This window comes from Antechinus flavipes, chromosome 4 (genome assembly GCF_016432865.1).
Source record: "Antechinus flavipes isolate AdamAnt ecotype Samford, QLD, Australia chromosome 4, AdamAnt_v2, whole genome shotgun sequence".
Taxonomy (NCBI): Eukaryota; Metazoa; Chordata; class Mammalia; order Dasyuromorphia; family Dasyuridae; genus Antechinus; species Antechinus flavipes.
Window position 1 is genome coordinate 70,896,177 of NC_067401.1, and position 144,179 is coordinate 71,040,355.

At 34.6% G+C, this 144,179-nt stretch overlaps 1 long non-coding RNA gene and 1 pseudogene across 1 annotated transcript; one reads left to right on the plus strand and one right to left on the minus strand.

Moving 5' to 3' along the window:
• Positions 1–26,722: 26,722 nt before the first annotated feature.
• Positions 26,723–105,328, minus strand: LOC127562978 (uncharacterized). Its single transcript, XR_007953853.1, has 3 exons — positions 105,254–105,328; positions 70,519–70,600; positions 26,723–27,201 (listed from the first exon to the last, which is right to left on the minus strand). It is a non-coding gene; the product is annotated as an uncharacterized LOC127562978 (long non-coding RNA).
• Positions 105,329–136,037: 30,709 nt separating this feature from the next.
• Positions 136,038–137,033, plus strand: LOC127561263 (pre-mRNA-splicing factor RBM22-like; annotated as a pseudogene).
• The last annotated feature ends 7,146 nt before the right edge of the window (positions 137,034–144,179 follow it).

A 144,179-nucleotide genomic window follows, 5' to 3' on the forward strand; every position in this document is an offset into this window, starting at 1 on the left:
TTAAATGAATTAGCAATTAAATTAGATGTTTATTATTCAAACTGATAAAAGAAATAATAGAAATAAATTATATATGTGCATATACATACAATTTATTTACATTTTATATCCAGTTTTAGTTTGTGAAAGGAGGAAAAATATTGGGAAAAGATGTAGAAGACAGAGGAAGATGGAAAATGCCTAAAGAGGAGACAGGAAAGTGAAGAGCTTGGGATAGAAGATTTTATTTCACCCCACAGAAAGAAAAAGAAGCACATGAGAAGGAAAAAATAAGTGACTGGGGGAAGAGTAAAAAGAATAAGTTTAAAGAGAATTAGAAGGAGAGAGAAGGAAAGAAAAACACAAAGAGAGGCTTGGTAGGTTCAGGGATAAAACAATATGATATAAAGTACTCTTGTTGCAATCTGCTATTCCCTCAGGCACTAGATATTAGAGTAATGATATTAGGAGATTTTAACCTGGAAAAGAGGTTAAGACTGCTGTTAGTTATATATTTTATTGATGTTTTAAATAAAAACAGCAATAACAATCATTTTCCAAAGTAGTCCTCTCCATCAAACTTTTCCTTTCTGATAAAGAAAATGTCTATGAAAAACTAACCAAGGGTGATGACGCCATTGTACACAACATCTAATCATAGTCTTGTGTCTCTCCTTAAGAGGAGGGAAGTGTGTGTTATTGTTATTTCTCCATGATCAAGATTAGTTCTTACAATTAATGTGTGTTTAGTCTTATTTTCATTTAAATTACTGTAGTAATTAGGCATATTTTTCTCCTTCACTTATTGTACTTATCTTATATCAGTTCATGAAACCTTCTCAAGTTTCTCTGAATTCCTCATTATTATTTCTTATGGCCCAATAATATTGTATTATATTCATATACTACAATTTGTTCAGCTATTTCCTAACCAATGTGTGCCATTTTTATTTCCATTTTATTCCTGCTACAAGAAGTATTGTTATAAATAGCAATATTACTGGCTCCAAATAATTAAAGATTAAAGATGCGGGAGGATTTGAGGAGGCTGCACAATGCATAATCAATGAATAATTTTGAAGAATAGAATTAAAGTATGCAATCAAAGAATCAAGTAAGAGAAATAAGATGGGGATAGTTAAACATGAAGTCTGAAAGATAACAGGTAGAAGCCCCAAGAATGTGGGTGTACCCTTTATGAAAAAATTTGGGGTGAACACAAGGATTAAAGTCATAAAGGATGGGTAAATTTGATTGAATTCCATATGAGCTGCATACTTGAAGGAACTGCTGCATCAGTAAGACCAGATGCATTTGAGTAATGAGTATTTGGACATCCCTATTTGTTGATATTTATACCTAGGAATAAGATATCTAGTTTAAAGAGTATAAGGAAGATGTAAAGATGTAAACAGGTCAGTTACTTTTCTTACATAACTACATGGCTTTCCAGAATGGTTGGATCAATTCATAGCTTGAATGATAGTGAATTAGTGTATATATATCCTCCCATAGTCTCTTTAATGTTGACTGTTTTTATACTTATCAACTTTGTCAATTTGATGGATAAGAGGTGTTTTAGATGAACTTTGTTGTTGTCCAATTATTCAGTCACATTCAATTCTTCATGGACTTATGGACCAACTAACTGGCCATGTTTTTTTTTTTTTCTTGGCAAAGACATTGAAACAGTTTGCCTTTTTATTCTCCACATTCAGGCAGTGATAAAGTGACTTGCCCAGGGTCACAGCAAAAAATGGTTTGAGGCCAGATTTGAATTCTGGTCTTTCTGACTCCAGACCTGGTGCTGAATCTACTGTATCATTTTATATTTATCTTAATTTTCATTTGTTATTAGTGATTTAAGCCATTTTTGCATTACTGTTGATCATATGCATATTTTCCTTTGAAAATTCTCTGTCCATGTCTTCTTTCTATTGGGGAATGGCTCTTGCATCAACATTTTCCCCCATTTTGGTCCTTTCTCCTATTCTGATTATTATATTGGCAAACAATTAACATATCTGAGAATTAAAAAAAAAGTATCACATCTTATTGTTCACTAAATTTTGACCTGGGTAATAAACATAAAACTACAACCAAGGAGGGAAGCAAGAGAAATAAAGTTTATATTTTAAAAAGTCTGGTAGGTGATCACCTTCCTTGGACCTTGTTACAAATCTTCACAATATGACCCCTGTAGTCATCCTTTTAGCAGGGAGCAGATCCAAATCAGTAATCATTCTCATGTGATGATAAGACAATGCATTATGAGTTGTGAGATTGAAGTTTAGCTATAATTTTAATAAATGTATTTGAATTTTTATATTTTGTGAAGAATTGTAAAACCACTAATTATGAATTATTTCATCCAAAGCCCAGACACCCACAATGAGCCCTACTTCTGAACTCATATGGACCAGATTTAACCCTTGGAAGACCCTGACCCCAAATATAAGACACAGATATTTTTATCACTCCCTAGTTTACTATTTCCCAAATCTGAAGATCTACAGGACATTTTAAAACAAAGCTTAAGTATTCCTTTAGCTTAATGTCTTCACTAAAAGGGATTAACAAAGTCTTGTCAAAAAAAAAGGTAATCAATGTCCAAATTAGGTATTAGGTATATGATAGCTTTTTTGTTTCCTCCAGCATAAAAGGAATGTTTAAGACATAAAAAAATTTATAAGCCTTCACTTAAAATACTTAAAACAGAAAACAATAACTTATTACCACCTTTATAATTTCCCCTATAGATAAAGGCTATTTGTGATCCTGCTGAATAAATGTTCACTTGTTCCTCTACTTCAATTCACAAAGTCCAGGTTTTCTGGCCTACTCTTCAATCATTCTATCAGTCTTTGATCATTTTCTCCCCCAAGATGTGATATGATTCTAGAAAATACTTCCATTTGGGAAACTAGTATTGACTCAGGAATCTGGGATTTCTGAAAAACAAGAGGTAGCCACTAAGGCTAGAAATGTCTATTTTTCAGGGACTCTGTTTATGCTCATAGAAAGAGACACAACATATAAGAGATGGTCAGGTATTTAAGATCCAGTCTCACATCTAGGATATCATGAGTTCTCAAGGCATAAGAGGTAAGAAGAGAGAAACTCTTCATTTATCACTCCTAGCTGGATATCCATGGCAGAGTTGGTTTTGACTGTGTACCAACAAAGAGGCTACCTTGAGAAAGACCAAAAGCCATTTTTTTCTTGCTCCCTATAAACCACAGAATGGATAACTATTTCTCATTCAATTGTCAATTGCCTTTGACACAACCACTAATCACTAGGACCATAAAGAAATGCTGCATTTTCTCAAAGGTCAAATCCTTCAATACTGAACCAGAATACATGTAAATCCTCACAGAGACAGATGGGGCTAAATTCCATCATTCTTTTCCATTGAGTTTCATGATGTAATAATGAATTTTGAGCTCTAGATTTGAAGTTTAATTATCACTTTAATGAATGTATATTTAATAAGATATGTTTGAAGTTTGAATTAGCCATAATTGTGTTGTCATTACAAGCCTGAAAAATAACAGTTTTATTTTCTTCTATACACAGGGAGCTATGGCTAGAAAAGATCTAAGAAGTAAAGTAAGATGATGTTATAAATTAAGGAAATAGAAGTTCAGAAAAGGCAAATGACTTTTTAAGTTCATATCTGTAGTAAATATCAGATCCAGGATTTAAACCCTTCCAATTTCAGGTCAACATTACTTTACACTCTACTCTGCTAACTTTTAAGGGAATTATTTAAAATAATATTGATTTTTTTCTTTTAAAATATTTAATGGCAAAAAAGCTTTTCTTTATTCAAGGCTCAATCAGGTTGCCACCTCTTCTATGAAACATTCCCTGACTACTACTCCCCCATCCTCAGTATTTCTTATAACTTTTAACTTCCTTAAATTACTTTGGATTTTACTTATTTTCATACATGGAATATAAGCTTCTTGAAGGTAGGAACAGTTTTATTTTCGTTTTTGACTTTCCAGAATTTATATGGACTTTTGCATAAAATAGGTGTTTAATATGTAATTATGAATTGAATTTAATAGGAGGAAAAACCTATGGGTTAAGGCTCCCAATGGTCTCCAAAAGTGCTTGCCAAGGAATGATATTGTTTATGTTGAAGACTGAATCAACTAATGAAAAATAATTTATTAGATGTTTAATATGTGTCAGATATCATGCTATCATGTTCAGGCTAACCATGAAAATACAAAAGCAAAAACAGCACCTATACTTATATTTTAATAAGAGGAGACAAGATATTTAGGTATGTCATGTCCATGGAGGGATAATTTGATCTTGTGGGTCAGTGGGACCAGAGTGGTATACAATGACTCTCTTTCAGATCCAGTGGCTGTATTGATTTGATAGTGGTTCAAGAACTGGATTTTGTTGGGGCAGCATTAGGGAAGAGGAACATCTTGTTAATGAAATTTCCAAGAGAATGTCTTGGGAATGGGGAATGAAGTAAATGATAGCTAAGGGCTGCCTAAAATTGTGGGATAGGAAGAAGGAATGTTTGAGTAAATGTTTGAGGCATTTGTTAAAACTCCCTGAATGTGAATGATCCAATGCAGGTAATGCTTACTTATTCCTGACTTGAAGATTTGGCTTAGGAACTTCCCCCCTCATTGAGGGACTCCCCTCAAAATCCTACATTTTGAATAATATCTGTCCTGTTTTCTACCTAACTTATCTCCTCACTTGTAGGATCTCCTCAGTTCAGACTCCTTCAGGAAAATTTACCTGCTGACTGAACCTGTACTCATTTCTGCATTTTCCCCCTCTCAAACTTGCTCTTCTTAATCATTACTCAGGCATGATGTATATATGTTTTATATATATATATATATATATATATATATGTGTGTGTGTGTGTGTGTGTGTGTGTGTGTGTGTGTGTGTATACACATATATGCACACACACACACACACACACATATAGCTCTCTAGAGATATTTACTCCAAGCGTGATTCTATGATATTGATGTCTAAATCAGGACATCAGGATGTTAACTGGGCATATTCTGAAATCTTAAAGGAAAATTTGGGTTTGATATCTGGAGAAAATTCCTTAATAATTAGATCTATGCAAAGCTGAATTGATTGCTTCTGGAAGTAGTGGATTTCACTCATTGCAAACCTTCAAGCAAAGGATAGATGAGCATTTGCAACACAGATGATAGTGGGAATTCTGGGTTATGAGTTGGATTGTGTGTCCACTAAGATGTATTCCAACTCTAAATTCTATAATAATGGGATCAATTAAAAGACAAAATAAGATTGTCAGGGGTGATACATACTTCCAGCCACTTCAATTGTTTTTTAGTTGTGTCTGACTCTTCATGATCTCATTTGGGGTTTTCTTGGCAAAGAAACCATTGAAATGGTTTGATAACTTTTTTTTCTGAAGCTGTTTACAAATGAGAAATTGAAGCAAATAGTGTTAAGTGACTTGCCAAATCTGAGACTGTATTTGAACTCAAAAAGATGAGTTTTCCTGACTCCAAGCCTGGCACTCTATTCATTGTGCCACCTAGCTTTCCATCCAATTTATTACTTTTCATCTATAATTGACGATTTCCAAAATCAAGAAGTATGTCTATCTAGTTTCCAAGGGTTGGGAATTACAGAGTGCTCATAACAGGGACAGTAGGAAATATTTGATCCTACTCATGTGATAAGACCTAGCCAGAGATACTTATTCTTCAGTCTTTTAAAACTAATTTGAGGCTTGGAAGCTAACTCTAGTAGTGATGATGGGGGTAGAGAGAGGGTGACATTGTTTAGGATTCTACACCTTTTATATATGGTGGTAAGGATGGTGAGTTGGAGAATAGTGAAGGAAAGTACATGAGTTCTGCTCTGATGTGGTCAACGTGTTCACCATTACATTCTTTCACAAATTTCTGCCTGGGGGGGAAGAAAGGTGGTGGTGAATTGAAATAAGTGAGAGAGAAGGTAATAGAGACTAGAAGGATCTTTGTGCAGTTAGGTGTTAACAGTAATCTTTACCCTAGAATTCCCACATTCTGATTTTATATAGACTGAATTCACTGACAGTGGCTTCTTCATCTTTTAAAAAAATATTAGCTTTTTATTTTCAAAATATATGCAAAGATAGTTTTCAACATTCACCCTTGCATTGTTCTGAATGCTTTTCTCCTCCCTTGTCCTCACTCCCTCCCCCAGGTAGCAAATAATCCAATATATGTTAAATATGTGAAAAATCTTCTACATATATTTCCATGATTATCACACTGCACAAGAAAAATCAGATCAAAGAGGGAAAAAAATAAAAAAGAAAACAAGAAGCAAGCAAACAACAACAATAACAAAAATAAAAATGCTATGTTGTTATCCACATTCAGTCCCCATAGTCTCTGGGTGCGCCTCCTTGTTGAAAAGCTCCAAATCCCTCAGAATTGATTATTACATAACCTTATTGTTGCTATGTACAATGTTTTCCTGCTTCTATTCATTTTACTTATCATCAGTTCATGCAAGTCTCTCCAGACCGCTCTGAAATAATCCTGCTGATCATTTCTTATAGAACAATAATATTCTATTACATTCATATAGCTTAATTTATTCATCCACTCTCCAATTGTTGGGCATCCACCCATTTTCCAGTTTCTTGCCACTTGCCATGTTCTACAAACATTTTTGCACACGTGAGTCCTTTTCTCTTTTTATGATCTCTTTGGGATACAGGCTCAGTAAAGACACTGCTGGATCAAAGGGCCTGCACAGTTTGATAGTCCTTTGGGCATAGCTCCACATTGCTCTCCAGAATGGTTGCATAAATTCATAACTCCAATAACAATGTATTAGTGTCTCAGTTTTCCCACTTCCCCTCCAACATTTATCATTATTTTTTCCTGTCATCTTAGTCAATCTGAAAAGTTTGAGGTGGTACCTTAGAGTTGTTTTAAATTGAATTTCTCAAATCTATAGTGATTTAGAGCATTTTTTTCATATGACTAGAAATGGCTTCAATTTCTTCATCTTCAATTTGTTTGTTCGTATACTTTGATCAGTGATCATTGGAAAATGGCTTGTATTCTTATAAATTTGAGTCAATTATCTATACATTTTAGAAATGAGGACTTCATCAGAACTCTTGAATAGAAAACTTTCTCCCAGTTTTCTGCTTCCCTTTTAATCTTGTTTGCATTGGTTTGTTTGTACAAAACCTTTTTAACTTAGTATAATCAAGATTATCTATTATGCATTCCATAATGTACTCCAGTTCTTTTTTGGCCACAAATTCCTTCCTTCTCCACACATCTGAGAGGTAGACTATGCTATCTTCTTTTAATTTGCTTCTAAAATATCACTCTTTTTGTCTCAATCATAGACCCATTTCAACTTTATCTTGGTATAGAGTGCTGAGTCTTGGGCAGTGCCCAGTTTCAGCCATACTATTTTTCAATTTTCTCAACAATTTTTGTCAAATTGTGAATTCTTATCCCATAAACTGGGTCTCTGAGTTTATCAAACACTAGATTACTATAATCATTGACTATTGTGTCTTCTGAACCTAACATATTTCACTGATCAACTACTCTATTTTTTAGCTAGTACCAAATGGCTTTGTTGACAGGTGCTTTATATTATAATTTTAGGTCTGGTACAGCTAGAGCACTTTCATTTGAATTTTTCCATTAATTCTCTTGAAATTCTTTTTCTTGAGTTTTTTTTTAAATTATAGCTTTTTATTTACAAGATATATGCATAGGTAATTTTTCAGCATTGACAGTTGCAAAACCTTTTGTTCCAATTTTTCCTCTCCTTTCCCCCACCCCTTCTCCCAGTTGGCAGGTAGACCAATACATGTTAAATATGTTAAAGTTTATGTTAAATGCAATATATGTATACATATCCATACAGTTATTTTGATGCACAAGAAGAATCAGATTTTGAAATAATGTACACTTAACCTGTGAAGGAAATCAAAAATTCAGATAGACAAAAATAGAGGGATTGGAAATGCGATGTAGTGGTTCACACTCAATTCCCAGAGTTCTTTTGCTGGATATAGCTGGTTCCATTCATTTACTGAACAAATGGAACTGATTTGGTTCATCTCATTGTTGAAGAGAGCCACATCCATCAGAATTGATCATCATAAAGTATTGTTGTTGAAATATATAATGATCTCCTGGTCCTACTCATTTCACTCAGCATCAGTTTATGTAAGTATTTCCAGGCCTTTCTGAAATCATCCTGCTGGTCATTTCTTATAGAACAATAATATTCCATTACATTCATATGCCACAATGTGTTCAGCCATTCTCCAATTGATGGGCATCCACTCAGTTTCCAGTTTCTGGCCACTACAAAGAGCGCTGCCACAAACATTCTTGCACATACAGTCCCTTTCCCTTCTTTAAGATCTCTTTGGGATATAAGCCTAGTAGTAACACTGCTGGATCAAAGGATATGCACAGTTTGATAACTTTTTGAGTATAGCTCCAAATCACTCTCTAGAATAGCTGGATGTATTCACAATTCCACCAATGATGTATCAGTGTCCCAGTTTTCCCACATCCCCTCCAACGTTCAGCATTATCTTTTCTTGTCATCCTAGCCAATCTGACAGGTGTGTAATGATATCTCAGAGTTATCTTAATTTGCATTTCTCTGATTAATAATGACTTGGGGCATCTTTTCATACAGTTAGAAATAGTTTCAATTTCTTTATCTGAAAATTGTCTGTTCATATCCTTTGATCATTAACAATTGGAGAATGGTTTGATTTCTTATAAATTAGAGTCAATTCTCTATATATTTTGAAAATCAGACTTTATCAGAACCTTTGACTGTAAAAATGTTTTCCCAGTTTATTGTTTCCCTTCGAATCTTTTCTGCATTTGTTTTGTTTGTACAAAAGCTTTTCAATTTGATATAATCAAAATTTTCTATTTTGTGATCAATAATGATCTGTAGTTCTTCTTTGGTCACAAATTCCTTCTTCCTCCACAGGTCTGAGAGGTAAACTATTCTATATTCTTCTAATTTATTTGTAATCTCATTCTTTATACCTAGATCATGAACCCACTTTGATCTTATCTTGGTGTGGGTCAATGCCTAGTTTCTATCATACTAATTTCCAATTTTCCCAGAAGTTTTTGTCAAACTGTGAATTCTTATCCACAAAACAGGGGTTTTTGGATTTGTCAAACACTAGATTATTGAAGTTACTATTTTGTCCTTTGAACCTAACCTATTCTACTGATCAACTAGTTTATTTCTTAGCCAATACCAAATGGTTTTGGTAACTGCTGTTTTATAATATAGTTTTAGATCTGATATAGCTAGGCCACCCTCATTTGAATTTTTTTTTTCATTAGTTCCCTTGAAAGTCTTAACCTTTTGTTCTTCCAGATGAATTTTACTGTTATTTTTTTCTAGGTCATTAAAATAGAAATTTTGGGAGTCTGATTGGTATAGCACTAAATAAATAGATTAGTTTAGGTAGTATTGTCATCTTTATTATATTTGCTTGACCTATCCAAGAGCATTTAATATTTTTCCAATTGATTAGATGTGATTTTATTTGTGTGGAAAATGTTTTGTAGTTTTGCTCATATAGTTCCTGACTTTCCCTTGGCAGATAGATTCCTATATATTTTATATTATCAGCACTTACTTTAAATGGAATTTCTTTTTGTAACTCTAACTGTTGGATTTTGTTAGTGATGTATAAGAATGCTGATGATTTATGTAGGTTTATTTTGTATCCTGCAACTTTGCTAAAGTTGTGAGTTATTTCTAATAGCTTTTTACTAGAATCTCTGGGGTTCTTTAAGTATAGCATCATATCATCTGCAAAGAGTGACAATTTGGTTTCCTCATTACCTACTGTAATTCTTTTAATCTCTTTCTCAACTCTTATTGCTGAAGCTAGCATTTCTAATACAATATTGAATAGAAACGATGATAGTGGGCAACCTTGTTTCACTCCTGATCTTATTGGGAATGGTTCCAGTTTATCCCCATTACATATGACGCTTACTGATGGTTTTAGATAGATGCTACTGATTATTTTAAGGAAAAGTCCATTTATTCCTATACTCTCAAGTGTTTTTAACAGGAATGGATGTTGGATTTTATCAAATGCTTTTTCTGCATCTATTGAGATGATCATATGGTTTTTGTGAATTTGGTTATTGATCTAATCAATTATGCTCATAGTTTTCCTAATATTGAATCAGCCCTGCATTCCTGGTATAAATCCTACTTGGTCATGGTGTATTATCCTGGGGATGATTTTCTGTAATCTTTTTGTTAATATTTTATTTAAGATTTTAACATCAATATTCATTAGAGAGATTGGTCGATAGTTTTCTTTCTCTGTTTTCAACCTACCTGGTTTAGGTATCAGTACCATGTCTGTGTCATAAAAGGAATTTGATAGGAGTCTTTCATTCCCTATGTTTTCAAATAGTTTATATAATGTTGGAGTTGATTGTTCTTTAAATGTTTGGTAGAATTCACATGTAAATCCATCTGGTCCTGGGGATTTTTTCTTAAGGAGTTGATTAATAGTTTGTTCTATTTCTTTTTCTAAAATGGCACTATTTAAGCAATTTACTTCCTCCTCTGTTAATCTGGGAAGCCTATATTTTTGAAGGAAGTCATCATTTCACTTAGGTTATCAAATTTATTGGCATAAAGTTGAGCAAAGTAACTACTAATTATTGCTCTAATTTCCTCTTCATTGGTGAAAAGTTCTCCCTTTTCATTTTTAAGACTAACAATTTGATTTTCTTCTTTCCTTTTTCTAATCAGATTTACCAAAGATTTATCTATTTTGTTGGTTTTTTCATAAAACCAACTCTTAGTTTTATTTATTAATTCAATAATTTTCAATTTTATCAATTTCTCCTTTTAATTTTAGAAGTTCAAGTTTTATATTTGATTGGGGATTTTTAATTTGCTCTTTTTCTAGCTTTTTAAGTTGCAAGCCCAATTCATTCAATTCTTCTCTTTCTCTATTTTATTCAAGTAAACCACTAAAGATATACAATTTCCCCTTATTACTGCTTTGGCTGCATCCCACAAATTTTGGTATGTTGTCTCATTGTTGTCATTTTCTTGGGTGAAATTATTAACTGTGTCTATGATTTGCTGTTTCACCCATTCATTCTTTAGGATGAGATTATTTAGTTTCCAATTATTTTTTGGTCTCTTTACCCCTAGCTTTTTGTTGAATATAGTTTTTATTGCATCATGATCTGAAAAGAATTCATTTATTATTTCTGCCTTTATTTAATTTTGAGGTCTTTATGTCCTAATATATGGTCAGTTTTTGTATAGGTTCCATGAGCTGCCGAGAAAAAAGTATACTCCCTTCTGTCTCCATGCAGTTTTCTTCAAAGATGTATCATATCTAACTTTTCTGATATTCTAGTCATCTCTTTAACTTCTTTCTTATTTGTTTTGTGGTTTTATTTATCTAATTCTGAGAGTGCAAGATTGAGATCTCCCATTATTATAGTTTTGCTGTCTATTTCTTCTTGCAACTCTCTTAACTTCTTCTTTAGGAAGTTAGATGTTATACCACTTGGTGCATATATGTTTAGTATTGATATTGTTTTATTGTCTATGCTACCCTTTAGCAAGATATACTTTCCTTCCTTATCTCTTTTAATTTGATCGATTTTTGCTTTTGCTTATTCTGAGATATGGCTGGCTACCCCTGCTTTTTTGACTTCACCTGAAGCATAATAGATTCTGCTCCAGCCTTTTCCCTTTACTTTATATGTATCTCCCTGCTTTAAATGTGTTTCCTCTAAACAACATATTGTAGGGTTTTGGCTTTTGATCCAGTCTGCTGTCCACCTCTGCTTTATGGGAGAATTCATCCCATTTACATTTACAGTTAAAATGACTAATTCTGTGTTTCCTGCCATCTTATTATCCCCAGATTATGCTTTTCTTTTTCTTATCCTCTTTATCCCCCTCCCCAGTATTAAACTTATGGGCACCACTTGCCTCATGCAGCTCCACTTCTTTAGAATCCCTTCCACCCCCTTTGAGTCCCTTCCCATTTCTTACACCTTTCCCTTATTACTCTTTTCCTTTTCCCTTTTCCTCTCCTACTTTTTAATGAAGTAAGAGAAGTTTCTCTGTAAACCAAACACATCAGTTATTTTCTCTTTGAACCAAATATGATGAAAGTAAGATTCACACAATGTTCCTCCCCCTCCTTAAATTCCCTCAGATATGATAGATTTCCTTTAACTCTTCATGAAATGTAGTTTCCCTCTTTTTATCTCCCTTTTCCCCTTTTCTGATATTATCCCTTTTCCATTTCCACTTCCCTTTTTTATATTTTATCAGTAAAATCATAATGTGATTCTTGATACATGTACTTTTTAATGTATGTCCATAACAGAAATACAGTTCTCAAGAGTTCTTTTTACCTTTTTCTGCTTCACTTGAGTCCTGTAGTTGGAGGTCAGTTTTTTTCTTTAGCTCTGGCTTTTTCATTAGAAGCAAATGGAATTCATCTGTTTCATTAAATGTCCATTTTCTTCCTTGGAAGAAAATGCTTAGCTTAGCTGGGTAGTTTATTCTTGGTTGCATTCCACATTCTTTTGCCTTTCTGAATATCAGAGTCCAGGCCCTTCAATCCTTTAATATGGAAGCAGCTAGATCCTGAGTTATCGTGGCACCTCAGTATTTGAATTTTTTTTTTCTTCTGGCTGCTTGTAATATTTTTTCCTTAGTCTGATAGTTTGAAATTTAGGCACAATATTCCTTGGAATTTTTATTTTAGGATCTCTTTCAGAAAGTGTTCAATGAATTCTTTTAATGCCTATTTTACCTTCTGGTTCTATTACATCTCAGCATGTAGGAAAAAGCAGTTCTCTTTGAGAATTTCCTGTAAAATAGTGTCTAGGTTCTTTTTTTCATCATAATTTTCAGAAAGTCCGATAATCTGAGAATTTATAATCTTCAGATTATCTCTTTTAGATATATTTTCGAGGTCTATTGTTTTTCCAAGTAGATATTTAACATTTTCTTTTCTGTTTTTTCTTTTTCTTTCTTTTTTTTTTTTTTTTTTGGTTTTGCTTGACTGATTCTTGCTGAATCAACAAATCATTCATTTCTATTTGTTCAGTTCTGAACAATGACTGTCTTGAAAATATTGACTTTTTGTTCTTCCAAATGAACTTTGTTATTTGAACAAATTTGTTATTATTTTTTTCTAGCTCTGTGAAGTAATTTTTTGGCAGTTTGATTGGTATAACACTGAATAAGTAGATTAATTTAGACAGAATTATCATTTTTATTGTATTAGCTTGTCCTACTCATGAGCACTTGCTATTCTTACAATTGATCATATCTAATTTTATTTGTGTGGAAAGTGTTTTGTAATTGTGTTCATATAGTTCCTGACTTTATCTTGGTGGGTAGACTCTCAAATGTTTTATATTATCTACAGTAAATTTAAGTGGAATTTCTCTTTGTATCTCCTGCTGCTGGACTTTTCTGGTAACATATAGAAATGCTGATGATTTCTGTGGATTTATTTTGTATCTTGAAACTTTGCTATACTTGTGAATTGTTTCTGGTAGTTTTTAGTTGATTTTCTAGGATTCGTTAAGTATACTATCACATCATCTACAAAGGGTGATAATTTTGTTTTCTCATTATCTACTCTAATTACTTTACTTTTTCTTCTCTTATTGCTAATTCTGATATTTCTAATACAATTTGAATAATAATGGTGATAGAAGGCAAACTTCTTTTCACCCCTGATCTTATTGGGAATGGTTCTAGTTTATCTTCATTATATATGATGCTTGCTGATGGTTTTAAATAGATGCTAGTGGTCATTTTAAGGGAAACTCCATTTATTCCTATCTTCTTTCTAATTTAATAGGAATAGGTGTTGGATTTTGTCAGATGTTTTTTCTACATCTATTGAGATAATCATATGATTTCTGTTAGTTTGGTTACTGATATAGTGAATTATGCTAATAGTTTTCTTAATATTGAACCAGACCTGCCTTCCTGGTATAAATCCTACTTGGACATGGTGTATTATCCTGGTAATAACGGTGTAATCTCTTTACTAATATTTTATTTAAGATTTCTGTCTCAATATTCATTAGGGAAGTTGGTCTAAAATTTTCTTTCTCTGTTTTAACCCTATCTGGTTTAGGAATAAGCACTAAATCTGTCTCATAAAAGGAATTTGGTAAATCTCCTTTCCCTATTTTTTCAAATATTTTGTATAGTATTGGAATTAATAGTTCTTTAAATAGTTTGATAGAATTCAAATGTAAATATATTAAGCCCAGGAGATTTTTTTCTTAGGAAGTTAATAACTTGCTCAATTTATTTTTCTATAATGGAACAATTTAATTTATTTCCTCCTCTGTTAATATGAACAATCTATGCTTTTGCAAGTATTCATCCATTTTGCTTAGATTATCATGTTTATTGAGATACACTTGGGCAAACAGCTCTTAATTATTGCTTTAGTTTCCTCTTCATTGGTGGAAATTTCACCCTTTTCATTTTTGATACTAGTAATTTGATTTTATTCTTTCATTTTTCTAATCAAATTGTCTAAAGGTTAATCTATTTTGTTGTTTTTCCCCCTAAAACCAACTCTTAATTTTCTTTACTAGTTCAATACTTTTTTTACTTTCAATTTTATTAATCTCCCTTTTTATTTTCAGAATTTCAAATTTGGTATTTAATTGGGGGTTTTTAATTTGTTTTTTCCCCTAGGTTTTTTAGTTGCATGCTCATTTTATTGATCTTCTCTTTCTCTACGTTATTCAAGTAAGCATTTAGAGATATAAAATTACTTCTAAAAATTGCTTTGACTGCATCCCATAAATTTAGGTATGTTGTCTCATGATTGTCATTCTCTTGGATGAAATTGTTGATTGTGTCTATGATTTCTTGTTTTACCCACTCATTCTTTAGGATTAGATCATTTAGTTTCTAATTAATTTTTGGTCTATTTCCCTGGCCTTTTACTACATGCAATTTTTCTTGCATTATGATCTGAAAATCTTTCTGCCTTTCTGCATTTGATTTTGAGGTTTTTATGCCCTTATACATGGTCCGTTTTTGTGCAGGTTCCATGAACCACTGAGAAAAATGTATATTTTTTTATGTTCCCATTTAGTTTTCTCCAAAGATATATCATACCTAATTTTTTGAAAATCCTATTTACTTTCTTAATTTCTTTCTAATTTATTTTTGTGGTTTGATTTATTTAGTTCTGATACAGCAAGGTTGAAATGCTCCATTAGGATAGTTTTACTATGTTTTCTTGCAGCTCTCTTAACTTCTCCTCTAGGAATTTGGATGCTACCACTTAGTGCATATACATTTAATAAAGATATTACTTCATTATCTAAGAATATATATATCACTAGGGAACCATTATTTGTTGTGAGATTAATTTAATCATACTAGAGAACTATTAGTCACCATGCTAAACTAGATAATCATTGTCTTATCAATTCCACTGAACTAGCACCTTGTTTAAATCAATCATACAGAGTTTCAGCACTCTACAGTATTATTTTGCTTCAAATGTGTTTCTTGTAAAAAACATGGTGTAGGATTCTGATTTTAATCTAGTCTGCTATCCCCTTATGTTTTATGGGAGAGTTCATCCCATTCACATTCAGTGTTAAAATTACTAACTCTTTATTTCCTGCCATCTTATTTTCTCCAAGTTATATTTTTCTCTTTCCCCCTTTCCCCTCTCCTTAGTATTTGGCTTCTGACCACCACCTCTTTCAATCTTCCCTCTACTTTTACAGCCCCTCCCCTGTTTTTTATACTTTTCCCCTTTTACTTCACTTCTTCCTTCTATTAGCTTCCTCCTTTCTTTTCCCTTTTCTCTCCTATTTCTGTGTAGGGTGAGACAAGTTTTTATATCAAACTAAATATGTCCGATATTCCCTCTCTCAGCCAAATCTGATGAGATTAAAATCCCCATAATGTTCATTCTCCTCCCTTCTTTCCCTTGATTATAATAGGTCCTTTTAACCTCTTCATGTGATGTAATTTACCACATTTTATTTCCCCTTTCTGCTTCTTTCAGTACAATTCCTTTTCCACACCTAGTTTTTTTTTTTTTTTAATACCATCACAATAAAGTCAAATTATAGCTACACCCTCTAAGTAAACCCCTAACAAAGATACAGTTCTCAAGAGTTAAACATATATCTTCCATATAGGGATGTAAACATTTTAACCTTTAAAAACATAATTTTTTCTTCCATTTTTACCTTTTTATACTTCTCTTGAATTTTATATTTGAAGATCTAATTTTCTGTTCAGCTCTGGTCTTTTCATAAAAAAATAAGTGAAAGCCCCCTATTTCATTGAATGTCTATCTTTCTGCATGAAAGATAACACTGGATTTTGCTGCATAGTTGATTTTTGGCTGTAGTCCAAGCTCCTTTGGCCTCTGGAATTTCATATTCCAGGCCCTTCAGATCTTTAAAGTAGAAGCTGCTAGATTCTGGGTAATACTGATTGTATCTGGGTAATACTGATTCAGTATTTGAAATTTTTCTTTTGGGCTGCTTGCAGTACTTTCCCCATGATTTAATAATTCTGGAATTTAACTATAATATTCCTTGAAGCTTTCTTTTTGGCATCACTTCAAGATGTGATCAGTGGATTCTTTCAATGGCTATTTTACCCACTGATTCTAAGTTATCATGGAAGTTTTCCTTGATGGTTTTTTGAAAGATGTTGTCTAAGATCTTTTTTTCATCATGGTTTTCAGGTAGTCCAATAATTCTTAGATGGTCTCTCCTGCATCTATTTTCCAGGTCAGTTGTTTTTCTGATGTGACATTTTATATTTTTTTCTATTTTTTCTTTTTCTTTTCTTTTTTTGGTTTTGTTTGACTGATTCTTGATGTCTCATTGGGTCATTCACTTCCATTTGTTCAATTCTAATTTTTAGTGAATTACTTTTTTTCAGTTAGCTTTTTGATCTCCTTTTGAATTTGGCTAATTGAACTTTTAAATGAGTTGTTTTGTTCATTGGATTATTTTTCACATTTCACCAATTCTGTTTTTCAAGGACTTATTTTCTTTTTTCTATTTTGCCAAATCTATTTTTTATTCTATGATCACATATTTCACATACAAGATAGATGGTATTTCACCTCTTAGAAAAAAACATAGATAGCACAGTACATGGACTTACCATCAGGAAGATAGAAAATGAAAGCTTGCCTCTGACAATAGCTATGTGAGCCTGAACAAATCACCTAATCCCTCTGTGTCAGTTTTCTCATATGTAAAATGGGGATAATAGAATTATGTTCTTCCCTTAATTGTTGTAAGATCAAATGAATGGGGGTAAAGTCTAAAATAGCCCCCAAATTTTCCAAATGGCTTCTTCTCATGGAAGAATTCCTATCTACTTTTGGATAAATGAAATCAAGAGCTAGGAGCTTAACCAGTGCCCCTCAACTGACCTTGGTGCCAGGGTCTCTGAAGTTTGGGATGGTGATGATCCCTGAGAAACCATGTTCCAGCTCTCAGTAATTGATGTCTAGGGCTCTGGTTGCTAACCTCTTTTCAGTTCTTTCTAAATCTCTCATCTGAATGGACAGATCTGACCGTTCCATTCCATTGACCAAGAATGAAGATGTGACTCAATCTGTAATTACATCTTAATTTTTTTAATTCATCCTTAGCAAATTTTAAAAGGATTAGAGCACAGATATCTGAAGCCTAACAAGGTGATTTATTCGGGATTCCAGATGAGGACTTGACTAGCATATATATATATATATATATATATATATATATATATGTCCTGGTTATTCCCTTTGCACTTCAAAGAAATAGAATTAAAATCTAGAGCAAAGTACTCATTCTTTTGCTTCTCTAAGCAAACCAGACTCTTCCAATCAACCTTCTACAAATGACTATTATAAAGATATTACAACAATTATAGGAGAAAAAAATCCATCATTTTTGCAGCAAAATTTGTACAATTGTTTTTTCTAATGGGATTGCAATATAGTCAATCTAATTTTAGACACATTTTCTAATTTTACTTGGATCATTCCAATTCTCTTCCTCTCATTGTATTTTAGACTTGGCAATTGCCAAAAGTCTAAATCTGTGGAGAAAAAAAATTTATTTTCTTCATTATCACTGTGGTTGAGAATCTGTGATGAACTGAAACATCTCCATTAAAAATGGCTTTATGCAGAATATGCTAATTACAGAAAATCAGAATGTTTTTATATGCATTCTTATTGTTAACTTTCTTCCTCCATTCCAAACCTCAAGAATCAGGGATGGGGAAACATAAACAAAAATTCAAGGGGAAAAAAAAATAGAAATTGTAAACTGCTTTCATCTTCTTGTCAATGCAATATGATTTGATTCTGTTTTTTTTTTAACATTTATTTATTAAATATCTGCATGAAAGGGTTGTTATGTGATGTAGTGGAGAGAACACTGGCCCTAGAGTCAGGAGGACATGAATTCAAATTGACACTCAGACTCTTACTAGCTATATGACTCTGGGCAAGTCACTTAACCCTGTTTGCCTAAGTTCGTCATCTATGAAATGAACTGGAAAAGGAAAATCTTTCTTTGCTAAGAAAAGCCCAAATAGAATCATAGAGTTAGACATGACTGAATGGCAACCACTGAATTCAAAACTAATGCTCTCAGTCATTGTATCATACTGTTCTCTGGGTCTCGATTTCTTTATTTACATAGAGGAGTTTGAGCTGTTTGGTCTCAAGTTCTTTCTTACTCTAAATCTATGATCTTAAGGCTATAAATTACAAATAAGCTGTTGGTGTGCATCTGATGAAGGAATTTCTGCATGAGAAGTTTCATTAGTAAAAAGCTCCCCCTACCTCCCAACTTCCCCCAAAAGCACAAAGCACCATACTGGGCAATAGAGTTCAAACGTTATTGTCTGATCAGCAAAGCAATTTAAATTACTCACTTGGTACTTGAATGAAGCAACAAAAGTTGCCTTATTTAAGTTGACTCAGGAATAAAATAGGCTGCTTCTTCTGCAATGTAATTTATAATCTAGAAATCTATATCTATCTCAGATGACTGTCTCATTTATAAGGAAACTTTGCTAATTGCTCTATTTTTGGAATTCAAATTATTTTATAATAATAACAAACATTTCTGTCTTACTTGCTCCTCAGAACAACTTCTAGAAAGATAGTACAACTTTCATTTTATTTTATGCATGAAAGTTAACCTTAGCATTACAATAAGTTATTAAAAATTATATTTTTGACTTTCATTCTTTCCCTAGTAGTATTCAATATTTTGTCATACTATTTCTCATAATTATATACCACAAATGAATATATCATATTAGAAGAAAACAAGAAACTAATATTCATTGCTAGCTTTTTAAAACATTTTGAAGTTCCCAAAGTATGTTAGTTTCTGCATTTGATCCTCACAACAATCCTGTGAGATAGGCACAACAGATATTAATTCCATTTTACAGATGTGGAGACTGAGGTTTATTTGCTCTTTGTCATCTAACTCATAGATCTGAACTCAAGGTCTTAGATATGCAATGTGCTGATTTTTCCCTTAAGTCCTGAGCCTCAAGAACTAAGGGAACAATATGAAACAAAACAAAATAATAAAAAAAAAACAGATAAGAAAGATAAGGTATGGTATTGTAAGAATTGTTCAAAACAAAAGACACCTTTTATTTTAAATACAAACCAAAAACCCTACAATGATGCTTGACAACTCCCTCTTTAGGGTTATTCTTTTTAGATCTTACTACAATATGTATGTGAATGCTAACATCTAATTTTTTTCATCCTGTTCCATTGACTGCTCTTTTCATTCTCCTTTGCTAGTTTCTTGGAGTTATAGATTGAGTACAAAGTTTTTTCATGGGACTTTCCCTCTATCGCTCACTTCCTTATTGTCTCTCTATTTCCATGTCTCCCTCTGTGTCTCTGTACCTATTTGCCTTTGTCAGAGTCACTCTATCCCTTTATCTCTTTCTCTATTTCAGATTCTATCTCTCTTTATCTCTCACTCTTTCCCTTCAGAGTTTCAGTTCTTACTTCCAAGAAGAGAAGGTGATCACCAAAGATATATGCTGCATATTTCATCACTATGTGTAGATAATAATTTTGTTTGTTTCTCTTTTAATGACTTCTCAATCCAGATTATTTTTTTCTTACAGTGACTACTCAATCGAGAAGGACCCCTTTTTATTAACTAAGTCAAAGGAATTGAAACTTAATTAAACTTTAAGAACATAGAGCAAGAATAAACAACTAATCTTTATTTTAAAAAAATCTAAAAAATGAGACATAGATACTGTTTTTTTGAGACACTGGAGCCTGGGCATAAATGGCATGTCTTAAAAGAGCATGGGTGCTACCAAATCTGTATTTTCACCCCCAAACTCTCTCCAGAGCTCCAGGTTCATATTTCCAATATCTTCCTAATTATCTCCACCATAATGTCCTCAAACTCAACCTGTCCAGGTCTGAACTTCTTATCTTCAACTCGGAACCTGCCATAAAGTGAACTTCTCATCTTGGACCTAGGTTCTGCTCCTCTGGGCACTTGATTTTTTCTATTGGTTTTACAACCAACCATTTCCTTAGTGATGTCTGGTTGTAACCTTTGAGCCATCTTTGACTCCTCCTTCTCTGTTATCCCCTTTAGTCAATCATTTGTAAAGACCTGCCAATTCTACCTTGTCAACAATGCTCACACACATCTTCCTTTTCAATCTCTTGTTTTGACACCCTTATCTTTTTTGCCACTTAAAATAATCTTTTACCTAGTCTTCCTGCCTCCATTCAATCCTTTTTCCAATCCATTATTTTTATGGATGTCTAACTAATTGTCCTAATGTACTGCAAGTCACAGCCTTTTATGCCTTAGTTCCTCAGCTACAAAATGAATTGGAGAAGGAAATGGCAAACCATTCCGGTATCTCTGCCAAGAAAAGCCCAAATGGGATCGTGAAGAGTTGGACATGACTGAAACAATCAAACACAACTGTACCAATGATATCATTCCTTCCTCAAAAAAGTGATTAGCTCCCTGTTGCTTTCCAAATAAAATATAAATTCCCCTTCATAGCATTCCAGACCCCCATTAACTTGGATACAACTTACTTTTCCAGCCTTTACCTTTATATTAATCTCTTTCATGTTTTCTAGGTTCTAAAGACATCACACTACTCTTTATCCTCTATTATGATTCTACTCTCTCAATATATTTGATTCCTCTAGCTCTCCCACCCTGGTTTCTATCTGTTGAAATCCCTTCCTTTCTTCAAGGCCCCACTTACATAGTATCCGCTTCATGGAGCAGCCTTTGAGGTCTTCTGTTCTTCTTCCCCTATACTTATACCCCCTCCCCACAAATGAAAGGTGCCCCCTTTTGATTTTTCTTATAATTTTAACTGGATCTCACTTTTTAAATGTTCCAGTTTTCTCATATCATAATTATTCATGTTTACATTGTTTCCATCCCATTAAACATGACAATCTTGAGATATAAGTCTGTGTCATATGTATATTTGAATCTTCAATGCTTAGAAAAGTATTTTGGATAATGTAGGTTCTTAATGAACATCCCTCTCCCCCCCCCCCCCTTTGTCTCTCTCTCTCTCTCTCTCTCTCTCTCTCTCTCTCTCTCTCTTCTCTCTCTCTCTCTCTCTCTCTCTCTCTCTCTCTCTCTCTCTCTCTCTGTCTCTGTCTTTCTCCCCTCCCTCTCTCTCTCCTCTCTCTCCCCCATCTCCTCTCTCCCTCTTCCCCCACTCTCTCTCCTCCTCTCTCTCTCTTTCTCTCTCAAAGACCTTCTGGTTTAGATACGAAAGCAGTTCTAGATAATACATATCATGTTACTTTCAAAGGTCATGTTCAAGTTGAACATCTACTTATAGTACAGGGCAAAGCTTTCAATCATCATCTTTCCTTTTTTTTTTTCTACCCACTCTGCCCCTTCCTACACCGCAGGGAAAAAAACGGAGAAAAAAGAACATCTAAATGATAACATGTTTCAAATACTTTCTCCTTCCTTGGAGATGAACAAAATTGAGAAGATCAAAGTTAGCAGAATTTTGTTCAAAGGTGAAGAGGTGAAATCTTACATGTGTGAGATCAGAGTAAATGAAAATGCACAAGGCCAGGGTTGGGTACCTGAAGCCCACTTTCATTAAGAAGCCTCATTTTCATTTGAAATGCTCAAGCTGCCTCCCATCCCCTAGGAAAAATAAGCAGCAGTTAGGTATGCTGGAGAAAGTTCACCCTCCCCCCACCCCCTTTTTTTTTTCTTAAGGTCATGAAAAACAAACAGCCCTAGAAAGCTGCAAAATAGTCACATTTTAAAACTATTCATTTTTTACATTTCTAAATATCTTCGGAAAATCAGCACTTAAGTAATTATGCAGGAGATGGGAGAAGATGCAGGCATTATTCCCACCATATTTTTAAGTTTCACAAAGCTGTTTGCTACTAATGAGTTTCTAGGAAAGTTTAGGTGCTGTGGTAACATAGAGAGAATACTCTGTGTCTCTCTTTTCTATTTTCCTTCCTTCCTTCCTTCCTTCCTTCCTTCCTTCCTTCCTTCCTTCCTTCCTTCCTTCCTTCCTTCCTTCCTTCCTTCCTTCCTCCCTCCCTCCTTCCCTCCCTCCCTTCCTCCCTCCCTTCCTTCCTTTCTCCCCTCCTCCTAAGCCACCTCCTCCTCTTGCTTCTCTTCCCCCTTCATTCATCCATCTATCAATTAAAATGTGGATATACACTGAACTTGTGATTTCATTGATATAAGGACCTCCCAGAGGAGGAAGTTTTCTTTACCTATGCAGATAGATTCCTTCTCTATAACTGATAGCCTTAAAAAGTTGACTAGAATATTAAAAGATTAAGAAGTTTGCCCCAAGTCACAAGATCTCTTTGACATCTCAGAAGTCTAAGCTATTGCTTAAAACTTTCCTAAGAAACTTTATGATATTCTGCATGTATATGTACATTTATACAATGTTTAACAATTGGCTATCATATATGTATATACATATAGAGGATATACTTCTCAATTTAATATGCATTATTAAACTTTTCTCTATCACTTTCTTAAACCTAGACAATCAACAAACCAATAAACCAAGCCCTGATCAGTGGTTTGCCTTTTTCTGACGTGCTCAGAATTGAACAATTGACTGTGATAATTGTATTAGTTCTTCTATTATACAATCACATAGATTTATGCATGTGTATGTGTATACATATGTGTATATATACAGACATGTGTATATATGTAAATATAAATTATGATTCAAAAGTTTTTTCAGAAAGTGATTTTTCTTCTGTTGAATTTCATTAATGTAATTTCACAATTCATTTTCAAAAGCTACAATTCATTTCAATTCTTTATGTTTAGCCATTATCAATCAAATAGGGATTTTATACCAATACATACATGATAGGCATACTATATTATACATATGTAAACAGATATGCACATGTATATGGAGAAATTATATATTCATGTGTGTGTGTGTGTGTGTGTATTCTTTTTAAAAAGCACACCTATCATTTTATTCCAGGGAGTAGCTTATCAGCGAATGCTCTGCAGATTGTGTCTCAGAGCTACCTATAGTACCCAGGGTTACATAGTCAGTAGCATAAAAGGCAGCACTTGAATCCCAGTCTCCTTGACTCTAGAGTCAGCTCTCCATCTACTATACTCAGTTGCCTCTCAAAGAACTCAGTAAATTCCAGTTTTCTTACTAATTTATTTTTTGAGGCAGAAATTTGTGACTCTTTAGAGTTCTGAGAGCATAATAGTGTAGAGGACAAAGGAAAAATTTCCCTGTTGCCATTAAGAGCAAAGGAAAGTGGGATTTGTAGAGCAGTAAGAGGAATGAAAGTAGAAGGGCTGGCTTCCTCATTACAGCTCTGCCATGCTAAGATGGAATTCTAAGGGAGGTGGTAGAAGTTCTTCCAAAGAGACTTTTTGGAATAGGTTAAAGCAGGGATAATTTTCTCTGTTTTTCTGCCTGAAATAGGAGGAGGGAGGAAATAGACTCATTTTCCTTTAGAGGTCTCTTTGATTCTCCTAATGCTATAGTTTTATCATTTTATGGGCATTTCTCAGGATTTTGTGTATCATTAGCATATTGTGCATGGCTAAAGAAACAAAGCAGCTGATACAGTGAAAGATGTGTCCTGTGAGGATAAATGAGAAATCACATTAACACCCAACTCCCAAGCCTCCAGACTAATATGGGGTTTCTGTTTTCCATTTCCTTTATTACGAAATTGCATGTCTAAAAAAAGCAATTTGCCTAAATAATTCCCAGCTTTCACACACTTGGAACATAGTTGAAAAGATGGCAGAAAGTAGCAAGTAAAGCAAAGCTTTAAGGTTCTCCAATAAACATTTAATTTGCCTTTAATGAGAGTTATTAATGTGAAGGAAATTAAAATTGATTATTAAATTCCCGAGGATTAAGAACAATCTGAGAGGCACTCCATCTGTTGTAGATAGGGGGCAGGGAGAGAAATACTTCCTGAAAGAGCCTATTTTCTGCCTGCCTAAGAATTATCAGATTTCCAGGGTTGAGCTATTAGTCAAGAAGATAGCACAACAATATTTTATTTTTATTTTTATTAATGTGGTACTCAGAGATCATTTCTGTTTTAGCTTTTTTTTTTTTTTTATTCTCTAACGATGCCCTCCTGTTCCTATCTGGTATTACTCCCTTCTTTGTACCTTGATCCCTCTCTAGACCTGTCCATTCTTCTCCTCCATCTTTGGAACTATCTACTTCAAGCTAGATATCATAAGTTCTCTCTGCCTAGGACTTCAGGGTTTGGAAGTCAATCAGGACCCACCTCAATAGGACTCCACCCTTCCTTGAGCTATCTAGATCCTGGAGCTCTAAGACCCATTTAACTATTTTAGCTCGTCTGAGACCTATACCTGGGCACCTAAATAAGAGATAAGATTTTCCGAGCAGCTTTTTATTATGCTTCCTCTTTTCACCATGGCCTGAAGGCCATCAATTTGGAGGGTCCCTAGGGAACCTTTATGTTGTATTCCTTGCCTGACCTTCCCAGCCCTGCTTTAGAGGTGTCAGACACCCTGGAGTGTGGTCCTAGTCTGGACCTTCAGTCTTTCCCTCAGTGTGCCTTGCCCTTATCCCCACCCCCTGCTCCCTTAAATATCTTAAACCATGTGACTTGCTTTTGAGTCTTAAACACTGCAAATAAAAGAGCCTTTTCCTTTCAAAACTATCAAAATCACCTAATCCTTCTGTAATGTCCCTTTAGTTCCAACAACAGACCCTATAGTGAATAGGCATACATAAAGCAAGTGGAATAAATCCCAAGAAAATCAAACACAGAAAGCTGCCACCCCCAATATATGCCAAAATGTTCGTGTTGCTGCTGTTGTTTCATTTCCAACTCTTCATGACCCCATTTGGGGTTTTCTTGGCAAAGACATTGGAGTAGTTTGCCATTTCCTTCTCCAGCTCATTTTACAGATGAGGAAACAGGCAACTAGGGTTAAGTGACTTGCCCAGTGTCACATAACTAGTAAGTATCTGAGGCCAAATTTGAATTCAGGATGAGAAACCTTCCTGACTCCAAACCCAGCCCTCAATCCACAGTGGCATTTTAGCTGCCCAAAATATTCATAGCATCACTTATTTTTTTGTAGCAAATAACTAGATACAGAGTAGGTATCAAGTCATATAGGATAGATAGGAAATAATTACTAAAGGAAAGGCACTAAGTAAGAGAGAGTGGGGAAAGCCTTCATATAAAAAGTGGGATTTTAGTTGGGACTTGAAGGAAGCCAGAGAAGTCAATAGGAGGAGATAGGGAAGGAGAGTGGTCTTGGTATAGGAGATAGCCAGAGAAAATGTCCAAAATCAAGAGACTGGCTGTCCTGTCCATGGAATAGAAAAGGACCAGTATCACCAAACTGAGAAGAACATACTAGAGAGTAAGATGTAAGAAGATAGGAAAGAGATGTGTGTGTGTGTGTGTGTGTGTGTGTGTGTGTGTGTCTGTGTGTGTATGTGTGTGTGTGTGTGTGTGATGGCGGATTGGGGGGATGTTTATTTGCTGACCAGTTGAAGGTAAGCCCACTATTGGGGACTCCCAAATTATAGTTTGAGGATTTTAAAAACAAAGAGTATTTAGAATCAGGGTTTAATCATCCCATTATGGATCCAATCTGAGAATCTTAGTTGGGTGGAGAGGAAAAGCCCTAGAATCAGGAGATAGATCCTTGTACTAAGAATTAGAAGTGTATTTAGAAGTAATCTGATTTTATAGATAAGGAAACTGAGGTACTTAAGAGATTTAATTTAATTTAATTAATTTAATTTAAACTTAAGAGACTTCTCCAAGATCAAGCAAGTGGTATCAGAGATGAGATTTGAACACTTTCACTCTGATGACAGTGCTTTCTACTTTTATCTTCTTGGGGATATATGTCATGAGCATCTGATTATAGAATTATTAGTGTGTTATGTTTTTCCCCCTTTGTGTCTGTAGGTTTTGTTCATTGTTGTTGTTAAATAAGCTAACTATCCAGAATATTTTCATAGGGAAAGTACAGCAAATTTGTTTCACTTATCTGTATATTTATACAATTGCTTTCTTTATTTTGGAAATTTTTGTATTATTTTCTTAGTTTAGCGCATTTTGACTTTATATACAATATTTTTCTTTTATATTCAGAAGCTGGTTCTGTTATGCCACAAGTGAACTCTAGCTTTCTTCCCTGGATGTACATCAGTGCCAGGGTACATCATATCCTGATGGCAGGGTATAAAATCAGGGCAGAGGGGAGGTCTTCTCAAGGCTCAAGCCAGCAAGTCCCTCTCCTGCTTCTGGCTCGTGTGACCTGGACTCGAGTTCATTGGGCAAAGCTTTTGAAGGTGGAATTGCAGGTCGGATGTATCATGTCGTTATTGTTCCTCTCTGTATTTGTATTTGCTATGGACAATAAAGCATGATGATCCAATAAAGGTCTGTGACCATGAATTCCAATTGGCTGTGGAGTGCTGTTTCATGGAGGGGCAAGTCCTGGCGTAATGAATTTCGTCCACATAATGATTTCAGTCTCACTGTACTGCTCTGCTTCCTGGGACTCCGCTGAAGATAATTGAGTGTGCGGCCCACTGTAAATTCCAACACATATACACATTAAAATCAGTAGTGGAGCCTTACGTCAGTGTGAAATATTGGTAGAATAAATACAATCATTCCATTGACAACTGGCTGAAAACATATTAATTAAATTGGAAAAGTTAATAAAATGCATTTCTTAAAAAATGTGTTTCTGCTAAAATATCTCTTTCCCTGCTTATTTGTGACTGTATGAATACAGAATGCCACTGAGTCTTCATCTTTAATACCTAGGGGATTTATAAGCATATTGCTTCAATAAAACTAGGTTCATCTGTACAGTACACAGCCCAGATATGCATATTTAATTACTCTGAAAGTAATTTATTCGGACAGATGGTGGTATTAGGGGGTGTCTTACTTCAGTTTAAATTATTACCACTAGAAAAAAGTTACTTCACTGTGAATTCCAAGTAAAAATTTAAATTTTGATACTATATATACTGTATCTTGCTATTGTAATTCTTTTTAAGCTAAATTACTTTGCATTTACTTGGTATAGATTTTGCTTTTGCTTATCTGTGTACCTATCATTCCTCTCAGCAGAAGATAAGCTCATTGAGGTATAGGTCTATTTCATCTGTATTGGTAATTCTATCCTAAGTGGGCAATGGGTGAGGAGAGGGAAGGAGCAAGGTAGGGAATCATATTTGTGATTCATTAGTTTAGGGAACTTTTAGTGGGTAATGACCTACAAATGCAGATTTGCACTTGCTATATTTTTAGAGGATTAGAAGATGTCAGGGGGCACTAAGAGAATAAATGGCTATTGATCTACACAGCCTCATTTATCTGAATATTTTTGACAATATTTTTCTTCATATTCAACATTTTTTCCAATTCTCTACTTAAGTTTAGATAAAATGGAATGGAGATGGAAATCTGGAGTCTTTGCTCTCATTTTATTTGAGTTAATTTCTACATAGTCAAAGTGGGATCTGAAGTCAGGTCTTCCTGAATTTGAGACCTGCCCTCTATCAACAATGTCATGCTTCTTCTCACCTATCACATAGTAGATACTTAAAAAAATCTTGTTGAATGGATAGCTGGATGAATAATGAATTATCTTGTAATATGTAAGTGATACTTCAAAAATGTTGAAAATGCATATGGATAAATTGGATGGAGAATTTATATTATGTGAAAAGGTAAGAGTCTTTCTAGATGCGAAGTCTGGATTTTGGAACTCATAAATTTGAAGCTACAGTATATGATAGGGCTTAGAAAAGGAAATGGGGTTTTTAATTTGCTGGTGACTCAATAAGCTGTATGGTCTCTTGGTAAATGGGCTGATTGGCATAATCAGGAGAGTCTATCCAAACAATCTTACTGTGCATATAATCTAAACAAAAATTAGAAGATAATTATGTGGGGCACAAGTAAGGAAAGCTCTTGAGAAACACTTTGAAGAGCTATGCAAAAAAAATGAAGGTGGACATGGAGTAGCACATGCTCAGGCTCATTATGATCATTTAGAGAAGGCTTGGCTTGTCCAGAATAAAGAAAAGACTATTAAGAGAGGGGCAACCACAGTACCCTTCTGAAATGCACTCTCATTGTGAATATTATATGGAAATGAATAAAAAAAATTAAGTAAAAATCACCATTTCCAAAGGAAAGCCAGCTTCAAGGAAAAAGACAAATGGTATATAGCATACAGTATTGATTATCACATAGTCACTGGGTATTAAAAATCAGGAAAATATAAATGCTTTTGCAAAAGATATTGTTTCCTATCATAAGATTGTAAAAAGTGCCCATATGTTTTTTCATTCTTCACTATGAGTATTTCTTTATTAAAGCACTCTGTATCTCAGAGGCAGCATATGTACTGGGTGCTGCTCTGGTTGCTATGGTAAGTATTCATGTTTTATTGAAGAGTAAATGGTCACCACCCCCATGAACGACTCTCAGGTGGCCTTAACATAAACTACTTTTTTCTCTCTCTCTCTTTCTTTCTTTCTCTCTTTCTTTCTTTCTTTCTCTCTTTCTTTCTTTCTTTCTTTCTTTCTTTCTTTCTTTCTTTCTTTCTTTCTTTCTTTCTTTCTTTCTTTCTTTCTTTCTTTCTTTCTTTCTTTCTTTCTCTCTCTCTCTCTCTCTCTCTCTCTCTCTCTCTTCCTCTTTCTCTTCCTCTCTCTCTTTCTCTCTTTCTTTTTTAGGAAGCTTTTTCTATAAAGAATTAGGATCTTTCTAATCTTGCCAATATAAAGCATGTCCAAATATACATGTATTATATCTTTATCTTGTCCTTGTGGGATCATGTCATTTTTCTATTCTAAAGCATTCAGTGACTCCTCAATGCCTCCTGAATCAAACATAAACTTATGAGATTCAAGGTTTTTCACAATCTGGTTCAAACCTACTTTTCTAAACTATCTCATATTAAACTTACTTAATATGACCTTTAACATACATGGAGTGCCAGTAAAATTGTATTGCCTTTTCTCTTTCATTCTTGACCTGTCCTTTGATGATCTGTATGACTTTACTTACTCATTTCTATTTTCCCTCTAACAAACTGCTACTAGGGGGAGAAGAAGGAGTTTGGAATGCCTTCTCCCACTTTGGTTCAAGAACATAGACCTGAATTCTCCTGGAAGAGCCTCGCCTTATAAAAGATGAGGATCAAGCCTTATATTCTCCCCTCATTATCCCTGATCCTTTATGCTCCCAATCTGGGATTGGAGGGAAAAATCACTTTTTAAAACTGAAATTTGATTCAAGTCCAGGGTATCTCCAAAATCAAAGAGTGATTAATGAAAGTTATTTATTTCCTCCATTGTAAAAGAAATTATCAAAACACAATGTGTTTTTCACATCTACACAACTTAAATTGTAATGTTAGTGACTCCATAATACAATACTCTATAAAAAAAATACTAAAATGTGGAGCACTTAACAAGCATGTTGATTAGAAACTTCTCCTGTACTTCAATTCTGTACTGTACTGTCTGTACTGTACTGTACAGTACTGTACTCTCTTAAGGTGAGTTATGATTACTCAGACTAGTTTTGAATTCATTCTCCTGTCAATTGCAAAGAGAATATAGTTGCAAAAATGTCTCCTGTTACTAATTATCTCCAACTTAGGAATCCAAAGGCTCCTAACATCTGATATTCTTGAGGACATAAACTCTGTGTGTGTGTGTGTGTGTGTTATTGTTGTTTATTTTTAACTTCTTTTGTCTTCCCATTCCTTAACATAGTACTTGGCAGACATTTAACTGCTTTTCCGTCATGTCCTATTATTTGTGATCTCACTCAGGTTTTTATTGGCAGATACTGGAATGCTTTCCTATCTCCTTTTTCAACTCATTTTACAGATGAAGAAACTGAGACAAATATGGCGACATGAATTGTTCAGAGTCATATAGCTAGTAAGTGTCTGAGATCAGATTCGAACTTATGAAGATTAGTTTTCCTGAATCCAATCCCAGTTCTCAATCCACTGTACCATCCAGCTGCCTCACTTTGCACATAGTAAATGCCTAGTAAATGTTTGTTGACAGACTGTTCTTAATCTCACAAGTTTGCCTCCAAGCCTAAAAAACACCATCTTAGAATCAATGTTTAATCATTTATGTTCAGGAAAAGAAACACAAAGCAGAAGGGACAGATAGGGCATTGAAATCTCAACTTAGGTTCTCCTTGATAAATATCTGCTTTAGCTGCTATATAGAAGCACCATAGATCATAAACATTAAGGAGAAGAAATATTCTTACTTTGATCCTAGGAAGACTAAGAAAAAGACTCATTCTACATATGTTTGTCTGAAAGGAAGATAAAGTAAGAGCAAATGTTTCCCATTTAAGGTTTACTTAATGGGTAGCTCTTCCTGACTTAGCAACCAATCTTCCATTAACATATCCCTCTTTCCTTGTTGCTGTCATGGAGAGCAAGAAGCTTTTATGCCATGCAAAACACGAAATCGTTCAGTACTGAACCAGAGTGCAAATGGTCCACCAGAAGAGGCCAAAAGAAATAAGGTCAGCTATATGTTTGTTGCATGAGGTTTGTTCTAGCTTCAGCATACCAAGTATATCCCAAAGTAGGGAATGGTTTCTGATGATTCTCATTAATCTTGTAATAGGATTTCCTCATCTTCATCTATGGAAGTCCTCTTCCTTCAATGTCCAATTCATTTACTACCTCCAAGTCTTCTTTCTTTAAAATTATTTTTATTTCATTAAATATTTCCCAATTGCATGTTACAATTTGATAATTAAAAAAATTAAGTTCTAAATTCTCTCTTTCCCTGCTGCCCGTCCCCTTTCCTTGAGGAAGTAAGGTAAACAATTTGATATTGGTTGTATATATGAATTCCTACAAAACATATTTTCATATGAGCCATATTGCCAAAGAAAACACATTTTAAATTATTTTTTAAGTTAAAAAAGGTATCTTTCAATCTGCATTCAAAGTCTATCAATTCTCTCTCTGGTATCTCTAAGTCTTCTTTAGAGAAACATTAGTTAGGATATTTCACACTTGAGGCAAGCTTTGCAAAATCTTATTGGACAAATGACACCAAAAGTGTTCTCAAGGCAACTTTTCCAAAACAGAATGATGACATTTTGTGCCTAAAAGGAACACACATGGGGTACAGAATTCACCTAGATCAGGGCACTTTGGATGTTGACAGAATAAAAGTGCAGCCAATGCCTTTTAAATCTGGGCTATCTAGGGACAAACACTAAGTCACTCCATCTGAGTTACAGCTCTGATTCCTTCATTTCCATCTTTATTTTATCCCCCAGGTTATGGTGATATCTATCCTTGAAGGAAGGAGAGAGGGAGGAAAGAAGGAAAGAGGGAGGGAGAGAAAAGAGAGGGAGAAAGAAAATCAAGAAGTAGTACTTTAAAATGGGGTGAGGAAGGGGCTCATGCCTCATGAAATCTTAGGAGGTTTGCAAATCAAAGGTAAGAAAAAATATACATAATTACTACATCAGAACCTAGTAAAGAGTAAATATTTAATAATACTTGCCGATTGACTATTCAATCAATTGATGGATTTAAAGCTCAAGGTAGGGTCTGGTTGGGTTATCTGGCTGTATTTGTATAGACAAAAATCTCAGAGAAAAAGAAATAAATCTCTAGGAGTGAGACCAAATTACCCACAAACAGCACCCAGCTTTGCAAAGGAATGCAAGGAAGAACAAACTATGACTTTTGTGTCTGTGTTTTATTACCCTTATTGTGACCTGAATCTGAATGGGCTTAGTTCCTTGCTTGGGTACATTATATTCATGGACCTCAATGAGGAATTTCACCCATCACCTGGGGGTCAGGAGAAGTATCATTTTCTCACCAAGACTGAACACTCCTGCCATTTAAGGAAGGAGAAAAATGCAGGGCAGCAGGAGAAATAGAAGAGATAATGGAGAGCAGTGGGATGAGAATAGTGGTCCTTAATGATGCCATAGGCTCTCTTGCCCTCTATCTCTAATGGATCCCTTTTCCTAACTCATACTGTGTAAAAATGGTTAAAAAATGTGGCCTAGTTTATAGATGGATCAGTAGCCAAGCCTGCCCTGACATAGCTGTGCATCCCAGACATATAGCCAGTGTCTCATTCTCTATTTACAAATGAGCCAGACAGCAAACATTTTTGTGGGGAGTGCAGAAAGGGGAAACGAGGTTAACCGAAGATATTTGAGAAAGACAGAGTAGTCTGGGCTCTGTTTATTTGCCTTTCCTTTCTGTTTAGCCACATCCTAGGCTATAAAGGGATTTTTTCCCCTTCCTATTTAATTTTTTATTGATTTTTATATTAAAACAATTGAAGCCAATACTGCATCATTTTCTAGGGGTAGCAGTGCCCCAGCAACATGTTATGAGATGCAAGGCTGCTGAAAAAGACTCATAAAACTTTATACATGTGAGCCTCCCCTCATGAAGTATAGCAATAAGAAAGATAAGAAATCATAAGGAGGAGAATTAATCTTAAAACATAGTTACTGTTTTCTGAAAGAGATAGATAGATTTATTATTATTATTATTCTGTGGTCACTAAAAATGAACACAAGTACCTAATGAAAGAAGCCTTGCTCAAAGACTGGTAGAGGTTAATGAGAAACTAGAGCAGATAATTGGAGACACAGATAAGCCCCCAGCCACTGTGGATAGATCAATCTGTATAATATAGTTTGGACTAAACATGAACAGTTAATAACAAGATATATTAGCAACTAGATTGCTATATGATATAATGATCAAATAAAGAAGATGTAGGAATAGTAGCTCCTGTGAAATATTTCAGGGTAGGATTCTGATTAACAGACCAGAAAAACCTGAGCAATAGATAGCCTGGTGTTTGAGAGGTTTAAGAAAAGGATGTGTTCGCATTGTCTGCCTGACCCAGAATATGAACACAAAGAATTAGTATGTAGGTTCTTTGAATTGCAAACTCTGAAAGGCTTCTAGAGATTATCCCCAGCAATGCCTCCCTTTCAAAGCCAAGGAAGGATCACAGGATCATTGATCATAGAATCATAGGAGGGACCGCAGAGGTCCGTTAGTCTAACCATCTCCCTCAACAGATGAAGAAAAGAAGCATAGAGGTTTAGTGAATTACCCAGTCATACAGGTAGTGTGTCAGCTATGTGGTATGGATAAAAAGTAGGATGTGAACTAATATTTTTTGACTCCTGACCCAGTACTACACTATGATGTCAATTTGAAGCTAAAGTGCTAAGATAGTTTTTGTAGCTTGCCAAAAGTTACACAGCTAGTTTGAGGCAGAATCAGGACTAAAATCTGAATTAGCAGACTCCCAAACCAGTCTGTTTTCATTGAACCCCAAGCTCTGTGCATGTGGGAGAAAAAGAAATCTATAAAATATGGACACAGACATGGCAGAAATGGCAACAATATGAGTTATCTCAATAAGCCTATTTTTTCAGCCAGCATGTTGCTACTTTAGTTTTGTACATATTTTGAGGAATTAAGATTCTTCATATACTTGTGTATATTTGGATAGTCATAGTTAGTTTGTCATTACTTTGGTCTGTATTTAAATGTATTATACATGTAATTCAACTCAAACATTTACTAAGCACCTAATGTATGCCATGTACTGTACTAAATACTGAGGATACTCATAAGAAAAAGTGAATAATAAGTTGTTGCTCAGTGTGTCTGACTCTTCATGATTGCATTTGGGATTTTCTGGGCATAGATAATAGAATGTTTTGCTATTACCTTCTCTACTGGATTAAGTAAAATTATTCCAGTAAACCTTCCTCAGCAGATTTTTTATTCTATAGCACCATAAAATATAGGAAGTTGGAGAGTTCTCACAAGCCCAGTCCAACCTCTCATTTTATACATGAGAAAATAAGGCATGGAGAGATGAAATGGCTTGGTCACACAGCTAATAAAAGGCAAAGGTAATACTTGAATCCACATTTTTTTTCCATTCCAAATCTAGTAATCTGTTCACCTTCCTTTCCTATTTGAAAAAAAAATATTTATGTACTTAGTTGTGGTCTACATTGATATAATTTTACTTTGAAAGGGTAATGTAAGACCATTTAGATAAGGGTGAATCCATTACAATTCTGAGTGCCTGGAATTAGTTAAAATTAATTTGTTGTTGAGAAGTAGGTATTATTCTTACTTAAGGGGATAAGGAGAGGGAGTGGGCCTAGACTTTCACTTATAGATGAGATTCACAAATAAATCACCTTCTATCAGTGCAAACAGACTTCTCTGTAATTTATAGTCTAAAGTTGCCAAGGGCCATAGTGACAAACTCAGATAAAAATGAGGGCCACTTAATTTAACATAAAGATTATGTTAAGACTGCATATTAACTTAGAAAAAATATATATTCATATCTAGGTTCCATTGTATTTTAATCTGTTTTGTTAAAAATCATTTCCCAATTTCTTTTTATCAGTTGCTGGCATCAGTCAGAAATGCTGTAGCTATATGCTGACCTAGAATACTGAGAAATTAGATGACTTGCTAAAGATCACAATTCTCATATTTCAAAATTGGCACCAGAACCCAAGTCCTCCTGGCTTTGAGGTCAGCCCATCCATTATGATATGTTTACTGGTATTGTTACTTAAAAGAATTAAAATATCGTTGCCAAAACCCACCAATTATTGGGGATAGTAGCAGAGATACTGTACAAATAACCTTGTATTTCATGTTAGCTAACTTTATTCACCTTTGCCAGAAATGCTGAAGAAGTTGGTGAATCGATTTGTGTGTATGTCATAATCTATTTGCCCCAGTCCATCTTTTTGTGAGGCAATTGAAAACACTAAAATTGACAAGAGACAGTCAGAAAGAAGGTTAAAGAAGTAGATCAAGGGGTCTACATAATCCATAAATTGGAAAAGCAACACCAGAATTATTGAAGAGTCCCAGCTAAAATCCTGCCTTTTACAAGAAGCCTTTCCCAATTCCCCTTAATAATATTCCTTCCATTTGTGAACATCTCCAATTTACACTATATGTCTTGCATGTACATGGTTCTTTGCATACTATCTCTCCCATTAGATTGTGAACTCCTTAAGAGTAGGAATGTCTTTTATTTTGTATCCCCAGTAATTAACATTGTAGATGCTTAATAAATGTGTTTTGACTAGTCAACTAAAATATTGAAAATGTTACTAAATCTAGTGATTTTTTTTGATAGTTTGGGGAAATTAGTATATAAAGATATTTAAATTTAACTGTTTCACTAAAAGAGATATTTACAAGGTTTAGTTGGGAGAAAAAACCCAAAGATAGTCCCTTTAAGATAAGTCCCTTTTAAGTAGAGAATTTCCTTAGATAATGGTAATGATAATAATAATAATATTTATGTAGCACTTTATGATTGGTAAAGTACTTTACAAATATGTCATTTGATCCTCATTTTGTGAGGTAAGTATGATTATGATTATGATTATTATTATCATCCCTATTTTACAGATGAGAAAATTGAGGTTAAGAGAATTAAATCAATTGTTCAGATTAAAAAAAAAACCTAGTAAGTTTCTGAAGCTTTATTTTAACTCGAATCTTCCTGACTCCAGATGCAGGGCTTTATTTACTATGTCACTCTTTGACATTGAACACTAAAACTCCATTGAACACTAGAGATCTATTTATTGTAAATGAAGGATAAGACTCAAAAAATTGAACATTGTTCATTCATTATTTCAACAAATATTTATCGAAGACCTGTGATGAAATGACCCATCACCTGTAGTGGGAAGAAATTATGTTATTATTTATATGTGAAATATTGGAATGATTTAAAACTATATCAAGGGTTTTTATGAATCTGTTTTATGGCAGGAGTCAACCAATGAATGAATTACAAATCTAGAGAAATTAATGGAGCTACCAGTTGCCCAGGAAAGGTGTGAAATATTCATTAGACCCTGAAGTTGGTATGAGAAGGATGCACATAGGGAATGCACATAGGGAATATTCAAATAACAGAATATGGCATTCAAAAGGTGAAGTATTCATTTGAAAACCAGTGCCCCTCACTAATGCAAAAACTGAATGTTGATCATAGAAAGTAACAGAACATAGCTGCAGCATCCATGATCCATCCCGGGGAAGGACACAGTGGCAATAGATCTCTTGTTAACACTATACAATGGATCCTCTCACTTCATTATACCAGAGCTAAGAAAACTTTGGCAGGAGCTTGCATGTCTTTGTCAGTGGCAGAATGAGAATGAAAAAATCACTAGGTGTGGAAGAGTCTGTTCTTCACCATTGTCCATTTCCATGGATTGAAGGAAGACTGGTGCCCACTGGATTTTCACTGCCTCCTTGTCTAATGGAGTTCTAGATCGAGAGTTCCTAGATCGTCATCTGATAGTCAGCATTAATGTTTATGTAAGTCAATCATCAAGTGAGAACTGTGTTGTACTGTCCAGGTTCCTTTAAATCCTGCCCTTTCAATGTTTAGAATTGGTGTGGCTGTGAGGAACTAAGCAAATAGACATTTTTTTTCCCCTCCAAAACTGTCTGGATTCAAAACTTCTGATTTATTTTTGTAGATTGTCAAGGGTTTGGGGCTGGTTTGGGGTGGGGGTAGGAATGCAGAGGCAATGCTGTTCATCTATTCTATTCTGCATTGCTCTGTTAGTATTGCCAATATACTGAGTAAAATAATTTGAAAACAGTATTCAAAAATGTTTATCTCTTTCTGTTGAGACAGCTTTCCTTACCATGCCCATAATCCCATCATTAGAACTCAGAAAATGCAGAAAGTTTAAGAAAATGGCATGATCTGATAGAGATAGACTCTTGAACACTGGTTTCTGATAGGATAAAACCACAATTATTCTTCCCAGTCAGATAATATAATAGTGATACTTTTCAGAGAGAGGAGGTTTTTTTCCACTTGTGACTCTTTTTTGTCAAAGAAATTTTTATGTGACTTCAGGTGAATAGGTATATAAAATAGGTATACAAATAAAATGTTTACTGATAATAAATCATAATTTTGTGACTTCTCAATTCACTTATGAGACCCCAGCTAGAGTCACAACCCACAATTTAAGAAACTGGGGTTTAGAAGACTCAACCACAAAAAGTTTGAGCTGTGTTCAATGTATTTGACTAGTGGAGTAAAGGCATGTATCCATTATGGTGAATGTGGAATGCTCAATTCCACTTGCCTTCTGTTGAATAAGATCAGCATGGTTTCTTGTAAAGGGTCACAGATAGTGAGGAACCTTGGATGAGGTAAAGATCCTTTAGTCCAGTAAAAGGAACCTGCTGACATGTCTGGTTTGGCTCTCCCATCCCCCCTAGAGGCTTCTCAGCCTTCCTGAGAAGTCAGGGAGGGGTGACAACCTGTATTGTAAAAAAAAAAAAAAAAGGTAAAAAGGAAACACCTGCATATAATAGCAAGTTGTTTACCTGGTCCTGCACGCACAGTATCCTATAGTTAGCATAGTGAGATATAGTTTTTAAAGTATAATAGGGGTATATAAGTCTGAGAAAAATATGAATAAACAGATTCCTGTTTGACTATTTTCATGAGTTTCACCCCTTCACTCATCACCCATGATCAGGATTTGGGCTGGTACTGAAATCCTCTACTGAGCAGGTCCAGACAATTTCTCACAGTGCTACCTGATAAAACCAGGAAGCAAAAAGTAATTGGTTCTGAGCTTGAACATATTATTATTTAGAATCATAAAAATTTAGGCTAAAATTCTAGTTAAACAAGTAGCCATTGTGCCTCATCTATGAGAATAGCTAATCATAATATATGCCAACTAAGCTATTGACCCAAAGGTAGAGGTAATTCAAGAGTTAAGAAGAAAAATCACAGGATGACACTAAAGAAGGCCAAATGGAAAAGATCTCTATTCTTTGAAACACCACAATTCCATGATTTAAAAAAAAAATTACTTTTAGCATTTTATTCTATTAAAAAAAATTACAATCATTCTGATTTTAGAAAAGCCTGGAAAGATTTACATGAACTGATGCTTAATAAAGCAAGCAGAACCAAGAAAACATTGTATGATACAATGAATGAGCTTGTGTGATGATAAATTATCTGATCTAAATCCCAATAAACTTTGGATAGAAAATGCCATTCGCATTCAGAGAGAAAATTATAGAGACTGAATATAGATCAACACATACTATTTTCATCTTTTTTTTCTTTTTTTTTCTCATGGTTTTTCCCTTTTGTTCTGATTTTCTCTCCCAACATGATTCATATGGAAATATGTTAAAAAATGTATTTGTATAGCATAAAACACAAAAATGTTGTTTACTTGTAACTGGGAAAAATAAAAAATATAGAAACAAATAAGTAAAAAATTTTACTTTTACCTTTTATCTTCTTTTGGGGAAGTTTATAACCATAATAATCTCATCTGTACTTAGTTCCCAACTATGCCACAAACATTTGTTATTGTTATTGTTGTTCAGTTGTTCAGGAATGTTTGACTCCTCACAACTCCATGGACCATACTGTCAATGATGTTTTGTTGATAAGAGTGATCCAGTGATTTGCCATTTTCTTTCTCCATGGATTAAAGCAAACAGAGATGAGGTGGTTTGCCCAGGGTTACACAGCTATTAAGTGGATGAACCTGAATTTGAAAACAGATCTTCCTAATTCCAAATCCAGTCCACTAACTGAGCCTGACCCAGTTATCACAGAAGTGATGGGAGCTAAAAAAAAAAATCTTTGCTGGATTATTTAAAGGAAGAGGTCTTTGCAAGTATGAGACTCAGGTTATTAAGGTCAATATATACCAGTTCTTCAGATACTTTTTAAGGAATTTATACTAAACTGGTGAAGAAGTCTTAGAAGGAGAAAAGAGGAGAAGACAGATGAACTAGAGAGAGGTAAAAAGGGAAAGGACAAGAAGGGAAAAGGAGTGGAGGGTAGAAGGAAAGGATAATAGAGGAAAAAGAAGATGAGAACAGAAAAGGGGAGAGGAGAGGAAAGAAAAGGAAAAAAAGATAAAGGATTGGAAAGGAGAAGAGAGGGACAGCAGGGAAGGAAGAGAAAGGAAAAAGAAAGATGGGAGAGGAAGAGATGGGGAGAAAGAAGAGGCATAAGTGAGGGAGAGGACAGGGCAGACAAGAGACATCTCTAAAGAAAGATCTAAGTTTTCAGCTACAGAAATTTCCATTTTATTCATTCATTCATTCATTCATTTATTTAGCTGAGGCAATTGGAGTTAAGTGACTTGCCCAGGGTCACACAGCTGGGAATGTGTCTCAGGCCAGATTTGAACTCAGATCCTCCTGATTTCAGGGCTGGTGCTCTATCCACTATGTTACCTAGCTGCCCCAGAAATTTCCATTTTTATGGCCATTTCTTCACACTGACTACAGAATGAAAGCAATACACTGTGTTAGGTGCTATAAGAATTACAGATAAATGCAAATTAACAGAAACTAAGAGTTAGAATAGATCCTAGAAGTCATCTGCTCTAATTCATACTCAAAAAAGTTTCCCTTATAACATCCATGGCAAGTGATCATCCAAAAGGAATAACCATTTATGAAAAGTGCCTACTATGTAGCAAGTGCTGTAGTATGCACTTTACAAATGTTATCTTTTGTCCTCACAACAACCCTATGAGAGTAGGTGTTATTGTTTATCTCCATTTTACATTTGAGGAAACTGAGACAGAGTTTAAGTGATCTGTCCAGAGTCCTATAGCTAGTAAATGTCTGAGGACTAACTCCAAGCATAATGCTTTATCCACTACAGCATCTAGCTGAACAAACTGTAGTGATGAAAACTCATTTTTCTTCAAGGTAACCCATTCCAATTTTGAACACTTCTAATTGTTAAGAAGTTTTTCTTATATTGAATCAAAATGTTTCTCTTAAACTTTTACTCATTGGCTGTTGGAATCCTTACTAACTGCTAACTAATTAGAGTTGATCTAATCTTACAAGAAGATGTTTTGGGCAGAACCTGAAACAAGGTACTAAGTAGAACTACCCATAATCCCTCTCTCTGGAAGGAGCATAAATAGGCCAATGGGCCAGTCGGAGAGGACTTCAGAGGAAGACGCTACAAGTCGAGATTTCACCGGAATGACATGAAGACTGGAGCTGGCTGGAGGCTGAAGAAAGCAGAGGCAGAGGCTGAAGGACCAGACCTTTGGATTTAAAGACATTTGGAGAGAGCTCTTGGAACCAAGCAGAGAGATAGGCCTCTAAGCTAACCGGGCTATATTAGAGATAATAAAAGATCTGAACTTTTATCACCTGGCTGCTTTTTGAGAAGAAAAAGCTCACAACAATTGGCCTCTAGTTTTACCTTTTAGAGTTAGTCAGAATAGGAAAAAGCCCTGTTCCAAATGACAGTCCTTCATGTGGAAGAACAATCAGTCTCCTATGGGGAGCGAGCTGACACAATATATAAATACAGATCCCGAAATCAGGAAGAGTCATCTTTGTAAATTCAAATCAAGTCTCAGATACTTAACTTATTATTATTATTATTATTATTTAAAAAGTGGATGAAAAAGTATTCAATGAGCTGTCTCCTCCATCTTTATTCAGTATAAAACTAGAGAAATTAGCTCAAAGTCACTACTGGATATAGGGGAGCTTCTTGAAAAGGTTGATAAAGATGTATAACTCTGGGCAAATCATTTAACTCTGTTTGACTCAGTTTCCTATCTGTAAAATGAACTGGAGCTCCAGTTTCTTTGCTAAGAAAACCCCAAATGGGTTCACAAAGAGTCAAACACAACTTTAAAAAAAAAAAGAATCAAAAAGCCCCTTACTTTAAAATTTTAAATTACAATCTAGTATATTTTATAATAATTACATAAATTTTATAAATATATAAATCACATTATAATTATGTGTAGATAATCTATTATAGAAAATTATACATAATTTTAAAATAAAATTATAACACATTCTATAGTCTATAATCCTTTCCCCCTTGTATTGTTCCCCTCATTAATACAAGATCACATATAATTACTCCAAGGCAAAAGATGATAAGTGTCTAAGTGAAGTTCAAGTAGAGAGTTCAGAGAAGGGAGGAATAACTCCTAGTTTAGGGAATCAGACCAATTTTAAAGAAGAGGGTAGCAGTTAAACTGGTAGAACTGCTATTACTGTAGCTAATAACAGCTAACATTTCTACTTTGATTTAAGGTTGACAAAACTCTTTTACAAATATTGTCTCATTTTATATTCACGACAACTCTGGGAGGTACACACTATTATCATCCCCACTTTATGGGTAAGGACATTGAGGCAGAAAGAGATTAAATGACTTATACAGCTGGTAAATATCTGAGATTAACTTCAGGCCCAGAGCTCTATCCACTGCACCATCTAGTTGCCTTTTATTAACACTACAGTAACTAAAATATCCTTTTAGGAGAACGTCCTTCTGAGAAGATGCATGATGCTATTTTGTGGCTGTGTCAGGAAGCCACAGAGGCAGAGAGAAAATGGTTAAGCAAGTAACAAGTGGAGTTGAGCTACTTTGTATTCATCAAGAACACCAAACAGCTCGGTGAGGCTGTTCAAGCAAATGTCATTAACAGAGCTTCTAGGCCATGATAAAGTCTCACTCTGATAAGATACTGGAGGACTTTTGATGGTAAAGCTAGCAGCAGTGCACAAAGGCCCAGGACAGGCCAAATTCCATGGCAGCAGCCTTTCAATGCCTCAAAGTATAAGAAATGAGAAAAATAGAAAAAGTTTCTTGGAAGAAAAAGAGGGGAAGAAAATCATGAACACTCCCAAGATTCCTAGAAGCCCTTGTTAAAGAATTTTGGAGGTAGTGCCAGGGGACCTGAGTTTGAATCCCTAGCTCTGCTATTTACTGCCCATGTCACATTGGGAAAATCACTTAAGCTCTCTGGGTCTCAGTCTCTGCTGCTATAAAATGAGAGGGTTGCATTGAATGATCTGCAAGGCTCCTTCCAGCTCTACCTGTTATTATCCTATAATTGATAACTGCAAGTCAAATTTAGAGTCAGTCTAAGTATCCAGTACACTATTTCTTTCCAATCTTGCTACAGGTGCATTATCTTTGTGTTTATCCACCTCTTGCAGCATGCAGTGAACAAATCCATGCTATTATTTTAATAGACACTTTAATTTTGTAGAAAATGGACAATGAGATGTATGATTTATATCACATTGCAGGCATTCCTGCCTGGTGCTAGTATAACTACAGGGATTGTTTGCTTCATAATTCAAGACACTCCCCACCTCTCACCTCAATCCACCTGATGGCAAATACAAAAAAACAAAACAAAACAAAACAAAACAAAACAAAACAAAAAAACATCTTAGTATAATCAGTCTGTTGCTGTGAATGGAAAGTTGGAGCGAAGGACGATGTTAAAACAATCTACACTTTTCTAGTCAAGTAATAGTTATTGGGTTAATCTCATGAATACACACTCAGAACTGAAATGCCCTCTCTCCCTTTCTTTGATGACTGTATTTCTACCCATCTTTTAAAGTCCAATTCAACTGTCCCTTCCTCTTTGACATGTTCCCTGATCTTCCCAGTCATGAATAATATTTCCCTTCAGACCTCTTTGGCAATATTCTTCTAATACACTTATGCAACATCAGGTTTTGTTGTTGAATCATTTGAGTCATATTGGTCTCTTTGTGACCCTATTTGGGTGTGTCTAAGGCTGGATTTGGATGTATAAAGATAAGCTTTCCTGATTCCAAGCCCAGTGCTCTATCCACTGTATCACCTAGCTGCTCCATAGTATGATGGAGTAATTCTATTTGTAGTTTACAAGCCCACTAAGCTCTAGTAGAGATGAGTATTAAGTATTCTCTCTCTCTCTCTCTCTCTCTCTCTCTCTCTCTCTCTCTCTCTCTCTCTCTCTCTCTCTCTCTCTCTCTCTCTCTCTCTCTCTTTGTCTTCTCTCTCTCTCTCTCTCTCTCTCTCTCTCTCTCTTTGTCTTCTCTCTCTCTCTCTCTCTCTCTCTCTCTCTCTCTCTCTCTCTCTCTCTCAGAAAAATCACTCCCAACCTCCCCAGTACAATATAGTATTGTTAAGAGAATGTTGAATGGATTTTGATAAAATTCAATTAACAAGCAGGTCAAATTGGGTTTTTTATTATAAAGATTACAAGGTGTATAAACAAGATAAATTATACATAGAATGGGTATATACTTTCCTTCAACTGGACCTATTCTTGCGGGTTAATTCAAACTCATCAAGTCAGCCTGCTGGTCAAGAGAATCCAGAAACTTCCACATATTCCTCACAAATCATAAAATATGTGAGGTTGTACTATACTATATGGGGGAAGGAAATTGGAGAATTTCATCTGTTGGAGAAAAAAATCAGACCTAAATTTCTAATCTGACCTCAGTCATTTACTAGCTATACAATCCCAGGAAAGTTACTTAACTTTTCTCATTAGCATTTTCCTCTTCTGTAAAATGGGTATAATAATAGCACCTACCTCCAGTTGTTATGAGGATCAAATAAGATAATATTTGTAAAGCATTTTTCTTTAAGAACCTAAAATACTCTATTAAACACTATTATTATTATTATAATTAGTCGATTGGTCATTCTTAATTCTTGAAGAGAACCAATGACATCATGAGATTATTATTATTATTTAAAAAGTAGATGAAAAGGTATTCAATGAGCTGTTCCCTCCACCTTTAATCAGTATAAAACAAGAGAAATTAGCTCAAAGTCACTACTGGAGACAGGGGAGCTTCTTGATAAAGTTGATAAATGTTGAAATTAGTTATGAAACTGAGGTCTTCTTCCCCAAGTATTTTTAAAAGATAGGCTAAACACCTATATTTCCATCTGGTTCAGATATGAGACTAATTAGTTGTATAACCCGGAGCCAGTCATTTCTCTTAGTCTCAGTTGCATAAGATCATTTAAGTGACGATCTAGAATGGGAAGGAGCCTCAGAGATCTTTTTATCCTACTTCCTTGTTTTAAGCCCAGATCAAAAAGATAGCCATGTTTCATAGATAGTATCAAAAGCATAATGTGAACTTCTCCTCTCTGACTCCAAAGTCCAATATTTTTTCTACTTTACCTAATGTTTCTTCTTCTACAAAATAAGGAGAGAAGGGCTGGACTATATTATTTCTGAGGTCCTTTTTATCTCCAAAATTTTATTATTTTGCCATTCTGATCATGAGGAGAGATATGAAATGAACTGATCTTTTTAGCTCAGTATTTTTGAAAATAGGAACCAGGAACTCTGGGAAGGGAACAATCTTTGAAGAATGGAAAGGAATAAATAACCTGGACCTGGTTATACCAGTAGAAAAGTGTGAATGAAATGAATTAGGAAAAAAATTTTCTCCCACAGTTCCCTCCCCTTTCTTTTAAGATTCAGTGTAACAATGTAAAAAGCTTTAGTTAGAAGGCACATGGGTATAGTTAGGAGTCACCCATGAAAATTGAGTGAATCAATTAAGCAGTAAATAAATATTTATTAAGTTGCTACTTTGATCCAGTCACTGTGCTAAGTTCTGGGGATACAAAGAAAGGTAAGATACAGTCCCTATCTCAAGTAGCTCACAGACTAATGGGGCAGACAACATGTAAACTATGTACAAACAAGATATAGAAAACAGCAAATGGAAATAATCAACAGAGATGGTAGGGAAGAAGGGAAGAAGGATTTATTAAGCACATAAGGATATGTCATTCACTTTGCTAAGCTCTTTATAAACATATCATTTGATTTTATTTGAATTAAGAATTAAGGGGAAGAAGGAAAAGTTTCCTGGAGAAGATGGAATTTTAGCTGGGACTTGAAGGAAGTTCTGGAAGTTGAGAGGAGGAGATGAAGAAAAAGCGCATTTCAGGCATGAGGAACAGCCAGGTAAAATGTCCAGAACTGGGATGAGCATCTTGTTCAAGGAACAATAAGGAAGAGTGTGAGGGGAGGGGAGAAGCAAAGTATAAGAAGACTTAGAAATGTGTCTTTGTGGTAGGGGTGAGGCCCAAGTTTTCAAGAGCTTTGAGGAACACCAAAGAGATAGATGAGGCAAATTTACATCAGAAACACTGTCTGTGAAAAAGGTCTTTTAAAATGTAACTCATAGTCCAGAACAATAATTGACATTTATATAGCATAAGGTCTGCAAGTGCATTGTAAATGTCATTTGACTTAATCTTCACTATATCCTGTGAAGTAGATGCTCTTATTATTCTCATTTTACAGATGAGGAAACTGAGGCTAAGCGTGGCTAAGAGTGGGAAGACTAAATGGAAAAATGCTTTCCACCAATGCTGGCTGGCATCTGGATTGTAACTTTAGTCTTGGTCCAATATGGTTTTCTGCATATAGCAGGTTTGGGGAAGACTGCTGAAAGCACTTTCAACAGGGATTAAGGAGAGGTGGACTTGGAACACTGGGAGATTAAGTGACTTGTCCAGAGTCATTCAGTCAGAATATGTCAGAAACTGGTTCTCTTAGAATAACTCATACTGGAAGTCTAAATATTATTGTCTCCTTTTTAAAAAAGAGAAAAAAAAAAGAAGAAAACACATCCTGAGAAATTGACTCATAAAGATACACACATATTTCTAAGTTAGGATTTAAATCAAATGCATTCTGATTCCAAGGCCAACACAAATCTCTTATACCTTGTACCCCCTATCTCCCATATATTTGGGCCACAATAGCATCTAGGAACAGGAGGAAGATAGATATCCTCCTGGAGCCCATAGAATAACCAAGATAAAGCACCACAATCTCCCCATTGAGATCCGTTCATTTGTACAGGCATTTATTAAATGGCTACTATGTCCCACACTTTAGGGAGACAGATTTTTTTTTTAAGTGAGACAGTTACTTATACAAATCCATGTTTTATATTGCCAAACAAAAGAATATAAGATTAAAAACCATTCTGAGAAGTCACATTGATGTTTTCTAATTTTAGAGGCAACTAAATAAAAGGCAATTACTTATTTTTCTTTGCTTAAATTATGCTGCTTTGTTTTTGGTATTGATATGCAGTATCAATTTCTGAATTCTCAATTTGCAGGGGATCATCTGGTTAGTTCTACCAAAGAAAATGGAGTACTCCTTTCTATGACTCTCAATGTTTAACAGCTGTGTGATCCAAGGCAAGTTATATCACCTTCCAGCCTCAGTCTCTACATCTGTAAAATAAGGATAACAATAGCATCTACTTCATAAGGTTGTCATGAAGATCAAATAAGATAATATATACAAAACCCTTTGCAAATCTTATAGGGCAATGTGAATGAATTATATAAAAGGACCATATAAATATGTAAATTATTATTTTCATTAGTTATCTATTTAGAACCTTCAAATCTCCTGGTTTTTCTCATAAAAGATATAACCTCTTGGTGCATTCTTCCAATACCTTGAGGGAAATTGTCTGATTTGTAAAGTCCAGAGGTTTTTCTTCTTCTTTTAATTCCTATCTTGACAGAACATCCTACAATAAGGCTGTGTCCTGCATAGACAGAGACTTCAGTTCTCCGCCAAAGTAATAAGCAAGGTCCTTGAGTCTATAAATAACAATGAACTATGTGAAGTATGTGAACATGCTAGGAATCAGCAGGTAACTGAGAGGAAGTTGTTGCTTTACTAGGACAGTGACAGCCACCTTTTCAATTGCCAGGATCAAATTACATGCAGAGTGAATGAAGAATATTAATTGGGAACATCCTGGGGGGATACAAGTGGGACAAAAATATTTTTTTTGTGCAAGTTTTTGTTTTCTCCCTTTTATTTATTTGATAAATATATGTCAAGTATCTTTTCTATGCAAATCTGGGTGGGTGATTCCAAGTGTTTGAGATGGTACTCTGCATACTGCAGGAGTTTGGAGGGTTGTAAGAACATTGGACTTAGCTTATGCAAGATGGACTTAAAACCTGGCTTCATACATTTTATTGTGTGACCCATGGTGAATTTCTTGGCATTCAAAGGCTCATTCTCCTGTGTAAAATGGGAATTAATTAGTACCTACTTCACTCAGTTGGAATAGGAAACGACTTTGCAAATATTAAAATTCTAAGTAAATGAAAGTTCTTTAATACATGTATTATAAAAATCATTTATTCAGAGCTTTAAGGTTTGTAAAGTGCTTTTATGTACATTATCTCAATTGATTCTCACACATCTGCATTTGTATTATTGTTATCTCCATTTTTATAAATAAGAAAATTGAGGTTAAGAGAAATTATGTAACTTGTCCAGGAGTCACAGATCTAGTAAGTATCTGAGTTGATATTTAAACTAAGCTTAAGCTTGCCCTGACTCCAAGTCCAGGGCTCTAGTGTCTCAATATCATATATTGTCTGAAATGGCTGATATGTGGGATGGTTTTGCTCAATTTTTTCCCCTCTTTTAAAAAAAATTCTTTGTTATAAGAATGACTCACTGTAGAAGGTATGAGGGAGGGAAAAGTTCGAAATAGACTATGATGTGAAAACAAATGTTTCAATAAAACAAGTTAAAGAATGTACTGATTGAATACAATGCAGTCACTGATTTCCAGAAGCTTGTAATCAATTAGAGGAAATAAAATATACACAAAGAACTAGAAGACAAAATAAAATGTAGGAGTAAAATAAGAGAGAGATAAAGAGTTTAAAGACATCATGAGGACATTTAGAGATACATGGAAACAAAGAGATACATAGAGAGAGAGAGCTACAAATGAAAGGGTAAAAAGGAAAGGAGGGGAAGAGGGATAGAAGAAATGAAGGAGTGAGAGAGGGGCAGGAAGAGAGAGACTCGGTATACTTTAACAGATAACCATTAAATATTACATAATAATAATAACCAGCATTCATAAAACACATAACTTATAAATATTATTTTATTTTAGTTTCCCAACAACCTTATGATGTAGGTGACCCTCACTTTCTAGATGAGGAAACTTAGGCAAAAGGAAGATATGAATTATTAGCTGAGTGACAAGCTCTGAGGTCAGATTTGAATTTGAGTCTTCTTGACTCCAAATCTATCCCTCTGTCCACTGTACCACCCAACTGTCTCTAGCCCTTTGATAATATAACAATGTTCAGATAATTTGACCAGGGCAAGGTTCCTGATATCTAGCAGGGAAACATGCAACATTAACAGAAAACTATAATATAAAATATTATGCCACAAGTGCAAATAACTGACACAAAAGAGGGTGCTATGTGAAATGTATGAAAGGAGATCGTTATTGACTTGAGGGTGAGGAATCAGTTCACTATTTTACAATTTACCTTATAATGCCAAGTTCAATATTAGATAAGAAATACTAAAAGAAAAAACTATCCATAGAGAATGTGGAAATGTCACCATGGAGGATGTCACCAAAAAAGGTCTTAGGTTTTGAAAATTAGCTAAGAATTCAGTGGGTGAAGCCAGGAAGAGAGGACATTTCTACCTTGGGAAACAATATGATCAAGGGCACAGAAAAGGGAAAACATAAGGCCTGTTCAGTAGGGAGATGAGTATCTTCATTTGGCTAGAGAGCAGAATGTTTGGAAGGGAAAAATGGAACATTAGATTGGAGACATCAAGTATTATGAATAGTAGAGAGCCTTGAACACCTCATAAATGAGTGGGAACTCTATTCATTAGACAATAGCAAGCCATTTAAAATTTTTGAGTAAAGGAATATGATCAGACCCATTCAAATGTGCAGAAGGAATGTTAGTTGAGCAGTAATATGAAGGATGGATTTGGAGATGAGAAGTATGAAATAGGGATTGTGGGAGTGTAGTGGGAATACAAATAGAAAGGCTTGTTAGGAAACTACTGAAAGAATCTAGCAGCATAATGAAAAATCACAATAATAAAAGTAATAATAACTAGCACTTATATAGTGCTTTAAGGTTTGCAAAACATTTTACAAATATAACATGTAAATTATTTAATCCCCACAACAACCCTATGAAGCATATGCTGTTATTATCACCCCTTTTTACAGATAAAAAATTTGAGACAGACAGAGGTTAAGTGATGTGCCTAGGGTGATACATTTAGTAAATATCTGAACTTGGATTCAAACACAGGTCATCCTGACCCTGAATGTCATACTTTGTCTATTGTCTTATCCCAGGTAATAGGAAGCATTTGTAGTAGGTGTCAGAGGACATCATGGATAGCAAGAAAGGGACAAAAATGGGGGATTTTTTTGGATGGGAAGTAATTTGATAAGGACTTAGTAACTGATTGAACTTGATAGGAAAGAGTTAAAAATAATTGTAATAAAAGGCATACTATCCAAAGGAGAAAAAAAATAAGTTTGATTTTGATATGCAAATGGAATATTTAGTGGGGACTGTCCTGGTGGCAATTGGAGATGTAGATATGAAATCCATAAATGAAATTAGAGATGGATACAGTTTTGAAAGTGATGTGCGCTAAAGTAGTAGTTGGAGCAGTGGGAACAAATGAGGTAGTGTGTAGGGAGATCAGAGAAATAGTCCCAGGATAAATCCCTGGGGAATGCTTATCTTTAAGGAATCACTAAGAGAAAGAAGAGCCAGAGGGAAAGGAGCAGTTTTCCCATAGGCTTATGAATTCCTATTAAATATCTTTCTTCCTTTTCCTTTCTCTAGTATAAATTTTATTAATAATTTTGTTTTCCTTTCACATTCATTTCTGAACATATCCCTCCCTCCCTCCCCTGCTATATGTGATTTGTATCAAAGATTAAGAAAAAAAATAGTTCTACTGTATAACACATGAACATAAAGATAAAATATGCAACATTCCACATTCAAAATCCCACATCTCTGCAATGAAGCAAGGAAGGTACTATTTTTCATTTATTCTCTGAGTCCTCCTTGAGTATTATAATTATATAATATTAAGTGATTTCTTTTGAATTTTTCTTTCCAATTATATATTGTTGTAATGTGTGTGTGTGTGTGTGTGTGTGTGTGTGTGTGTGTGTGTGTGTATGGGAGGGTTTTTTTAATAAAGATACTGGAATGATTTGCCATGTCCTTCTCTAGTTCATTTTACAAATGAGGAAACTGAGGCAAACAGCATTCCACAGCTATTAAGTGTTGAGGCCAGATTTGAACTTAGAAAAATGAGGATTCCTGAATGCAAGCTCAACACTGCATCACCTAGTATAGGCACACAATAAATATATATGTATTCATACACACATGTATACATATAACATATGTACATATATTGTGTGTTTATATGGGTGTCTACCCTAGATGCATTTATTTCTCTCTTTATCAGTTTACATAGCTTTCCATTTTTTTATAAATTCTTAATAATCATCATTACTTGGAGTGCAATAATATTGCATTACATTCCTGCACATCTTCTAATTGATGGACAACCATCTTGCTTCCAGCTTTTGCTATCAGTGTTGTTAATAATTTTTAATGTGTACAAGACTATTCTATCTGTTTGTTTTTAAACTTCATTGGAATATATGCCAAATAAAGAAATCTCTGAGCGAAAAGATCTGGATATTTTAATTGTATATTTAAATTCATAATTCCAAATAGTTTCCTATATTGGCTTTACCAGTTTACAGTTTTACCAACACTGTATTATTTTGATATCGTTTCAATATACCTCTTAAATCAATTCTTTTTCATTTATACTCATCTTTGCTAATTTGATGACTGAGTTCAAATTTCAGTATTATTTTAATTTACATTTATTCTTATTATAATAAAATAATAATTATTATTATAATTAGTAATTGTAGAAGAGTTTTTTTTCCCTACAGTTAAACATTTGCAATTCTTTCAACAACAGTTCGTTCAGATTCTTTGACTACATATATTGGTGAATGACTTATGTATCTTAAGTCTCATATTTTTATCTGTCATTTCTGATGAAGAAATTTTTCTGCTCAATAAATAGTTGACCTTTAATTTAAGCTGTATTAATGTTTTGCAATTAAAAAAATTCTTGCAATCAAAATTAACTATTTTATTATTTCTAGACTCCTTTATTCCTTGTTGGGTCAAGAATTTGCCTCTTACTTATAGTTGTAAAAGATGCTTTCATCCATTTTATTTGTTATGATGTGACCTTTTATATTTAGGTCATATTTCCATTTGGAATTTATTGTGGTAGATGATCTAAGATGCAAGCCATTGTTTATAAAGTAATCCAATTGTTTATTTGAAGAATCGAGAGCAGGAAGGATCTGATTCTCCTTCGTGCAATGCATTACTCAGCTGAGAAAGAAACTGATTATTTTTTGAAGATTAAAACACAGCATGGATTTTTTTGGTTGGTTTTCTTAGCAATTTTGTGTTTCTAAGCATTAGCAGAGTTGTCATGGCACCCAGACCACCCACAGAAGCCCTGCATAATTCCCCTATATGATATATAAGCAGCAAAAGTAGAATTGATCTTCACAAATCCAAACCAAAGTTGTATAAAGCTGGAATTCTAATATGGAGGTGTGACCCAAACTCTTATGTAAGTCATAATTTAGGAATGGAGGACAGATCTGTTTTGTTTGTGTGCATAATTTGTACAATGAACCTCAGGGCCTCATGAAAGTGAATTGAATAATTATAAAAGTCCGCCAAGCCCGGGATAGTTAGAGTGTGATCATCCACCCTGCTTTAAGGAGAAGAAAACAGGTTTAAGGTAAGCCCCAAATCACCCTGAATTAGGGGTCAGTAACAAATCACTCAACAGTGTCATTAAGGGATGGAGCTTTGGACATAGCCAGGATAGTATCTAGGGTGATATTGAGAATTGTAAGCTATAAACATCTTTTAGAAGAAAAATAATGACAAAAATAGTAAGTATTTATATAAGCACTTTAAAGTTTTGCAAAGCACTTTAGATAATGCTATCTCATTTAATTTTCATAACACTTCAGTGAGATTGGTGCTATTATTATCCCTGTTTTACAGATTAGGAAACTGAGACTGAAAAAGGTAAAGTGCCTTGCTTTATATCCCGTAGTTAATAAGTATTTAATATAGAATTTGAACTCAGATTTTCCTGACTTCAAGTTCAGATCCTATCCACTATACTACATAGCTTCTACTGACAGCTTTTTCAAGAGTGCGATACTGCACTGAGCTATACTTCTTACCTCATGTAAAGTGTTCTAGGATAGCTAGAAAACATAGGTAATAGCCAAGAAAAATAGAAATCCATTTGCCTTGACATATGATCAATGTTTCTATTTTGAGATCTTCAAAGTTACTTATGGATCCCCCTTGATTTGAGATCTTCAAAGTCACTTATGGATCCCCCTTGATTTGAGATCTTCAAAGTCATTTATGGATACCCCTTCTGGATGTATTGTAGTATTGCACTCTGAGGGACCATTCTCCAAGATTGTAACTGTTCTTCCAGCCATGGGGTCTATAGAAATGCTGCCCTTAATTGGCTAATCCTGTCACACACAGTCTGTTTGTCTGTCTGTCTTTTAATGCAGATTCTCTTAAATACTCTGGATCTTCCCCTAGAGTATCTCTATTCTTTCTGTAATCTTAGAAGCCTTCTATACTCCAATCCATACTTAACCAGGAACACTCTATGTATTTCTCTTCTATGTAATTACCAACTACCGTTACTAGTCTAAGCTCCAACTTTCCCTAGGACTAAGCAAAATAAGCTTGTATTCTTCTTTATGTTGCTTTCTTTCTTTTCTTGTTGTAAATAAAATCCTTAATTTTATGTTATTTCATGGTTCCAACATTTATAAGCTTGGAGACCTTGGGCAAGTCAACTAATCTCTTTGTATCTAATTTTTTAGCTAAGCTATCTCAGAGAGTCGCTATGAGGACAGCACTTTTAAACCTTCAAATACTATATGAATATTATTATTATTATTGCCATTATCATTAAAATGAATGTCTATTCTTGTTCTTTAATTGTTTCTCTGTTATTCCCTTATTAGTTTTCTCCTTTGTCATATTAAAATCTGAGAGCAGAGGTTCTTCTCCAAGGGCACTGCTAGCTTTTTCATCTGTGAAATTAGAGAGGACAAATATATATATATTTTTCCAATCTAATTGATTTCCTTTGTGATATTATGTATTTTGTCTTATGTGTTTAAAAAGGCATTTATCAGTTTCACCAGGCTGCCAAAGTGATCTATAATTCTCTCTCTCTCTTTCTCTTTCTCTCTCTCTCTCTCTCTCTCTCTCTCTCTCTCTCTCTCTCTCTCTCTCTCTCTTTCTTTCTCTCTCTCTCTCTCTCTCTTCTCTCTCTCTCTCTCTCTCTCTCTCTCTCTCTCTCTCTCTCTCTCTCTCTCTTTTCTCCACAGCTAGTATCAAGTGTCAGTGTCTGATACCAGATTTGAACTCAATTACTCCTGACTCCAGGGTCAGGGATCTAAACATTGTGCTATCTAGCTGCTACCTTCTCTCACACACCAACCATATCTTTAGGTCCCACTTCTATCTTGTGACAATTCTTAATCTTTGTAAGTTTTTCTTGACCCCAAGTTGAATACAACAAACACTCATTGCTTCTGGATCTGCCCCTCAAGGTTAAATGAAACAAGCCCAATTCTCTCTCAACATCAACATGAAAGTCCTTTGAATATTTGAGGACAGTTATTATGCAGGATCCCTGTCTCCTGCTCACCACTACCTCCTGTCTTTCATTCTCAAAAAAGCTAGACTTGGAATAGGAAATATAGTCAGTATCTAACTTCACATCTACCTCTAACCCTTATTAACTGTGTGGCCATGGACTAATCACATAAACTTTCTGAACCCATTTTCTCATCTATACAACGAGGATAACAATCAAATTAAAGATTCGTTTGTATATACTCATGGATGCACACACACATACACACACACATTCAAAAACAGTTTGGGGAATTCTTCTAGGTAGCACTTAGCTTTTTCTTAAAATAAAACCAAGTGTTGTTGATGTTCAATTTAACCCACACATTCCACTGGGACTTCTAGAACTCCCCATTTATCATGCTCCATTGGACAGAGTGGATTTCTAAAGATTTAAGAGACCAATACAGTGTTAGCAGAATAGTGGCTCCTGGCTTTTAAGAGGAAGATGCCCTGGGACCAACAGATGCACAATTTGGGGTAGGATTTAATCAGTTCTGCAACCCAGAGCCAAACCCACCAATCAACTGTAGGCTACAGATCATCTCTTAAACAATCTGATTGAAAGACTCAAGGAAACCAGTCTGTAGGGACAAAGTAACCAGAAAGTCTTCTTGCTAATAGCCCAGTAGGAACAGTGTTTTTCAGCAGAGGTTTCCCTCACCAGTGAGAGTTAGCCAGGAGCAATATCAGCAGGGAATGGGAAGTTACCCAGTGATGTATTCTGATTAGGTAACTTTCAGAGCTCATTAGGAAAGGTTATTGAAGAGAGAAAATTTTTGTTTAATTCCACGGGTATTTGTGGAGTCTTATATCTCAATGAATCTTAGACACTGACCCCATCTGGCTGTTTGTGTGAAGGCATGGATCTTCTTGTGGATCATACTCTTAGAAATGGATAAAAGCGGAGTATGTCCTCTCTTTTTGTTCTCTGGAGGATGGTATTTAGTCAATGCCTATTTGTGCACAGCAGGAAGTTAGTTGGGAAACAGCAGCTGCTGAGAAGAATTGGCACTAGGCCAGGCTAATAATAATACTCCATTCATGTCACCTCTTCTTAGAAGTCTTTCCTGACATTCCCCTTTCACCTTTCTTATGCTCTTCTTTGGTGATAAAAAGGTTTTACCCTCAGACGTAATATGGCATTTTTTATTGCCAAATGAACTCATTTTGTACTATCATGCATTATAGCTGTTTTTGTTGCTGTTTTATCTCTCTATAAGACTTTTGGGTCCCATAAGGCATGACCCATATTGTATCAAAATTCAGTCCCTAACATAATGTTCTGCATTACCGGTGCTTAACAAATCTTCATTGTTTTGAAGTCAAGTCAAAATGCATTTACTGTAAGTCAAGCATTGTATGAAACACTGAGAATGCAAACACAAGCAAATAGAAATGAAATAGAAAGATAATTCCTGCCTTCAATGAGCTTACATTCTAATGGGAGAAGACTAAAATAAAAGAGAAATGAAAAGAGGAGGTAGTAGAGAGAGAGGAGAAAGAAACTGACGAGGGTATGATAGAAAATCTAGAATGCCAGAAGAATTTTGAGAGAAGTGAAGTGAGTCTCTCTGATCTGGGTACTTCCTCAAAATGGAGGTTTTCAGAGTCAGTTATTAATTAGAGGATGAAACCCTTGAGAAGAGGGATCTTTGAAAATTAGAATACCTCTAGGAGATGATGGAGACAAAAATAGAGCCAGAAGGCAAGTGAAGAAGTTGGTATAGCTGAAATGGTTACTTCTTCAAAGTAGAGGTTCTACCAGGAAATGACTAACCAGGGCCACAGGACTAGAGGAATCTTTTAGGGTGAGAAGATTTCTATGGTGGTCCCGTGATCCATCCATCATCACAAATTTGGTAAATATAAATTTTGCTTTTAAAGACATTTTTCTCCTTAATAACTTTTCGTATTTTCTTTTGTACCACTCTCAATTCTTTTCCTAATATTACTTCCACTTCTCTTGCTTGATTTTCAGAATCTCTTTTGAGCTTTTCCATGGCCTGAACCCAATTCTTATTTTTCTCAGAGGTTTTAGATGCTATCATCTTCTGAGGGTGTGTTTTGAGCTTCCTTATTACCATAATAAAATAGGTAGAAAAATTTTCTGTTTGCTACTCATTTTCCTAATGTATTACTTAGTTTTTAACTCTTTATTAAACTAGAGCTCTGTTTCCAGAATGGAAGGTGCACTGTTCCAAGCTTCAGGAGTTTTGTGTAGCTCTTTTCAGAGATCCTTCTAGGAATCTGTCTCTAAGCCCTTTTTTTCTGCCCTGGAGCTGTTAGGAGTGAACGTGTTCCATTGCAGCTGTAAGAGCTAGTGTCCTAAAGCAACAAAGTCATGCTTTGCTGATGCTGGGGCTGAGATTACGCTGATATAGTCTGTGCTGGGACTGCACACTAGTCTCCCACCTCATTGCCACAGACCTTCTCCACTGATCTTCCAAATCTTTCCTGGTGTCCCTAGGGCTGAGAGGTCCAGAAGCCACCAGTATCAAGGTTCTGCCTTGTTGATTCTGGGGAAGAGGGCCAGGTCTGGGGCTGGATCTGGGGCGATTCTACTGTGATGTGTACTCAGATTGCATGCTGGGTTCCCACCCTGGTTCCACAGACCTTTTCTGCTGACCCTTTTGATGTCTCTGGTTTGAGAGCTTAAGAAGCCACCAATACCACTGTTGATTCAGAGATCTAGCTTAGCTGATGATGAGGGCAGGAGCTGGGGTGGGGGTTGTGCTGGTGAGGTCTTCATGGGGACTGTACACTGGACTTCCTCTCTATTGTCACAGACATTTTTTTTTTTTGGCTGAACTTTTAAGTTGCCTTCACTTGGAAAATATTCTACTCCATCTTTTTGGGTGTTCTGACACTCTAAAATTTGTTTAGAATTTTGGAGCAGTTTGGAAGAGAGGTTGAGTGAATTCCTGCCTTTATTCTATCATCTTGGCTCCACCTCCAATTTGGTAAATATCAGAAGAGTGACTTTTTCCTTTTGTCTGATATTCCTGATTCTGAGGGAGCTATTGTCATTAAATCCTAAGGTAGTTATACTCTTTAATTTAGCAGATTTCAGTCTAGATAAAAATAATCTAACATATCACTGGACCTCAAAGTATTCAAGTGGCCAATTATTTTCGGATGCTCTTATCTAACTTCTACTTTTATCCTCAGTCTAGGAAAAGAGTAATCTATAGTAAACATACAAAAAGTCTCTTTGCTGTATATGACATATGTATATACGTAGCATATAACCAACATATGATTACCTGTCAATGTTCAATAACAGTGGCTTGTTATACACGCACACACATATACCTGTAGACATTTAAAAATATAAGTATATATATGTATATTTTTGTACATACATTTTATATATCTACATATCTAGCATATCTAGAGACATAGAGACATACCTATATGCATAATATAAAGCTTCTTCCCTCAGACATCATATGGCAATTTAAAAAAAATGCTTAATGAATTTTTCTTGTATTAGCGTGCATTATAGTTATTTTTATTGCTGCCTTATCATTATATCAGATATTAGAATCCCCACCCTACATTGTATTAAAATTGCCCCTCCCTAAACTGATTATTTAACACAATGTTCTGTATTGCAGGTATAAATGATCTATTTATCCTGTGTGTGTGTGTGTGTGTGTGTGTGTGTGTGTGTGTGTGTGTATGTGTATGCCTCTAGGTATAGGTATAGATATGGGTATAGATTTAGATCTAGATTTGTCAATGAATGGAGCTCAGAACTTAGAGTAAGGATGATGAGTTCAAACCTTCCTGAGCAAGTCATTTCACCATGCTACAACTCAGTTTCATCTTCTGTAAAAGAGGTATAACAATTTCATGCAGCTTACCAAGTTGTTCTAAGAATCAAACAAGTTAACATAAGTAAAACTCTCTGTAAACCTTAAAACTCATATAAATGCCAGTTATTATTAATGATTATATATGTTATTTAACACTGATGATGAATTTCAGTCAGGCACATTACTTTTAGACTAATCATCTGGACTAGAGTTATTATTTTCACATAGGCTTTTTAAAAAAATATACTTAAAAACATATTTTTATCCATTTTACAGTCTCTAGGTACACAGAATATAAAATAATGATAGATTAAAAAAGGCTTTTCCAAATAATGAGGTAGAGGCCAAATCTTAACAATGTTTTCCTATGCTCTGAGAGGCAATTAACCTATACTTTGTTAAAATAAGAAACTGAGACTATTCTTCCACTGAGGGCCAGCCCTTAAGCAGTAGCTGGCCATCAGGTCTCTGGGTTCTTACATCATAGGACTATTAGTAAAGGAACTCTGACTGGCAATTGTTGCTGAAGGGTGAGAGGTAATCTCTGAGGTGACTGGTGTCTGGACTTTTCAGGAACATGTGATTGAAAGCAAACACCATAAAACTGTACCCCAGAATAAACAGAGCCAAGGGCAGACTTGTGTAGCATCACAAGGTACATCTTAATAATGACCAAGAGCTGATAAATGCTTTTAACTGAGAGAGCTGAAAATACCTACTCCTCACTTTTAAGTTATATTTTCTTTGTAAACCTTTAATTAAATTACTCTTCCCCTTTGTTTTAACAATGATAAATCATTATTCCTGTATCTCCTCTGGTACTATTTTTATAACACTTTGCATATAGCAGGTACATAATAAAGAATAATGTTATAGTTGAATTATGAATTTCAGTTGGTAAGAAGGGAAAAAAATCATAGAATCAGAGGATCATTGGTTAAGAACCATTATTGTGCATTAGCAGGCCTCAGTTAGGAGTTTCCAGATTCAAGTACCATTTCTGATATATTCTAACTGTGTGGTCCTGGATACATTGTTTACTTTCCAGGGCTCCACACAAATCTCTGAGATTCTCATTTTTAGAGGAATTGTTGATTTGCATTGGAAGAAGAATTCACTTTGCAGCAGTTCATATAATTCTGAGAGCATCCTGCTTGTCATTTTTTTATAACTATTGTATTCCATCACAATCATATACCACCACTTGTTCAGCCATTCCTCAGTTTATAGGTGTCCCCTCAGTTTCCAACTCTTTACCACCATCAAAAAGAGTATAGAAGTGGGAGACAGAGTGTTTTGTGCAAAGAACAGAGAGCCACTTAGGTTAGAACCAAAAAAACATAAGGATGGACTTAACATTTAATAAGGCTAAAAAAACACTGGCCTTTAAAGATCATTAAATGTCAAACACAGGAATTATATTAATTGAAATTTTGAGGAAGGGAGTAACATGGTCAAATAAGCGGTGAGCTAGATCACTGGAAATGGAGTCAGGAATATTCAAATTCAGCCTAAAATACTTACTCACTGTGGGACTCTGTGTAAGTCTCTTAATTTCTGTCTCACTTAGTCTTATTAGGGATAAAATGGGGATTAAAATTGACACTGGTCATGTTCTCAGGATTGTTGTGAGGATCAAATGAGATAATTTGTAAAGCACTTAGAACAGTATCTGACATATAATAGGCACTTAATACATACTTATTTCCTTCCTTCCTATACTTCTGGTAAATTATTTTTTTTTTCAATTTCAGGAGAACAGAATCAATAGAATAAAGGCCAAAAGAAAGGAAGATAGTTAGAAAGCTAATTCAATATCAAAGCAAGAGTTGATGAAGGGTCAAACTAGGGAGGTGGCTGAATGAATAATGAGGAAATGGGAGCATAAGAAATGTTAGAGGGGTAAGAACAGGACATTTTTATAACTGAATGTATGGAATGAGAAAGGAGAAGTTAAACACCAAATTGATTGTAAGAGGGATACTAAAGGGATGGTATTCCTGAAAGCATTATGGAAATTTACAAAAGGAGTTGATTTTAGGAGAAGATAATGAGTTCTTCTTTGGACATGGGATTAGAATTTAGGAAAGGGAGAAATTAGTAATGATAGCATGTGCAAGTGGTGTTGAGATCAAATATATAATCATTCCTGTATGTAGCTTATATGGGATGAAGGGGAACATCTTGACACTTAAGAAAGTTAATGAACTTTCAAAGGTATTTGAAAGGATAGTAACATAAATAATAAAGTCTCAAAATTCATGGACTTTTTGGTACCATTCTTTCAAGTTCACATTTGAACTCACAATTTTAGGTCTCTAGTGGGTAGCTAATAATTCTCTAAGTATATATAAGGCTGAACTTTCATGGTTTAAGTTTTCAATATTGTAGTATATGAGCTCCCACTAGTGTAAATCCCAATAACAATCAGTTAGTGGAATCAAGTAGCCTTAAGAAAAGACATTTACTAAGAAAGTACAATAAGAGCAGTAAGAGTTACAAAAAATCCCCCAAAAGACTATGTGGCACTTTGCTACAAATATATACAGGATCCACGGGGAGAATGGATTTAAGCTCAGACTACAATAACAGTAAGGCATACATGTAAACAGAGCATAAGCAAAGGAGTAATTAATGACTCATGGTACTGAAAATCCTATCTCCTATCAAAGAATTTTCAGGAATTTCTCCTTAGGTGTATCTGATTCCAAGGATCTATACTGTTCTAGGGTCCAGAGCCAGCATACCTCTTCAAACAATTCCTGATACTAGAAATCCTTTGCTCCATATTGTTTTCTTGCAATTCACTCTTTGATGACTATCTTTCTACATGATTTTGTTCTTGTTGTGTAAGTCTTTCTTGTGCCATGTAAGCCTTTCCAGGTTTTTTCTGAGAGCATTCTGCTCATTTCTTAACAGTATAATAGTATTATTTTGCAGTTGTGTAATACAATTTGTTCAACCAATTCTCAATTAATGAATATCCCTTCAATTTTCAATTCTTTGCCACAACAAAAAGAGATATAATTAATATTTTTTACATATATGTCCTTTTCTTATTTTTAAAAATCTCTTCAGAAGTCACAAGGAAGTTAAAATTGTTTTCTTATTTTCATAGCATTTTTTTTTGCAATTACAGATAGTTCTTTTTTGAGTTCCAAATATTATATTTCCTTCTCTCCCTCCCTTCCTCCTTCATTGAGAAAGAAAGCAATTTAATATAGGTTGTACATAGTCATCCAAAACCTATTTCCATATTAATTATGTTGTGAAAGAAAAAATCCCAAGAAAAATAAGCGAAGTTAAAAAAACAAACATATGCTTCATTCTGCATTCAGTTTCCATGAGTTCTTTCTCTGGAGGTGGATGGCATTTTTTATCATAATTCTTTCTGAATTACTTTAGAACTTTGTATTGCTAAGAATAGTCAAATTATTCACAGTTGATCATTGTACAATATACTGTTGTTAATGTGAACACTGTTTTTGTTCTGCTCACTTCACTTCGCCTCAGTTTATGTAAGTCTTTCCAGGTTTTTTCTGAGAACATTCTGCTCATTTCTTAACAGTACAATAGTGTCATTTTGTAATTGTGTAATACAATTTGTTCAACCATTTCCCAATTAATGAATATCCCTTCAATTTTCAATTTTTTGCCACCTCTAAAAGAGATGTAATTAATATTTTTTACATATATGTCCTTTTCCTATTTTTAAAAATCTCTTCAGGATATAGACCTAGTAATGGTATTGTTGGATCAAAGGATATGCTTAGTTTCATAGTCCTTTGGGCATAGTTCTAATTGCTCTCCAGAATGGTTGGATTAGTTCCCTCCATCAACAATGCATTAATATCCTAATTATCCCACATCTCCTCCAACATTTATCTTTTTCATTTTCTGTCATATTAGGCAATCTAATAGGTATGAGGTAATACCTTAGAGTTGTTTAAATTTGCACTTCTCTAATAAGTAGTGAGTTAGAGCATTTTTAAATAACTTTAGATAGATTTGACTACTTCATCTAAAAACTGCTGGTTCACATCCTTTGATTATTTATCAGTTGGGGAATTACTTGTATTCTTATAAATTTAACTCAGTTCTTTACATATATAAGAAATGAGACCTTTTTTTAGAGAAATTTGTTGTAATTTTTTTTTACAGTTGTGATTGCCGTGTATTTCCCTTCATCATATTTCTCCCTGCTTATCATTTGCTCTCTCTCCTTTCATCCTGTTCATCCTTAAAAGTGTTTTGCTTCTGACTACTACCTCCCCCAATCAGCCCTTTCTTCTATCTGCCCCTTTTTCTCTTATCTCCTGTCTCTCCTACTTTCCTGTAAGGCAAGATTGATTTTGATTCACAAATGAGCATGTATGGTTTTTTGTTCTCTTTGAACAAATTCTGATGAAACTAAGATTTAAACTTTGTTCACTCCTCTTATTTTCCTCACCATTGAAAAAAACTTTTTCACACCCATTCTGTGTGAGAATTTTTTTTTCATTTTCCTCTCCTTTTCTCCTTTGCTCAGTACAATCCTCTTTCTTCCCCCTTAATTTAATTTTTTTAGATGTCATCCAATCATAGTCAACACACACCCATACTCTCTAAGTATAATTATTCTAGCAGCCCTACAAAGGAGAAAATTCTTAGAAGTTACAAGTATTATCTTCCCATGTAGGAATTTAAACAGTTTAATCAAATCCCTAATGATTTCTTTTTCCTGTTTACTTTTTTATGCTTCTCTTGAATCATATATTTGAAAATTAATTTTCCTATTCAGCTCTTCTCTGTTCATCAGGAATGCTAGTAAGACCTCTATTTCATTAAATATCTATTCCTCCTCTGAAGAATTGTACTCAGTTTTTCTGGATAGGTGATTCTTAGTTGTATTCCTCTTTCCTCTGTTTTCTAGACTACCATATCCCAAGCCTTTTGGTTCTTTAAGATAGAAGCTGCTAAATCATATGTTACATTAATTGTGGCTCCATAATATTTGAATTATATCTGTTTGACTATTTACAATGTTTTCTACTTGAACTGGGAGCTCTGGAATTTGACTAGAATATGCCTGGGAGTTTTCATTTTGGGATTTTTTCAGGAGAAAATCAGTGAATTTTTAAAATTTCTATTTAATCTCTAGTTCTAGGATGTCAGGGAAGTTTGCCTTGATAAATTATTGAAAGATGATATCTAGGCTCCTTTTTGACCGTGGCTTTCAGTTCCAACAATACTTAAAATATCTTTTCTAAATTCTCTTTTCTGATTCAGTTGTTTTTCAAATACTACATTTCACATTTCCTCCTATTTCTTCACTCTTTTTATTTTGTTCTTTTTTGAGGTATCATGGATCAATAGATTTCACTTGTACAATTCTAATTTTTAGGGAATTATTTTCCTTTTATACCTCCTTTTTTGGCCAGTTCTACTTTTTTAAGAAGTTTTCTTCATTTGATTATTTTGTTCCTTTTAACTGGTTGATCTTTTCTGTCTTTTAGGGTATTATTTTCTTTAGTATTGTTTGTGCCTCCTTTACCAAGCTGTTGACTTTTTCCCACATAATTGACTTTCATCACTCACATTTCTTTCCTCATTTTCCCCTTTACCTCTATTACTTGATTTTATAAAGCCTTTTTGAGTTTTTTCAATAATTATTTTTTGGGGCCCTAGACCAATTCATATCTGTTTTGAGTCTTTGCATGTAACTGTTTTGGCTTTGATGTCTTCTAGTTTCATTTTGATTTTCCTTGTCACTATAGTAACTTTCTATGGCCAATTTATCTTTTTGTTGTTTATTCATTTTTTTCAGCTTATTTATTGATTTTTAACTTTGTGTTAAAGTTGGGCTCTTCTCCTAGGGTAGAGGAGGGCATTGTCCCAAGCTCCAAGATTTTTATTCTGCTGTTTTTAGATCTAATTCTTGGGGCCTATAAGTTTTCAGTTTTTCCAAAATGGTTTGATCTAAGGAGGAAATGATCACTGTTCTCTTGGCCTTTGCTGTGTTCTATGAACCTCAAACATTCTGTCCCATCATGGTCCTGATCCTCTGCAACCACAACTGCTTATGACTTCTTTCTTTCTCTGAGACTATGACCTGGAACTCTACCCATATGGGCAATGCAATAGAGTCCTACATCCAATTCTAGCAAAAAAATCCCATTTAATCTCATCCTGACCAGCTTATTCTTTATGGATGGAGTATTCTGGAAATTTGAAGTAGCTGCTGCCAATTTAATAGCCCTCTAAACTGGTTTGCCAGTATGAGACCAGTACTGGATTGTGTTCCACTCTCAACCCAGGGAGATATACCTTTTTATTGATCTTCTAAGTTGTCTTGAGCTGGAAAATTGTTTCACCCTGTCCTTTTATCCTTTCTACCATTCCAGAAATTGTTTTGAGACAGTATTTTAAAATTGTTTAGAGGGAAATTTGCCAGAGCTCAGGCAAATCTCTGACTTTACTCCTATCACTTCCTCTTAAAATGGTTTTCTAGTCATAAATAAGATGAATGATTATGATAAAACCATGAATTATCCTAGTAGAAGTCAGAAGGTAAACGACAGATAAAATGGCAAAGCAGGAATTGGGAAACTTTGTTGCTTTACTGTATGGTTGGCATGTATGTATACATTTATGAATGTATTTCAACATGTATATGTATATATATATAGAGAGATGTGTGTTTTTATCTATATAGTTATGCATCTACATATATCTCTATATATTTATATCTCTATCTCTATTTATACCTCTGAAATAAGTTCTGAAGGCCTTTCTCTTCAACTGGGAAAAAATACAGACATATTTGTACATATTTATAGGTATGTGTGTGTGTTTATATATAAATAATATATATATATATACACACCTATATATATGTATATATACATATATATATATACACCTATGTTTTTTTGTGTACCTTCATGTGATACATATTATACTCATACATTTATGTCTGTATGTATATATGTATGATATACACATAAGTATTTTCCCCTATTAAAATGTTATTGTTTAAGCTCGTAAAGAGCAGAGACTCATTTATAGTGCTTGGATCTTCATAATTGGTTAATGTATTGATTTTATTCACTTCATCCCTGTGTATATTAGGTGCTAGACAAAAAGAGGTATGCAATGAGCAAAATCTTAGCAGGTCCAGATGTAACAATCTACCTGCCCAGGTGTAAGGCACATTTGCAAAGCTAAATCATGCATCCATATGTATATATGCATATGCAAATACAAAGTATGTACAAAATCAATACAAGAAAATTGGGGCATGTTCTAGCAGCTGGGGGAATCAGGAAAGAACTAATGTATACTAGAAGGTGATGCTTGAGATGAATTTTGAAGTAAAAAGCAGTTAGTTAACTGACATTTACATAGCACTTTAAGGTTTATAATGTTTTTTTTATGCATGTTTGATCCTCACAACATTACTCAGTAACTATAAGATTGCATGAAACCTTTCCACCTCACCTTGAGGAGATAGTTATCTGGAAAGAAATGATTCTCTCAGCGGTTAAAGAAAACTCTCTCTGTAGAAAAGACTACAAGTTGCACTTGTCAAGTCATTTGGTTACAAGACTTTAGTTATTTAGGATAAAATATTTGTGATTTAAAGATTCATCTGTTTCTTTGCTTGGTTTATGCATAACAGCATAGATTTAGAATTGGAAGAGACTTTTGAGGTAATTTAATTCTACTTTCTCATTTTACAGATGAGGAAACTGAGGCTCAGGAAATTAAGTCATTTGTTCAAGAGCACACAACTAAGTGTCTGAGAAACAATTGGAACCCCCCCTTTTTTTATTTTGAGGCCAGAGTTCCATTCATTTTCTTAATGTATTTTTCTTTAAATTAAATTTTTTTTGAAAAATTCCTACTTGTTTTTCATTGAACTAAAGGAAAAATGAAAAACAGATTGGAATTTTTCAAAAGATAATTTAATTTAAAGAAATTAGAATGACAGAGTAGATCCAGTTTTGTGATAATAGTGGTGATCTTAATTCAGTATATTAGGAGAAACTGGCAGAACTGTGATTTAAATAGGAAATAGTTGAGGTTTCTCCCTCAGAGAAATTGAGCATATTGGGATAAGGGACAAAACAAGGGTGTGTGTATGGTGGGGGGGAGGGAGAGGTTGTGTGTGCTCTGTAGGGGAGGGAATTGTAGCAGGAAGGGAAAAAGGAAGTAAAAAATTATACTTTGCTGCCTATAGGGCTTGAGAAGTGCTAGAAGGCAAAGACAGCCTTATCCTCAAGGTCAATGTCTAGGGAGCTTCCAGGCCCATTGATTAGAGGTCCTGAGTTGAAACTCCTACTTCTCATTAAAAAAAAGGGAAAGTTTGGCAAAACTTACCACTTACCAATCTTTCCATGACTCTATACTAGTAGGTCACCATGTCCTGCCACGAGAATGGAAGTACTCACATGAAATCATATTTCAAGCTTCATAGGCAATTCTTAATTAGTTTTTCAAAAATAGTTTTCATCAGGTCCAACAAATAAATGAGCTAAATGGGTCAACTCAGGTCAACTTCACAGACCAAACAGAAAAACAATTCCAGATCCTCCTCAAGTCACCCATTTACCCATGTGTCACCTATTCTTATGAAATAACTATTAAAAAGTACAATGTTACTTTATATTAGGTAGATAGGAAGGAAGAATTTGGGGGATTTTCTTAAGTTGCATCATAAACTTCACCAAATAGAAGGATTGGTACTTCTGACTTATGGTTTTTTCATTAGGCATTGGGACTAAGCTGCTTTAAATGGTTAACAAGGAAAATCCCTAACCCCTCCAGCTCCATTAGGGTGGTAAGTGATGTCACTAGGTTCCACCAAAGGGGATGACACATAGTACAAATATTTGTAGCTGACTCACTGTTCATTGCTGAGCGAGGTCTACAAAGCTCATTTCTAAATGAATTACCTTGTGGGGGTAATGGCGAGGCTGAGAAACTAAGAAAGAAGGGTCAGCTTCCTCCTGTGAGTTCTCCCTTGTAAAATTATCCAGAATGTAATAATACCACATTATTGACTTAAGCTCAGCTCTCTGTGACACGCTGGAGCTGACCTGTAATTTTTATCCTACATGTTGCCGGGGCTATTAAAATGACACTTGTGAATGTAAATTAAGCTCACCAAGGGGACAGATTGTATGATTCTGGCTTCCCTCAGATGCCTGTAGGCTATCACAGGTTCCATATGTGAAGTAATTATGTTCACTGAAGGAAAGAATAAATGCTGTCAAATTGTGTACTGAGAGAGAAAGCAGCTATTATATTTCAGTAGTCACTCGAGCATTGCCCCCAGACAGAGGCAAGATGTATAAGAAAAAAAAAAAAAACACGAAAAAATGCACCAGTCTTATATTATATATCTGTACGTTAGTGGCTCCTTTTAAATATATATAATAAAAAGCCAATATCTTAGCAGTGACAGGGTTTTCCACGGCCTTATTCATACTTTCTTTAGTTTTATATTTGGAACTCACAGTATGAGCTGGGTATTCACTGAAAGTTTGATCAATAGGATTTTTCCCAGGTCTGTGTTCCTTCCAGGATGTGCTGGGATATTACAATCCTGACAGACTATAGAGTGATGCTCTCAGTCCAACTAGCCTTACTATCCTCTACCACAATCTCAACTTGCTGATTGTCATTGTGTCTTGAAGACTTAGAACTGCTGAGAGTAATTGGAGGAGTGAGAGATGAGTTGGAAAAGTAGTCTTTGGGAAGAATAGGTCTAAGTGGGATTACCACAGGATAACCAAATGGCATTTTGAAGGGAATGAAGGAGATGTCATAAGATCATAGATTTAGAAATGAGCAGAATATCTAAAATCAAGTTGTTTAATCCCATGGTATTATAGATAAAGCCCAGAGGAGTTGTCACCAAATGTCAATCACTCATTCAATAAGCATTTAAGTGCAATTATGTGTAACACTCTACTCTAGACTCTGGAGATATAAGTAGATAAAAGAAGATAGTTTCTACCCTCAAAGAGCTTATATTCTGCTAGGGGAGGTGATGGGATATATTTACTGATAATTTATACAGGAATCTTATATAGAAATGAATTTATTATTTAGCTGGTTCCCCTACTCCCACCCCTTTAGATATGTCATTAAACTCATTGATTTAGTTATTTGTTACAATTATGTATATCACAACTCAATCATGCTTGACCATCTTATTTGACTATAATCATGTCTTCCTAGAAATTCACCAAGGGAGAGGGAGCAGAAAGGGTTCACCCAATGAGCTTTGGTCCTTCTTTGCTTTCTTTTGATAATTCTTCCTATCTTCCCATGCCCTTGACATGTGACAAGTGCATCTCTTTCTTTTATTATACATCCGTTATGACTATTTCTCTATGAAGTTATGCTTTTGTCCTTCCTTGCTTTCTTCTTATAACACTTCCATCTTTCCATGCCTTTGAAATATGATGATTCCATCTCTTTCTTTTATTACACATCCTTTATGACTATTTCCCTATGAAGTTGCTAATTTGTTACATGTTATATCTTGTTCATATCCATGATGCACTTTTTCATTGTCTTCTGTGGGATCCATTCATAATCTGGGTGCTATCCTAGGAAAGAAAGATTCAGAACACTAACCAAATGTTTTCCCTGATTCTTCAGAATATTTGGAATGAGAATTAAGCTCCCAATTACATGCTCAGTCTCTTTCCTGCTTGCCACTCCTGCCTTCTTCAACTTATAAAGATAAAAAGCAATCCTTTCTAGGCATTGGCTAATGATTAGTGGCTAGTAGGTAGAATGCCAGGCTTGAAGTCAGAAGACTCATCTTCCTGAGTTCATATCTGATCTCACACACTTACTAGCTGTGTAACTCTGGGCAAGTCACTTAATTCTGTTTACTTCAGTTTCTTCATCTATAAAATGAGCTAAAGGAGGAAATGGCATTCCATTCCAGTATCTTTCCCAAGAAAACCACCAAATGGGATCATGAAGAGTCAGATATGACTAAACTGATTCAATAACAACAAGAAAAAGATCAGAAATGAACAGCACCTTCAGAATGAGGAAGAAAAGTTTGGATCATTATTTCCTCAATGCAAAACAGAAAAAAAAAACCCAAACCATTCTTCAATTCCTTTTGCCAATGTCAAAGCTGAGTCAACAGGGCAGAGTGGGGTAGCAATCAAGGAAACATGAGTTCAAGTACAGTCCCTGATCCTAAATGACCTTGCCAAGTCAAAGTAGATCTTCAGCTCCCCCAACCCTCAACAACTCTCTTATAAGAAGTTACCACAAAGTACCCAATTAGAGATGCACTGAACAGAATATTGGATCTAGAGTCAGAAAGACAAGAGTTCAAGTCCAGCCTCAGGGATTTGCTTGTTGTATGACCTTAGAAAATCATTTAAGCTTTCTGCCTCATTTTCTTCATTTATAAAATAAAGATATTGATAGTACTTACCTCCCATGGTTGTTTGTGAGGATCAAGTGAGAAAATAATTACTAACACTTATAGTAAAGGCTATATAAATGAGTTCTTTATCATTAACATCATCATCATTATCAATTATTGTTATTTTTGGTGGAAAGTTTCCACAATAAAAAGAAACAGAAAAAAAAAGAACTCAGATCTTTTTTCTTCTCATGCCAGAAACTCCTGGAAATGTCATAGGATCATAGATTTAGAGATGACAGGGATAATAGAAGCCATCCCCTCATTTTAAAGATAAAGAAACTGTAGTTCAGAGGAGTGATCATAGCTAGTCTATGTCTAAGGCAGGATTTTAAGTCTGGTCTTTCTAACTCCAAATGTGTCACTATCCTGAGAAATCTTTATATTTAAATATGACATTTTTGATCACTTTACACAAACCATATTTTATTGTTGTTGTTGAGTTGGGCTTCAGTTGTGTCTGTGTGTGACCCCATTAGGCATTTTCTTGGCAAAAATACCAGAATAGTTTGCCATTTCCTTTTCCAGTTCGTTTGACCAGATGAGAACATTGAGGTAAACAGGATTAAGTGACTTGCCCAGGGTCACACAGCTAACAATTCTGGTCTTGGCACTCTATCCACTGTACCACTAACTGTCCCATATTTCATTAAAAACCCATATGTAAAGTTAGGCATCTGTAACTGTAAATATTTATACCAGGAAATTGTGGGATGGCAAAACTGGAAGCAGGAAGTAACATAAAGTTGCTTGCATAGGAAGATTTCCTTAGCATCCCACCACTTAGCGGCCTTCTTATTATTTTTGGAGCTACATAAGAGACGAAAGGAGATTTAGGGGGAGAGCTAGTCCTCTTCAAGTATTTGAAGTAAAGGACTGTTATGCATTATACACATAACTTATTCCATTGGTCTCTGAGGCTAAAACTAGGATAAAATGTAGACATTACAAAGAGATCAATTTGACCATGATGTTGGTGGAGAAGAACAATAACTGTCATTCAGAGTTCAAGCTTTTTACCTGTGTGAGATTCTCTTCATTATTATAGAGAGTTACTGAATTCTTCTTCTTTAGGTCCAAGCTTAGAGTAGGCTTGAGTACCCTGTTGTAAGACAAAAAACAAAACAAAAACAAACAAATCTTTCTACTACTTAGAGCTATCCAAAAGTCAATCAATCAGCTGTCTTAGAAGTTGTGGTTCTTTCATTAGAGATTTTCAAGCAAAGACTCCATTTTAGCTTATCTGCTAGAATTTATGGAGAAAACAAGAGAAGATTCATATTGCTAAATAGCCATTATTTTATGGTCTCTGAAGGCCCCTCAACTCATAGATTCTGTGACTAATCTCAGTTTCTAAGGAGCTGTGTGAGGGTAGTGCGATGTACTCTCTAATAGAGAGCTATCCTTGGAACCAAGAAATTTTGGTTCAGATAGAGCCTCTGATACATGCTAGTTACATGACTCTTGGCAAGTCATCTAATATCTCAGGGTTTTTTTTTTTTTTTTACAACTCTTTAGGATTATAACTTGCAAATAAAGTTCCAACCTATAGGAGTAGAGGGAGTTCCTAGAAATGAAGTCACAAGTTAATTTTCCATCCTTGTGTATAAAGGCATCAGGAAGTAAGGAAAATTGTATATGTGGCAAAGGCTGGTTGGAAATCAGCCTGATTATGAATTCTAGAATATAGAAGAAAAGACAAAGGTTATGTTGCATATATGTTTCAAGGTGAGAGCATAGTGTCAGTGGTTGTATTTGGCAACTGAGAGTTTCAATTGGAGGTACATGGTCTTTATGGTGTGTGTGCAGAGTGAGATAGGTAGCTTTGATGCTAATAGCACCCCAAAAGCATATGATATAACCAGAGTGTAAGGTCAGAACAGAGCTTAGTTGAGTTATGAGCAGTAGATCTTATGTTTAAGTTTCTGTTTCTGAAAAACTGCATGTAGAGCAGGGTGGCCTGGGGAGAGACCACACAACCCAACAAATTGCTGTCATTGTTCCACAATTTCAGCAGAGCTTCCAGTGTTCACCAGCATCAATTGAAGAAGTGAAGTGGAAATTTAGATGACCGTAAGCAAAGGAGCCAATGCACTTCTAATATGAAATGAGATATACAGATCATCACCTTTATTTTGTGGTGATTTTCCATTTAGTACTTGGGAGGTGAACTTCAGGTTATAGTAGCAAAGGAATAAGTAATCCAAGCTGTTCAGGAGAAGAGGGAAAATATAGGTAAGATTTTTTTTTCCCCTCAAGCTTTCTTTCAAATAGAAGCAAAGACATTGAAATGGAGAAAGACAGGGTATGGATTAAGGTCAACAGAGTTCTACAAGGAGTTTCTAGTGAAAAGAGAGAACACCTTTTTTTTTAAAATTCTAAATTTTTAAACAATAAAACAGCTTCCAAATATATCTACCTGACAAACAAAATTATGGGATATACATTTTGAAGAGTGTTTCCCAAATACTACAACACCCATTTATTTAGTACTTACTAGGTTTCAGAAACTGTGCTCAGCACTGGAGATTCAAAGACAAAAGCAAACCAGTCCTTTTCTTTTAAAGGGAGAGACAATTTGCTGATATATGTGTAGTTATATATAAGTTTATTTCACCTCTACTGATGAAATTCCTTCCCTACTGCTAGCTCCTTTAAGGCTAAGAGATATTTTGCTTCTGTCTGGATGTCTTCTAATTTTTTTTGCTTTCCTAGTCCATTTCTCTAAAATTCTACTGCTGTAGGAGCCACTATTATTGTTATCCAGATTGCTCTCCACTTTCTTTCATCACCTCTTTCCTCATGCGATCATCAATACCTTTTAAGATACTCTTTCCCTTACTGTCTGTGTTCAAAATTTCCTTAGGGCCCAGAGCAGCTCAAGATTGGGCATGGGAAAGTTAAAAAAAGGAAGATGCTGTATTTAGCGAAGTTCAATTTGGAAGTTCACAGACATTCAGAAGGGCTCGGAATTCAGACTGATTTGGAGAATGAACTCCAGAGAATTCAGAGATCAAGATTAAAAAAGACAGATTTCAGAAAGATTTATATTCAGGACTCACAAATCGCATGGTGACTTAGGGCTCTTTAAGGGTACTATTATTTTTATTTCAGGTATATTATGATTTAAATAATTTTGAGGACCAGTGTTTGGATTGTGACATTTATAATATGGATTTATATGTCCAAAGTTAAAAAACAAACAAACAAACAAAAACCTTGGACAGCTAGGTGGTGAATAAGACACCAGTGCTGGAATCAGAAAGACTTGAGTTCAATTAAATCTCAGATACTTATAGCTGAGTAACTGTAGGCAAATCATTTAATCCAAATTGCCTCAAAAAAAATAAAGCAAAAATAAAGTACCTCACTTACAAACTTATTTATTTAAAAAAAATCATTTAGTAAGAGGGATGCTGTCTTTATTTTGCAGGTATTGAGGAAGTTATAGCTGAATTTTCCTTTACTGGACTGCTGATATCCTTAACCTATACTATTTGACTTTTGAATTTGAGTGGAAATGTGATCAAATATATGAAGCATGTTTCACCCTAAGTACTTCCTCTCTGATTCATGATCTTTACTTCTATATAAAATATTCCATTCACTCATACAAAGGTATTGTTTCTGGTATCAGGCAATCCAACCCTCATTGAAACAATATGGCACTATGCAAGAATGTTAGATTTGGAGTCATGAAATCCAGGGTTCAAATGCTGACACTGCTATTTTTTCTTTCATTCATCTATCCATCCATCCATCCATCCATCCATCCATTCATTTACTTATGCTATGTCACCATAAGCAAATCACTTAAATTGTTCAAGTCTTAGTTTCCTCATCTGTAAAATGAGATTGTTGGACCTGAAGGCTTCAAAAATATTTTTTGCTTCTAACTCTAAATGATCTCAATTTAATAAATAAGAATACAGTGATTTACAATGATTATTTCACAAATGTGCAACATACTTCCTCCAATGCAGTATTTTTATCAAATTATTGTAATTTGTTATCCCTGCACTGAAGGAATTTTTCATTACATTAGACAAATGTTTATTTTTGTTATTTAACCCCCTGACTAGGGAGGATCTACACAAAATTACATCTATTGGTTTAAGCCAAAAGGTTTTGTCAATCCTTATTGCACTGAAGAGAATGATGTGAAAAACTGAACACTACCCAAGTGGAGCTTGGCATCAGATGAGTGCATTTTGACTCTTGGGCATCAATTCTCAAATGGTAATCATTGAAAAAAATCATAATAAAAGGTGTCATCACAATGAGTTCTGTCACTTTTAAAATTCCTATTGATTTTTGGTGGGCATTAAAAATAAATCCTTTCTGTCAAGTTTCGATTTTCATTTGGCTCCTGCTAACATCTGTTAGGACTTTGGAGCAGGGGCTTAGACAAACCAGTCTGAGTTTTGCTGATACTAATATAACTATTTGAGAAATGAAAAAAAAAAAAACAGTCAAATGACTCCTGTTTGGTATCTGCCATGTAATGACTGATGATAGACTTGATTGCGGAATTGGCCTGTTTTGTACCTTATAGAAGGAAGCTGAATGAATTCTGCCCAAAGACTGTGTCCTCACATTTGAACAAATCTATACTTGGAAGTTTTTTTTTAAATTAAACTAAGTTGAACTTTTCTTATTGTGCATAAAGTTACTTTGGGTTTTTTTCCTAAAGAAGTTAGGTCTATGTTGCTCAGTGTTTGTTTTTATTTGTTGGTTCAATGAAATAAACAGCTAATGTAGAGGGATAACACCACAAACCAGTGATTTCATTTTATTAATTTCCCTCTTTTTTTTTTGCAGAATTGTCAAATTATTTCAATACTTCATCTGATAATACCATGTAGACACCAGCTATATAGATATGAAAACTATGCTCAGCTATTTGAAGGAATAGAAGAAAGATCAGGTTTATTCAATTTGGTCTCAGACAAGGCAGAACCTCAGCCCTGAATGGATGTTTCAAAGAGGGAAATTTGGGGTTGACATCAGGGAAAACTTCCCAATAATTAAGAGCTCTCCAAAAGTGGAATGGGTTGCTTCTATTGTCAAGGGGATGTCTTTTAGGCTTTAGTTTCCTCATCTATAAATTTGAGTGTTCTCATAAGATAATATTGAAAGTCAGGCTTTGAATTCACAATCCAATGACTGACAAGATGTAACCAAAGTGGATTTTCTAAACTCTTAGAAACTACAATATGAAGAAACTACAATTTTTATAATGGACAGAAAGTTGCAGTAATCAAGTGCATTTGAGTTAGTGGGAATGGTAGGTACTGGAACAGATGATGAGGTAGGATATGTCATTCTGGAAATAGAATGAAAATAACTCAGCGTTGCTCACCAAAAAATGATTACACTTAGAGGGAGAAAGAAAAATCAAGGATTGAAATAAAGGCAGGGATAGGAGAATGAAGGAGAAAGACAACCAAACTATTGTCTTCTGATTTTAATAAGGAGTGCTGTGACAATGGGGAGTAAGGAGATCCAGTTAGATATTTAACAAACTTGAGTAAATCAACTTGCCATATTATCTGACCTTTAAATATTACTGTCCCTTTCATTTTTACCAAAAAGACATTTACCTCCTGAAAGAAGCTATTCACTTAGCACAGAAAGTCAATAGATGAAAATATGCTAAATTGACATTTAGAATTATCTCAAAACACCTTCATGATAACTTGCATTATTATTTCCATATGATTTGGATTAGAGATTTTAAAATATGTTTTTAAAATCATTAAAAATAATAGCCAGATATTGTGAGGGCACTCAGGTTATCTGGTAACAATATTAGGATTTTTCTTAACGGCTAAGTAATTGCTTCTTTACTCTGCCGAAGGCAAGTTGAACTCTGTGGCCTTTTCAAGATTTACACCTACATTGTATGAGGTAATGGGGCCCTCAGCCTGACATTTTATGTACCAGACTATCTTTTTATAATACAGAGACTAGCTCTGGTACAGTGTCTTGATGCTTTGAGAAACAACACAAGAGAAAGTAGCACAAAGACACCATGGCCTCAGAGAGTGACTGAGGTACCTGAGTCATCATCACACTAGGGATATTCATTCTCAGGATGTGTCTGTTGTGAATATAAACATCCTGCACTTCCTCGTCATCTCTGAAATTTCAAGAAATCTCAAAAGTGACGTATAGTACATCAAACAAAATCATCTCATGGTATCCAGAGCCACTTCAGTACCATTAATTGGAAATAAATACAAAGACTTGGACCACTTTATGGTTCAATCAGTCAATAAACATAGCTATATCAAAGAGATTTAACATAGTTTAGTAGATAGTTAAGTAATATCCTGGCCGTTAGAGAATGGAAGACCTGGGTTCAAATACCATTATCACTAAGTTGACCTCACCCTGCCTAAGCTACTTATCATCTCAGTGAGTCGTGCAACTGAGGCTGCACTCTTAAAATGGGGTGTTCAAGGAGGATTAGTATATCTGATGTGAGAACTTGAGCCTTCTTTTCCCATTCTGAAAGTCTTAAAAAAAAATATATATATATATATATTCAATTTTATTTTTATCTGTGTATATTCATTTCTAATAATTTCCATATGAATCATGTTCATGGGGAAGAAAAATCAGAGCAAAAGGGACAAATTACAAGAAATAAAAAAAAAAAACCATGAAAATAGTATGGTTTGATCTGCATTCAGTCTTCAGACACTTACCCTGTACTAGCTGTATGACCCTGGGCAAGTCACTTAACCTCAATTGCCTCTCAAAAACAAAAACAAAGAGAAAGAAATACAATACTTGCCCTCAAAAAGTTTACAATCTAAAAGGTGAGATAATATACAAAAAGAAGCAAAAAAAGCTAAAGATGGGGAATGGAGGACCAGAGGTTATATTATTTCATGGAGTTAAAACCAAGCATGATAGTAAAATGATAGTAAATTGAGTCCAATTTATTATAGTCTTTCTATATAGGGGAGGAGATACTCTACCTTCCATTTCTTCATTTAGTGGGGAGAGGAAGCTGAGGAAAGTTATGTCAATCATGGCTTGAATTTGTAGCTTGGTGGTGGATTTAGAAGTGATGAGCTTAATTTGGGAGGGACATTGATAGATACATAATAGCCATGTAGTATGCTAATTAAACAATAATCAGCAGCCCTCAACATTGAGGCAAGGCCCTCCAATAGCAAAAAGATTATGACTCTCTGAAGGTTCAAATGATATTTTAACATTTTTAGCATAAAGTTTTTAATTAAGGTATAGATATTATTTTTAGATATAATAATATTGAACATTTAATAGACTACAGCAAGTATAAACATAACTTTTTTATGCACTGGGAAACAAAAAAATTCATATTATTTGCTTTATTGTTAAATTTGCTTTATTGAGGGAGGCTAGAACTACAATATCTCCAAGTTATGGCACTCTGTGTATTTAAATACACACAAAAATACATGTATGTATGTAATGAATATATATATTTACACATATGTATGTGTATGCACAATGCGCATATACATGTATTTATGTTCTTAAAACAGATAAAAGAATTATAGTTTCTAGTACACTCCTTTTTCTCATTTTTATATGAAATATTTGTGTTTTTTGATGGCTAAATTAAAAATATTTTTTCTAACTATAAAAGATGAAAATTATAGTCGATTTATGCTCTGAATTATAGATTCAGCAAATTATAGTAGCCTCGGAGGCAGATTCCACATCAGGTTCATTGGAGCCTCCTCGTCCTCAAAAAGTGGTTTTAAATAGAAGCAGTTGCATAGATTTAAGCATTTTAAATTATTTTAAAATATGGAGTATTCAGCGTTTTGAATCTGAATGGATTTGGGTATATAGTCAGCCTCTTTATTTTAGTCCTAAGTATTAAGCCTATGCTAACAGGAACTGCCAACAAAGGCTAGTGAACCCCATCAGTGAGCCTTGTTCATCTAACAAAGCCTCTGGGATCTTCATCCATGCATGTGTTAAAAGAAGACCTCACAGGAAATTCTAGTTTCTAGTTAGGAAAATAGGCCCTAAATTTAAACTCATAATGAGCTTTTAAGAAAGGTCTGTCTAAGTATCTGAGTGTTTCCATAGTCATAAAGCTAATGAGGGCCAAAGAGAGGGCTGATTCAATTTCTTCTTTGTTATCATTTGGCTAAATTCATTTCTACAAACATTTATACATTTATTAGTGTTTACCATCTGCAAGGAACTGTACTAGGTACTGGAGATAAAGGGCAAAAAGAAAAATGATACTGACCCTACCTCCAGGAACAGGAGCAAGGGTGGGGGAGAGTGGAAATACTTAGTGGAAATAAATACAAGATAATTTCAGGAAGAAGAGAGCTTTAAAAACTAGAGAGCATTATGGAAGACTTTACCATAGTAGAGAATCGAGTCTTGAATAAAGCTGAATTAAAAATTAGGGAAAGTTAGAGATTCTCAGAGGCAGAGGGGGAAGCAGGAATGTATTACTGAGATGAGGGTCAGCTAGAGCAAAGTTTGAGAGAGGAAATAGAATACTAAGTTCACAGAAAGCTAGCAGGTCATTTTGGCTAGAAAAAATGGAGATTTTATTCAAACCATTGATTGGGCGTTAACAATACAAACAATTTGTTTAAAATAAACTTTTAAATTCATCATTGACATCATTCTCACTGTTATTATCAAATCCACAACAGTTCCTTTTATAGGGGGGAAAATAGCCTTTGTCAGTAGCTATTATGTTTTTTCTGTTACTATCAACTTTCTTTCTAACTTAGGGGATGGGGACTGGACCCATAATTTCATTGTCAAAAAGAGTTCCCAACTCTCAACTTCTGCCAATGTCAGTTGGCACTTTCTATACAACTCAGAGTCTTGGGAACATAGAATACTGAGGTTCAGTACCTTGCCCTGGGTCACATTAAACCAGCATGTGTTAAAAAAAGGTCTCAAATCTGAGTCTCCCTGACTCCAAGACCAGGTCTCTATCCAGTATGCCATTCTGCTTGTGTGTGTTTTTTTTTAAATGCATTTCTTTTTTCTAATTTATCATTTCTTTTCTAATTTCCGATTCATAAATGACTTTTCTTTCTCCTTTGTTATGAGTTATTTAATATCCAATTGGTACAAATTGGAACCATGGAGTTTCCACGGAAAATAACTATTGACTCACTGTGGGTATTTATATTAATTCTAGCAGTATTAATAACATAATAATATCAGGGACCACCAGAATTATTCTGAACAAAGCATTAGCCAGCCAGATGCTGTGGGATTAAGTCATGTTAGTGCCTTCAAGGACTTGACATTTTATTTTTACCATTTTGCAGTAGGTGTCTGATTGAGATTAGAAGCAGAGAAAAAGATTAGTTTCTCTTCCCCTCATCACAAAGATGATGCCATGATTTGTAAGTGAATTGAATTTAAGTGAAGGAGGGCTGTACAAAGTCATCAGGCTAACTCCTCTGAAGCTAACTACAGAGTATGAATATGGGTAAGGGAAAGCATTTATATAGCACCTACTATATGTCAAGCAATGGAGCTAAACACTTTTTTACTTATAGATGCTATATAATAATCCTCATTTTACAGCTGAGACTGAGGTAAATGGAGGTTAAGGGTTTTGCCCAGAGTCATACAGCTAGTAAGTACCTGAGGCTGGATTTGATCTCAGATCTACTGATTTTAGGTCCAGTTCTCTATACATTTTGTCACCAGCTGCCTCAATAAAGAGCTATGAGCTCCAGTTTCTTCATTTGGTGAGGGAGAACAAGCTGGCAGAAAGCTAGAGATATAGTAAGGGCGTCCAACTAAAGCAGTAGTTCTTAACTTGGAGTTCATAAGCCCCATGAGTTCTGTGAATAGATTTTTTGAGGGGATTCTATAAACTTGATTGGGAAAACAATTACATTTTAACTTTTGTTTTTTTTGTAATTCCATTTCATTTATTTTATACATTTAAAACATCATTCTGACAAGGGATATACAGGGTTTATCTGACTGTCAGAGAGGTCAATGATACAAGAAGTTTAATAACCATTGCTCTGAAGGTAAAAACATTGCATAGACAGCTCCCTTGTAGCTTGTGAGCACATTCTGACTGGGAGCTTAAAACAAAAATATTAGTACTTAGAGATTTCATTAAAAGATGTAAGGATTCTTAAATAATGTCGTCTTTGTCAAAGAGAAATATATATATATATATATACATATATACATATATATGTATATATATATATATATATATATAGTTTAAAAATATTTTAAAATTAAGTCAGTAACTATTCTCTTACCTATTTTTTGGGGGGGTTTTTTGGTGACTTCATTATGACAGAATCACCTCCTTGCTACATCTCATACAGGGCACTGGATTTCCCAGATCAGAAGATTTTTATTGGCATTCTCTCAAGTCTGGACTTTTCTTTCTTTTAATCTCCATCTCCTGGATTTCTTGATTTCCTCCATATTCTAACTAAAATCCCACTCTCAACAAGAAGCATTTACTGATTCCTTCCCTCTAAATGCTTCTACCATATCCCTAAAATTGCCTCCAACTTATCCTATACATATCTTTTTTGTACATAATTTCCATAATTATATATATATTGTTTTCTCTATTAGAGTATAAGCTCCTTTCCCTCCCCTTCTTCTTTTCCCTATCACTTAGCATAGTGTCTACACACAGCATACATTTAACAAAACCTTGTTGATTAACTGACAGACTTGAAAGTACCTCAGAAGGCATTTAATCCAATCTATCCCATTCTCTCCAAACAGGTTAATGATTAATGCAAGTAGAATGGTGATTATCTGGATGAAATTTTTTAAAATAAAGACCAAAAATTAACTGCTTGTCTATCAAACTGTGCATACTCTTTGACCCAGCAGTGTTACTACTGGGTTTATATCTCAAAGAAATTTTAAAGAAGGGAAAGGGGCCTGTATGTGCAAGAATGTTTGTGACAGCCCTTTTCATAGTGGCCAGAAATTGGAAACTGAGTGGATGCCCATCAATTGGAGAATGGCTGAATACATTATAGTATATGAATATTATGGAATATTATTGTTTGGTAAGAAATGACCAGCAGGATGATTTCAGAAAGGCCTGGAGAGACTTAGATGAACTGATGGTGAGTGAAATGAACAGGACCAGGAGATCATTATATACTTCAACAATAATACTATATAATGATCAATTCTGATGGATGTGACTCACTTCAACAGTGAAGATGAACCAAATCAGTTCCAATAGAGCAGTAATGAAGTGAACCAGCTACACCCATTGAAAGAATTCTGGAAGATGACTATGAACCCCTACATAGAATTCCCAATCCCTCTATTTTTGTCTGCCTGCATTTTTGATTTCCTTCACAGGCTAATTGTGCACTATTTCAAAGTCTGACTCTTTTCATACAACAAATTAACTGTTTGGACATGTATACATATCCCTCTATTTTTGTCTGCCTGCATTTTTGATTTCTTTCACAGGCTAATTGTATACTATTTCAAAGTCTGACTCTTTTTATACAATAAGTTAACTATTTGGATATGTATACATATATTGTATTTAACTTATACTTTAACATATTTAACATGTATTGGTCAACCTGCCATCTGGGAGAAGGGATGAGGGGAAGGAGAGAAAAAAGTTGGAACAAAAAGATTTGCAATTGTCAATGCTGAAAAATGACCTATGCATATATCTTGTAAATAAAAAGCTATAATTTAAAAAAAGAAAATGCATGGAAGTAGAAGATGGAATGTTCTTAAATTTGCATTTCTCTGATTAATAATGACTTGGAGCATCTTTTCATATGGCTAGAAATAGTTTCAATTTCTTCATCTGAGAATTGTCTGTTCATATCCTTTGACCATTTATCAATTGGAGAATGGCTTGATTTCTTATAAATTAGAGTCAATTCTCTCTATATTTTGGAAATGAGGCCTTTATCAGAACCTTTGACTGTAAAAATGTTTTCCCAGTTTATTGCTTCCCTTCTAATATTGTCTGCAATAGTTTTGTTTGAAAAAAAACTTTTCAATTTGATGTAATCAAAATTTTCTATTTTGTGATCAATAATGATCTCTAGTTCTTCTTTGGTCATAAATTCCTTCCTCTTCCACAGGTTGAAAACCTTATCTTACCCAGTCTGAAAACAGTAGCAAGTACTAATGAATTCATTCAGGATTCTAGAAAAACATGAGGGGAAGACATTCCTCTCCCTACTTCTTTCCCAAGCTTTTCTCCCCAGCCCAAGTCTCTTATCATGTATGGATATGCTTGTAGTATAGCTAAAAAGGAGTGGATTGTGAGAGAATAGTTTTCAGCTGAATAAGAACTTCTTGCTTCCATTTCCTTGCCTTATTCTCAGTAAAGTTCTTACTTTGTTGTCAAGTAATAATGTGAGTAAAAGATAAATTTCCATCATCATGAAATGTGCCAAGTTTTCCCTTCACACTAGTTGCCTATGATTTGCCAAGAAGCAAAGAAAGTATTTGAAGAAAGGCAAATGGATCATTAGAATCATACCAAAGATGATGAATGTCTCCCAAGACTTCCATTTAAAACCTATTTCTCCCCAGGATACTCCCCTTCGATTCACAAGCTGATTACAATAACTGTCTGAAAACCAAGTCATCATATCTTGGCTAACCACGACTTCAAACTTCCAAAGCTGAGGACCACCTTTAGAGACTCATCACCATAACAGATGCTTTAGTGACTCACAGATGTGGATATTATGAGTAAGTATGAAACAGTGATAAATGTAAAACCTGCAACAAAGGAGAGGCAGATATTTTCTTTTCATTTTTAAGAACTTCAAGGATTGTTGTTTTTTCATATTTATTTAGGTAGAGATCACATTTGAAGAAAGATCCAACATGATGTAGTGGGAGTTGGAATCAAACTTCTGGCTTCCCATCCTGGTTCCACTTCTTACCAACTTTGTGAATTTAGATGAGGTGTTTAGCTTTCAGAGATTGTATATCTATAGAATAGGGATAATCAGAATTGTCCTATGCTTCCACAAGTTACTCAAGAAGATCACACAAAATATTTGTAGAAGTGATTTGTAAATTGTAAAATAGTATAAAAATGTAAGATGTAATTATTGCTATTAGAAAAGCTGATGAATTAATGTGATATTATAGAATTATTTATATTTTAAGTACTCCATTGGTATTCTTAAAACATAAAAAAGGGAAGCCCTCCAGAACACTGAATAGAATCATAATAAAGGAGACTTAGAAAAACAAGAATGGTATATGTTAAGTGGGATTTTCATGGGAAAAAGGGGCTTACTAGTCACCTAGGTTCAGGGCTATTGGAAAATACACAAGAGCACCAGCTATAGAGACCTGAGATCAAATCCTGGCTCTACCTGGGTAACTCTATGCAAGTCAGCTAGGTAACAAAGTGGATAAATCACTGGACCTGGAGTAAGGACAATTTAAGTTCAAATTCTGCTCTCATTTAGTGGCTGTGTGACCTCTAGGCAAATAATTTAATCTCTGTTTGCCTCAGTTTCCTCATCTGTAAAATAAGGATAATAATAGCACAGAGCTCCCACTGGAGTTGTGAAGGTCAAATGAGGTAATACTTATAAAGTGCTTGGGACAGTACTTGGCACACAATAAGCTCTAGATAAAAGTTAGCAATTATTAAGTCACTTAACCTTTCTGAACTTGTTCCCTCACTTGTAAAATTAGGAGGCTGAAAAAGATGGCTTCATGTCCCTTCCAACTCTGGATCTCTGCAATCCTACCATCTCTTCCCACTATCATTATGTTATCCTCTGTCCCTTTTTCTTTCAAGCTCTATGTGTCTCTCCTGTATCTTATGTCACATCCGCAAGTCAGTTGGTTTGCAGATCTTGAAGCCGATTAGAAAAATCCCTATACAATTGGTCCATTTGCATCCCAGTAAACACCTTTCCTCCATTGGATATGAGTGAGTTTTTATTGTTGTGTGTTAGAGAATAGGTCCCTGTCTAGACTTGAGAATTCCTTGTATAGGCAACGTCTTGTAAAGAAATCAACTCTATTAATGCAAATTGGCAACTGCTTTACAAGTCAGAATATGGGGAATGGGGTAGACTGAGAAGTCAATCACTTTGCTTGAGTTCCCACAGCCAGTTTGTGGTAAAGCAGGACAGCTTTCCTGGATCTAAGACTGGCTCTCTCCACTCTGCCACACTGGCTCCTGTTCACAGGTACCAAAGAAGATTCTCAGTTTGCTAGTCTCAAAATATATCAAATTATTTACTTCCAGTTCCTTAAGCAAGTTGGCAGATATGCTGCTCCTCACAGAGAAACCAACACAAGTAGATTTTAATGTTTCATCGGCTGTGGCTGCAGTGCATTTGCATTTAACTGTGAAAAGGGCAGTGTAGACATACCCTCTTGCTGATTAGATACCAGTTTGATTCGTAGCTGCTGAATTTCTCTAAGAGAGTTTGAGCTGCCCTTCATTTTTGAGCGAGCCACTTCTGAGGGTGATTATAATCTCTGGGTGAGGAGTAATCTGAACAGATCAAGGTGGGGCAGTCCGTTATTGCCAGAGTAAAAGCATGCAGTGTGTGAAGGTGCGTGGAGTTTGTCACAATGCATCCCTATTGCTATTTGAAATAGTTCCTCTTATTGCCACTTATGCTAGATGGTGGCGGCAGCAGGGAGAGTCATGTAAAAAACATTCCAATCTTGTGTCAAGAGAGGCAGCCCTTTTATTTTTTCTTCTTATTACATTTGCTGCTAGTTATTTAAAGTTAGTAAATGTTTCAAGACAATGTCTTAAAGTCCCCAAATAAAGCATCTGCTTTATGGCATGACCTCATTTTCTATTCTGTTTGTTTATCTCCCTTCAGTGGAATAGTATTGTTATTAAGGGTGACATTATAATGGAAAATTGCATTAGCTCTTAAAATTCTGTTCTTTTTATGTGTATATAAAGAGTGACATTATGATCATGGGAGAAGCTCATTTGTCTTCACTGTTCTCCTGAGAATACCCTCCTGGGTGTAATGTAGCAAGCATGTCTAATTTTGTGTGTTGCCTGGCCAGGTCAGAGATATCCAGGCTAAGATTGAGAGATTGGGATATTTCAAGCAGAGCAGGAAGCAAAGGAGCAGCAACTGCCTCTGCTTTGAATAGACACCGAATGATTTAAAAAGTTCTGGACAGAGATGGTAGTCCTCCACCAAAAATTAAGAAAGACACTGTAGTCTAGTTGATTTCAGAGTGGGGGTTCAAATATTCCCATGACAGACACTAGTTGTATGACCATCAGCATGTTTAATTAAACAATGACCAAACAACTCTCTAATACTATCAGTTGAGTAGAAGTTGACAGACTATTTTGGCAAAAGGAGTTTCCTGATGGGGAGTTGCCTATAGTAATGAAATCACGGAGGGCAGTTAGATGACTCAGTGGATAGAGCACCAACCTTGAAGTCAAGAGGATGTAAGTTCAAATCAAAGCCTCAGACACTTAATTCTTCCTAGCTGGGTGACCCTGGGCAAGTCACTTAACCCCAATCGCCTCAGCAAAAAAATAAAATAAAAATAATAAAAAAGTAATGAAATCATAGATCTGAGTCATCCTTCATTATAGTTGATTAGTTATGTAGAAATTAATTGCTTACAAAATGCTAGTAGTTCATACTTCATTTCACTAAGTCTTAACCATACACAACCCCCTGAAAAAGATCTTGCAAATATGTTTTTGATTCTTATTTTTTTTAGATTGAAAGACTGAGGCTCAAAAATCTTTTATTTTTCTATATCTTCTTGGATCTCTGTGGAGTGCTTTCAGTTGTAGACAACCTAGGCAAACACTTTTTTCTTGAAACCTTCTCTTTTTTTGACCTTCTTGATACCATCTCCTGACCTCAATCTTCTTGATATTTTCTCTGCCTTTGACATCTGTAATATATTCACAATTTTCAAGCTACTTCTCTGAATATTCCTGGGTTTTTTTGGTTTTGTTTTGTTATTTTGCTCCTCATCTTCCTCCCATTGTTTACATGTAGATTTATTTTAAGGTTCTATCTAGAGCCATCTTATTATCTTTCTTTCCATTCTCTTCATCAATGATCCCTGAGCCTCAAGTATCATTTATTTCCATTGATTTGACTCTTAAATATGTATTGCCACTTCCAAATTCTTCCCAGAGTACCACATCTATATTCCCAACTTTTGGATATTCCCACATGGACTCCCTATAAGGGCATCCTACTTAATGTAGCTAAAACTGAACTCATTAAATACAATTCTAAACCTACTTTCTCCCTCTTAATCTTCATTTCACTTAATGGCATGCGATTCATAATCTTGGAATCTTCTTTGAACTTTATTTCCTTCTCTTTCTTTCTCTCACCTTGAGCACATCCATTCAGTTGTCATGTCCTTTATATCTTATCTTCATTTTTTTGATGGGGGAAGGAGGAGTTAGACTTGCAATTTTATTAATTTAGGGAGCCAAGATGGTGGAACAAGGGCAAGAAGCTGTTTAAGCTCTTCCAGTTTTCCTTGAAAACCACATGAAACTAAGCTCTGAACAAAGTCTGATGGAATGAAACCACTCTCCATTTCAAGATAGACTGGATAAACTTCAAGAAAGGTCAGTTTCAATGAAATGAAAAAAGATGTTCAGCACAGCTCAGATAGCCTTTGGGAAAGCCAATGAGAGCATCTTGATTACAGCAAATCAGCAACAAAAACCCTCAGCCCTGGCTCAGTAGAGAAGCAAATCAGTGGGGCAGCCTCCAGTCCTAGCTCAGGAGGCAGGCTTTCCAAAATCAGCCTATATCCTGAAAAAAAGCTGACAAAGCTACCTCCTGCAAACACAAGGGGTCACTGTGCTCAAAGCCAAGACTCAGAGCTGTTCAGGAGACTTAGGACAGTATTCCTTTTACCCCCATAGCAGAGCTCAAACATAAAAGTAAAAAAAAAGAAAAAGAAAAGAAAAAGGAAAGAAAATGAACAAGAAACAAAAAAAGAATCATGACCATAGAAAACTATTATTGTGATAGGGTAGAGCAAAACACAAACTCAGAGGAGGACAGAATGTCCACAGGAGAAATCCCAAAGAGTGATATGAATTGGTCTTACCAAAGAGGCTTCTTGGAAATGCTCATGAAAGATTTCAAAAGGCAAATAAGAGAGGTAGAAGAAAACATAAGAAAAGACATGAGAAGTATGTATGAGAGAGTCAACAGTTTGGAAAAGGAAGGAAAAATATTGTCTGAAGAAAACAACTCTTTAAATAGTAGAATTAACCAAATGGGAAAAAAAAGAAATGCAAAAGATAAAGAAAATAACATTAAAAACTAGAATAGGGCAAATAGAAGTTAATGGCTCTATAAGATAGTAATAATCAGTGGGGGGAGGGAATTAAAGGAATGAAAAAATGATAGAAAATGTGAAATATCTTGATGGAAAAATAGCTGACTTGGAAAATAGATCCAGAAAAGACAATTTAAAAATTATTGGCCTACCTATAAGCTATGACCAAAAAGAGAGCCTAGATAGCATTCTACAAGAGGTCAGGAAAACTGCCCCAATATTTTAGAAACAGAGGGGGGAAATACTCATTGAAAGAATCCATCTATCACTTCTGGGAAGAGATCCCAAAAGGAAAACCCCAAGGATTATTGTTGTAAGATTCCAAAACTACAATCTCAAGGAAAAATATTGCAAGCTGTCAGACAAAAACAATTCAAATGTCAAGAGCAACTACCCAGAATCTGGCAGCTTCTAGAACAAAGGAATGGAGGTCCTAGAATACCTTATTCTGGAAGGCAAAGGATCTAGGATTCCAACCGAAAATTAATTATCCAGTGAGATTCCACTTCACCTTTCAGGGGGAGGCTGAAGTAAGAGACATTCAATCATTTCTATTGCAAAAACAAGAACTAAACAGAAAATTTAATTTACAAACACAGCATCTCAAGAGAATTATAGAAAGGTGAACAGAGGGAAATACACACACACACACACACACACACATATATATGTGTGTGTATATATATATATATATATATATATATATATATATATATATATAAACTTAAAGATTAGACTGTTTATATCCCTAGATGGGAAAATGGCATCTGTGACTATGGAGAAATGTATCTGTCACTGGGACAAAAACGTGGGGCATCACATGGAAAGAGGGTGTGGTTGTTAATGCTCTCTGATGTGATGACATTAAAGAAAAAGACATTAATGGGTGGAAAAATGTCTGGACTGGAAAAAGAAGAAAGGGGAGATTTAATGGGACAATTAGTTCACATGAAGAGATGCAAAAGACCTATTACAATCAAGGAAAAAAAAGGAAGAGAGATGAGGATTGCAGGAAGCCTGATCTCATCAATTTTGTCTCTAAGAGGGAATAACTTAATCCTTCAATTAGGTATAGAAATTTATCTAACTCTATGAAAAATAGGAGGAGAAAGAAAAAGAAAAGGGAAGGAAAGGCTATAAGGAGGAAAGGAATGTTAGGGGAAAAAGTAAAAGAATGGGAGAAGGGGTGATAGAACATAAGGTAATAGGTGGAGTGAGTTAAAAATACTACAAGAAAAAAGGGGAGGGGTGATACGAAATAAGGTAGTGGGTGAGATGGGTTAAAAAACTCTACTAAGAGAGGGAGAAGGGATAATAAGAGATAAGATAGTGATTGGGTTGGGTAAAAAAGAAAACAACACTACTAAGGTCAGGGTGGAAAGAGAAAACAAAGTATATACAAAGGAGAAAATGGGATGGAGGGAAATACAGAGTTGATAATCATAACTATCAATGTGAATGGAATGAACTCTGCCATAAAATGGAAGCTAATAGCAGAGTGGATTAAAAAACAGAATCCTATACTATGTTATTTACAAAAACCACATTTGACACAGAGAGACATATATAGACTAAAGATAAAAGGCTGGAACAGAATTTATTATGCTTCCATTGAAGTGAAGAAAAGCAAAGGTAGCAATTCTGATCTCAGATAAAGTGAAAGTAAGAGTAGATCTTATTAACAGAGATAAAGAAGGAAAGTACATCTTGACAATAGGTACTGTAAATAATGAAGTAGTAATGTTAACAAATGTGTATACACTAAGTGGTAGAGCTGGCAGATTCTTACAGATGATTTTAAGTCAGTTATAGGAAGAAATAGACAGCAAATTCTAGTCTAGTAAATTCTAGTAGGAGAGCTCAACCTTCCCCTCTCAGAATCAAACAAATCTAAACACAAAATAAACAAGAAAAAAATAGGGAGGTTAATATGATCCTAGAAAACAAAGATATGATGGACATTTAGAGAAAATTGAATAGGAACAGAAAAGAATACAGCTTTTTCTCGGCAGTAGATGGCACCTACACAAAAACGTATCATGTGTTAGGGCCTAAAAACCTCATAATCAAATACAAAAAGGCAGAAATAGTAAATGCTTCCTTTTCAGACCACAATGCAATAAAAATTATATTCAATAAATGTCCAGGGAAAGATAGACTAAAAACCAACTGGAAATTAAATAATATAATCCTAAAGAATGAGTGGTTCAAGCAACAAATCACAGAAACAATCTATAATTCCATACAAGGGAATGGCAATAATGAGGCAAGCATTCTATGAGATGCAGCCAAAGCAGTTCTTAGGAGTAATTTTAAATCTCTAAATAGCTACAGGAATAAAATAGAGAAAAAGGAGATCAATTAATTGGGCATGCAACTAAAAAAGCTAGAAAAAGGATAAACCAAAACCCCCACTTATATAACAAATTAGAAACTTTAAAACTCAAAGGAGAGATTAATAAAATAGAAACTAAGAAAACTATTGAACTAATAAATACATTACAAAGCACTTCTCACATAAAGTCAGAGCTAAAAAATTGGAAAAATATCAATTGATCATGGGTAGGCCAAGCTAATATAATAAAAATGAAAATTCTCCCTAAATTTGTCTATTTGTTTAGTGTCATACCTAATAAACTGCCAAAATATTATTTTATGGAACTAGAAAAAAAATAACAAAATTCATTGGGAAGAACAAATGTAATGGGCTGAGGCTCGAGTTGATGCACTGAGGTCCCAAGCACGTGAGGCTAAATAGTAATTGGACCATACTCTATTAATATATAAGCTTGGAGAAAGAATGGCCCCCGCCCACTCTTTGTGCAAGTCCTGATGTGTTGTATAGGAAATGACAATTTTAGTGGATGGAGGCAGGGGAGTGGAAAGGGAAGTGGAAAGAGAGACTGCTGGCTGGCATCTTGACACAGCTGCTCATATTGCAACTGCCCTTCACCTCTGATTCACCTCTGTTAGCTGGCTTCCTGTTGCAGCTGCCCATATTGCTATCACAATCCTTCTTCACCTCTACTGAGAATAAAGATTGAAGATTTTTCCTGAATTTCTGACTCTGGCTGATTTTAAATATGCGGTCATCACAAACAAAAGGTCAAAAATATCAAAGGAATTAATGGAAAAAATACAAAGGATGGTGGCTTAGCAGTACCAAACCTAAAACTCTATTATAAAGCAGCAGCCATCAAAACCATTTAGTACTGGCTAAGAAAGAAAGTGGTGGATCAATGGAATAGATTAGATACAAACAACACAATAATCAAGGTCTATAGCAACCTAGTATTTGATAAACACCCAATCTTCAACTTCTTGAATAATAACAATATTTGACAAAAATTTCTGGGAAAAGTGGAAAATAATATGTCAAAAACTCAGCATATACCTACATTTCATACCCCATATGAAAATAAAGTCAAAAAGGGTACATGACTTTAGCATAAAGGGTGATACTATAAGCAAATTAGGAGAGCAAAGGATAGTTTACCTATCAGACCTTTGGAGAAGGGAGGTGTTTATAATCAAAGAAGAACGAGAGAATATTATAAAAGGCAAAATTGACAACTTAGATTACATTAAACTAAATGTTTTTGCATAAATAAAACCAGCAGAAACAAGATTAAAAGGGAAGTATAAAGCTGGGAAAAAAATCTTTATAGCTAGTGTTTCTGATAAAGGCCTCATTTCTAAAATATATATAAAAAACTATGTCTAATTTTTAAGAAATTTTGCTCAGTTTTTTCTCTCCCAACATGATTCATAAAGTAATGCATATTAAAATAAATTTACTAGGAAAAAAGCTATTTTATCAGTCTAGGGTGTTTTCAGTAACAAACTTTCTCTACCAAAGTGGTTTGTCACTTTCTCTGCAACTTAGACAGTTGCCTAGGGCATTGCAAGTTTAAATGACTTGTCCAGAATTATGTACCCAATATATTAAAATCAGAACTCACAGTCTATCTGATTCTCACTTTGTATTTGTATTCTCACCTCCATTTCTACTGTGATACAAATTTAGTTTAGGCTTACATCCTTTCTTATTTAGATCTTCATAATGGCTGACTCTAATGGGTCACCCTTCCATCAAAAGTCTGCATTATGACTGTTTTCTAAGAGCTAGTATTATGTAGCAAGGAAAGAGATAACCTCAGGGTCAGGAAGATCTGTGGTCAAATCCAGCTTCTAACACAGGTTGGCACTATAATCCAGGGCAAGCTACTTAATCTCTCTCAGTTCCAGGAGCACCTTTCTGAATTATTGGGTAGGTGCTAACCTGCACTGATAAAGTGTGTTTTTAAATAAGATTTCAGCATACCAAAGAAATAATGGGTCTGATCTGATTTTATCTCACACACACACACACACACACACACACACACACAGAGAGAGAGAGAGAGAGAGAGAGAGAGAGAGAGAGAGAGAGAGAGATCTCCCAAGTGGTCTTCTTGCCTTTGTTCAAGTCATTTTTCCAATGAATGATTTCAATTTTGCCAATCCTCTACTCAAGAATCTTCAGTGATTACCCATTGCCTAGAGAATCATGTATACATTTTGACCCTATCATTTAAAACCCACCATAGTCTGGCCCCAATTTACTATAGAGTTATCTCATTCTATCCTCATATACATATTGTGTAGCCTACCCATCTCCCTTCTACCTTTACAATCCAACTAAGATTGACCTATAATGGCTTCTTGGTCTCTCTGGCTTCCCAGGATAAAACAATCTCACAAAATAGTTTTCCAAGACCCTTTCTTTGCACTTATATAGTGCTTGTATTAGAAACTTGTTATGATACTAAAAGGGCCATATTCACTTGGGGGACTCACTCTTTTCATTTGTAACTCTTTTCCAAGAAATCTGGTATATGTATACATGGTGCTCCCATCTCCTTCCACTCCTTTCAGCCTTTAGCTTTCTCTCTCTCCATTTCCCCTTTTACTGAACTATTGTTGATTCTCCTCGATTATAGGTATATAATTTCACAATATTATAAAATAAAGATTTTATTAGGTGAAGAGAATGAAACCAAATCTTGACTGAGAAGCATTAGTTCCACAAATATTGGCAAATCTCCTGTCATTTAAAATCTTGGCTATGGAGATCTTCTGGTAAAAGTCCTATTTAGAAATTCTAGCTCAGATCATACTTTCTGGTAAAAGTCCTATTTAGGAATTCTAGCTCAGATCATACTTTATAGCTTCTTGATTGAGGTAGAGACAGTAGTATCTCAGTATTTTCCTTCCTTCCTTCCATCCCTCCCTTCCATCCACCCCTCCCTTCCTTCTTCTATCCCTCCCTCTCTCCTGTCTTTTCTTTCCCCCTCCTTTCCTTCTTCCTCCCTACCCTCCTTACTTCCTTCCTTCTTCCCTTCCTCTCTTAAGTCTTCCCTTCCCTCCCTCCTTCTCTCCTTCCCTCCTTCCCTTTCTCCCTTCTTCCCTTTCTCCCTTCTTCCCTCCCTCCCTCCTTCCCTCCTTCTTTCCTTCTCTCCTTCCTTCCTTCCCTCTTTCCTTCCTTCCCTCCTTCCTTTCTTCCCTCCTTCCTTCCTTCTTTCCTTCTTCTTTTTTCTTTGTCTCAGTTTCTCTCTTCCTCTTCATTTATATTCCTATATCTTAAATCATCAGTCTTTTCTCTATGCCTTCATAACACATAGGCAATCATTTTTTTAAATAAAGAAGATAAGTTTCTATATAATTTTCCTTTTTTACCCATTCATTTCTCTATTGCAAAAGTTAGCTTTCCCATTCCTATTTCCATCACACATAAAAATATCTTTTTCAGTTTGGGGAATTAAGATACACTTTCACCGTCTCCTTCCTTTTGGAAATACTAATTGCCAGTGTTCTTTACTTATAAAATATTAATTGATTTGATTGTATCATGTGCTTTTCCATTGTCCTTCCCTCTTTTTAATAAAAATCTATTTTTGATATTGTGGAAACTTCATTATACAGGGAATCAAGAGAATCCTATGTTCATTGTATTCTACTCTGACCTTTTCATATCTGGAGTATTATGTTCTGAATGACTTTCATGTCATAGATAATAATGGAAAGCTAGTATAGATTCAAAAGCAGAAAGATAGTGCTAGGTTAGAATACTGAACCAAAATAAATAAGATGAAATTCAATTGGATAAAGGTAAATTCTTCCATTTAGATTATTTAAAGTGGCTATATGACCTTAAAATTAAAGATCATATTATTTTGAAAAGCAGATTATATGCTTTTATACCAATAAATAGGAGATATATTCTTTAAAAAAAAAGCTTTTTATTTCCAAAACATATGCATAAATAGTCTTCAATATTCACCTTTGCAAAACCTTGTGTTCCAAATTTTTTTCTCCCTCCCTTCTCCCCAGCCCCTCCCCTAGATGGCAAGTAATGCAATATATAAGGAGATAAGGAGGTAATCACAAAAAATTATTGAAATGGAAACGTTTATATACAAACAAAATTAATGTATCTTAGAAAAGTATGTATTCAGTTTCTCAGGTAAGATATTAATATCATATATTCATATAAATAAACAAATAACATACATATATGGAATATTTGAAATTAAGTGCTTAATATGTGCCAGTAACATTATGTTAAGTGCTTTACATATAATATCTCATTTGATACTACTTTGAAGAACACTGAGAGGTAGATGCTATTATTGATCCCATTTTTAGTTGAGGAAATTGAGGCAAACAGAAGAGACTTGCCCAGAATCAGAGACCTTGTTATTGTTTGAAGCTGATTTGAACTTGGGCCTATTTGACTTCAGGATCAATATTCTGTCTTTTGTGCTAACTCATTGCCACATATAATATGTCTGTGCTTGTGTCTGTGTATATAGGCACTATACAAGCACACAGCACAATGTACATATACATATATAAATGGCTGAACAAATCATGGCCTATGAATGTAATGAAACATAATTGTGCTTTAGAGATGACAAAGAGGATGATGAGAGGGAATCACAGAGAGATCTATATGAACTGATGCAGAGTAAAATAAGCAGTTAACAAAGTAATATATACAAAGAAAATGTAAATATAAAGAATAACCTCAAAATAACCAAAAGCAAATTACAAAGAAACAAACATGACTCCAAATAGAGATGTCACTTCTACCATTGCTTTGCAGAGGTGAGGGTCACATGTATGAAATAATGAATATATGTTCAGACTATTTTTTAATTACTTAAAAAATTTTATTAAGGCTTTTTATTTTCAAAACATATACATGGAAAATTCTTCAACATTAACCCTTGCAAAACATTGTGTTCCAATTCCTCCCTTCCCATCCCCCCTCCCCTAGATGGCAAGTAATCCAATATATGTTAAACATGGTAGAAATCTATGTTAAATCCAATATATGCATACATGTTCATACAATTATCTTGTTGCACAAGAAAAATCAAAACAAACTGGAAAAAATGATAAAGAAAATAAAATGAAAACAAATAACAACAAAAAGAGTGAAAATGCTATGTGTGAACTACACTCAGTTCCAGACTTTTTTATTATGTTTACAAATTCTGCTGGATTTTTTTTTCTTTTGCTCTCTATATTTAAAGCATATTCTTTATTATAAGGAATAATTTTTTGGGGGGAAATCTGAGCAGAAATCTGGGTGAGGATGTAAGGAGAAATCTAAGTAGCATAATGAAAACATAGCAACAATTTTTTAAATGAATCAACTTTACAGCCAAACTACAGAGGAGACATGGTAGACAGAAGTACATGTAGAGAAGATTTGAGAATTTTAATGGGAAACAAAGTCAACATGTGTCAGTAGAAAGTGTCAGCCAGGAAACCCAGTTAATTTCATATTCATTAAAAGAAGTTTATAATATTTTGGTCTAAGGATACCATTGTCCCGCTATGCTATGCTCAGCCCATATTTGAATCATCATATTCAGATAGAGATGACAATTTTTAGGATAAGAATTGGCAAGATGCAAAACATCCAGAAGATGACAAACAGGAAGGTGAAGAGTCTCTGGATTATGCCTCACAAGGATTAGTTGAACTGATAATACTTAATTTTGAAGAGATTGGAAGAGAGTGCAATAATTGTATTCAAATCCTGAGTGATTATTGTATGAAAGAAGGATTAGACTTGTTGTGTTAAACCATAGAGCATAGACTGAAGGGTAATAGGTAGAGGTAGATTTAGATTTGAGGAAGAGAAAATTTCTGAGCAATACAAATTATTAAAAGAAAAATAGATTAATGGATTCCCTTTTGTTTTGATTGAATTAAAAATGTTCAAGAAGTTGTAGAGGAGTCTCTTGTTTAAATACAGGTTTACCACTTGAGTCCTTTTTTTTTTTTTTTTTTTTTGTTCTGTGCCCCGGATGTCTAGAGACCTAGAAATCACTTATTCATTGGCTAAAAGAATTAGGGATCTTCAATCTGAGGGAGAGAAGATTTGAAGGAATGGAAGGCATGATTGCTAGTATCAAGTATTACCTTGTTATTTTTGGAAGAGAGATAGATTAGACTTGTTCTAATTGCTTCCATCAGTGTAATGGACTGAGGCTTGAGTCAATGCACTGAGGTCCCAAACATGAGGCTAAATAGTAATTGGATCATACTCTATTAATAGATAAGCTTGGAGAGAGAATGGCCCCCACCCACTCTTGGAGCAAGTCCTGATGTGTTGTATAGGAAATGACGATTTTGGTGGGTGGAGGCAGGGGAGTGGAAAATGAAGGGGAAGGAGAGACTTTTTGCATTGCCATTGCAACAGTTTGCTCAGCTCAGATCTCTCTCTGTTAGCTGGCTTCCTGTCGCAGCTGCCCATATTGCTATCACAATCCTTATTCATCTCTTCACTTCAATAAAGATTGAAGATTTTTCCCTTAACCTGAATTCTTGACTCCGGCTGATTTTAAATACACGGTCATTACACATCAGGAAGAACTAAGAATAATAAATTGAAATTGCAAAGGAACAGGTTTCTACTTGAGGTAAATTAGATCTGTTCAAAAGGAAAATGGACCACCTTGGAAAGAAATGGTTGTCCTCTCACTCAAGATTTTCCTAGCAAAAGCTTGAGAACCACTATCAGAGATTTGGTCCAACTTCTACGATCTCATCTTATTAACTTATGATCCTATGTTGTCAAATGACTTTCTATTCAGGTAGGAACTGGATGAAATGGCTTTTAATATCTGTTGTTTTTAATTCTTACGTGAGTATGATTCTTTAAGCTAAATTCTATCCAGTTGTTACCTTACTTGGACTTTAGGAAAGTCATATCATCCCTGTAGTCTTCAATTTCCTTGTCTGAAAAGTGAGACCTTTGATCACTAATATCTTACCAGCTAGAAAAGAAAACAATTTATTGTGCTTTTCAGTGATTGTGCCTTCCTATTCTCATCTTGCCCATGTGATCACTTTGTTCACTGCCTATACCCTAACCTTACACTTCTAGCATCTCCTTTATCATCCCCAAACCTATTGGCCTTGTCTGAGGAGATATTGGTTATTTCATAAAGAGGTAAGGCAAAAGACAGAAATAAAGATTTTTTGATTTCTTTGACATAGAAAATACCCAAGGGAGGAAATTTCCACTAATAATGTAAGCTGGTAAATTCTATAGAACTTAAAGAGATAGAAAATTGTCTGGAGCAGTAAATGTTTAAAATGCTTGCCCAGAGTCTCAAGCCTGCTTGTGTTGAAGGCAGGGTTTGAAACCAGTTCTTTCTGATTTCAAAGCCAGTTATCAATCCACTATTGCCACTTCCCCAAAAAAGGAAACAGATAACTCAAATATTCTCTTCTCAGTGACAGGGAAATCCCATGTTATTTTAGTGGTAGAAACTGAACAAATAGGGGACCAAGCCAATTGAGAAGTTAGTAATTATATGGATTTGAGAACTGATGTCTTAGGTATCACAAAAGAATAAGGATCGCAAATTAGCGGGCTACCAGGTGTGTATGGAAAAATAGTGAAAGTTATATAGAACAAGTAAAAGGAAAATGGTAGTATGCAGATCATATACAGTTATAAGAATAGGGGATTTAATTGAATAGAATTTGAGTAAGACTGTGAATATTGGATAGCTTATAGTCTAATACCCACCCCCATCCCAAGTCCAAGCAATAATTCTGCTGAATGGACTAATTCATCCAAGGCTAATGTTATCTCTAAGTGGAGCTTATAGACAAGTGTAGAGCTTTGAAAACATGTGGATGAGGCGTCTGTGTCAATAACACTAATTATACAGTAGCTGCCCAGAATTGAAATTGATGCGATTTGGTGGAGATCCACAATCAGTTTCAAGACCCATTCCAGGGAATTAATGCACTCTGAGCAGAATTTAGGTTTAGAGAACACATTTCACTGTCAAAGTGCTTGGCAAAATGATACTGGGGAGAAGAATGCTACCATGAGATACTGCATTTCATTCATGAGTTGTAAAGACAATAAGGTCATTCTATTCAATACTACCTGATGATAAGATACTTCCTTAACAGTCCTATGGTGAAATTGATTCTGTAGATTATTAAATGTTACCATTAGTAAAAGCAAAGGTGCTCATGAGATACTAGACTCAAAGTCTTGTGAACTCAGCCTAAGGACATTGATTCCTCTATCATAGAGAAATCATGAAATTTTTTTCTGGCTTGGTGGCTGAAAGTAAGTATTTCCTAATTCACAGAATAGAAAAAGGCTAGTTTGATCCAAACTGGGTGCTTAGTATCTGCAAAGTCACAATTTTTCTCCCAGTGCCCAGTGGGAAATGCCCCTTTTTTGTCATTCAGGTGTTTCTATGCGAGTTCTTTCAGTCATTCAGGCAATATTTCTCACATGTGATATAGTCGCCACGTAAAATTCCATTCAACATGATGAAATTTGGATGGGGCAAAGCCCCTTGTTTTTATTTTGGAGACTAAAATAAGAGCTGCTGAAAATAAGAGGCCATATTCTCAACATTCAATTTGAGCCTGGAAATCACTGTTTACAGAGTCCACAGTCATGGCAGCTGTTTCAGCCATTTAAATAGTATAATTACACATTTCATTTCAGAACATCATTTCAGCAGTGAGTCTGCTGGTATGTCTCAGATTTGCACATAACCCTTCCTATACATATTTGTACAGGTGACCTGTCAATAGCTATCACCAACTATGTCAGAAAGGGCATTCGGTCTTTCTTAGAGTTGCTCAGCTTATAAAGTATCCTTTACTTAAAAGTATCAAGCTTTCTCCCCACCTCCATCCCTATCACCCCTCTCCAAACAATGAAAAAAATACAGTTGTCAGCATAATGTCTTGACATTCATGATACCAGCCTGTCTTTACTGGTGTCAGATGTGAAAATAAATAGATATTAAACTGTCAGTCAATGAAATTGCAAAGTCAAGAACAGCTCTGGCTGAGATCCGATGTATTCTGTTTGATGGACACAGGTGTTTAAGTGTTATGAAGGCAACAGGAATGGAGGACAAGAGAAGCCCTTTCCAGCAGTTTTCTATTTGCTACAACTGTGAAGATGAGCTTCCTATCACCCAGGACTTCAGTAGACACTCAGAGGCTTGAGGAAATGTCAAGAACTCCATAAGTCTCATGTGAAAATCTGAGAAGTCCACACCAGTTCCTTGAGGACATTATAGTCATATCTTTGTAGGCAAAGTCCTTCTAGATGAGTGAAGGCTAGTCTCACTGGCCTTGAATACAAATCTGTGACAGGCAACAGAAATCAACCTCATTTATTTATTATTCATAAAGTACTCAAAACCAATCATCTGTCACTAATAAACATTAATGCTATTAAAAATTAATGATCATCTGAAGGCATGCTGAGAGATCCACTCTTCTTTCTGTTTGATGAATACTAAAGCAAAGTACATCATTTTTGTTTATAGACACTCTTAAATGTTTATATAAGCATGATGATCATGATAGCTATTATCCATACATAGCTTTAAAATTTGCAAAGAACTTTAGGTGTGTTACTTCATTTGAAACTCCTAGATCAGGAAACTAAGGCTTTAGAAAGAAACTTGCTGGGTCAAAGAAAAAGTATGGGCTTGAGTCTAGGCTTGAACTCAAGTCTTCTTGATTCAAAGTTCATCATCATCATTATCATCATCATCATTATTTCATAGAACATTAGTTCTTTGAAAGGGGACTATTTTATTTTTATTTTCCTAATACATAGAACAATACCTGGCATATGATAGTCACTAAAAATGCTTGTTGAATGAATGATTATGTACAATATTGTGATTGTGGTTCCTTTGGGAATGCTGGTTTAACATTCTTAGTTTTCAACAAGTAGCATTGATTGATGCTCTCCTATTGGAAAATGGCTTTCTAAAAATATTCTTTATGGTCTTGTTTTGGAATATGCCTACCATTAATCTGGATTTCTTTGTTATATTTTTTTATTAAAACTTTTTACTTACAAAACATATGAATGGGTAATTTTTCTACAATGACCCTTGCAAAGCCTTCTGTTCCAAATTATTCCCTCCTTTTCCCCACTCCCTTCCCTAGATGGCAGGTAGTCCAACATATGTTAAATATGTTTTATAAATACATTTTATTCTGGATTTCTAATTCTTCCTTGTTCCATCTCCCATCTCTGTGCCGTTGTAGAGACTATCCTCCATGTACAGAATGCCTCATAGCATTCCTAATTTCTACTAAAGCACAATTTAATGCCCTTTCTTTCTTGAGGCTCATCCTTATTTTTCCAATTGTAATTGTTGTCTCACTCTCTCTGTCTCTCTCTCTCTTTGTCTCTCTTTGTCTCTTTCTCTGTCTTTCTATCTCTATCTTTGTCTCTGTCCACTTTTTCAATTAATAGTTAATAACTAATCATAACTAACAGTTGGAATTTGCATAGTACTTTAAAGTTTACAAGGTGCTTTACAAATATGATCCCATTTTATCCTCACAACAATCTTGAGACTTAGGTATCATTATCCCCATTTTTTCAGATGACTACGTTAAGATTCATGAAAGTTAAATGACTTGCCCAGAATCACACAGATAGTAAATATTTGAGGCTGGATTTGACTTCAGTTATTCCTGACCACAGGCCCACTATGCTATCTACCTAGCTTTATTAATATTAATATATTACTTAAGGTTTACAAAGCATTTCACATGTGTTTTCTCATTTGATTTTCACAACAACATTAGGACCTGAATACTATTATTAGTATCACTACTTTATAGATGAGAAAACTGAGTAACATCACCTGTCACCCAAGACTGTTGTGAAGAACAAATGAGATAATATTTGTAAAACATCTTGGAAACCTTAAAGTATTGTATAAACACTAGCTGCTGTTACTGTTGTTCTTGTTGTTGTTATTCAATCAGAGCAGAGCACAGTGGAACTATCATATTCTTAGATTTGTATTCTATGTCTTTCTTAATGAAGTCTAGGATTTCAAATAGCTATTTCAGCTAATTTAAACTATTTTAACATACTCAACTTTCAGTCCACTAAAATCCATTATTTTTCTTCTTTTTATTAAAAAAATTCTGAATTCAAACATGAAAAATATGGCATTTTCATATGCAATAGAATAGAAGATTCTGTATGAAGCCATACATTTTTCACAGCACTTGATTTTTTAAAAGTATATACTAAATTCCATACCTAATTTTAAAAATTGTCCTGCTTGAAACTAGGCATCGACCCACACTTAACACCGTACACCAAGAGAAGGTCAAAATAGGTTCATGACCTAGGCATAAAGAATGAGATTATAAATAAATTAGAGGAACACAGGATAGTTTACCTCCCAGACCTGTGGAAGAGGAAGGAATTTAGGACCAAAGAAGAACTAGAGATCATTACAGAGCACAAAATAGAAAATTTTGATTGTATCAAATTGAAAAGTTTTTGTACAAACAAAACTAATGCAGACAAGATCAGAAGGGAAACAATAAACTGGGAAAACATTTTTACAGTCAAAGGTTCTAATAAAGGCCTCATTTCCAAAATATATAGAGAATTGACTCTAATTTATAAAAAATCAAGCCATTCTCCAATTGATAAATGGTCAAAGGATATGAACAGACAATTCTCAGACAAAGAAATTGAAACTATTTCTAGCCATATGAAAAGATGCTCCAAGTCATTGTTAATCAGAGAAATGCAAATTAAGACAACTCTGAGATACTACTACACACCTGCCAGATTGGCTAGAATGACAGGGAAAGATAATGCTAAATGTTGGAGGGGATGTGGGAAAACAGGGACACCAATACGTTGTTGGTGAAATTGTGTATACATGCAAGCATTCTGGAGAGCAATTTGGAACTATGCTCAAAAAGTTGTCAAACTGTGCCTACCCTTTGATCCAGCAATGTTACTACTGGGCTTATATTCCAAAGAAATACTTAAAGAAGTATGTGCAAGAATGTTTGTGGCAGCCCTCTTTGTAGTGGCCAGAAACTGGAAACTGAGTGGATGCCCATCAATTGGAGAATGGTTGGGTAAATTGTGGCATATGAATGTTATGGAATATTATTGTTTGGTAAGAAATGACCAGCAGGATGATTTCAGAAAGCCCTGGGGAGACTTACATGAACTTATGCTGAGTGAAATGAGCAGGACCAGGAGATCATTATATACTTCAACAACAATACTATATGATGATCAATTCTGATAGATCTGGCCCTCTTCAGCAATGAGATGAACCAAATCAATCCCAAAGGAGCAGTAATGAACTGAACCAGCTACAACCAGTGAAAGAACTGTGGGAGATGACTAAGAACCATTACATTGACTTTCCAGTCCCTATATTTTTACCTGCCTGCATTTTTGATTTCCTTCACAGGCTAATTGTACAATATTTCAGAGTCTGATTCTTTTTATACAGCAAAATAATGCTTTGGTCATGTATACTTATTTTGTATTTAATTTATACTTTAAGATATTTAACATATATTGGTCATCCTGCCATCTAGGGGAGGGGGTGGGAGGAAGGAGGCGAAAAATTGGAACAAAAGGTTTGGCAATTGTCAATGCTGTAAAATTACCCATGCATATAACTTGTAAATAAAATAGCTATTTAAAAAAAAGAAAAAAGTTGTCCTGCTTGAACCAGGAAATCACTATACATGACAACAAGTCTATATGACGATCAATTCTGATGGACAAGGCTCTCTTCAACATTGAGATGATTCAAACCAGTTCCACTTGTTCATCAGTAATGAAGAGAGCCATCTACACTCAGAGAGAGAACTGTAGGAACAGTTTGGAATATAATATAGCATTCTCACTCTCTCTGTTGTTATTTGCTTGTATTTTGTTTTCTTTCTCAGTTTTTCTTTTTCTTCATTCTTATCTGATTTTTTCTTATGCAACGCGATAACTGTATAAATATGTATACATATATTGGATCTAATGTGTATTTCAACATATTTAACATGTATTGGACTACCTGCTAGCTAGGGGAGAGGATGAAGGGAAGGAGGGGAAAATTTGGAACAAAAGATTAGGAAAGGGTCAATGTTGGAAAAATTACCCATGCATATGCTTTGTAAATAAAAAGTTTTAATAAAAAAAATTATCCAGCTTTCCAGTGCTTTTTTCTGAGCTCCCTTCTGTTCTCTTCTGTGAACATTTAAAAATGTTACATTGATCTTCTTTCTTTGGCATCACTATTTCTAGCCTTTCACCTACTTAACTGAATGGAAGAAAAGATTTTTTTTTAAATCTTTTGATAAAGAAATGTACTCAAACATACCCCATGTCCAAATTTATATTTATATATGTATCTTTGTATATGTATATGATATGTGTGAGGGAGTGTCTATGTGTACCTTGTATTCATCATTTCTCTGTTAGGAAGTAGACATTATGCTTCATCTTAGGCATGGGAACCCAGTGTCTATGTCACTCAGCTATTTTGATCAGATTAGAGATCCGAATTCTTAAATCTTTCAAAGACATTTTCTTTACAATGATGTTGTCATTGTTTTGCTTACTCCACTTTGTATCCATTAATATTACTACTCAGTAGTCTCTGAAATTGTCTCTGTAATTTCTTGTAGCTCAATAATATTCGATTACATTTATATACCAAAATTTGTGCAGTGACTCAGTAACTAAAATGCAATTTATGGTACCTTTCCCTCTTAGGTTCTATTTCTTGTTTTTTCCTTCCTTTTAAATCATCCATTATGTTTCAGAAATTTTTTTGCTTGATTATTCAATTCCTGGTATTATTCTCTTTTTTAATCTCCATGAACCCTTTCCCACTTATTTCTGTATTGATGTAAATATATTTCTATACATACTGAATGTATATGTTCAATTATCTCTCTACTAACTAGACTTCAAACTCTATGAAGGCAGGAACCTAATGTTAGGTTATTTTTATCATTACCAACCACAGATCATGATGGACTCTAGGAACTTGAAGCAACAGGAATGAGGAATTGTCCTTTCTCCCATATATTCTGTATACCTTGCTGACTCACAGAATTTCAGAATTGGGAGAGACCTTAGTTGCTATCTAGTCAAACATATACTAACAAAGAACCCCCAAGTGCATTATACTAAATGAGTAGTTATCTAGCATCAGCCTGAAGAGTTCCAGAGAAGGAGAATTGATTTCTTATCTCAGGTAGCCCAGTCCACTTTTGGACAGCTTTAATTGTTAGCAAGTGTTTCCTGATATCAAGTCTAAATTTATTTCTCTGCAATTTCCTTCCATTGCCCTTGGCTTTGTTTTTGTGTTCCAATTGAATTAGTCTAATCTCTGTTCTATATGACTGCCCTCCAAATATTTACAGATAACCATCCCATTCCTTTGAATTTTCCCTTCTGAACTCCTTAAATTTATCTTCATATGACACGAACTCAAAGCCCCTTACCAAACTGATTAACTTCCTCTAGATGCTCCAACTATTCAGTATTCTTATAAAGCTACAGTGTGCACAAGTGAACGCAATACTCTAAATGAAGTCTAAATGAGGGCAGGATACTGCGGGACCATTACCTCTTCATCTCAAAAAGTCTTCTGTCTTTTAATAAAGTTCAGGATGACAGTAACTTTTGGGAAGCTTATTACAGGAGAAGTATGATGGTGGAGTGTATAAAAAGGTAGCTTCATGGACAGAATGACCTGGCTATAAGTTCCATCTCTGAGTTATTGGCTTTTTGATTCCAGGCAAATCATTTAAAATCTCCATGCTCCAGATAATTTTCTAAAAGAGTCACAGAGTAGCTCCCCTTGGGTTTGTTAGAGTAAGGTATGTCACCAATGAAATGAAAAGTTTGTAAAAAAGAAATCAAATAAGTAAACATTTTTAAAAAGATTATACTGTTAACTTATATTGAACTTATCCTATCCATTGCAGATCCAGTGGCAGTGGGAAAGAAAAGTTGGTATGTAGTAGGTCTTGAGCAGAAATTTGCATTCATGTCCTTGCTTATTTATCTCCATCTGAGACAGTAGCATAAGGATAGATTTACAGTGGAAACACTTGATAACAGTCACAATGAAGGACCAATATCTTACACCCTATACAAAGATAAGGTGAAAGTGGATACATGATTTAGATATGAAAGGTAATGGCATAAGCAAATTAGAAGAGCAAGAAATAGTTTACTTTCTAGATCTATGAAGAAGGGAAGAATCTATTCCCAAATAGAAGACAGAAAATATTATGAAATACAAAATGAATAATTTTGATTATATTAAACTAAAATCTTTTTGCACAAAGAAGAAAAGGAAGACCAAAAGAGGAGGAGAATGAGTGGTCAAACCCTACAGGAAACACTGAGGGAGAGGAAAGTATACCTCAGCAGAAGTGATGGAATGAAGGAGATGGATATTCTAGTAAGAACTAAGTGTCCAGCTCGGTCAACTGTTTATAAGGGAAGAAACGTTCACATGTTGGAAATTTATTAACCAAGATCTTTCTGCCTGTTTTTTACTTTTAGAGTTTTAAGAGGCATTTTAAGAACAGATGTTCCCAAGCCATATTGATTTAGAATACACTTCATCCTCCATTTTCAATTGTTTCTATTGCCATTCCCCAAGAGGTACTGCTTATGGGACCCAATAATAAATTACCTCATTTAATTACTCACACATTGAGCAAGAAGAAATTAAAACATTTTAGGGTGGCTAGTCATTATCAATCTTCTCTCTAGTGTTTTAAACCTTTTGTCAGAGGACCCTTCCTTCCAAATCCCTATTATGGTGCCTAAAATTCTACTTTTAATTTTTTTGATCTGGGAAGTATATTATCTATGAAAAAATGGAACTATTCTGGGAGGGAACACTGTATGTTATTGTCAGCTAGAACCTTAATGTAACTCTTTGGCAACCAGAAAAGCAAAAAGGAGTAGGAAGTTTAAGGGCACAAGAAATTGAGAAGGCATTAAAAAGGAATAGGAATGGAATATCTCGCAAGCAAATATTACCTTATTTTCCAATTTTGCCCAGAGTCTATTCTCTCTCCTTTTATTTCTCAGTCCTAAAAGTTGATCTGCAGACTCTAGAGAGGGAAAATAAGTGTAAATTGTAACAAAGAAGACCAGGCAGATTTCATTTACATCTCAGAGGCAACTTTAGCCAATCATTTTCCACTTGAAGCACCCTACAGCTGCAGATAGGAAAGTCTTCTGAAGCCTTTCCCCATAATCTAGCTGTTTGATGCTCCGAGACTTGTCTTTGACAAATAGTGTGAGGGCCCCCTATCTTGTCCCAGTGGAAAGAAAGGATGTCCTGGGCCCCAACTTCAGGATCTGAACTTCTCCTAAATAGGATCTGACTGTAGAGTTCTCTAAGAGGGCAATTATATTGTCTGTGGGAGTTTCAAATCTGATGGGAGGATACAGATTTCTGTTCAAACAAGGTTATCACAGACTGAGGAAGAGTCACTTCAGAGGAGTCAGAGATCAGTATTAACTGCTATGGGGTCCTTTTAAACCAGTGCCATGCTATAACAATAATAATAACTCACTTGTGGACAGATCTTTAAGACTTACAAGACAAAAATCTTCTGATGTAGGTATTGTATTATCCCATTCTACAGAGGAGAAAAATGAGTTTCAGAGAATATAAGTGAGCCACTGAAGTCATTGTATCTGAATAATTAAGCTTTAAGCACATGTCTTCTGATCTTAAGATCACTATTCTTTCCACTCTTGATCCATGTTACCATCCACGGAATTAAAAATTGCTTAGTATTCTTAAGATGTCTGAGATCTAAAAGTCTCAGAAGACTTGAGATCTTTGGTGAAGAAACAGTTTGTTTAAAGCCATTTTTGGTTCTGAAATTATTTTCTCACCTTTGTCTTCTCTAATCACCAGATTCTGCCATAAATCCTTCCAACTTTTGAATTCTCCAGTGCTACTTCTGCCTGATGCCATGATTAGCTTCATTCTGATGGCATACTTGGGCCCAGTTCTGTGAGTCCGCCATCCTTATTCTTAACAACATTGATGGTCCTGGACTTCCAATAATCCTGTTCTCTCCAGAACACATCGTTATAAAATGATTCTGATTGGCATTTTTGCAGATGATTTTTGTTCTGATTATGAGACTTAATAATGGTTGGAACACTGGGATTAAAGAAAGTAAGACCTGCATTCAAATCCTACCTCAGATGAGAGCCTGAACAAGTCACTAGATATCCATAGGCTCCAATTTCATCACCTGCATAAAGAGGATAGATTCAAAGACCTTTTATATCTCAATTCATGATCCTATGAACCATTGTCTTTCTATGAACCAATGTCAGCAGAGGGACTGATGCTTTAAGCTAATCATACCTGCAGGTAAACTAGGTGGCTGCCAATTGGCTGGAACCTGAGTAGCCCCAGGAAGGCTGTTGGGTCCAAAATATAAATCTCATATAAATTTGTCATGGATCTTCAAGTCCTCTCCTCAGGTATTTCTTTGACTTAAGACATTTGGGAGCATGAAGAAATAAAAAGGGATCTTGCCTTTGTGTCTGAGAAACTGGTCTGGATAAAAGTGTTATGTAAAGATAATTTTTAGTAGATCCACAATTTCACAGAGATGAGGACTTTCTCCAATGACATAAAATGAAACTCCCCACTTTCTCATTTTGGGTCAGAAGATTTTTGCTTATGTTATGTCAAGTACTAAAGAACCAAACTTTTCTGGATGCTTTCCAGCTTGTTAAAGATTTTTGTAATATGTAGTAGTTAAAATCAAACACATACTTTAGATGTAGTATAATTAGAGTAGAATATGGTGGGCAACATTAACACCACTATTATTCAATATTGTACTAGACATGTTGGCTTTAGCAATAAAAAAAGAAAAAGAAATTAAATTAATTAGAATAGGCAATGAGAGATAAAACTATAAATTATTGCAGATGATACGATTATAGACTAAGATTATAGACTATAGAGAAGCCTAGAAAATCATCCAAAAATCTACTTGAAACAATTAATAGCTTTAGCAAAATTGCAGGATGTAAAATCTGCACAACCTACACACATCACCAGCATTTCTCTATATTACTCACAAAGTTCAGCAGCAAGACATAGAAAAAGAAATTCCATTAAAAAAACTGGAGACAAGTGATATTATCAGCGAATTAGAAAAATATAGTATAGTTTTTCTCTTAGATGTGTGGAGAAGGAAGGAATTTGTGACCAAAGAAGAAATGGAATTCATTATTGAACAGAAATAGATAATTTTGATTATATTAAGTTAAAAAGGGTTTGTACAAACAAAACTAATGCAGACAAGATTAGCAGGGAAACAATAAATTGGGAAAACATCTTTATAGTAAAGGGTTCTGATAAAGGCCTCATTTCTAAAATAGATAGGGAATTGACTCAAATTTGTAAAAATTCAAGCCATTCTATTGATAAATGGTTAAAGAATATGAACAGACAATTTTCAGATAAAGAAATTGACACCATTTCTAGTCATATGAAAAGGTACTCTAAATCACTATTAGAGAAATGCAAATTAAGACAACTCTGAGGTACTGTTACCCACCCTCAGGTTGGCTAAGATGATAGGAAAAGATAATGATGAATGTTGGAAGGGATGTGGGAAAAATGGGACAAATATATTGTTGGTGGAATTGTGAATGAATCCAGTCATTCTGTAGAGCAATTTGGAACTATGTTCAAAAAGTTATCAAACTGTGCAAAGCCTTTGACTCCACCATGTGTCTACTGGGATTATATCCCAAAGAGATCTTAAAAGAGGGAAAGAGAATCATATGTGCAAAAATGTTTGTGGCAGCTCTTTTTGTAGTGGCAAGAAACTGGAAACTGAATGGATGCCCATTAATTGGAGAATGGCTGAATAAATTGTGGTACATGAATGCTATGGAATATGATTATTTTGTAAGAAATGATCAGCAGAATGAATACAGAAAGGACTGGAGAGACTTACTTGAACTGATGCTAAGTGAAATGATTAGAACCAGGAGATCATTGTATGTGGAAACTATAAGACTATACAATGATCAATTCTGATGGGCGTGGCTTTTTTCAGCAATGAGATGATTCAGACCAGTTCCAATGATCTTGTGACAGAGTGAAGAGAGCCATCTACACCAGGAGAGAGGACTGAGGGAACTGAGTATGGATCATAACATAGCATTTTCACTCTTTTTGTTGTTGTTTTCTTTCATTTCGTTTTCGTTTTCGTTTTTTCCCTTTTGATCTGATTTTTCTTGTTCAGCATGATAATTGTTCATATATTGGATTTAACATACATTTAACATGTTTAACATGCATAGAATTTCTTGCTATCTAGGGGAGGGGATGAGAATGATTACCTAGTTATACCAGACATAAAACTATATTATAAAGCAGCAATCTAAGAAGTCTAAGAAGGAGGGAAAAATTAGGAATACAAGATTTTGCAAGGGTCAATATTGAAAAAAATTATCCATGCATTTATTTTGAATATAAAAAGCTTTAATTAAAAAATACTGTAGACAAAATTAAATTTGTGCAACTCTACCTGCCAAGACAAATTCAAGAACTATATGAATACAATTATAAAATACTTCTCACACAAATAAAGTCAGACCTAAACAATTGGAAATATATCAATTGTTTATGAGTAGGCCAAGCTGATATAATCTTATTTTATTTTATTTTTATTAAAGCTTTTTATTTTCAAAACATAAGCATCGATAATTTTTCAACATTCACCTTGCAAAACCTTGTATTCAAATTCCCCCCCCTTCTCACACCCCCTTCCCTAGATGAGAAGTAATCTCATATATGTTAAACATGGTAGAAATATATATTAAATCCAATATATGCATTTATATTTATACAATTATTGTTCCACACAAGAAAAATCAAATCAAACAGGAAAAAATACGAAATAAAACAAAATGCAAGCAAACAAAAGCAAAAAGAGTTAAAATGCTATGTTGTGATCCACACTCAATCTGCACAGTCCTCTGTCTGGGTGCAGATGATTCTCCCCATCACAAGTTCATTGGAACTGGTCTGAATCATCTCATTGTTGAAGAGAACCACACCCATCAGAAATGATCATTGCATAATCTTATTGTTGCTGTGTATAATGATGTCCTAAAATCTGCTCATTTCACTTAATATCAGTTCATGGAGAGACTTCATGTAAGTCTCTTCAGTACTTTCTTATTTATCCTGCTGATCATATTTTATGGAATAATAATATTCCATAACATTTATATACCACAACTTACTCAGCTATTCTCTAATTGATGGGCATCCACTCAGTTGCCAGTTTCTTTTAGTCTTAGACTACAAAAAGAGCTGTCACAAACATTTTGGCACATGTGGGTCTCTTTCCCTCCTTTATAATCTCTTTGGGATATAAGTCAGTAGAAACACTGCTGGGTTAAAGGGTATGGACAGTTTGATTACTCTTTGGGCATAGTTCCAAACTGTTCTTTAGAATGGTTGGATCCATTCACAATTCCACCAACAATGTATCAGTGTCTCAGTTTTCCCACATCTCCTCTAACATTCATCATTATCTTTTCCTGTTATCTTAACCAGTCTAACAGGTGTATAGTGGTATCTACACACAATTAATTTGCATTTCTCTGATCAATAGTGATTAAGAGCACCTTTTCATATGACTTGAAATGATGCCAATTTCTTCATCTGAAAATTGTCTATTTGTATCCTTTGACCATTTATCAATTGAAGAATGGTTTGAATTCTTATAAATTTGAGTCAATTCTCTATATATTTTAGAAATGGGGCCTTTACAAGCTGATACAATCAAAACGACAAGTCAACCTAAATTGGCCAACTTGTTCAGTGCTATACCAGTCAAACTGCTACCAGATTATTTATAAAAGTAGGAAAAAAATAACAAAATTCATCTGGAAGAGCAAAAGGGAAAGAATATCACAGGAATTAATGAAAAAATTATAAGGAATGGTTACCTAGTTATACCAGACATAAAACTATATTATAAAGCAGCAGTCTAAGAAGTAGAGTGGTAGATCAGTGGAATAAGGTAGAAACACATGACACAATGACTATAGTAATCTAATATTTGATAAACTTCCAAATTCCAGTTTCTGGGATAAGAACTCACTACTTGACAAAATTTTCTGGGAAAACTGAAAAAAAAATAACATGTCAGATACTCAACATACATCTACATCTCATACCCTATACCAAAATAAAATAAAAATGGGTCCATGATTTGGACATAAAGGCTGTTACCATAAGCAAATTAGGAGAATAAGGGGGGGGGGTTGACCTATCACATCTTTGGAGAAAGGAGGAAATTATCATCAAAGAACAAGATAACATTATGAGATAGACAACTTTGAGTATATTAAATTAAAAGGTTTTGCATGAACAAAACCAATACAAATAACATTGAAAGATAAGTATAGTATTTCTGATAAAGGCCTCATTTCTAAAACATAGAAAGAACTGTCAAATTTATAAGAACACAAGTCATTCTCCATTTGGTAAATGGTCAAAGGATATGAATAGACATTTTTCAGATGATGAAACGAGCCATTTATAGTCACATGAAAATGCTCTAAATTATTATTGATTAGGGAAATGCAAATTGAAAAACTTTGAGGTATCAGCTCCTCTTAGATTAGCTAAGATGATAGGAAAAAAAGAATTATAAATGTTGGAGGGGATGTGGGAAAACTGGGATATGAAAGTTATTGGTGGAGTTGAGAAATGATCTGGTAGTGCCAGTACTGGATCAGTATCTCAAGAAATTTTAAAGAAGGGGAAAGGACCCACATTTGTCAAAATATTTATGGCAGCAGTTTTATGGTGGCAAAGAATTGGAAAATGAGTAGATGCTCATCAATTGTAGAATGGCTGAATAAGTTATGGTATGTGAAAGAAATGGAATATTATTGTTTTATAAAAAATGATGAACAAGCTGATTTTAGAAAGGCTTGTAAAAATTTACACAAATTGATGCTGAATGAAACAAACAGAACCAGAAATACATTGTATACAGTAACAGCAATAATGTGTGATAATCAACTATGAAAGACTTGGTTCTTCTCAGTGTTTCAGTGATTCAAGGTAACCCCAATACATTTGGGTAGAAAATACTATCTAATCCAGAAAGAGAACTATGGAGATTTAATCTAAATCAACATATTTTATGTTCACTTTTTTCCTACTTTTTAAAAATTGTGTGGTTTTTCATTTTTGTTCTGATTTTTCTCTCCCAATATGATTCATAAAGAAACATGTATTTAAAAAGTTAATACACATATATAATCAGAAAAAATAAAACAATTAATTGATTAAAAAGGAAAAAAGAAGTAAAAAAGAATAAGGTGAGCAAAATGCAAAATCTTATATTTGGGTTCAAAAAAATTAAATTTCATAGGTACAACATGATTAGGTAGCTATTTATGTGAAAAAAAAGTTTTCAGTCTAATGTACTATCAGTTCAGTATGAGTTAATTAAGAAAGAACAAGCAGAGAAGCTAGAAGAAGAAAAACTCATCTTCCTGAGATTAAATATGGTTTCAGATACTTATTAGCTATGTGATCCTGGGTAAGTCACTTAACCCTGTTTGCTTTAATTCATCATCTGTAAAATGAACTGGAGAAGAAAATGACAAAATATGCTAATATCTTTGCTAAGTAAACTCCCTAATAACAACAAAAATGATATTTCTTGCTTTGAAGACAATGGGAGGCAGCTCAGTAGTGTAGTAGATAAAGTGCTGGGCTGAAAGCCAGAAAGACCTATGATCATATCTTGCCTCAGATACTTATTAGCTTTGGGATCTATGCAAGCCATTTAACCTTTTGGCTTCAGTCTCTTTCATTTGTAAAATGAGGATAATAATAACACCTACCTACTTCTCAGGGTTGTTGTAAAGATCAAATGAGGTTATCACTGTAAAATATTTTGCAGTCCTTAAAACATTATATAAGTGCTAGTTAGTGTTGTTATGATCAATATTGTTACTATGATTTTCCATAAAGTTAAAGTTTATGTTAGATTTTCTGCCTGCCATTTCATAATTAACTCATATTGAATTTATAAGTACATTAAAATCATAACACTTTTTCATGACTTGCTCTTTAATTATCACATGCAATTTAATTTTTTGAACATAAATATAAGATTTTATTTTTATTTTTATTAAATTTCATTTTTAAAAGAAATAGAGGGGTATGAAGCTTCCGTATGGGAAATCTGCAAGTCTTTAGCATATTTGATTTTTTTTCTCCTGAATCACACTAGCCTATATATTCCCAAATGAAACTGACTATATTTTAAACAGAGGAAGGATTATAATGGATGTAGCAGTTCTCGTTGAATCAGAACACAATGAGACCATGGACTCTTTTAGAGATTAGATCAGAATTTATAAGAAATAAGAAGAGTAACATGAAAAACTTGACATATAATTAAGAAGATTATTTAAACATATTATTGACTTTTCTAAAAATGGGAAATGGACAATAAAATTATATTATCAACTCATACTTTCATTCAGAAGTTAAACAATTATAACCTAAAAATTATAAGTAGAAAACCAGAAGCCATGAAGTAGCTCCCATAGCCAACATTTCCTTTCTTGCTAAATGGAGATAGCTGCCTGAATTAAAATATAAATAAATTTGTAAAATCTGACATAGAAGGCATTTCCTTCTTTCAAGATGTGGGTGAAAAGGGAAGAAAAAAGACAAAAAACAGAAAATGCTATTGATTTTGAGGTCAAACATTGCCATATTGCCTTGAGAAATTAATAAATATTCCCAAGTCATATACAATTAGAGATATACTACACCTAATCTAGACTGAAATGAAAGAGAAAGAAAATTCATACTGTCTCAAAGATGGTTGGTGATGACAATTTGGAGGACCCAAGTAGTTAAAATTCTCAAAATGCCTGTCTCAGCTTTTTTTTCATACTCTCTAGATTTGCCTTTCTCCATCTTTTTTCATCTCCCTTTTATATATTGTTGTCCCCTATTAGAATATAAATTCCTTGAAGTTAGCTGTTGTCTTTTTGTTTTTTGTCTTGTCAGTGCTTTGTGTGATTTCTAATACAGTGTTTAATAGTCTTTTCCTTCTTTCCTCCTTTTCTTCCTTCCTTCCTTCCTTCCTTTCTTTCTTCCTTCCTTGCTTCCTTCTTTCCTTTCCTTCTGAATTGGGTTTGGGGACTGTCTCTCTGATCTGCTTCTCTACTTAGCCAGGTCTGAGGGTCTGAATTGTTGTTCTGTTATGATTACAACCCTCTCATCGACTTTCCCAAACTTTCTGAGCTGGGCTGAACACCCTTTTCACCCCAATGAGACTGATATTTCTTGAAGTTTTTCCAATTTATCTAGAGCCTCTGTTCAGAGACTTGGTTTCATGTGTTTTTTGAGGGACCTGGGAGAGCTTGAGCAACTTCCTGGCTTCACTCTACCATCTTGGCTTTGGATACAGTCTTAACTAGCACCACACCAAATGGATTTTAGTCTAGGACATATTGGTGATCAATCAGTGAGAATCAGATTGGTTTTAATTTAAGGCATAGTCCTTAAGAAAGAAATCTAGTCAACAAGCCCCACGATATCTTGGAATGTTTATGGATCCAAAAGAAAAGAAAACACTGCTTTTAAGATCATTTGTAGGTAAGGATATAACATCCTATATGGACAGACATAAGGAAGGGAAAGAGGGAAGAAAAGAAGTAAGCAAGAAAAGAAGGAAGGAAAGAAAGAAGAAAGGAATGAAAAAAGAAAGTTTGCCAACTGACCCATCCCAGATCTCATATGACTCAGATTGAATATAAATGACAACCGTTTCTGCTTTGGCCGGAACCTCTGAGGGTCTCCTTCTCCCAGATTCATCCATTCATTCATTTGTTTATTTTTGAGTAAATGAAAGAAGAGATTCTTTGCCTCAATTGATATTTAGTCATAACCAGTGAATGGGTGCAGTCTAAGTAAATGAGTGTGTTGAAGAGCTTAGCTTAAAAAGGCCACACTCTTTCATTTTATTCAGGATTATCATTTCCAATCACCCTGATCTATTTCTTACCCCTGGACCCAGGTGTATTTCCCTCTGCACTAGTATAAAGAGTGGTTCAGGCTCCTAGGCTTCCAGTGGAATGGCCCATGTTCTATCTTATCTCATATGTTTTGAAGTTGCAAATGCAGTAATTCTTCTGCAGAAATTTCCAATGTTATTTAATTTTAGAAAATATGTTATTTCAAACAGGTAAGTAATAAATTTATTTTTTAAAAAGTCATAATATGGGGCAGCTAGATGGCAAAGTGTGTCCAATATGGCCTCAGACACTTTGTAGCTTTGTTACAATGGACAAGTCACTTAACCCTGATTGGCTCTTTAAAAAAAAATCCATAATAACTACATAAACTCATTTTAAGTAGTTCGATGGATTAAAGACAAAGAATTCCTCCTAAAAGTAATGCTTTCCAAGTAATTTGATCATATGTGTTTATTTATACATTTAAAATTTAAAAATAAAGTTTCATTTTAAACCCAAAAATTGAATTAAAATATTAATTTTAATAAAAAATTTTAAATCACATTCCTCATAATTATTTCAATAATATTTTGTCTTTTAAAATCAGTAGAAATCTATCTTTACTCCCTCATGCCTCTCCTCAATTGAAAACCAAAGATAAATAAAAAGACATTTTGTCAAATAAAATAAAGTTCTGTATTGGTCATATGTGCACATGTACAAGTGTGTTTGTGTTTATGTGTGTATTTTTTATTTATATATGTCTCATTCTACACTCCAAGTTCTTTACCTTACTTCCTCAATGTAGGTAACATATTTCATCATTATTCCTGTGAAATCATGGGTGGTTGTTATACTGATTAAAGTTCTGAGTTTTTCAAAAGTATTTGTCTTTATCATATTGCTCTTATTATATAAATTGCTCTCTTCATTGTATTCATTTGATTTTCTACGAATTCATATAAATATTTTACTGCAACTATCTTCATCACATAATACATATAATATTCCATCATTTTTCTATGCCATAACTTGTTCATCCATTCCCCAATATAACAACTATGGGATAGATTTTCATTTTTTTCTACTTTGAAAAGAGCTATATTTTTGTATATTCTTAGAAGTTGTTTGTTTAAGATTACTCTGTCCCTTAGTCTCTAATTTCCTCTTCTTCCTTCTCCCATTTCCCTGTTGAATAACATTTTTGTACACAACTACATGTTTGAATTCTTTCCTCCTTTGACTAATTAAGATGAGAGTAAAATTCAAATATCAGTTATTTCTTCCCATATTCCTTCCTCCTTGTGGGTGTAACCTGGTCATGTGATTTTCCAAAAGTAGTTGATGGTGGAGTGGATAAAAGGTAGAGGCTAGAGCGAAGATTTGAGTTTAAGTATGGCCTCATGCACTAGCTGTATGATCTGCTCAAGTCATTTAAGTTCTACTTACCTAAGTTCCTCAAGTATAAAATGGGGATAATAATAGTATCTGTCTTTTAAAGTTGTTGTGAAGATCACATAAGTTAATATTTGTGAAAAGGACTTAGCATAGTAGCTGGTACATAGTAGACAATATATATGTTTATCCCTTTCCTTCTTCCCTATCTTCTTTCTCTCAAGATCATCAAGACAATAGAATCATTGTAGGGCTTGTCTAATTAGAATCACTATGACTTCTGATGAAGATAGAATTCAGTGGAGATACATCTATTATCTCTTCATATTAGAATGTAAATTAGCTAAATGTCACAGGAAGACTTATCTTCTTGAGTTCAAATCTGGCCCCAGATTATTTTTTAAAGTTTATTTTTAATACACAATGCTCTGTGAATCATATTGAGAGAGAAAAATCAGAACAAAAGGGAAAAAGCATGGGAGAGATTAAAAACAACAGAAAAAAGAAGTGAATATAGCATATGTTGATTTACATTCAGTTTCCTTAGACCTTTTTCTGGATGCAGCTGGCATTTTCTGTCCAAAATCTACTGGGATTACTTTGGATCATTAGACCACTGAGAAGAATCAAGTCTTTCATTGTGGATCATCATATATTCTTGCTGTTACTGTGTACAAAGTATTCCTGGTTTTGTTCATTTCACAGCATCAGTTCATGTAAATTTTTTCTAGCCCCTTTTTAAATCAGCTTGTTCATTTTTTTTTTTTATAAAATAATATTCCTTTACTATCATGTACTACAACTTGTTTAGCCATTCCTCAGTTGATGGGCATCTACTCATTTTCCAATTCTTTGCTATCATAAAAAGAACTGACAAACATTTTTGCACATGTGGATCCTTTTCCCTCCTTTATGATTTGCTTGGGATATAGACCCAATCATGGCACTGCTAGGTCAAAGGGTATGCACAGTTTTGTGGCCCTTTGGGCATAGTTCCAAATTGTTCTCCAGAATGGCGGAATCATTTCATAGCTGTTTCCCACATCCTCTCCAACACTGATTACTATATTTTCCTGTCATCTTAGCCAATCTGAAAGGTGTGAAGTAGTACATAAGAGTCGTTTTAATTTGCATTTCTCTAATCAATAGTGATTTAGAACATTTTTTCATATAATAATTTCATCATCTGAAAATTGTATGTTCATATTCTTTGACCATTTATCAATTGGAGAATGACTTGTATTGTTATAAATTTGACACAGTTCTTCATATATTTTAGGAATGAAACTTTTATAAAAAATACTGGCTATAAAGCTTTTTTCCCAGCTTTGTACTTCCCTTTTAATCTTGTTTCTGTTAGTTTTGTTTGTGCAAAATCTTTTTAATTTAATGTAATCAATGTTGTCTATTGTTTCTTTAATAATGTTCTCCAGTTCTCCTTTAGTCATAAATTCTTCCTCCCTTCTCCAAAGATCTGATAGGCAAATTATCCCTTGTTTTCCTAATTTGTTTATGGTATCATTCTTCATGCCCAAATCATGTATCCATTTTGACCTTATTTTGGTATGAGGTGTGAGATGTGTTTCTAATATATTATTTTCCAGTTCTCCCAGAAATTTTTATTAAATAGAGAGTCTGGCGTCAGATTATTAATAACCATATGCCTTGAGCAAGTCACAACTGTGTTTGCCTCAATTTCCTCATCTATAAAGTCCACTCTAGTAAGTTTGTCAAGAAAACACCAACAGAGGCAATAAAGAATCAGACAAAGCTGAAAAGTGATTGAGTAACAAAAACAATGAAAAAAATCATTATTTAGTCCTTTATCACAATTCATTTGTGCTTGCTTTTTAAATGTTTGTCTTAATTCCTGTGTTTAAACTTCAAAGTTTCTATTCCATTCTGGTCTTTTCTTCAGGAATTCTTAGAAATCCTCTAGTCTCTTTAAGGATTATATCTTCTTTTGCTCCTAAATTATTCTTGAATGTAAAAGCATATATTCTTACCTTCTGGAATATGATAGTCCAAACTTCATGATAGTGGTGGCTACCAAATCTTATGTGCTCTTGACTGTAGCAACTTGGTACTTAAATTCTTGCTTTCTGGTTGCTTGCAATAATTTTTCTTTGACTGGAAAACTGGACTTTGGCTATAATGTTGCTATAAGTTTTTGGATGTTTCTTTCAAAAGAGGACTGGTATATATTTTTCTAGTTCCAATTTATCCTCTGCTCCTAAGAGTTTTGGTTAGTTTTCTTTTAAGAGTTCTTGCAATATGATTCTTAAACTCTTGTTTTGGTGATAGATTTCAAGTAGTCCAAATGGTTCTTAATTTTTTTTCTCCTTGATCTGTTTTCCAGGTTAGTTATTTTTGTTGAGATAGTTTACATTTTCTTCCATTTATTTCAGTATTTTGACTTTTTAAAATATATCTTGAATCATCGATTCATTGATTTCTATTTAGTCCATTTAATTTTTTGAGAAGAGTTCTTAGATATCTCTCCAGTATCAAAGTCAAATGGGAGAATCTAATCAAGTGAAAGAGTTATCTCTGTCCCAACTCAAATATAACCAGAAGTTACTTTCTGTTTAATCAACAATCAAATCCTGGTCCTCAGAAGTTCTGTGAAATTTCTCACATTGCTCTTCATTGTCATTGAGCTGGTGGTGGTGGTGGGTGTCCATAGAACTTACTCTGCAAGCATACTGCCTGTGCTTCCTCATCTTGGACCATTCCCATTAAGCATTTTCCTACCTTTCTTTTAATGCTATGGCATGACATTAATCTCCTTATATGACTCTCATTATGATAAAAAGTCCCAGATAATTCACTCCAAATCATTTATATTTCTGCTTCTTCTCAAACTTACTGATGTCAAGAAATGAAAGGGGAGGAAACTCAAGTAGTTTCAAATGTGTCTTACAACAGCAAACCCATGAACAATCGTACCTGAACCTTACCCTACCCTTACCCCTTCATGTAGACTACAGGCAAAGCTTTTGTCTTACATATATTTATAGTATTCTTTATCTTTGATTTGTGAACATTGATTGCTGTAATCATCCTCTGCAAAATTATTCAAAATGACTACTAAGGTGTTCTTTTCCCACCTTCCTTTTGTCTGGAGAGACAAGTTGTTAGTGCAGATTTTCAGATCGTTGAAGGATTGTAACTTCTCTTGTGATTTATGACTTGAACTGGTTGTCAGTTACAAAAAGATTGCAGTTGCCTGTATATTAATTGCAACCCTTCTCGCCTCCCAGAGAGGAGGAGCTGGTTAGAGAGATAACTTCTGTAATTTTGATAATTTTTTATCCAATTTATACTCCCTGGATAATTTGTAAAACTGGAAAGAGATTTAAGGAGGAAGTAAGACAATATCAGTGAGAGGTGAATATTGTGTCTGTTTTAGTAATCATACTCTGCACACAGTATCTTACCCAAACCCTTACCTGATAACACGTTTGACCAAGAATAGATATTACTGAATTTTGGGATGTTGTAGTAATGTTACAATCTTGTTGGAATCCCTCACCACAAAGCAACTCTTAAAGAAAAAAAAGGTAATACTATACTTGGTTGATCAGGGCGATATCTTCCTTGAAACTGTTCTCCCCAAGCCCCACTTTCCAATGCAATATTTCTTTTTCCCATAGACCTTTTCCTAATTTGTCTTTTCCTTATCTTAGAATTCTTATGCTGTCAAACCAAGTGACTCTTAAAAGGACTCTGGGAATTGCAGTCAAGAAAAAGATATATTAGAGCATCATTATTCAAACGTAAAAATGTAATAAAAGTGTTAACAAGATTTCTTCAAGGTATGGGGGGTGTTTATTGCCTATTTTATTTATTTATTTTGGGGAGTGGCACAATTACATTAATATTGATAGAATCTGGATTTAATATACAACACTTTGTATTTAGCAGAAAGGTAGAAATAGAAAAATCACACTGTCCTTTTCTTTGTAATTAAAATCAAGAGGGGATGATTCATTAAAGCATTTTTTTGAAAGAGACAAATCTGAAAGAAGTTCAATTTTGAGTTCTGAGTGATGGTTCAGGATTGTTTCTTTAATTTCTGAGACCTAATCTGTACTGGAGGCAATGCTGGTCACATCTCTTATGTCTCATCACATCTGACCTGACACAATATATCATGACCAAGGTGAGCCAATATGGTGTGACATTTTGACACAGTAACACTCACAAAATGAGAGGGGAGAAGAGAGAAGAGGATATTAAAAGGTGGCAGAAGATACTGGTGAAACATGTCAATGTGGACCCAAAGGGCATTATGGGTAATTAACAGTTTGCTTTCATACACTCTCCCCTGCTCCCTGGCCAGATAAATTATTGTTGTCTTTACATAAAAAATTCTTTGCAAAATATTTCCCTTTCCAGCCTAATTTATATATTTCTGCCATTGGGAAGGTTTTGGCTTAGGAAGCAGTTCTGCCTATTTGTAGTCTGTTCAGACAGTACTCAGTGGGGGTTTGTCCCCATGATTCATTGTCTCAGATTTCCTATAGGGCTTACAGGACACCTACTAAGTCCTATACAGTTTTGTATCCATTATAACCTGGTACAAGCACCTAACGTGAGCTACTGAACCTCTTGATTTCTTTGTAAGAAATGAACAATGATGTTTTTTACAAGCTAGTTCTGCCTGGGTGTTGTGAGGGAAAATTAGAGAAGTTTGCCTGAGTTAAATAAGGGAAAGAGCATTTAGACAAAAGCTCTGTAAATGAGCAAGTCAATAACTAGTTTACTGAGACCAGGGCATCCAGCTAATGGGAGAATAAAGAATTATGCTTGTCAGAGAGAAAGAAAGATGCTGTCCCAGTTAGGATCTAAATAATTCACTATATTGCAGACAGCCTTGCAACTGGTTCATTGCACTAGTTAATTCATTAGGAAAGCTAAATGGTAAGCTCCAAACTGAAACTGGGGCTCATTAAAACAATTTCAGTATTAGGGCTGGCAAAATGGAGCCCACTTAAGGTTAAAGGGGAAAAGAAGGTGGAAAAGACAAAGCTAAATGTAGTTAAGTGCTTCTCTTATTTGTGCTTCTGTGTTTCCAATGGGAACCAAATAGACAATTTATATCAAAAGCAAAGAATATTTGACATATGTAGACATATTTGGAGGAAGAAGATCTGTATTCAAATCCTAACTGTTTGACTTTGGGAAAGTACTTTAACTTCTCAGGATTCAGTTTCCTCATGTATAAAGTAAGGGGATTGGACTAATTTTTATCATGGGTTCTTAACCTTTTTATTTTTATTTTGCCATTGACTCCTTGAGTAACTTGGTGAAGTTTTGGACCCCTTTTCAGAATGTTTTTAAAAATTCATAAAGTATATAGAATTACAAAGGAAAACAATTATATTGAAATAGTTATCAAACTAATTTTTTAAAAAGAAGCTTCTGGACTCTAGGTTAAGCTTCCATGATGACTCATTTGTCTCTCTTTCAATTCTAAATCTATAATCCAAAAATCTAAAACTTCCAAGGATTTTTGTGAAAATGCCAAGAAAAGAGACTCTAATTGAGCAGAATGAGAAGAAAAAATAGTGAAGTTTCTTTCCTTTCCTCTCCTGTTCTTTCCCATCTTTCCCATCTGTCCTGTCCTGTTCTGTTCTCTCCTCTCTTCTTCTCTCCTCTTCACTCCTCTCCTCACCTTTTCTCTTTCCCTCCTCTCTTATTTTCTCCACTTGTCTCCTTTATTCTTCTCTCCTCTTTTCTGCTTTCCTTTCTTTTCCTTCCTGTCTCTTGCCCAGACTGAAAGTTCACTGCTCACTTATGGTTCTAAACCCAATACTAAACATCACACAAAGCTTTAACCTGCTTCCTTGAAGCTCACCATATTGGTGCCTCCTTTAATGTAAATACTTGATCAACTTTATCTCTACTGCAGTTTCAAACTTCTAAATACAAATGATCTACCAGCTGCAGTCTCCCCATCTGTAAGAACTGCAAGCATGCACTAACATGCCTTGCCCAGACAACTTTTTTGAGGATTCAATTTGAGAAAGGATTCAATTGATAAAAGATATAAGGTTATAACTTGAACATATAGTGAATGGATTTTTATGTTTATTTTGTGTGTTTTTTAATAGGAAAATTTGAGCATGTTTGAAAGCAATAATGAAAGAGCTAGTTGCTAGTGAAAGGTTAAAATTAGAGAGATTTGGGGAGAAATTAAGTATGTAGTATGCTGGAGTTGTGAATTACAAGTACCCAGAAATAAAGTATATAAGATCAGAGGTCAGTGTAGAGTTGTAATGGCTAACTTTTGGATTGAGTGTAGAGAGGAAAGCAAAATCAAAGAACAGATAATTTATGAGAAAGTGCTAAGGGCTATACCTATTAGAAGTCTCTATGAGAATGAAGAAGAGGTGGAGGAAGCTTGAAACATAGAGAGATGGAACGATAAAATATTTGCGATCAGATAAAGGAATGTCAAAATTTCTAACATTTGTAGGTAATGAATGAGATATGATGTGGTTTTTGACTACTATTTTGTGTGGCTGAAGTAGAATGAAAGAGTAGGTGATAGGACTTAAGAAGTTTGAGGAAATGGAAGGCGAGGGAGTTTCAAAGAGTATCTACATGGATAGTAAAATGCCTTGAAATGAAGGACAAAAAGTTGAAGAAGAGAGGAATATGATGAACCAAAGGCTGAACTCTTAAAGGAGACATAATGATCACAGGGCTGGTATAATACTGCCACCATGGGCAGAAGACTTTGACTGAATAGATTTCAAAAGGGAATATTATTTTTTATTAAAGCTTTTTTTAAAAAACATTTACATGAATTATTCTTTGACATTAATCCCAAAAGAGAATATTGGAAATAACATCAAGGAGCAAGACCTGGAAATGATAAATCAGGATATAGTATCATCAGAAGAGAGTAAGGTTTCAAAGAAAACTGATAAACTGGAAAAAGAATGAGAGAAAAGACTATGATGAAAGAGATATAAAAGATCAACTGGTGGATAATGTTGAGAGATCAATTCTAAAGTTCTCATTGAGCCAGTTGGCTTTATGATCTCTTGGCTTAGGCTGGCAATGATCAAGTAGAATTCCAAATGTTATAAAAATTTCAGAATGACATTACTGCTTTGATCCAGGAGAAATATCTTGACTTCCAATTCCTATCCCTGATTTTTCCACAAAATAACTAACTTATCTGTGGAAGAAGTTTCTGAGATTTATGTATTCCCAGAAGCAATCTAATGGGACTACAAAACTCATAGCAGATCTGCTGACTAACCTCATGGAAAAACATCCCCAAGCTGGGGAGATTATAAGAGAGCATTCTTCTATTAAAGATTCTCTTTAATAGAAGAGGAAAAGAGAAGGAGGAAAATTGAAGGTGGTTGTGGCAAAGGAGATTAAAGAACTGAGAGAAAGATCAAGTGGGAAGCACTGAGAGAGACAGAGGAGGGGAGAGGGAAGGAGCATGAGGAGAAATACACTTTTCAAAAAAAAATGAGTGACAAAGGAATAAACTCTTAAAATGATATTTGTTGATGCTGTTCCTAATCTTTGGAAAGTGTCTACCCCTTTATATCTCAAAAATCAATACAATGAAATCCACTCCAAATGAATTCAAAGAACATATGGGGGGATGGAGGGATTTTTTTTTTCCTGTCTACCAGTGAATTTGTGTTGGACAGCTCCATTTCTGGCCTCCCTCCAACCCCCTACTTCATCTAATCCCTAACCTCCCGGGGGACTTTAGTCGGACAATGTGGTCTGAGGTCTTTCTGTTTATCCAATACTGTTCCCACTCAGAAACAGTAAACAAAGACCCTGAGCTTTTAAGATGGTTTATAGCCTTCACCTTTGTCTGTAAGCAGGAAGGTTTTTCTGAATTTTATTTCCGTGTCTCTTATTCTGTTTTGCCGTGTGTTCCACTGGGGTTTTTTCAAGCCTCATGTAGCAATTTCTCTCATAACTGATTCTCATTCAGTATACAGCCTTGAGGATTCTGCTTAGTATTTAAAGTAACCAATATCACGGGTAGTGCATCTCCAGGAAGTTACTGCTGTTAAATGAAATCTCTTGTAATAGAATTGGGAAATAATAAGGCACAGTGGAAAGGGCATTGAACAAGGGAATCAGGAGACCTGGGCTTCTTGCTCTGTCTGTGTCACTCTCTACCAATGTGACCTTAGGCAAGTCACTTAATTTCTCTGCCTTTCTTATTTATGACCTTATGATTTCAGAGATCCCTTCTGGTTTTAATAAACTTGTATGGTTGAAAATGTGTTTGCATAGGGCAACTTAGGATAAATGGAGTTTAATATTTTAGGGTAATTATCCTCACAAAGTTAGCCCTTTTACCAAAAGAACATTCTGATATCTCATCATTGTGTGATCCTGAATTTTCATAGGTATGTTAAAAGAGAATAAACTATTGGGTTTTCTCCAATGCTGGAAAGGCATGGTTTTGCCCAAAAGATCAGTATGCTGTCCAAGGACTCATACATCTAAAGAGGGGGAGGTATGTAGGTAGCAGATAGGACATTATTTGTAAAATTCCTTGTCTGTGATAACATATGAAACAAAGACAAATTTTTAAAAATGTCCTTTAGTCTTATGTGGTCCCTTTTCACTTTTTCAGTGACCAGTGGAACCGTTGAAAGGATGCAATAAGTGCGAATATTCACATTATTTTACTAGCTACATGACTGCTATGTTAACTTAATATTAGGAACCTCATATTTGAAATCTTTATCCAATGTTTGAAAAAAAATCAACACATTGTTGGAAGAATTGAACCATATCATTATTAACATTCTCATGATAAGTGAACTATAATATATAAGGAAATAGAAGCTAAAAGGAAGGATGTTTCACAAGTTATCCTTGGAGAAGAAAAGAATAGAGTTGGCAGAGTCAGTTTCATTGTGCATCTAAAGGCAATAGGAAACATAATTTCATGGAACACTTGGTTATCTTGTCTTACACTGCTCATGATAAGTAAAAGCAAAAGACTGGCTAAGAAAAAGAGATTTCAAGCTTCAATGTTACTTCCAAGTGACTTTTATTTAAAGCTAGGAGCATATTAGTTACTTTATAATAAAAGAAAGAAAAATAATGCTTAGTAAGGTAAAGAGCTCCCTTAATGTACTTAGAATTGTCTTCCTATTGAAATTCTTGCTCATCATTGTATAAGTTATTTCTTCTGAGGTATCTGGTTTTATATTGAGTTAATTTTTAGAGATATATCTGAATCATGGATGATCATGAATTAAAGAATAATGAATTTGTAGTGAGAAGACCAAGATTTAATTTTGTCCCTGTCACTTGATACTTTCATGATGTTATCCAAGTCCTTGAGCTTCTGTAGGTCTTAGTTTCCTCAATTGTTAAATGGGAGAGTTGGAGTAGATGGGCTCTAAGGTATCCTTCAGTTCTAAATTTATGAAGCAATGAACCATATTTCTCTACATCTTCATTGTATACACTAATATTGGTAATAAAACTACTTATTCAATTGATAGTGAATGTCTTCTATTGGAAAAAAAAACATTCAAGACCAAATACCTTCTAGCAATTTTTTATCAGATGTCTTAAAGGTAACTTCCTGAGTGTCCAGTGCATTTGAACTCTTCTCAGCCCTTATCCTTCTGAATTGTTCTTCAGTATGTGATATTGTTGACCTGTCCTTCCTCTTTGATAACTCTCTTTTTGCTTCTGTAACACTGTTTCTCCTGCTTCTCTTCCTGTCATGTTTATTTAATCCTTCTCCTTCATCTCCTAATGAAGGCATTCCTAAAGGTTTAACCTTCTTCTGATATCCAACCTAAATTTCCAACTATCTTATAAACATTTCTTCCTGCGTGGTAATGGCATTTTAAACGCAACACGTCCAAAAAATATTTCTTCATAAAATTTGCTCTTCCCTCTGATTTTGTCTTTATGTTTCTAGAATTTAAAAAGGAGATTAACACATAATATTTGTTTAGCAAATATTTATTGACTAAAAAATCAAATTTGGAAGAGACATGATCTCTTAAACATACTCCCTATCTATTCACATAGAACTGATCCAAGCATTCTGGAGAGTAATTTGGAACTATGTCCAAAGGGCTATAAAACTGTGCATACCCTGTGAGCCAGCAATGTCTCTACTGGGCCTGTATTCCAAAGAGATCATAAAAAATGGAAAAGCACCCACATGTGCAAAAATGTTTGTGGCAGCCCTTTTTGTAGTGGCAAGGAACTGGAAACTGAATGACTGCCCATCAGTTGGAGAATGGATGAATAAGTTATGGTATATGAATGTAATGTAATATTGTTGTTCTATAAGAAATGATCCACAGGCTGATTTCAGAAAGGCCTTGAGAGAATTATATGAACTGATGGTGAGTGAAGTGAGTAGAACCAAAAGAATATTGTACACAGCAACAACAGGATTATGTGATGATCAATTGTGATGGATATATATTTTTTCAACAGGGAGATGATTCAGTCCAATTCCAATAGACTTGTGATGAAGAAAGCCATCTGCATCCAGAAAAAGGACTATGGGGACTGAATGTGATCACATCATAGTGTTTTCATTTTTTGTTGTTTTTGTTTGCTTCCTTGTTTTTTTTCTTATCTTTTTCCTTTTTGATATGATTTTTCTTATGCAGAACAATAAATGTGGAAACATGTTTAGAATAATTGCATATGTTTAACATATTGGATTGTCTAGGTGAGGCAGGGAAGTAGGGAGAGGGAGAAAAATTTGGAATATAAGGTTTTGCAAGGGTAAATGTTGAAAACTATCTTTGCATGTGTTTTGAAAAATAAAAACCTATTATTATATAAAAAAATTTACATAGTAAGAAAATAGACTGAGAAGAAGGAACAAGAATTGAATTGAATTGAACACCAATGGCAGGAAAATAGGTGATTACTTTCCATCTTGCCCATGGCTTTAATGAGCTGAGATGGATAGAAGTGATGAAACAGTATTCATGGACAAAATCAGAGAGAAAAAGAAAAATAGATTAATTTTAGCAAAGAAAAAAAAAGGTCAAAGTAGGTCATTGAGTTTATGAAAGATTCTTGAAATAAAGAACTCAAATTGAAACTTCTATATAATAGTGTCTTTCAATGATTGAGAAAAAATTCCAAAAGATCTATTCTTTCCTTAATTTCTTCTCTATGTACATATCTAGTAAAAAGTACTGTTAATTTAATTTAAACATTAGCTGCATGCTAATTTTGCTTCATATATAAAGAAACCTCAGACCCAGTTATGAAGGCTTATACTGTATACTTAATCTACTCTGAGAAAAGGAAGAATGAAAAAAGCCTAGGTTTAAGTGAAAATGCTCAAAATTAAAATTAGAAGAACCAAAGGTATGTTCAAATACTGGAGATTTTACTAATATCAGACTATATTAATAAATTTTCATCTGCTATCAACTCCATAAAATGATAAAGAATATGAACCCCATAGCTATGTTATCCTAGCTTAAAATTAGCTAATTATTGCAAAAGATTATGGCTGATTAAATCCCCAGCAAAAAGAGGAAGGCAGGGAGGTCAGTGACCAAAATGGTCACACCACAAAGTACTAATCAAGAATAAAGAAGATCAAATATTAGCCTGTCAAATCTGTTCTTTACAATGATACCTACCAATATTCCTACAGAAATGAAACAGTCCCTGACCTTGAGAAACTTACATTCTCTAAGGGGAAACAGCATGTAGCCATATAAATGGAACTAATATATGTTCTATATAATTAACATGATGTATATATATATATATATATATATATATATATATATACACATATATATATATACATATACACACACACATATACACACATGCCTGTTTATGTATACATATATATGCATATATATGTATATACACAAGCCTCTTGAGGAGATTTCATTTCACTGTGCACTAGCAATTGAGGGGATCATGAAAAGTTTCACGGAGGAGTATTCTGGATCTGCAGGTGAAGAAGAGTGAAGAGTAAGGAGGCTTGTGAATCTGAATGACTAGAAGTGTGATGTTTTTTAAATAAAGAATGTAGATCAAAGACATTGGTCATAATGCTATCATTCAAGGATATAGGGAAGTTCCAAAAGATCTATTCTTTACTGAATTTATTCTTTATGTGCCTGTCCAGTAACAACTTATTACATATTCTTTTTCATCAAAATAGGAAAGTAGGGAGGAGAATTGGATTTGAATTTCATAGTGCCTCAACTACTATTCTTTCACCATAACTTCTTTTCATGATATCCAGCCTAGCAGATACATACACACACTCATACAGAAACTATATATACAAACATACATACATACAAATAAATGTATATACACACATACATATACATAGATATGCATAGGCATTCTCTTACCTCTTCCCTTTTAGTCTAAAGCTTTTTGATTATATCATCTATCAATAGTTATACTTTAAGACTCATTGTGATCCTTGATACCTCCCTTTCCTTTTCTTTCAATATCCAAAAAATGACTAAATTTGAGGAATTAGACTTCTCTCATCTTTTTGCTGATTTTATTTACCATAGCCATGGCTTTTATTTTAACCCACATAAGGCAAATGCAACTAATTTCTTATTGGTTTTACTAAATCATGAGAAAGAAAAAAAACACTAGAAAATAAACAAATGGATGAACAAACAAAACAGATGAAAATATTATGATTTGATGTATATTCAGTGTTCATAGTTCTCTGGATGTGGATGGTGCTTTTCATCACAAATTTATTAGAATTGCTTCACATCACCTCATTGTTGAAAAGATCCAAGTTCAACACAGTTGATCATTACATAACCTTGTTGTTGCTATATACCAGATAAATTTTTTAGTGAAATTTGTATAACTTTTTTGTTAGGAATTCACTTGCTAGAATAGATTCCCTTTTCAAGCAAGAATTAGTTTACATGACAACTGAAGTCATTATTTTAACCCCTTCTGAGATTTCATAATTCTGAAATGCCTTTAAATTCTAGAAGGAAGCCAAATAGCACAATGGATGTGTGAGAATTGGGGCCAAGTGTGCCTAAGTTCAAAATCTGCCTCAAACACTTATTAAATGTGTGACCCCCTCAAAAGTAATTTAACTTCTCTGTCTCAGCTTCTTTATTTTTGAAAAGAAGATAATAATAGCACCTAACTATTAGGATTATTAGGATCTTCAATAAATTAACATATATGAAGTACTTCAGGAACCTTACATTGCTACACAAATGGTAGCTATTATTACAATTATTTGTTCAGGAAGTGCTTGAATTTTTCATTTATTGCATTTTATAGTAAGGAACTAGAATCAGAAACACTTGAAAACCATGGCACCTGCAATCAAGGTGTCAGCTTTTCCTCCAGTGAATACATGATTATCCTTTGCTTCAGAGGCATAAACAAAATACAGGTTCATTAATCTGTTAATTGTTCTTCCTTTTCTTGTCATTCTTGTAGCTTATGTGTTCATTTCAAGAAATTTTATTCCATGTGTCCCAAGCAAATCTGTATTGACTAAATTTTTGCTAACCATCAGACCAAGGAATAAAACCCACATTTTTAAAATGTTAAATCTGCTAGAAAACTATCATAAGATGTATTTAATAATAATAATTGGCATTTAAAAATCAAAAGCTTTTTTCTTGAACATTTTTATTACTTGAAAATATATTCATTCTTTTTTAAGGGGCACTAAGGTATACTCACCAAATATCACATTTAAAATGAATGATAATATAGGTCAGTTGACTTCTTCATACATGTATATGCACGCATACATTTGTCAAGAAAGAGCATGATTGTAAGTCATTTGTTCCCTTTTAGTGGTTATGCACACCACTGGGGAAGAATTTCTAACAATGTGATAATATAGTAGATGAAAGAAACCAATGCTCTATTTAGAAGCATTACCACAATTTGTGAAAGAAGGGCACAAGAACCAGTCTAATTACTCTAGTGCCAGTTGTGATTGTGACAACACACTCTGTGACCAAATGTTTCTCTGCTGTTGTCACTTCCCACAAGGGTTTCATTGCTAACATTATGGTGAACAAGATCACATGAGCAGTTATTGATTGATCTGCCACACAAAGGAAGGCCATCCTTGTCTCCATTATACTATGCTCCATCTCTGGCTATTTAGACTCAGGACAACTGTCACAGCTTAGGGTTCTCTTTTCATTTGCATATACCATCAAGTGAATGAGCAGGAAAGAAATCTTTCTGCTTAATCTTTCACTGAGAATGAATTGATTTTCTCAAATAAAAAGTAACCAAGACTCAGGATGCACATAGGGTTTACTTTACAAAATATCATTTCTGGCAATAAAAACAAATTGTTATTTTAATCTGGTTGGCTTGATACCTTTTGTAGGCTCTCTAATTACAATTCTATATCAGTCTTGAAGTGGGGACAAGAGAAAATACAGCTCAGAAAGACACTTTCATGAAATTGCCATGAATTAAATGGCACAAATAAAGTCCATCCACTAAATGGACTAATGCACTCATCACCCTTTCAGCTCCAGTTTTCTTGCCTTTTAGTCATTTATTAAAGTCAGCCAAACCTTTCCATTGTATTTTTTTTAAGAAGAGATATATTTATTTGTCAATGAGCTCAATGAATATTATAACATAAAAGTGGATTTGTTTATCATCGGGAACAAACACCCAAACAAGCTTGCCTCATCATCTTATCTGATGATGAATGATTTATCAGGCAGAACGTGAATCTGCTCCTAACTGCCTCTATTTTCCTGTTTATGCTTGTTGAACAGATACAATTTAATGAAGAATATAAAGTACTTAAAAATCTGTCTACCATTAATAGTTTAATTAAACTGACACATACTTCAAAAACAGAGTGACAGAAAACATTAATTTTGGTTATAAAGGGCATGGCATTATTAAAGTGCAATTAAAAACAACATTCACTTACAGTTAACAGCTAAAACAATTTAATTATTTAACAGTGGATTGTCACTTCTGACTAACCTTACCTCTTTCATATGTCAATGCTCTTTGTCCCTGTTAGAAGAGAGCATTCTCACCTAGTGTTTCAAAATGGCAGTTGTCTCAGAGTCTCCAAATTCTCATTTTACTGGACATGCTACTTGCAAAGATTAGAAACTAGAGCCATTTGACCTATCTTTCTATATAGTCACAGAGTAATATTCACCTCCCTAGTAAGAAAGAAGTGAGACAACAACAGTGTTTTGTTTGTTTAGCTTTTGTTTTCTTGATTCAGTCCTGTGATTTCATCCATGTGGGGAACTATAACTGTGAAAACTTCCTTTACCACTGCAGATCAGCATTTCCTCTATAAAAGAAAGTCTATCAGAACTATTTTCAGGCACTTAGTTGTTTCTTTTTTTGTCTGTCAGAAACAAGATTTGAATTCATCTTCATGATTGAATGCTGATAAAAGTCATCTCTTTATCCATTATCCCACATTGATTCTCTTGATATTAATAGTTAATAAATGTTTCTTGCTACTTATAAATGCCTATTGAATAAATGAGCTTATAAGTGAATGAATGCATTATCTAGTGGAATGATAAGTTTAGGCAAGGCAGGGTAACACAACCTTGCAATCACTTCCTTGGGGAGTGGTCTGGGCTTTGGTAGGGTTAAAACTGATTAGGTGTCTGTACTGAGTCCAACAACAAACCAATGTGTTCCCAAGATCACCAGGCTATCTAAGGAAGGTGAATAGACCCAAATCATAAAACTAAACAGGCCAGAGGTCCAGAGCCAATGAGAAGTAATATCAGGCATGAGGGACTGCTGCATTGTCAGCTTGGGAGAGATAGGGAGACCCAGTCACATATTTATATCTATATATTCACACACACATATATATAATACACATAATTATTTGCATACATATACACACATATATACATATAGATATATAGATTCAGGTCATGTTGTTAATTAGATTTTTCACTTACATTCTTTAGCATCATTTTTTTTTATTTGTAAAATGTGCATAATGGAGAAAATCTTTGTAAACCTTAAAATGCTATAGATATGTTAATTGTTATTACTTTTGTTATAGTTTATTTGAAAATTCAGGCCTTCAACAAAAAAAATGGCTATATAATTTCTTGAAATTGTATTTTCAAAAGAATAATAAAAAATTTATCACATATGAAAAAAGTCAAGTATGAAAAGATAAGAAAAAACTCTTTGTATTGGACAGTGATGTATCTCCTGAAAAGTCATTAAGACATTTGAGAATTGCAAACTCCCTCTGAAAACTTACTTGTATATTTAGAATATTAAAAAAAACTCCCATAAAATAACATTTAATTTTTTTTCTTCAAATTTTCTCTTATTTTCCCTGACAAATGTAATTAATGTTAAGGAAGATATGAATTTTTTCAGATTGATAAATTGAGGGATAGAGAAAATAAGGAACTTTTCTGAGGTTGTAGTCAACCATAGAATCACCTCTAGAATTGAAGTCTTCTGGTTTTCACTTTACTATTCTTTCTACCATATTTGAGTCAATGAATCAATTTAATAGGTAGGTTGATGAAACTTTAATCATGTTGTGTCAAAACTGATTTTTCCCTCCCTTACTTTGCATCTTAAGATGTAGTGAGTGGCATCTATTGTTGCTACTACTTCATCCAGATATTCCCGTTTCTACTATTTATGTGTTAATATACATTAGAAATGATCTATTTCTGAGAGACCTGTTGTTGCTCACTGTTTTTGACTTCAGTACCTAATTCTATATTCCCTTGACCTAATTCCTGAATATTGCTTCTCACTCTCTGGGCCTGAGTTCCTGAATTCTGCTCTCTGATGGGGGCATGTCAGTGGGATTAAGCCTATTGAATAGCTAACATTTATATAGCTTTTATTGCTAAATGTTTTAGAATTATCTCCTTTGATCTTTAAAACAATCTCTGGGATATGTGTTATTATTACCCCTGTTTAATAGATGAGGAAACTGAGGTAAATCAAAGTTAGGTGAGTTGCCCAGAATAATACAGCAAATTAGTATCTGAAGCTGGATTTGAAGTAAAGCCTTTCTGACTGCAGACCAGATATTTTATCTACCGCTCTACCTAACTGCCTCTTGAATCATAGAATACCAGTAATATCAATTACAATCTACTGGATAAGCTATAATTCAATCTTTGCTCAAAGATTATCTAAAGGGAGAAACTCACTGCATCGAGTACATTCCATCATGAATAGGTCTAATTATTAGACTGCTTTTCTTCACATTAAGGCTACATTTTCTTCTTTGGAATATCTAACTTTTCTCTTAATCCTGCTTTCTGAAATTAAGTGTAACAAGTCTTATCAATTACAAAAATAGTTTCCATTCCCTTAGCACCTTGAACACATTATCTTAATTTAATCCTCATAGAGCCCACTGTGAGAAGCATTATGATTATCCCCATTTTATATACCCATTAGGTTTCCCCCCTATACCATACTGCCTCTTCTAGCTAATAGAGAGAATTACATTGAAACTGGAGACAGAGGCTCAAAAGCAGCTACTAAACAGCCAAAAGAGAGCAGATGTACTTGAAATGAATACCACAGAAGCAGGAAACAGTAGGAAAACCTTGGCTCAATGAGGATAAGACAAAGGCTAATGAATTAAAACCAGAGATAAGAGGAATTATATGAACAAGTCGCACAATCATTGCTATTAACTTTTTTGAAGGCCTGGTAGAAGTGCTTCAGTTTCCTCATCTATACATTTTGTATTATAATATAATATTTAACATAAATTCCATGATTTTTATGAGAATCTAAAGAGATAATGTCAGTAAAGTATTTAGCATAACATCTGGCACATAGTAGGCATTTAATGTTTATTCTCTTCTTTTCTCTCTTCCCCACCTTATTTGTGTGCATTTACTTGGTGATCATGTGGGGCTCTACCCTTCTGGAGTCTCCTAGGCATTGATATTGTATATCCCTTTGTTTTATATATTCATTAAGGCTTAACCGTCCAATTTCTAGCCAAATAAGTTTGGTCAACTTATTTAATTTGCCATTGAAATCTTGCTAGCCCAAGTCAGCGAATCAAACAATCCTCCTTTACCTTGTAGATCAATAAGAAATTAAGAAGCAATTAACAAGAAATGGGAAGGAAAAGTCATAAAACTTATAGTGACCAGGAAGAGAGATTCTTTTCTCTCAGAAAGGAGAGTTTTAAAAAGCTGAAAAAGTGGGAAAACAAAAATACAGAATACTTGGCTTATCCAAAGCACAAAAAACAAATCACAAGTATTATTAAAATATAAAATATCTCCCTTTTCCAGTGAGAGGCAAATATCAAAATTTACACAAACATGCCTTGCTGAAAAGGCAAGGACCCAACAGAGCCATAATGGAGTGAAGATTCGTTGTCCAAATAATCACTTCATTTAGAGCAGCGAGGCTACATTTTAAAATTAAAACTGTCATTGTTGAAACAATATCATTGCTGTTTCAATTCCTTTTCCAATAAGAAGAGCACAGATATCTATTATGTTAACTCCCTTGAGAGAGCACAGACAGAGACAAAAACAAAGAGAGAGACAGAGAGAGAGAGAGAGAGAGAGAGAGAGAGAGAGAGAGAGAGAGACAGAGAGAGAGACAGAGAGAGAGATAGAGAGACAGAGAGAGACAGAGAGACAGAGAGACAGAGAGAAACAGAGACAAAGACAGAGAGAGACAGAGACAGAAAGAGACAGAGAGACAGAGAGAGACAGAGAAGAGGCAGAGATAGAGACATAAAGAGAGAGACAGAGACAGGGAGATAGAAAGATACAGAGAGAGACAGAAAGACAGAGAGAGGGAGAGTCAAAGAGCAAGAGACAGTGAGAAAGAGACACACAGAGAGAGAACATTAAAAATAAAATATTTTGGAGAAGGGCAGGGGCTCTTATTTTCCTCAGAGCTGTTCATTAGGGCTATAAACTGAGAAGCCAGATTATTAGGTTTGGATTCAGTCTCCAACTGATTTGTTGACTAACCTTGGAGAAACTGTTTAACCTCACTCTGCCTTAGGAATCACATCTGAACAAAAAGTGAGCAAAACACTAAGCATGGATGAATAAGTTAATATCTGCTAGCATCCTGTGATATTATATCTATGAAGTATGGTGATTTGGTGCACTGATTTGTTGCTTAAAGAACAGAACCGGAAGATAAATGTTTTTGCAGATTTATTTTCTGAGCAAAAGAACAAAAAAAAAAGTGAAAATGAGAGGATACCTTTCATAACTATTAAACTGTAAAAGGACTCAAAAGTACAAAGGGGAAAGTTGATTGCTACTGCAACCAAAGAAGAAGAGTGAGGCGAAATTTTTATCTCAAGGGGTTTGATAGCAAGCAGGCAATGACTTGCCTTTTGATGCAGCTCTAATAAAAAAAATTTCAAGGGAAACAAGCAGTAGAGAATTACTAAGCATTACTATTTTTATGGAGCATTTGATGTTATAAAGTGAACATTGAATGCATGGGGTCAACAATGAATGAGACAGTATATACCACAAATATTTTCTCCTCTGATTGAAAGGTGTTTTATTAGGCAAAACATGCCATCTTTTTATTATTAATGTTTCACACTTCATTCTTCAGGTAGAACACTATTACATGGGAAGGTACATAGAATACTCAGAAATCTACAAACCATCAATAATGCAATTAAAATTGGCATTTGTAAAAGTATATTTTGATCTGCATTCCTGTTTTTCCCACTGTGAAATCACATTAGGAAACAATGTCCTGCTAATTAAAGCTTTGTCACCCATAAGACCTAGGTGAATTGCATTTATAATCATCTCTGAGGCAGAAACAATTTCTTCTGGGAAACTTATCAAAAGTCTGAGCCTTGGATCATTTTACATCTCCATTAATAAATATAAAAGAGAAAGCCCCTGATATTATTTGTATGTTCTTACCCCTAAACAGAGTTTAAAATGTCAGAAGATTTGAAAGTAAATGTAAAAATGTTGCTTTCTATTTACATATTAAGAGCAATCAGGGGACAGTAATGCTATTGATTTTTCTGACATAGATTGAGTAGTCTGAGAAAAGCCACAACATGAACCTCAAATGCAACAATGAATTCTACCTAGCTAGATCAAAGAGGGCAAAGAAAATGACTCACTTGCCTTTGTTCCTATGATTACATGAGATTTACCTGCAGGATTAAAACTCCTGGGTAAAATAGCCCTTTGATTCCTGTATGTTTTGACATATATGGGTAACTAAGGAAATCTTCAAAACCTATAGAATTTTCATACAATAAAAATTAGGAGAGCCAATAAGTAGGAATTTTTGCACTTGGTTAATAAAAACCACCCTCTTGTAAGATGCTTACCATTAGTGGGCTGGTTAGCTCTGTACCCACTGCCTAAAGCTGTTGTTAATAATGCTCTGACCTCTCCACCATTTGGTCCATGGTTCTTCCCTCGGGTTTACTTTATCCAAATCAGCATCACCATATAGGATCTCTGTCCCTTTCTATCTTCCTAGGCTGAGACCTAGAAGGATACAAAAGAGACTCTCCCACCATCCTGAGCACAGTATCCAAGGAAACACGTTGCCAGAGCAACACTCTAGAATGCTGGGAGGAAGAAGTGGGTGTGGAATGAGGTGTCTCTATGGCCAGAAGGAAGCAAGATCATTGCTGTTTACTCCATGAGCTGCTGGGATTGCAGCAGTCCCGATCTTCAAGTAGTGCTTGGATCCTTCTTCCAGCAGGATGTGGTCACTGTCAGTTTCAAGATGGCAATATCTCTGGCCTTCAGCACCTACAACAGACAGAAGTAGGATGATGGTCATTTCTGTATTCTGTGTCCGACTTGCCTTGGAGAAAATACCTATAATTAGATGACCAAAGAAAAGTATGGAAAGGAATGAAAAATTTGTGCCAGTCTATTGACAGTGTCCCACTAGTGCCCCAATTTTGCATGTATTTCAAGAAGGCTGAAGTGTGTCACATCTGTCACAATCTAAAAAATGTTTGTCAAGACTACCTTTTGGACCTTGGTATATGGCTTACCTATTCAAGGCTGTGATTCAGGACTGTTCCTTAAAGATGACATGACTAAGTCTGATGTGAACAAAGATAGTGCACCCAGAATATTGAGCAAAAGATTTCTAACTCTGGTGGAAATCAGTCAGTTGGTGTTCTTGGGAATCTTATGGCTACCAAAGATACACTTCTTAGATTTGCTCTGACTGCACCTTATAGAAAATGGAATCAAAATGTTCTTTCTGGGTGAAAGAAGAAAATAAAAGAGGAAATGTGTATCAGTATAGATATGAGAAGTCTATGGACTCTGATGATCCACTTGCTGATTAAAACATTAAACATTAGATTAGATTAGAATATTAAAAACCTCTAATATTGTATTAAATGATCTTGTGGCAGACAAGCTTCTTTTTTTCAAGAGTATTTTATTTTTCCAATTACATGTAAAAATAGTTTTCAAAATTGATTTTTTGGTAAGATTTTGAGTTTCAAACATTTTTTTCCTTCTTTCCCTTATTTTTCCCCATCCCCAAAACAGCAAGCAATCTGATATAGGTTATACATGTACAATCATTTTAAATATATTTCCATATTTGTCATGTTATGAAAGAAAAATCAGAACAAAAGGGAAAAACGAGAAAGAAAAAGCAAGCAAACAAACAAAAAAGATGAAAACAGTATTTTTCAATCTGCATATTCAGTCTCTATAGTTCTCACCCTGCACATGGATGGCATTTTCCAACTTAAGTCTACTGGAATATTGGATCACCAGATCATTGAGAAGAGCTAAATCTATCATAATTAATCCTCATACAATCTTACTGTTATTATGTACATGTTTTCCTTGTTCTGCTCACCTCACTCAGCATCAGTTCATATAAGTCTTTCCAGGCTTTTCTGAAATCATCTTGCTCATCATTTCTTACAAACAAAAATATTCCATTTCATTCATATACCATAAGTTATTCAGCCATTCCCCAATTGATGGGCATCCATTTCATTTTTAATTCCTTGCTATCACAAAAAGAGCTGCTAAAAACATTTTTACACATGTGAGTCCTTTACCCTCTTTTATGATATCTTTGGGATATAGACCCAGTAATGACACAACTAAGTCAAAAAATATTCAGAGTTTTATAGCTCCCTGGGTTTAGTTCCAAATAACTTTCCAGAATGGTTGGATCAGTTCACTACTCTACCAACAATGCAATAATGTCCCAGTTTTCCTATATCCCTCCATCATCTACTATTATTTTTCCTATCTTCTTGGCCAATTGAATAGGTGTGAGGTAGTACCTCAGAATTGTTTTAATTTGCATCTCTCCAATCAGTAGTGACTGAGAGCATTTTATGACTCTAGATGGCTTTAATTGCTTTATCTGAAAATTGTTCATATCCTTTGATCATTTCAGATAAGCTTCTAAAACAGACTTCAATAATCCCTTGTCTAGATCCATCTGATGATAAGATCTTTGCCACACTATATGTTGTTGCCTAGAAGATAAAGTCAAGGAGACTGATCTCAGAAATCATTTTTACCTGGTTTGGTGAGATCTCGAGGATAACAGTTGTATAGAGGCAGCAGTGTACTTTTATCGACTTTGCTATAAGGCAAGCTGCAGAGATAGCTGTAGTGAAATCTTTCAACAAAGTGATTATGAAGTTTAATGTGAAATAAGGAAGATCCCAGGTAACCAGAGGAAAAGAAAAGAAAAAAAGAAGGAACTACAAAAAGAAGGAGCTCTTCCTACTCCTCCAACAGCTAAAAAAGAAACCTCTGCCAATTCTTTTAATCTCCCTGCCAGTGGTCGTCCAGTAGTGGTAAATATTGTCCCAATTCCCTTTTCTGAGACTGTATCTTCATCCCCCATCTGGTTTTGAACCACACATGATCCATTCAATGGAACCATCACATCCCTTAATGCCATCTTTAAGACTAACATCATCCTTCTCAGGATTCCCAGAGGTGAGACCATCATAGCAACCAGCCCCTAACATTCTAAGGCAACTAGATGGTAAAGTGAATAAAATACTGGGCCTGAAGTCAGGAATACCTGAGTTTAAATCAGTCCTTATACACTTATTAGCTATATGACCTTGATCAAGTCACTTAACCATATCTGTCTTAGTTTCCTAAACTGCAATGTGATTTAGAAAGAAATAGCAAACTGCTCCAGTAGCTTTGCAAAAAAAACCCCAAATGGGGTCATGAAGATCAGCATGACTGTACAATAACAATCCTAACTCTGAGGAGGAAAAGCATTAAAATAGTGGCATATCTATCTAGCTATCTACATACATATATCTATATTTATTGATCTACCATCTTTCTCTTTCTTTCCTCCCTCCCTTCCTCCCTCCCTCCTTCTTCCCTCCCCTCCTTCCTTCCTTCCTTCCTTCCTTCCTTCCTTCTTTCCTTCCTTCCTTCCTTCCTTCCTTTTTTCCTTCCCATCTATCTATCTATCTATCTATCTATCTATCTATCTATCTATTTATCTATATCTATATATTTAAAAGTGTGTTTATACCAGCTCCCTATCAGGAGATTCATTTTGACTAATTATTCCTGATAATCAGCTGCTAAGGTCTGTTGTTCCAGTTAGTTGCTGAAGGACTACTATAAGTTGTCTCTAAAATTTGTATCCTAGGTAAAATCCCTAGTTGTCCTGTTCTAGTTGAAGTCCCATTCTTTAATAAGCATTTCTATGTAATTTTTCTAGACCATATAGTTCACAAGGTTTAACACTAAGACAATGATTGGAGAGTTGTAAAGTGGGAGGAGGCAGGGGAAATAATGGAAAATTGTAATTCTAGACAACCTATGAAAACTCTTACAAATGTCTGTTAGGATTTGAACCCAGGCTTTTCTAAGTCATTAATACTCAATAAAGTGCTCAATAAACTTTAATCATTGTTGTCTTGGATATTTATATCATTAGAAATTGATTACAATATGTGTTGAAAGAAAGACCTGGAAGAAAAAATTATGAAAACTTTGATACTTAATTCATTCCACAGAGGCATGTTAAGTGGAGCTCTGCAAACCTCAAGATGATAGAACACTTTTTTTAATGGTATAATGTTTAACATATATATTAACATATACCTGCCATCTAGGGGAGGGTGTGGGGAAAGGTGGGGGGAATTGGAACACAGATTTTACAAGGGCTAATGTTAAAGAATTGTCCACACTTATGTTTTGAAAAATAAAAAAACTTTAATAAAAAGGAAGTATATCAGATATACTTTATGCAACTCTATGTCAATTAAATACAATTTATGTATTATTCAAGTAAAAAAGTGGTATAAAGACAAAGTATGCTGGAATTAGCTTAAATTTTCAGTGTACGTTTCAGAAATTGGTAAGTGCTACATACAGGAATTTGATTGATTATTTTGTTGATTGCCTAGCCATAAGAAAATGATGGGAGAAATACTTATCAAATCAAAACAAAAAGTGTATCATGTGTATATTTTTTTCCCTTGGGTATGTGATTGTTAAACATTTATTTGCACATCCCTGCATCAGAAAGATGGAGGTGCAGAACAGCTCATCCCCAAAGTGATAAGAATTAAGGTGTTGACAAAAGAGAAGGTAAGACAATGAGTTAGGTCTATAAAGAGCACTTTTCAGGCCAGGGACAGGAAAGGGAAGGAAAGGAAGAAGAAATATAAAGATATAAAGATAACAGAGTAGAAAAAATAAATCATATTAGAAAGTAGAATATGAAGAGGACTTGGTTGCAGAACAGGAAGAAAAAGGTGAAAAGAAAAGCAGAAAATAAATAAAGTAATACAGGTAGAAGAAGGAAATGGGTTCTGTTAAGAGGATTCTAGGAAAGGAAAAAGCAAATTGTGAGCTAGGGAAAAAAAAAACACAACTCTTCTTTTTGAGAGAGTGGAAATCATTGACAAGACAATGATGGCAAAACCAAGAATTCTAGGAAGCACCTAGCATAAAGGAACTAGAAATAAAACATGAGGATGATGTTGCTGGTTCCTCCTCTCTAAAACCCCTTGGATGTCCCCTTTTGTATTCTGTCTTTCTCATCCTTTATTTCTCTCCAGGAAGAACAGACAGAAAATAATTTACAATCATGGATTATCAGGATCCACAGTCCATCTGTTTAGCTTACCACAGCAGAATGTGCAAAAGCTTGTGTGTTTGGGGAGATGGGCACCATTATATATCAATGCCTAAAACTCTGGGTTCACTGTTAAGTTCTACTGGCAATGGATGGTATGATCCTGCTTGGAAACACCCCCAGGCATTCAACTTAGAGGATCCTTTATTTTTTCCCCCAAAGCAGTCAATTGTTTCTAGAACAAGCATTTGCTGTACATATCCCCACAAAGGATGGGCACAGGCATCCAAAAGTGAAACCTCCAAACCCCCACTGGCTATAGAATTTTATAGAATTAGAAATGCTGGACTGCTTAAAACTCATCCTGGCATTCATTGTTGCAAAATGATTGGATTCATGTCTCATCAAATTTACATTGTGCAGCCTGAATGTAGTATGATTAGGCATTATTTTAACAACTACATTAAAATACAATTTAAAATAAAATGGCCCTTCATATCATACTAATATCAGTGTTTTAAATAACAAAGGGGATTTTTTTTAAAAAAGGAAAGGATTAGCATTTAGTTTCAATCAGTACAAGCAATACGATTCCAGTTGGTGTCTCAAAGATTCAGGATTTTATTAATATTCCAGAGATGCATTTGTGTTGCCTCTGGGCACGCTGAAAAGCCACTTAAGCCGCACTTAAAGCAGCACTACAGGATCAAATTGATGTGCATCAACCATTTACAATAAAACTTGATTATTATAAAGGCATACATATTTGCATAATTACATGTTTGATTTTTTGATAATGCAGCATACACGGCGAAATGTTGCTCCATGTAGAAACACATCATCAAAAAGCACCATCTGCCGTACCATTTAATGCACTGCACACTGATCGAAAAATGGGGAAGATGAATTTCTGAGCATCAAAGGCAGGGGGGGAAGCCTGAGTTGTATTTAAACAGGAAGTATGGCCCGTGAGTCTCCTTTAAATGGAGAAAACAAATTCATCGAAAGCAGAGTTTAAAGAGCTCTCATCTACTTGCCTTCAAACATCAGTGCAAACATTTAGAAGTCTGTAGCACCCAAAGACTGTATCATCTGTTAGGATGGAATCACTGTATTTGGTCTGCTTTCAGTTCTAGGAACTATATTAGGAAATGGAACACTTCAGGATAATTGTTTGTAAAAAGGCATCCATTATGTAGGGCTAAGGGCTGCTGGGATTTTTGTGTTTTTTCTTTCTTTTTCCATAATTCATCTTGTTCCAAAATCTCAGTTATAAGTTTATTGGTTATGGGCTTGACTCTGTATGCAAATAAAAGCAATTTTGTGATTACTGTTTTGTTGAGAATCAGACACATGTGGTTGCTCAATATTTTAAAAATGATGATCATAATGTCTCATTATTGATGAGACTGGGCATCAGATCACTAGCAAGGCATCAAAAATATAAATGCACATTTTAGAAGAGGAATTGACTCCTAGTCATAGTATATAGAATATTAAGCCCTTCCTCAGGATTTTATCAGTTCTTTTGTGGTCTATTGCAATAGTGTCCTAATTGTGTTCATTGTCTGAAGTTTTCATCATCTGAAATCCAGCCTCCACACATTTGCCAAGATAATAATCCTAAAGATCAGGTTTTGCTGCCCATGCTATTCCTCTGCTCAGTAAACTCCTATGGCTCCCTACTGCCTCTCATAAAATAAAAACTGCTCTGTTTACCATCCAAAGCCTTTTATGCTCCAACTTCAGCCTACATTTCCAGACATTACTTACTTACATATTCTATGCATTTTTCCATATATGACCTCTATTTGCTCTTTTGGTGCCTTTTAAGAGCTGACCTCATGTGTCAAATCCAGTAGCTTCTCACCTCAAATTTCTAGAATCCTTAGCTTCCTTCAAGACTTAAGTGCTAAATCCTATAGAAAACATCAATTGCCAGTGCTTATCCTCCTGGAAAATTATTTTGATATTACCCAGTATATAGTTTGCATTTGCTTATCCACTTTTGTATTATTATCGCCCTCCCCCCAAGATCCTAAGTTCCTTGAGAGATAGAATTGCTTTGTTTTTATTTTTTATCACCAATGTTCAGTACACAATTCCTGGTACCTAGTTGGTACTTGATAATGCTCATGAAACTAAGTAATCAATGGGACTGGTAGGGATCTAAATGATAATTTGGATCAGTTCTTTTACTTTACAAATAATAGAACTGTGGAACAGAAAAGTTAAGTGACTCATTTTTAGTTAAACAGCAAGTTAGTGGACAAGGTAAGAAATGGAATAAAGCTAACTTTCACTCCATTTTCCTTTTCACGCTCTGTTGCTATATCTGAGAAGAAATATTGTTGAATAAGTCAACAAGCATTTATTAAGCAATTACTGTATGCCAGCACTATCCTAGGATAGAATAGAGTAGAAATACAGGTAGAAAGAAAAACAATCACTGTCTTCAAGGAGCTTGTGTTCTAATATGGGAAGATAAGACACTTAGCAAAGGATATTGTTAAGTGTGGCTCAAAGGGACACAAGAATAAATACACCCCTATCCCAAGGAGACTTTAGTTTTGTGCAAGAAAGTGAAGTTGGGAGCAGAGAAAGCTCTATGTTCCTTAGAGAGAAGGGATACCCGGTCAGAAATATATCTATATACTTCTTTAAATATTAAAAATATAGGAGATATACATCTTATGTTCAAGCTAAACTCCTGATAGCTAGTTTTTTTCCCAAAGGGAATTGGGGTTAAATGACTTTCCCAAGGTCACATAGCTAGTAAGTGGTAAATATCTGAAGCCTTATTTGAACTCAGGTCTTTCTGACTAACAAGCTAGTGTTGCACTTCCTGTTGCTATTTAATAAGGGAAGAAAGGGCCCAGGCTTTATATTCAAAATCCATGGTCTTTACCTCCATCATTAAAATTTCCTAAAGTAGAGGAAATACATTACCTTTGTCACTATCATTATCAATGGAGGAAACAATTTTCCATTAGGAACTTTAAGGTGAAGGTGAAGACCATGGGTTTTATGGAGGAGGTAGATAAATTCTTGTCTTTGTATATCGGAATAGATTCTTATTTCTGATTTCACTGCCATGTAGATGCTGGGGTTCAGTTCTAACAAGCCTCTGTTATACAAATGTAAGACATGGACCTTCTCAGAAGCTTCCATGGGGACAGAGGGAGAATAGGGGTGTTCAGAACAGAGAACAGAGGCAACTCATCTTGAGAGAGAAAAGAAAACTAAATTAGAGAGTTCCTTGGACCATCACCATATTGGAAGGCCCATCTATGACAACAAATATCTTTATTTACCTCTGATGAAGTTGAAAGTTCCCACAAAACATGACTTGAAAAAATAGAAATTTTAGGAAAATTTCTCCCTAGAAGCTTCTGGCAATTCTGTT